Here is a 122,348-nt window from a genome sequence, read left to right as displayed (position 1 = left end):
ACTTCATCCTTCCTCTTCATTCCATGGCCATGCACATGAATTCAGTGCTAGCAACTAAAAATGTAGTTTACGCTAAGCCAGTTGGCAGGGAAAAGTGTAATTACCTAAAACCATAATAAAGCATTGAAGTTTATCAGTGCGCCATGGAAGAAGTTAGGAGAGTTCTATCCTCATGCCCGCCACTGTAGATCTCTGGGGATGCTTCTGAGAAAAGCTGACTATTGACTTGGTATCATTGTGGGAGCTTCTAACTGAAGTTCAAAAGACCATGTTTACTGAAAATTCCTTAAAGGAGAACAGTTTCTGACCTGGCTAAACTAAATTATGAAGACTTTTTTTTTTAAAGATTTTATTTATTTATTCATGAGACACAGAGAGAAAGGCAGACACATAGGCAGAGAGAGAAGCAGGCTCCCTTTGGGGAGCCTGATGCGGCACTCGATCCCAGGATCCTGGGATCATGACCTGAGCCGAAGGCAGATCCTCAACCACTGAGATACCAGGTGCCCAGTTATGAAGACTTTTAGATATCAAAAACCTAAAGCTATTTTTTTTGGCGCATATTTTGTTGAATCCCTGAAAGATAGGAACAGGGAGCTGTGACAGAGAGGGGCAAAAATCCAAATTTCAAAACAAGGGCAGAAGATGAATCCCAAGGCACACCAACTTATATACTTATGTACTGTGCTCCTGAACAGAAAGAAAGAACCCTGGACAGCCATCTCAATGACAGGCCAAGGAAGTACATTTCAAATGGCATTCAGCACAAAGAGAAAAGATGAAATGTTTAGATAGTATTAATAGCTCTAGAAATTCCAACATCCGTCTTATTGAAGTTCCAAAGAAAAGAAAAAAATAAATAAATAAAGAACAGAGTGAACAGTAAGAAAGAAGTAATTCACGGAAGAAAGCTTTCCAGATCTGAAAAACAGATTTGCATCTTCAGGATAGAAGATTTTACTGAGCGTTAAGGGAAAAATTAAATATCACATCATATGAAGTTCAATTTCAAAGGTAAAGAAGAAAAATCTAGAGCTGGATGAGTATTACCCAATTGCAATATAATGTGAGACATGTAGGTAATTTTATTTCTTTTTTTTAAGATTTTATTTATTTATTTATTTATTTGAGAGAGAGAGAGAGAGAAAGAAAAAGCATGAGCCAGGGAAGAGGCAGAGGGAGGAGAAGCAGGATCCCCACCAAGCAAGGAGCCTAACTCAAGGCTCCTTTCGAGGACCCCAGGATCACAGCCTAAGCCAAAGGCAGATGGCCAATCAACTGAGCTACTCAGGCGCCCCTTGCTTGTATTTTAAATTTTTGAGTAGACACATTAAAATTCTCCCACGAACAGGGAGAATTTTAATATTATTTAACCTAGTCTATGTAAAATATCAATTCAACATGTAAACAATTTTTTTAAGTTTTATTTATTAAGCAATCTCTACCCTCAATGTGGGGCTTAAATTCACAACCCCAAGATCAGAGTCAGATGCTCTTCCAACTGAGCCAGCCAATAAACAATTTTTTTAATCAATGAAAAGATGCTTTAAATTGTTTCAAATACTTCTTTAAGATATTTTATTATAAGAAAAAAATCAGGGATCCCTGGGTGGCACAGTGGTTTGGCGCCTGCCTTTGGCCCAGGGCGCGATCCTGGAGACCCGGGATCGAATCCCACGTCGGGCTCCCGGTGCATGGAGCCTGCTTCTCCCTCCGCCTGTGTCTCTGCCTCTCTCTCTCTCTGTGACTATCATAAATAAATAAAAAAAATTAAAAAAAAAATTAAAAAAAAAAATAAGAAAAAAATCAATGAAATATTCTACCTTTTTTTTTAATACAAAATCTTCAAAATCCGTTGAATATCTCAATTAAATGCTAAGTTGTCATAGGAAATACCTGACCTTTATTTAGAGCTCATAAAATATGCAAAGGAAAGGTAAATTCTCTTACCCAAGCTATCTCATATACACATAAGCCTTCTAGAAACTGAATGGGAAAAAAAAAAGAAAAACTGAATGGAGCAAGTATGCCTGGCTGGCTCAGTTGGAGAAGCAGGCGAGTCTTGATCTCGGGGTCCTGAGTTTGAGCCCCATGTTGGGTGTAGAGATTACTTAAATGAATAAGCAAACAAACTTAAAAAAAATTTTAATAAAAACTGAAGGCACCTGGGTGGCTCAATTGGTTAAGCATCTGCCTTCAGCTCAGGTCATGATCTCAGAATCCTTGCTCATAAGGAGCCTGCTTCTCCCTCTTCCGCTGCCCCCCCTGCTCATTATCTGTCTTTCTCTCTGTGTGTCTCAAATAAATAAATAAATAAATAAATAAGTAAAATCTTTTTTAAAAATAAAAACTGAATGGGGGATGCCTGGGCAGCTCAGTGGTTGAGCATCTGCCTTCAGCTCAGGTCATGATCCCAGGGTCCTGGGATTGAGTCCTACATTGGGCTCCCCACAGGGAGCCTGCTTCTCCCTCTGCCTACATCTCTGCCTCTCTCTCTGTGCCTTGCATGAATAAATAAACAAAATCTGTAAAATAACAAAAACTGAATTGAGTATCAGTTTTAAAGTTAAAATTTGCATTAATTAAAAGTTCAGTTCCTCAGTTTTACTGGACACATTCTAGGTACTCAGTGATCACATGTGACCAGTGGCTATCATTTCAGATGATACATTTCTGGAAATTTAGACCTGCAAGTCATTTCCTACCAACAAGGGATGATATTCAAATTATTGAATAATTTAATATTTAATAACCACCACATGCACATCCCCAAATGAATGCTCTGAATATCACTTTTTGTCTACAAGAGGTTAGGAATTTGTGTCTGAGAACCCTTAATGACAACACTGAATTTAAATGAATAGTAAACAGGAAAACTCTGCCAAGGATTTAGGCAGTAATCACCAAGGCTTCTCTAACAAGTGACATCTTCCCTTCAGGTATAAAAGTAAACCATTTCAGAAGACATGAAGATATTAATGGATTTATCACCCAAGAGTCTCCTCTGAACAAGCAGAGGGTGTACTCAAAATTAAATGTTAATCAAGAAGTTGGGAGGATACTGGCATTTCTGCTATGATCAGGAACAAAGGTGAGAGTGGCCAGAATGACCACTATTGCTACTACCCCTTGACACTGTGTACTGCTGGTCTTTAGAAGCAAATAGGTTAAGAGACATTGACTGGAAACAAAGTTTTGAAAAGAAATAAAATTATCTCTCTTTGCAGATAACATAAGAGTATACCTCGAAAACCCCAGAGATTCAATGATAAAATTCATACTATTAAAAAAAAATTCACTAAGGTGCTACAAAAATAGATCTTTAAAAGTTCTCATCATAGGGCACCTGACTGGCTCAGCTGGTAAAGCATGCAACTCTTGATCTCAGGGTTGTGAGTTCCAGCCTCACATCAGGTATAGAGCTTACTTTGAAAGAAAAAAAAAAATAGGGGTTCTCACGGCAAGAAAAAAAAAATTTGTAACTAGGTGTGGTGATGGGTGTTAACTAGACTTAATGTGGTGATCATTTCACAATATATACAAATAGATACAAACATATCAAGTTGTTATGTTGTACACCTAAAACTAATACAATGTCATACATCAATTATATCTCAATAAAAAATGTTAATTCACTAACATATCAGGATGTGCAATTGATACACAGAAATTATTAGCTATCATATAGACAATCTCCAGTTAGAGAATTTAATGGTAGAGAAAATCCTATTTATAACAACAAAGAAAATAAAATACTTAGGAATAAGTTTAACAAGATATATACAAATCTATGTGAGAAAGACTTTAAAACACTCATAAATAATGAGGAAGAGACTGAAAGAAAGAAAAACCGGGAGGTAGAAGGGGATAGTCCTGCCAGGTATTAAAATATACTCTTACTACACCTGCAATTAAATCATGGTGGTACTCAAAACTGATGAGACAAATAGACCAGTAGAATAAAGGACAAAGTACAGAAACAAATCTAATCATATGTGGACATTTAGTAACCGATAAAGCACGCACTTCAAACCACAAGTGCAAAGGTGGACTTTTTGATAAATAGTTCAGACGCAATTTGTTAGCCAGTTAGAAAGAGCTAACATGAAATTTCAAGCCCCTCCCCTTATTCAAGAATAAACTACAAAAGGATTGGCAATCTAAATGTAAAAAGTAAAAACCTATAAGTATTTTTTTAAAAAAAGAAAAGTGTAAATTCTATTGCAACCTGGATATAGGAAGAATTTTCCAATTATGACTTAAAATCCACATACAATAAAAGTTGGTGTTTTTTTTACAGTTCACATGGGACACAAATAGTGGAGAACAAAGAAGCAAAAATGATAAACTTCTGTTTAAGTTTGTAGGAATAAAACGTCATAAATAAGAAAGCACATAATATAAGGGAAGGGAGAAGAGATGTGTGGGAAATATCAGAAAGGGAGACAGAACATAAAGACTCCTAACTCTGGGAAATGAAATGGGGGTGGTGGAAGGGGAGGAGGGCGGGGGGTGGGGGTGAATGGGTGGCGGGCACTGAGGGGGACACTTGACGGAATGAGCACTGGGTGTTATTCTGTATGTTGGTAAATTGAACACCAATAAAAAATTAATTAAAAAAAAAAAGAAAGCACATGAAACACATGTTTTTTTGATTTCCAGCAAATCCAGTGTATCCACGACCAGATCAAGAAATCACATCTTATGTGACCCTTGCTTTATAACCTCCTCCAAGAGATTACCACTATTTTCATATTTATTTTTAAGAGTTTTGTTTTATAATTTTAGAACAGATATGCATTCCAAACAATAAAGCTTGGTGTCATACAATGGTTTTTGGTGAACAGAACGATAAATTCTTTTTTTTTTTTTTAAGATGTTATTTATTCACTCACGAGAGACACAGAGAGAGAGAGAGAGAGACAGACAGACAGAGGCAGAGGGAGAAACAGACTCCATGCATGGAGCACAATGCGGGACTGGATCCTGAGACCCCAGGACCACACCCCAGGCCAAAGGCAGGCACCAAACCACTGAGCCACCCAGGGATCCCTGATAAATTCTTTTCTATCTGGGCCCCTTTGGTCACCATTATATTTGTAAGATTCCCTGATACTGTTGCATGTAGACATAAGTGGTTGATTTATTTTGTTTGTACAGTATCCTCCTGTCAGTATTCCACAGTTCATTAATGCTGTTGGCTGACATTTATGTTTTTCTAGAGTTTAATAACATAAATGATGCTTCTAGGAACAAGCTTTCACATGCACCTTAGTGCAAATAAGCATATGTTTCTCTTGTTTTGTAATTGTAGGTCATAGTATATATGGGCCATCATGCTTACAGCATAATGCCCAAGAATTTCCCTTCATAAATATAATTTACATTACCACTGGCATCCTGTGAGAGTTTCTTTGATGTACAATCTTGCCCATACTTAGTAGAGCCTAACGCAATTTCAGTAATGAAAAAAAATGAACTGACATTAAACTCACAGGTGATCTCATTCTAGAAGATGAAAATAAAGAATGAAAAAAGCAGTATATTTGGGTTTTCTTCTTATTCTGAGGGTTATGCCTTCTTGCTGTAGTACATAGGACAAAGTAGAGGTTATATTTATATATCAAACTTTAAAATTTTTAAGTTGTACATCAATGGTTATAGCAGTATTATTCTCAATAGCGAAGAGGTGGAAACAACCCAAATTTTCATCCGTGAAAAATCTCAAGTGTTCCACAATGAATAAACGGATAAACAAAATGTAGCACATTTCGTTTAAGGGAATTTTGACACATTCTACACAAAGGGAATTTTGACACATTCTACAGCATAGATGAGCTTTGAAAACATGCTCAGTGAAATGAGATAGACACAAAGGACAAATATCTTGTGATTTCATTTACACACCTAGACTCTCAAATCCATAGAGACAGCAGGTGAAATCGAGAGGTCCTGGGGTGGGGGAATAGGAACTAAGTGGGTGTGGTCTCAGTTGCAGGGATGAGAACATTCTAGGGATGGATGGTTATGATGGTTGCACAGCACTGTGAATGAACTTAATACCATAAAACTGTGCCCTTAAAGACAGTTAAAATAATAAATTTTGTTTTGTGGGCATTTTACCACAGTTTTAAAAAGAAACCCACATGTGTCCAAAATTTTTTCTCTAAACATTTCCTTTCTCCTTCCTTTTCTAGCTGAAACTCCTAAATATGTATGTGTTCCCTGAAGCCCTTTCAAATACCAGCTGCTTATTCACTGCCATCCCTCAGGCTACAGGGCCCAAATGTGGGGGGACATCCTCATGGACACTCCCTGACACTTCACAGACCTAATCAGGCAGACTGTAGGCTCCACCACCCGTTATCTTCAGGCATTGTGGCCACTACAGTCCCTGGTACAACCTGCCTTGTTCCTCACAAATTACACCACCTAGTCCACTCCCAGTCCGATACAATGTCCATGGTCATACAAACCAAATGTCACCAACAAAGTTACTTATATATCACTTTCGCATAAGGTCAGGGCATCCTAGAACTTCTAGACGGTAAAAGATTAGTTCAAAGCAAATCAGCCAAATTACCATAGTAACAGGTCTCAGCCGTAATTCTCCAATTTGGTGTTTGCCCTTCCTCTTTCATAATTTCCCATTGCCAAAACTCTTTCGTTCGTCTCCCCAGGTTACATGCATCTCACAATCAGAACCCATAAACTAACCAAGTCTGAGAAACAGCTCTTGGGTTTCTGGTGTTTTCACCCTTTCTCCTCCATTCTCTGATAAACAAGGTCCTCCAATTCTCCATGTTTCCAATTACATTTGAGGAAAAGAGGAGCCTTGTTCAGGATGGAAGAGTCCCATTCTCTCACCTAATTTAGAGTTGGGACACATAGAGGATACACAATCTGTGAATTTAAATGCTTTTCATGGGATCCCTGGGTGGCGCAGTGGTTTGGCTCTTGCCTTTGGCCCAGGGCGCGATCCTGGAGACCCGGGATCGAATCCCACATCAGGCTCCCGGTGCATGGAGCCTGCTTCTCCCTCTGCCTATGTCTCTGCCTCTCTCTCTCTCTCTCTCTGTGACTATCATAAATAAATAAAAATTAAAAAAAAAAGAATAAGTTTAAAAAAAAATAAATAAATAAATGCTTTTCATGTTAGTGCACCCTTGCTGAAACAAAGGGGCAGGACTTGATCACTTCTGGCACCCCTCCACCTTCTTTATGCATGCCAGCCCTACAGTAAGTATTGAAAGGGGAAAATGAAGAAGAAAGAAAGGTCAATGAGAAGACTTCCTCACCCATTCTGGTCCCTGGTCCTGCTAGCTGGTCCCCATCAAACAACAGCTGTGGAAACCAACACTAAAAGGCTATGCCTGACCCTTGATTGGCCATAGAATCTCTCCCTTCCTATTGGCTGACATGACTCTTGATTGACTAGACTCCAGAGGTGATCTGAAGCCACTTAGGGGAGTTCCCTGAACCTCAGGTGAGAATGATCTTCCTTCAGGCATTGCCAAGAGCTGCCGCGAATGGATTTCCCATGATGCTACTAACTGCATCTCCCTGCGTGATATTACCCCTGGGCTTCAGTGGGCAGTCTTCTCCCTCTACCAATGAGGGATAATATGGAAACTAGGGTTGGGAACCACTCAGCTCATGATCTGGATATCTGACTTCTACTATATCATAAACTTACCAAGCTGTCTTGTGCAATTTCTCAAGCTTTTGTAGAGCATTTATATAGGAAGAAATTGATGAGTATTCTCAAATAACTCACTCTGGATAGAAAGGGAGAAGTTAGATTTTACAAATGTCTTTTTTTTTTTTTTTAGATTTATTTATTTATTCATGAGAATACACAGAGAGAAGAAAGAGAGAGAGGCAGAGACCCAGGCAGAGGGAGAAGCAGGCTCCACGCACGGAGCCTGACATGGGACTCGATCCCGGGTTTCCAGGATCACACCCTGGCCCGAAGGCAGTGCTAAACTGCTGCGCCACCAGAGCCGCCCTACAAATGTCTTTTTTATTGTGATAAGAACACTTAATATGACATCTGTAGCCTTAACAAAGTCTTCAGTGTACAATACAGTGCTGTTAACTGTAGACACAATGTTGTGGGGGCACATCTCTAGAACTCATTCATCTTGCAAACCAAGTTTATACCCACTGAACAATAACGCCATGCTTCCCCTCCTCCCCACTGCCCAGCCCTTGGATACCACCATTCTACTCTGCTTCTATGAACTTGACTATTTCAGATACTCTATTCAAGTGGAATCATGCCGTATTTGTCCTTCTGTGGAGGGTTTATGCATAATGTCCTCCAGGTGCATCCACGTTGTAGGACATGCAGGATGGCCTTTTTAAAACCTAAGTAATGGATCCCTGGGTGGCGCAGTGGTTTGGCGCCTGCCTTTGGCCCAGGGCGCGATCCTGGAGACCCTGGATCGAATCCCACGTCGGGCTCCCGGTGCATGGAGCCTGCTTCTCCCTCTGCCTGTGTCTCTGCCTCTCTCTCTCTCTCTGTGACTATCATCAATAAATAAAAAAAGAAAAAAATATTTAAAAAAAATAAATAAAATAAAACCTAAGTAATATTCCAGCACAGGTATCCATGGATGCCTCCTTTACCCTCATCACTAAATCTAGTGTGAATTCTGTTCCATCTTTATTCTAATCACCATCAGTGCTGTCAGCTGTTATAATCGTCCTCCCTGTCTCTGACATTAATTGGATGCTGATCACATAAGAGCCCTTATAGCTAAGGGCATTTCATGCAACATCTGATTTTCTTCAGCCCTCTGAAATAAGTAGTATTCTTTCTCCCCTTCTCAAAGATATCTGAGGACATCAGGGAGGAGGTTAGAGTTCAGACCATTCCTACTTGGTCAGCCCAAATTTCAACCTTTCCACTGTGGTGCCTCTTAGGCAGCATTAATTTCAGTGGGGCTTAAAGAGGTCTGTGTTGGATTAGTGTATGAACACATCTTACTTTTTTTTAAGATTTTATTTTATTTACTCATGACAGATAGAGAGAGAGAGAGGCAGAGACACAGGCAGAGGGAGAAGCAGGCTCCACGCAGGGAGTCTGACGTGGGACTCGATCCTGGGTCTCCAGGATCATACCCCAGGCCGAAAGCGGCGCCAAACCGCTGGGCCATCAGGGCTGCCCCACACCTTACTTTTATCTGCTGAGACTGAGCTAAAAGAATTTTCCCACACACACACAAGATATGATTATTGGTTAACCCAGACACCCTCCACCAAAATTCTGACCTCATGCTGACTTTGTAACCATTCTTAGCTGGGCCATAGCTCACACTAGAGCACTGGGTCATCTTGATTTTCTTTCTTTTTTTTTTTAGGAGGGAGTACGGGGTTTCCCTGGTGCCATAGGATCTGGCATAGAAGGCTAAAAGTGGTTAAGCATTTGACCTGCCACACTCAGTCACCCAGGCTCTATTCCAAGCTATTTGTGTGGCCATAGGCAAGTGTCTTAACTTCACGGTATTTTCCCCCTCTGTAAAAATGGAGATGGTCATGATGATGAAAGTATTGAAGGTGATGGTGGTGATGAAGATGATGATGGTGGTGGTGATGATGACCATCATGGTTAAAAAAAAAAAGGTAAAAAATTAAAAAGGTGAAATTAAGTTTAATGACATATTTTATTTTTTTTTAATTTTTTTTTATTATTTATTTACGATAGTCACAGAGAGGGAGAGAGAGAGAGAGGCAGAGACACAGGCAGAGGGAGAAGCAGGCTCCATGCACCAGGAGCCCGACGTGGGATTCGATCCCGGGTCTCCAGGATCGCGCCCTGAGCCAAAGGCAGGCGCCAAACCGCTGCGCCACCCAGGGATCCCCGACATATTTTATTTAACCCAATATTTCCAAATGTTACTGTCTCTACACATGACCATAGCTAAGTGCTCAGTAGCTACACACGGCTAGCAGTTACTATATTTGAGAGCCACATTACAGAATATTTCCATCACAGACATTTCTATTGAATGCCTCTGTTCTATAGCAAAGGTTGGCAAAGTATGGTCCAGGGGACAAACTCGGTCTGCTGTGAGTTTTATACACAGTTTTATTGGAACACAGTTACACACATTTCTTTCTGTATTCTCTATGGCTACTTTTGAGCTCAATGTCAGAGTTAGGTATTTGTATTAGAGACCAAATGGCCCCAAAAGCCAAAGATATTTTCTTCTTCTTCTCTTTCTTTTTTTTTTTTATTTGTTTTATCTTTAATTTACTCACTGCCAAACGGCACTCGAGATTTGCTATACCAGTTCCTTCTCCCACAACAGTGCAAGAGGATCCACATACCATCCCACACACCCAAACCCTAGGGTTGCCCAGCCTCCTGATCTTCACCAGACATACACATGGGGAGCACGCCACATGAATATGCAGGCAGAGATTGGAGTTGATGCATCTACAAGCCAACAATCACCAAAGAGTGCCAGCAGTCACTGGAAGCTAGAAGAGAGGCATGGACTAGATTATTTCCTGGTTCTCAGAAGGAGCCATCCCTTCATCTTAGAACTATGAGACAATACACTTATGTTGTGTAAGCCATTCGGTTTGTGATACTTTGTTGGGCAGCCCTGGCAAACTAATGCACCAAAGACATTTTGTATCTGGCCTTTTATAGAAAGTGTTGGCCAACCCCTGTTGTGGAGTATCCCAGACTGTACTTTGTTTTGTGTAAATAATTAAATAATACATGACTCCAGTCTGGGCACTGAAAATCAAATCTACTACCTTTCCTGTAGGGGATAGTTGACCTGTGACAAAAGTGTGTACACACTGCCAGCAGAGAGTCAAAACTCCTCCAGTAACAGCTCAATGAGTGAACAGCTAAATTCTCTACCTCTAACTCCCTCAATCCATCCTTTTCGGAAATTTGCATAAGTTCTAAAGCAAAGCAATTGTCTGATTTCAGTTTCACCTCACCTGTTAGCTCCTTTGCTCCTCTGGCCTCCAGAGGTTACACAGGTGGCGTCATTCTGGTGGGAAGGAAGCACACAAACATCTGGGCTTACATTGGAGAGTTTCTCTCGTACCCCCACCCCTCATTCACACCTACCATGCCTCTCTGATCTAGTTTATTTTCATTTCATTCAGGCAAAAGTTGGAATTTCCCACCAAGGTGAAGAATATATTAGTTAGACCATGCCTCATAAGTCTGTGAATGAGAATTCAGAAGTTATGTCCTACCCCATGGAACAAGGTTATATAGTTATATGCCCTTTTGGTAACTAAAGTGATAAAAATGTCTTCTCATATTTAGATAAAGAAAGTTCATAAAGCCCACCCAGAAGTTCCTCCAAAGGCAAGTCAGTGAACAAAATCATTTCCTCTGATACGCTTTTCTATATATTTGCAGAGATTTATTTTTAGAGGTTCATTAAATGAGAAACTCTCTTGGCTAACTTGTAAGCTCAACAAGAAACTTTCTTTGATTTTTTTGCCATAAATATTGCCCCAAATAAAAGATATTTCATTTTTTAATGAATACGATGCATTTTGTGGCAAAGCCTAAAACTAATGCTTTAATAACTTCCCCCTTCAATTTAAATTTAAATGCATCGTAAAATTGTGGTTCGTCAGTTTGTTCCAGAAATTGTTTTCACTATATGTTAATAAGAAAATAAGCAGTGCCTGGGTGGCTCAGTCAGTTAAGCATCTGCCCTCAGCTCAGGTCCTGATCCCAGGGTTCTGGGATGGAGCCCCATGTCGGGCTCCCTGTTCAGTGGGGAACCTGCTTCTCCCTGTCCCTCTGCTACTCCCCCTGCCTGTGTGCTCTCTCTCTCTCTTTCTCTTTTTCTGTGTCAAATAAATAAATAAGATCTTTCAAGAAAAAAAAGAAAATCAAAATATTTTAATTGAAGTACAGTTGACACACAATGTCATGTTGGCTTCAGGTATACAACATAATGATTCACCAAGTCTATACATTAGACTATGCTCACTACAGGTGTAGCTACCATATGTCCCCATAATTGAATCACTATGTTGTACACCTGAAACCAATGTGACATCGTGTGTCAACTATACTTCAATTCAAAAGAGGGAAATTGGGGATACTTGGCTGGCTCAGTTGATAGAGCATGCAACCCTTGATCTCTAGGTTGAGAGTTCAAGCCCATGTAGGGTGTAAAGCCTACTTTAAAAAAATTTTTTTAAAGGGAAAGTCAAACATACTACTCCTAATCACAGAAATCTATTGTTGCTTATGGATCCTAACATAGTACATATATTTTCATGCTATTTTCGACTTCCCCAAATTTTAAAACCCATGTATTTGTAATAGACTGAAATGATATTTCACTGTGACCATTGTTTTCTGTTTGGTATTTTATTTATATGTTTCATATTTTCTTCTATTTGCTTATTTCAGGTTTGGAAATGTTTGCAAAGGAACAATTATTATTTATATAAAGATAAAAATGAGGCATTAAAATAAAGGATAAAGCTCAATAGCAATAAGCACCTACAGAACACTGAGATTCAACTCAGGGTCAAATAACAGGGACTTGGTTCTCCTGGCGTTCAGGCTGCCATTCAAGAATCTGTTGAGTATCTTCCAGTGACACAGCACTATGTTCCGTTTGTGTCATCCCCAAATCTATTTTTCAAAGTTCTCATTTTTCTTCATGTGAAATGTAATCTCTACACCCAAGACATGTATCACAAATAATTTGCATGAAAAAAAAAACAAATAATTTGCATGTACTCTTAATTACTTTTTACCATACCTTACCAAAACTCAGAGGAATTTCCCATGCTTTTACGTATGATTCAAAAAGCAGCTTTTCTTAATACTGTATTATATACTTGAAAGTTGCAAAAAGAAGAGATCTTAAATGTTCTCAACACCAAAAAGAAATGATAATTATGTGATGGGAGAGAAGTGTCAACTAACACTGTGGCAGTAATCATGTTGCAATATATAATGTATCAAATCAGTGCGGTACATCTTACATTACACAATGTTACATGTCCATTATATCTCAATAAAGCTGGGAAGAAATAGAAAGTCATTTTCTACAGTCCATTATGATGTAACATTTTTCCAGAATATTTTTATTTAAATTAAGTCAATTAACATATAGTGTATCATTAGTTTCGGAGATAGACTTTAGTAGATAGAATTTCATCAGTTGCATACAACACCCAATGCTCATGACATCACATACCCTTCTTGTAGTGCCCATCACCCAATTACCCCATCTTCCTATCCACCTCCCCTTCAGCAACCCTGAGTTGGTTTCCTATGATTAAGAGTCTCTTATATTTTGTCTCCCTCTCTGATTTTCTTTTTCCCTCCCATCCCCTATCATCCTCTGTAGTATTTCTTAAATTCCACATATGAGTGAAATCATATAATTGTCTTTATGACTTATTTCACTTAGCATAATACCCTCTACTTCCATCCACATCATTGCAAATGACAATATTTCATTTTAATGGCTGAGCAGTATTCCATTGTATATATATATATATATATATATATATATATATATATACCACATCTTCTTTATCCATTCATCCATCAAAGGACATCATGGCTCCTTCCACAGTTTGGCTATTGTGGACATTGCTGCTATGAACATTGGGGTGCAGGTGCCCCTTCAAATCACTACATTTGTACCTTTGAGGTAAATACTCAGTAGTGCGATTGCTGGGTTGTAGAGTAGCTCTATTTTTAACTTCTTGAGGAAACTCCACACTTTTCCAGAGTGGCTGCGCAAGTTTGCATTCCCACCAGCAGTGTGAGAGGGTTCCCCTTTCTCCACATCCTTGCCAACATTTGTTGTTTCCTGACTTGATAATTTTAGCCATTCTGACTGGTGTGAGGTGGTATCTCATTGTGGTTTGATTTGTATTTCCCTGATGGCAAGTGATGCAGAGCATTTTTTCATGTGTTTTGTTGGCCATTTGTATGTCTTCTTTGGAGAAATGTCTGTTCACTATGATGTAATTTTTGTCTTAGATGACCTCCAGGTAATCAGAGATTTCTGTTTGGAAGATAAAAATCCAAGAAAATAAAAACATGAGAAAGAGACCAGATTGACTTTAAAAGTTAAGCTTAATCATTTAAAGATTAAGTGATTAAAGCAAGTGTAAATGATTAGATTACAGTGTAAGCCATTAGTTTAGATTGTACTTCATTCCAATGCAGAGATGTGCCAGGTACTCTGTGATTTCATGTCAACAATGAAGGCCATGGTGCCAGCTTTCCAGAGAAGTTGTCTCAATAGGGGACCTGAAAAGCACACAGCTCTACAGAGTCCGGTTCCAGGAGGGTTAACAAATTGTCCTGGCAGCACAGGATAGAGGAATTATTGTCTTGGGGACCAAAGGAAAAGTTCTGATAGGGAAAAAAAGGGGACCACCTGGGGGACATTTGTCAATGGACCCCAGTCAGGTTTTATAATTACTTTATTTATCAGAGGTTGTTAGAGGTGCAAGAGCTGTCACTCACAAAGCAAATCTTGTCCAGGCCTTTATATATGGAGAATCAAGGACAAAACAAGTTGGAAAATATTAAACAGATACCAAAACCTCAAATCTCATTGGGAAAATATATGTATTTCAATTTATATTTATATTTCTGAGCTGTCATTATGACTCCTCTTCATGAATTTCAAAATTATTTTAAATGATCTTTTATATACTTGGATTTTTTTCTTGAAATGTGCAGTAAAGTCAGATGACAATAAGGGATTTTTTTTCTAGTCTCTCATTGGCTTTAACACTGAAGGGGGCGTTGATCTCATACAAAGGGACAAAGTATAGCCAAATTCCATTTCGGCCTAAGTACAATGTGATTACTTAGCAAATATGTTATTCCTCAATCAGCTTGGACCTACATTACCGCAAGAGCAGAAATTTTGGTAAAGGTGAAGGTAAGAGAGCCATTATTAGTGTTGAAGTAAGAGGATGATTTCTAAAGGAGAAGCTTCTCCACGTGCAATATGGAGTCCCTGTAGTGGACAGTCCGATTTGCTGCCCAGAATACACACCCTGAGACAGTTTGACTTTCTCGTGAGGGGAAACAAATTCTTTGCACATGCCACGATCCCACTCATGGCTGGTTCCCACTCCCGGGGGTGTCCTGAGGTGAACCCAGCAGAGTCCAGGGCACAGAGTGAGAAACTCAACTCTTGACATGCTTTCTTGGAATCTGGTTGATGCACCCACATGGCACACTCCTCAGATCACCTGAAATGATGAGGTGAGTGTTGTCTGTGCCCCATGCAGTTTCGTCTCCACTGTGGGGAGAACAGAAGTACTCTCATGACCGGACAGACTCCGGGGCCCAAATAGCCCCTTTGCACTTTATCTGGTTTATTATATATCTTTCTGTAGCTGAGAAAACTTTCCCACGAAAATCTTTCCTACTCTGGAACTAGGACTAAGTTAATGGCTCACACTAACATGGATCCTGCTTCACTGTAGTTAACTACCTGGTAAATGTGTTAGGACAAAGGAAAGAAGCAACACAAAATATAGGAGACAGAATCATGTTTGAAATGTTGTATTTTGGTGTTCCCTCCGTATTGCCCAATCCCCCATTTCCCAAACCAACCACTCAACCACAAGCTACAATTATAGGGACTTCTTTTTCCCTATGAGTCTAAGAAAAAAAGATTATGTCAAGTATCTTGTGAGAAAATGAAGAGCAGGGACATCTGGGTGGCTCAGTGGTTGAGCTTCTGCCTTCAGCTCAGGGCGTGATCCTGGAGTCCCAGGATCAAGTCCTGCATCGGGCTCCCTGCAAGGAGCCTGCTTCTCCCTCTGCCTGTATCTCTGCCTCTGTGTGTGTTTGTGTGTGTGTGTGTCAAGAATAAATAAATAAAATCTTTAAAAAAACAGAGAGAAAACGAAGAGCAGACATAGAGGCCTTGCTCCTGTCTACATGGGACACCCTCAGGCTCGGGCCCAGGAGGGACGGCAGTAACAAGGCACCAGTTTAGACCCAGGGAGGTGGGAAAGCACGGATGGTAAACCTTGATGGGGCATTGCGCCCCTGCTTGGGATGAGCGGTGATAGGATCTCCAGCCAATGCCAGCAAGGGATTGCTGTGGAAACAATGAAATTAACGATATTGAACACAATCACTTAGGTGCAACCTAAAGCCCCCCTGCCCCCGCCTTCCCCAGTTTTTCATCCTGCCCCTTAATGTGAGATTACCCATGAGTCCTCTGAACCCATGAGAAACAGGTTATGCACGTTTGAAAAGATGTGTCTCATCGTATCATATCCCATCTAGGTTGTGATGAAAGGAAGATATTAACACTGTAAAACATCTTTAATCTTTGATTCTCTAACATAAAAAAGGACCTTCAGCGGCTGACTCATCAGGGATCAGTTCTGGGTTTGTTTCCTGAACTTGTAAGCAAAGGTCCTCACGTTTGTGGAGAAAACACTTTTGAAGAAGAGACCGTGGTAAATTTAGTAAGGTGATTTTTAGGAGAGACTTCTGAGTAGGCTTCAACAATTTTCTGGATCAAAATGGTTTCACTGTCATGATCAAAGCTACTTGAAGTTAGCCTCAATTTGTGTACAAGGATTACTAATGACACATTTTTAAAAAAATTTTAGCCTTGATTCCAATTCTTATCACCCAGAGAGGGAATATTGGACATCTAATCTAGAATGATTTTAGACAGCAATGTGTTCACATTAGCTTAAAAATAACACTTTCCAGATACAATCACCTCCTTTGTTTGTGGTAGCCTCTCTAATGTGTGAGAAAAATCCAGCATTAAATCCAACTCTGATTGGATTAGAGGTGATGTAGGATTAGGGAGGATGTGGGCGAGGTGGGCGGGCGGGAACATCCCTAATAAAAGCTGCTCCTGGGTGATCTCGCTTCAGAACTGCTATCCCTGCCAGGGAAGACCTGGGGCCAGAGCAGGATTTCGGTGAGTCCAACCTCACAGGATTTCCTTTCTATTTCTCAAAAGTCTACAAAGACCCGCAAATACAGAGAACAAATTGGTGGCTGCCAGAGGGGAGGAGGTAGGGAGTGGGCAAAAGGAGGTGAAGGCGTCCAGTTATGCAGTGAATCATGGGGAGGAAATGCACAGCACAGGGAATATAGTCAGTGACGCTGTATGCGTGTTGTCTGGTAACGGATGGTAGGTCACTTGGGATGAGCACAGCATAACCTGCAGACTTGTGGAATCACTATGTTGCTCATCTGAAACTAAGGTAACATTGTGTGTCAACTACACTCAAATACACAAAAAACTAAGATTTCTACCAAGAGTGCAATCAGAAAGCAAGGTCTCAGCATACAGTAATAAATTCAGGAGGTAACATCTGAGACCAACTGCATGCAGACACACTGTGTGCATCTAGGGGCATGGGGACCTCTGACAAGACCAGCAGGCAGAACTTTGGTTTTCAATAGCAGCCTGGAAGTTTAATGGTCTCCAATACTCTTGAGTCAAAGCAGAACTTGGCCAACACAGAGGTAGCCAGTAAAGCTCCAGCCACAGACCTCCCACCTCCCATCATCTGCGTGGGTTCTGTCCTGTGCAGGTGGGAGTGCTGGGGGCGAGGGAGGGGAGGGGGGGAAGTGTTCCTGGCTCTAACCAGTGTGTCCAGGACAAATAGAAGCTGACCCACTATGTGATCATAAACTCCTTCTCTGGTGGCCTCATAAACAGACTTCAAGGAAACAAATCTAATTAATCTTAGCAAGCAAAAGGTAATCCTCTCACCATGTATTCAGTGTCTAAAAGTTCTCAATGAGATAGCTGACATTCTCTTTTCTTGCTGTGTCTTTGCCACCATCGAGAGTGCACCAAACACTCATGGCACATTTCCGGTGCTTATATATAGCGGGATGTGGCTGGCGGCCCCCAGACAGGACAACCCAGGTACAGCACAAACCTCAGCACCTCACTTACAGCCTGGGGATGGATCCTGTCCTTCATCCCAACCAGCATTTTAAATATCAGAAGCCAAGGGCTATAAGTCCTATCTGTACTGATGCAGTGCCTTCGTTACCCAGTAGTAGTGACAGCAAATCACCACACACATCGAGGTGAAAATGGCCCAAGGCCTCCTATCTGACTCTCAGTGGGTCCCATATGCACATCTTTCCCTAGATGGCCGAACACTTTAAAGAAAGAAGTAGATGTCTTGTGTGCCTGACCTACCTGGAGACGCCCATGTACCTGAAATGTGGTTATGTCTGCTGCCTGCGCTGCATGGATTCACTGCAGAAGGAGCCCAACGGGCATGGTTTACTGTGCCCCTCCTGCTCCGTGGTCTCTCAGAAGGAGGACATGAGGCCCGGTACCCATCTTGGGAGGCTGGTTTCAAAGATCAAGGAGCTCGAGCCCCAGCTGAGAGCCACTCTACAGATGAACCCAAAGATGCGCAAGTTCCAAGGTACAGCCTACCCCTGCCCCCTAAAGAGCCCTGGAAATCACAGCTTGCCTAAGTCTCCATTACACGAGGGGCATGGGCTGAAATGTTTATCTGTGTAAGCCACAGTTGTTCTTACCTAGAAGTATAGGTAAGAACTTAAGAAAGAAAATAAGCTTCCTTCCATCCCAACCTGCGCCAAAATCACACCTCACAGCTCTGAGTTAGGGTAAATTCTCCCAGCTCAGCAGCACATCTCACACACTCTAGCCAGGATGCCAGGTGGGACCTCCCCAGCTCCCTGGAGGGAGCCATGTCTGTGATCCTTCTGGTCCCTGCTCTTCTGTGATGGGTCCTGAGGAGGGGTGGGCCCCTTGGTGGGAAGGGGTGTGAGCAGCATGCTGGAGTGGGTATTGCAGTGAAGGACACGGACTGCTTTGTGTTCTAAGTGTACTTCTAGCTCCATGCAACTCACATTTGGGATGGTGAACCCTGTTCCAGAAACATGACAAGTCTTGACAAGTCCCCTTTGATGGTCAGAAGGTCTGGGCATCTTCCCAAGAGTTGTGTGTCAGGGTGCCAGGTGAAACAGTTGGTCTTTGGTGCAGAGGGTTTATTTCTGAGGCTGTGTTGGCTCCATCCACTCGTCTCCTTAGGAGAGCCTCCTGCTCAGAGTGAGCTGCAGAGATAGGCAGCACACACATACATCCCCCACCCCTCTGCACACTGCTCTGCATCTATGTTGCTACCAGACCCCAGTACATCCCCACTCGTGCCCACGGGGTCCCTTCCCCTGCCTGGACCATCCAGAGTTCACCCAGCTCCTCTCAGGAACCCCAGCCTTACTTCTCTGTGTGTTTGCAACCCCAGGAAGCAAATGTCTGGGATGCATTTGTCTAACATCAGGAAATGAGGAAGGTAACTGGCAAGAAGAAAGAGGTGAAAAACTTCCATATTTAATGTTCTGCACTAAGTAAAATAGCTTCCATCTTTGACATATTCATCTGGTGCCTGTATGTTCATGGAATCTGTGCTAGTTTGCAATATAATTTTGAGAACAAACAACAGTCATAGTCTCTTATATGTTCTGTGCCAAAGGAAGAAGCACCTTTAATCAAATAAAGAACTGAATGTGAAGGGGAGGGGTCCCCTTCCCCTGTGAATGTCCCTGGGAGGGGTCTAAGGGACTAGGTCTGATCATAACCATCCTCTCTACACATTCAACTTCATCAGGGGCCAGGGAAGTCTCCCCAGGGAAATTCTGATCAGGGAAGAGGCATAGGATGAAGAAGTGGAGGTGGACGAGACCTTTGGGCCTTTGCAGCAGACGTGCAGAGTGCCATCCAGTGAGTGTTGTGTGCTTGCTGATTGGCTTGTTTTTCTTCCACAGTGGAGGTGACTCTGGATGTGGACACCGCCAACCACCACCTTATCATTTCTGAGGACCTGAAGACTGTCCGCTGTGGGTATTCCAAACAGAACCGGAGTGCCCGGCCTGAGAGATTCGACTATGCCATCTGTGTCCTGGGCTCCCCTGGCTTCCCCTCTGGCCGCCACTACTGGGAAGTGGACATGGGGACGAGCAAGGAATGGGATGTGGGTGTTTGCAGAGACTCTGCTAAGCGACAAGGGCCAATTCTACTGTCCTCAGAACTTGGCTTCTGGACAGTGGGCTTGAGGAATGGTGATCTCTTCCAAGCCAGCACCATGCCTGTGACTGTTCTCTCAGTAAGCCCTCGCTTACACCGATTAGGCATCTTCCTGGACATGAATTTTGGCACTGTTTCCTTTTATCACATTAGTGATGGATCCCATATTTTCACCTTCACTGGCATTCCTACTGTGGAGCTGCTGCGTCCGTTTTTTGCTCCTGCGAATCCTTTCACGGATGGTCAAGGCTTCCTGAGAATCTGTCCTGTAATGAATCCAGGCATTGTTAGCTCTCCAGTGGATTCTGATACAGAACACTTCTAGAGAATTCCCATGTGCTCAGAGCCGGAGCTGGGACCTTTCTTGCTTGTTACATGGACTGTACAAGGGGCAGCAGACAAACATGGAACAGTCAGAGAATCATGAACACTAATGAGATAAAGGAGAAGTAGATATCAAACATTAAGTATCACCACAGTAAATCTCCTTTGGGACTTCTCATATTTCTGTTCCAATGAATGGGCTCTGGATTTTCAGATCAATCTCCAAATGTTTTTACTTTCTGCAATATTAACTTAGTGTGTGATGGAGGTTATAAACTTAAAAAATTGGGGATCCCTGGGTGGTGCAGCGGTTTGGCGCCTGCCTTTGGCCCAGGGCGCGATCCTGGAGACCCGGGATCGAATCCCACGTCGGGCTCCCTGTGCATGGAGCCTGCTTCTCTCTCTGCTTGTGTCTCTGCCTCTCTCTCTCTCTCTCTCTCTCTCTCTGTGACTATCATAAATAAATAAAAATTTTTAAAAAATAATAATAAATTTAATTTAATTTAAAAATTGCATGTAACCTAATAGATAAATTGATTTTCTAGGTCATATATAAGCAAAACTACCTATGTAAAGTGTGTCTATGTATTCAGCTTCACTCAATAACTGAAATGCACACTTTCAAGTGCACACCATTCTTGAAACATAAGAAGGCAGGCCCATTGGGGGTGGCTTCCACTAAAAGACTATTGCAGCCTTATCCAACAGGGCTCTGAAGAACTTGGCACACAGGGGTGCCATTGTTAAGCAAGAGGTATGCATCTATTTGCCCCTGCCTCTCATCCCTGCAGTGGCCTGCAGGCCAAAGGATAGAAGAAATGTGTCCTCCCAGAGTTTCCAGTGAGCCAGCTGCTGTCTACCCAGAGTGGTTCTTTAGAGGCTGGTGGGTGTGTCACTGAGGGGGGGGGGCGGGGAGGGGGATGGGGAACCTAGGTGCACCATCCAGGCAGAGGGAATCTGCACAGGACCCAGACCTTTCCAATTCAGAGCCATGGTTAGCATTTCTGTTTTATGTTGTCAACTAATATTCCACTGTATAATGGCCAGTTTGGTGCTTCATTAGGTTTAAGCCTAGAGTGATAATGGAAAGGGCGAACATACTCCTAGGTACCAGAAACACTTCTGCCATGTGCTTCATTCCCCTTGGAGAGTAGAGGGTTAATGCTTGCAAGTCCAGGGTAAATAGGTGCTAGTACATCCCCTAGGGGCAGAGGCAGCTCCCAGGGTGCTGGAGGAGGGGGACTGGCCAGGAGCACTAACCATGAAGTTCAGCGGGCATTCAAGAGACTAGAAAGCAAGTCATGACACTCGTCCACAATTGTGCATGCTTGAAAACGTCCATAAAATGTGCATTTTAAGAAGTAATCTTTAAAAGGAGCCCTCTGAAATTACAAATATACAAAATAAAATACATGAGTGATGAAAAAGAACTAGCCCTAAAAGTAAAATGACAACAGAGAAATAACAGGAAGCAAAAGATGACAGAGCCCATGGGGAGTGTGTGGCTGTCCCATGGGCTGGAGTAGGATAGGCCTGCAGAAACCAGCACGAGGAGATGCATGGAGCTAACTTTTCTTAGCCCAATGGTAAATATATTTGGCTCACAGACCAGGTGGTGTCTGTCACACCTACTTGATGCTGCCTTTGTAGGTGTAAGCTGTCACAGACAATATGAAAATGAGTGGCTGTGTTCCAATAAAACTTTATTTACAAAAATCAGCAGGCAGCCAGCTGGCTTGCATGGCTTGTGCACACCGATGGCTCAGAAGGGGTGTGGGCTCCCATGTGCAGGGTGGGGAGGCACAGGGGGGGGGGGGGCAAGCAGGACAGGATTCCGCACGGAAGGCAGACAAGTTATCAAAGGAGGGTGAAGCAGAGGCTGGCAGAGGCTAGCAGAGACAGGCACAAGGAGGGGAGACAACACGCACGGGCAGGACAGGCTAACACAGTGGGCCACACCAGCACACACACCAATATCCCAGGGAGGAGGGGAGCAGGGCAGGGTGCATGTGGGGGTCCTGGGCTGGGAGCACAGTGCAGGGCCTCTGTGTCTGGAGGCACAGGCCCATCACAGACCAGGCCCTCCTCCCACCCCACCCCACCCCCGCCAGCCCCTCTCTGGCCCTCCTCTGCCAACACACCCACGGGACCCCCCTCCTGCCCCTCCCCTACAAGTGCCCACAATGGGGACAGGTCAGAGCAGCTCAGCGGGAGAGCTGGAGCAAACCACTGAGGCAGGAAGAGATGGATGGGAGCCACACTCGTGAGAATTGCCATTTATTCCTGAAGTTGCCAAAATTATCACCAAGGATTCACCAAGGGGTGCGAACGGGGACGAGGAGGCTCAAACACTGATTGAGGGGCCAGTTGGGAGGGAGGGGGATGGGTGGGGGGACCCCCAGCTGTCCCTCCCCTTTCTAATGCCACAGGAAAGGGGTCTTCCTCTGGCCAGCACCCCTCCCCATCCCCCATGTCCAGTTTCTCTCCAGGGAGGTGGGGTGGGGGGACATGGAAGAGGGTGTAGTGTGAGTGGGCCCCAGGAGGGGGAGGATGCTGGGGTGGGGGTGGGGGCAGGGGTCCCCCCCCCCCCCCCCCCCCGCCGCTTCACATGCACTCACAACACTGGTCTCTCAAGGAGCAGAAATGGGGGAAGCCAGGCCAGGCCAAATCCCCCTCCCTCCTGGATTATAGGAGGAAGGGGTTAGTGTTGGGGGCTGGGGGGCCTGGGGGCATCATTGGGGGCAGGCCGGGGCCCCCGCCAAGGGGAGAGATGTATGTTGGTGGTGCTCCAGGGACCGGAGGCACAGGGCTGAGCCGGAGCTGGTTCAGGGTGAGCGTCGCAGGGGGCGCGGGCTGAAAGGGGTTGGTGACGGAGGGGCCAGTGGTCGGAGCTCCTACAGGAGAGAAGAGAAGAGGAGACATGCAGAGCAGGGTCAGGGTTGCCTGGGGAGGAGGTCAGTGGGCAGGACCAGCCTAGAAGGCCCACACTCACCGCTTGGCAGGAAGGGGTTGGAGGCCTTGGCTCCTGGCGGCGTGGGGCCTGGCCGGCTGACCAGCGAGTCCAGGTCAACGAGGGCTGCATTAGGCCCCAGGAATGACTCTGGTGTCTTCCGTGTGGGCGGTGGGGGGGTTGGAGCAACTGTGGGTGGGGGGCTCCCCACAGCCTCAGCCAGAGATCCCCCGACCCCACTCATGTCGAATGCCCCAGGACTGCGGGGGGGCACCTCTCCAGCGAGCAGCTCCAGCTCCCCTAGAAGGAGCCAGAGAGGGGGTCAGGGGAAGACGAGCAGTGGGGACCTGGTACAGGGAGGCCGTGGTCCTGTGAGGCAGAGCCCAGGGAGGGACACGCATCCGAGGACATCAGCTGACAACCTGCAGGGCACAGACTGCTGGGAAAGAGCCAGCGAGGGGCAACATGACCTAAGGGATGCTCCTCTGGTCCCACAGAAGCCCCACTGGTTCCCTGGTCCTCAACAGAAGCTTCATGGTGGGCAAACAAAATCCTAGCAGCCTAGGTGACTTCTGTTAGCTTGACATTTGGCTTAAAAAGAGAGATTTAGGAATCCTTTGTGATGTCAGGAAATGCACAAACTGGTGCGGAGATACAAGAAAAGGCCCAAAGGAATATCAACTGCAGACTGTGCAGTAACCAAGGACCCTGGGGGATGAGTCGGGACTGTGGGGGCCCTGCCTGTCCTTCTCGGTTCACCTCCCATCTGTCCTGCATCCTCCCGCTCCTACAGGTCTGACTCACTCAAAGATGAGCAAAGAAAGGAAGCAAGGGGAATACCACTGCTGCAGGAAGACACATTCAGCGCCTCCCAGGTACAGGCTCCTGTGCCCTCCCAACACCTCACAGGGACTGGTCTTATCTCTGCCTGGAGAAGATGCAGGAGACAGGACGCCCAAAGACAAGATGCCCCATGGACAGGACGCCTGCTGGGCAAGGTGCTATCCTGAGGCAGCAGTGGGCATGCAAGGAAGGGGACACGGTGACCAGAGGCCCCTTGTGGTCAGTGTGTTGCCACACTGCTGTCAACCCAGGTATAGCTGGTCAGGCCATCAGACACACCAAGAGAAACATTCCAGGGAAAGAAATCAATCAGGTCAGTACTTGGGGAAATTTCAGAAAGAAAACTCTTTATATTATTTTTACCATTCTTGCAAATTTTCTCTAAATATAAAGTTATTTGAAACAAACTTAAAACTTTCATTTTGAAGATACAACATCAAGCCTCAATAAAATTGCCCGGGTGCTAGGTCTCATCTGAGCAAGGTGGTCTGCATCCACCTTGCTTAACCCCTCACTCAGAAGCAGTCCACAGGGACTGCAGGACCACCTGAGGAGCCCACAGGCTGGGTGGGGCCAGGGTGGGGACGGTGGGTGGGGTGGGGCTCACCTGTGCTGCTCCCAGAAGTCGGTAGGGCTGTGCGCAGTCGGTCAAAGTCAGAGAACTCATCTGGCTCAGCATCAAACCCCACTGCTATATGGGCGGGATATCAGCTCAGCTCATCAAAGAGACCAGCCTTCCGCTCCCCCTGCCCCCCAGCACCCAGGATGTCGGCTCAGCTCATCGAGGGGTCCGGCCTCCTGCTGCCTCCCAGCACTGAGGAGACCAGACACATCCCACATTCACCTGTATACCTCCCACACCACACACACTCAGACCCTGTCTGCTTGACCCCAGAGCCCACCCAGTACCTACCTGCGGTGCCATTGGTGCTGGGCTTGGCAGGTGACCCTCCCCAGGGGTCCGAGAAGGCCGGGGCTGGAGCCCAGGGATCAGAGGCAGGGGGTCCGCCAGCTGGGGCCCCACCTGGGTGAGGAAGGAGGCATGTGAGAGGCTGGTGGCTGGAGGCACTGTTACCTAGAATCTGTGCCCATCCCCTCCAGCCTCTCCCTTCTAGGTCCATCACCTCCCCAAAGCCCCACCCTGCTCACCAATGTTGTAGGATGCAGCTAGATATCCCAGGGGCTTCGGGCCCAGCCCCAGCCAGCCCTGTCCCCATAATCTAACCATGGTTCACACACTGCTGGGCCTCTGCCCATGTATCCGTTCCTGGCAAAGCCCTCCTCCGCCTTGGTGCCTCTAGGAAGCCCCCTAAGAAGCTCCCCAGCTGGGAAAGCAGCCTTGGGTGTGTGCCTCACCTAGGTGTGCCCAACTCCACACCTCAAGCCCCCACAGCTCCCTGAAGTCCCCACCGGGTATGTGACCCCTTCCCAGCCTGCCTATGCCCAGGCTCCGCAGCCACCCCACCCTGACTCCACCCTAGCAAGCAGCCTCTCCACACCCCAACAGCCCGATACCCTTCTCATTGTCCTTCAAGGTTCCCTCACCCACTCTCCTCTGGGCTGTCTTATCTGACCCCCACAGCTGCCTGTCATCCACTTGACTATCTGTTCCTGTCCCCAGGGTATATCCCAGACTGCACACTGGATGTGGGGGCTGAAGCAGGAGGGCAATCAGCACTCACCATCAGAGCTCCCCCATGGGTCAGGCGTGGGCCCCTCTCCAGCAGCAGGGGCCTGGGTCCCACCCCAAGGGTCAACTGAGGGCCCCGCAGGGGCAGCAGGCCTCCAAGGGTCCCCAGAGGCTGGTGTAGGGGCCGGACCACCCCAGGGATCAGCAGCTGGAGGGACAGGGGCCCCACCCCAAGGGTCTGAGGTGGGGGCACTCATGGGCGCTGGGCCGCCCCAGGGGTCTGAGGCTGGTGGTGGAGCCGGGGCCGTGAAAACATCAGCAAGATCCATGAGGGATGACTGCAAGACAAAGGACAAAGAGCGTATATAGCATGAGCAGTGTAGCCAGGGGACTGGGAAGAGAACCTAGATGACAGACGCTACAGAAGAAGAGAGGGGAGAGTGAGCTGGAGTGTGATGGGGTGCGATGGGGGAAGCCCCACAGCCAAGGAGGGACGGCCAAGGGCCACGAGACAGGAGGAGTCAGCCTCCCCACCTCCCATTCCTGCTATGCCCCAGCTCTGTCTGCCTCCCCTACCACCAGCCCAGCCACCACCAAATACCAAGAGTGCCACCTGGCCCTGCCCCAAACCCTCCATCCACTCCCAGTCCCCAACAAGGACAGAGGCCAAGGTCCAAAGCTACCCCTCACCCACCCTCTGGGAGGTCTGCCTGGGTCTCCCACCCTGAGTCCACCCTGAATAGTCCTGGCCCAAGGCTGAGCACTCATCCCGCATCACCACATACTCCAGATGTCCATGGCTACCCGTATGCACACATACACCCTTGTGCATACAATCTCCCCACATCCGGGGATGAACCCAGCTAACCAGAACACTCAGCATCTCTGGATACAGAAGTGCCACACCTCTTGTCCCCACAGGACAAAAGTGGCAGGGTGCTGGGACCAAAGCCCTGCAACCCTGGTGCCACCTTCCTCCAGGACACTGAATTGTCAGGCATCAGTGAGACCCTCTGGCCAAGGCTGGCCTGAGCGAGCTTTTCTTTCTTTTCTTTTTATTTGATTTGATTTATTTATCCATGAGAAACAGAGAGAGAGAGACAGACAGACAGACATAGGCTGAGGAAGAAGCAGGCTCCATGCAAAAGCCCAATGTGAAACTCGATCCCAGCATCCTGGAATCACGACCTGAGCTAAAGGTAGATGCTCAACCTCTGAGCCACCCAGGTGCCCAAGCTTTTCTATCAAGAGCACCCCCGTGGCTAACCAGTCAGCCAGCCCAACCTCGCTGCCCCCACCCCCCTGCCAATTCAGGAGGGCGTCTGCACTCCTTCACTGTGGAGACGCTCAGGACACCCACAGTGCCTGGTGAGACCATGGAGGAGGCCAACGTGGATGCCCCAGCTACACGGGTGACCTTGGCCCTGACATGTGGAGCAAATCCCGTCCACTCTCAGAGCCAAGAGAAGGGTTGAAGCAGCACAAACTGAAACAGCACCAAACCTCATTTGTCTCCACTGGGGGGCCTAGAGGCCCAAAGGCTGGGGACCAGACAGGTCTCCCTCACCCACCAACCCTCGGGGTCCAGAACAATGTGAGTGTGGATGAACTCTATGCTGTCCCCTTCCTGCGCAACCAGGTGGGGGTTTTCACTCTACTAAGCCACAAGAACTGACCAGCAGAAGCAACATCTCCCGCAGCAAATACAGGCAAAGGTCTCCGACAGAAGCATCTTCCAGTCTCCACACGCGTCCACAAGAAGATGGTTACCTGCTGCCGCTGACACCCTGACACCCTGTCCCAGGCCCCTGCCCATGCTCACCTCCTCCTGGCCACCGGTCTCCCTCCTGCTCTCCTCTATAGCCATCTGCAGCCTCAGGTCATCCCCACGGCGGATCCGCTCTTCCTGTTTGGGTCATGAAAGCAGGCAGCGAAGGAGGCTAAGAATGCAAGCAACTGGGGCCCAAGAACCCTCTCCCCCACAGACAAAAGTGACAAAATTAAAATGGGATGTGGACAATGTGTGAGAAGAAGGGGATGGGGAAGAACGTGTGGTCTGGGAGAACGGGGATGTAGGGATGGTGTGCAGGAGGTGGGCCTGGTTTGGCACTGCTCTGACAGGCCTGGGAAGCGTGTGGCCCAGGGGAAGATGGGCCCTCCCACCAGGTGCCTGACTGCAGTGTCTGCTGCTGGTTGGAGAGGACCAAGCCTTGGACTGTGGCGGAGGGCGAGGAAAGGGCTCCCTTGCCACCCAGAGCAGCTAAAAGGCACCTGCTTCCCGTACTGGGACTGCACCCACCTGAGGACCCATCTGAAGACCCATGTGACACAGGTCCCATAGCTGGAAATGCTGAGGCAAATTTGTGCACACTAAGGACAGGGCTGGAGGGGGCAGCAGGGAGGGGCAAGGAGGCAGGGACCTGAGGAAGGTCTGAGGGGAGCCCTGGGAAGGGTAGGGAGGCTGCTCTGACCTTGTCGTGCTCCTCTCGGCTCAAACTAAGGGCCAGCTGGAGCTGGACGTCGTCCTCGGGGCCGCAGGACGGGGGCTGGGGGAGAAAGAGTATGAAGGGGCCGGGGCGGGACACAAGATGGGGAGAGAGAGGGAGGGGGAAGGAGAAGAGGAAAGACAGACACACACACAGAGCAACAGAGGAGAGCCAGGGATGGAAAGAGCTGCAGACACAGTCACACACAGAGAGACAAGCATGGGACAGGAGCTGTGAGGGACAGGCATCCCTGAAAGAAGGGACAAGAATGCCCAGGACGAGGAGAGAGGAAGACCAGGTCAGGGGGCAAGGGGAGGGAGAGACAGAATGAAGCAGGGAGGGAGGGAGGGACAGTCGGACAAGCAAGAGAGGTGGGGGAGGGGGAGACAGAGAGCACAAGCCCTTAGGAGCTGAGGGGTGAGGGATGGAGATGGGATGGCAGAACCAAAGTCAAAACGCCCTGCCGCGCCCGTCACACCCACCCAGGCCAGTACCTGGTCAGCCTCCTCCTTGCTCATGGCCAGGGCTAGCTGGAGCTGCAGCTCCTCCTCCCCGCTACTCTGTGGCCACGCCTGTTCTGCCTCGGGTGGGGGCCCGGAGCCCACCGCTGCTGAGGAGGCTGCAGTGGCAAAAAGCAACTGACACAGGTGGAAAAAAAGAAGGGGACCCTGTAGCCCCAACATTGGGCTTCCACTGGGGGTGGGGGCAGGCTGGTGAGCCAGGTTTGTCCAGCACCCCCGGAAGATGAGGGATGGGGGTCAAGGAAGGACAGCCCTGCTGGCCCAAAACCACAAGTCCACCAGGTGAGGGAGGAAGCTTGGAAGCCTCAGAGCCCATGACCGGAGTTCCCACACTGTATGCCTGGGGCCTGGTACAGAGCCCATGGAAACACAGGTCCTTCATCCCTGGCCCCACAAAGCTCCCAGCATGTCCAGGGCCTGCATTTTCAGAGCTAGTGGAGAACTGTGTGGCAGGAACCAGCTGGCATTAGGGGAAGGACGGTACCAGCATCCTCAACCCCCAACCCCATCCTGGGTGTGACTGACACAAGAGGTGACTGGCAGGAGGAAAGAAAGGGAAGGAGGGACAGAGAATGCGAAGGAGGTGACCACCTGCAAGGAGGGATGAACGGGGCACAGGGCTTAACAGGTAAAGGACCAGCTAAGCTTGGGGGACATGCCCACCTGGTCCTCCCAGCTGGCCCTCCTCAGAGAGCTGTCACTAATCTCTGACCTTGGGCAGCCCCCTGGCAGGACCAAGGGAGCACCATCTGGCAGCTCCAGGGCCTGCGTGGAGGGCAGGGACATACCTGGGCCCTCAAGTGGCTCTTGGTCAACATTTGGGGGTGAACAGAACACTTCTCAGCTCTCGAGTCCCACAGTGTGGGGAAAGGGACAGGGAAGGACCCTCCTGTGAGGGGACAGCCTAAAGCTGAACTCTAGCCCACCTGGCTTGGAAGGAGGGGGAGCAAGAGGGCTCAGCACCTGGACACAAGGCAAGGAGGCACCCCAGACCCTTGGCCACCAGGGTATTTGAGAAAGCCGGGGTGGAGGAGGCTGGGCTGGACCTCCTGGGGGCAGCAGGCCTCACCAGTGGCGGTCTGTGCCAGCTTCTCTTTGGTCTTGAGCGCATGGGCACGCTCCTCTCGCAGGCGGTCCTCGTCACGCAGCAGGGCTACCAGCTGTTTGGCCTTCTCACGCACGTTCACACCCTGGTCCTTGCCATCACGGTCCACATACTGGAAGTCCTTCAGCGTCTGCACAGCATACATGTTCTCCTTGCACTGCTGAGACACACGCTCCGAGCCGGTCTTGATGAGGTACTCCATCAGGGTCATGGCCTTCGGGGCAGGGGGGCACACCAGTCACTCACGAGGCAGCCAGGATCCCAGTCCCACATAACCAACCCACATAATATCAGCAGGTGGAGAAACAGACGTGGCCCATCAGCACAGTGGGCACTACCTGGGCATAAGAAAGAACGAAGCACAGCTGCGTGCTGCCGCCTGCAGACCCTGAAAACATGCTGAGTGTAAGTAACCAGATGCCAGAGCACACACGGCCCACAATTATGCTCACGTGAGACATCCTCAGGCACATCCATGGAGGAAGGAGGTTCATGGCTGCCAGGGGCTGGGTGACTCTTAATGGGAAGGGGTTTGTGTTCAGGATGACAGGAATACACTAGACCAGGGCGGCGGGGACAGCTGCCCACCCTGGGAACGTGCTCGATGCCACGGCACTGCACACTTTATGAGGGTGACTCATACGGCATGGCATCTACATGTGTCTCAATAAAAAGACATAAGTAGGGAAATAACAGGTGTGGTCACTGCAGCCCCACCTGGGCTTCCCTGAGGGGTGCAGACCCGGCTCTATTTCTCTAATAGGAAAACCCAAAGTAAGACAGCCAAAGAGACATGCCTGTTAAACGACACTCAAGGCACCCAAGACACAGGAATGAAGCTGCTTTCCCTACCGTTCTGTACACCTGGGAAGCGTCACCACCTCCAATTTAAGACTTTCCCACTCTAAGGATGACAGGGAGGCAACTCCCTTACCCGAATTGGGAGTCTGGAGGGAGGTGCCGAGTCTGCAGGGGTGGTTGAGACCCCGGCTCTCTGTAGGGGACATGTGTGTCCTGGGAACAGGAGGAACAAGAGGACAGGGACGCAGGAGCACCTTGTGATTTTGCGTTTTAGGACAGGAGAACAAAGTCTCTTCTCAACAAGTTGAAATCAAATGAGAGGGTGCCTGAGTGGCTCAGTTAAGCATTTCCCTTCAGCTCAGGTCAAATCCTAGAGTCCTGGGATTGAGCCCAGGATCAGGCTCCCTGCTCAGTGGAGAGCCTGATTCTCTCCCTCTGCCTCTGTCTCTCAAGCTTGTGCGCGCGCATACCCGCACTCTTTCTTTCTCACGTGAATAAATAAAATCTTAAACACACGCACAGAGACACACATGAGAAAAAAATCCACAAGGCCGCAGACAAGGGTGCACCTCAGTGTGCGCCCCAGAGCAAGGTGACAGAAAGGGAGGACCTGGCCGATTCAGCTGAGCTGGCTCAGCAGTTGCAGGACCTGCCAGGGAGCCCTGCTGTGGGTCAGCACTAACTCCCCACCACCCACAGGAGCCAGGCCTGGATCTGGCAGGCTTCCTGAAGGTGTGTGAACAGAATGTGTGCCTGTAATCACAAATTAGTCTTTAACCAGCCCTTGGGGTGTTTATGCATTACAGTGGAAAGGAAAGAAGCAATCATGCTGCCAGTCACACCTGGGCTAGAAGGCAGGCAGGCTCCACCAGTCCTGGGCCAGCTGTGCTCGGACTAGAAGGGCAGCACATAGCACACATCACACACCAGTCTCCCACCCAGCAGGTCAGACCAACAGTTAAACTATGTGAGACCAACAGATCCCAGATAAACCTTGCCTCAGTCCAGGATGGGACTCCCACCCAAAAAATTATAAGAACTCGTTTCCAGGGCTCTGGAAACTTTCGAAGTACAGTTAAATAGACAATGAACCCGGAAATAACCCAAACACCCACCAAGAGTCAAATGCACATGTATGAGGCAGTGTGCTCATGTGATGCGAGCAGCACACGCAGCAAGATAATGTAAAGAAACCTCCCAGATGTGGCGGGGACCAACCTAAGCAGACACAAAGAACCATGTGCATGAGCCCATGGAAAGTTCTAGAATGAGCTTGGCAGACAGAAGGCAGGGTAGGATGCTTCTGGGGGAGGAGTGTGCTGAGCAAGCCTGGGGGAGCTAGGGACACCCTCTGTCTCCATCTGGGTGCTGGCTACACAGGTGTGTACACGTGAGAGAGCAGATCAGGCTGTATGCTCAAGATGGGTGCCGCAACAGCAAACGTGAACATTTTCTCAAAAGCAAGCAGCGGGACAACCCAATAGCCTCTGTTAATTTTCAAAACCACTTGCTCACAGAGGTAGAACAACATTGGCATATGGGAGTTAGTCTAAAACAGGGACCGCAACATTCTTCTAAAAGGCCCAGGAAAAAAAAATAAATAAAAGGCCCAGGTGATCAATAGCCCAGCTTTTCAGGCCACACGGCCCCTGTGCTGATCCCTCAGCTCCATGTGACAGAGGACACAGCCACAGACGCACAGGCCTGTCCGCACCGACAGAACTTTACCTACGAACACAGGTGGTAGGCCAGCTTTGGCCCACGGGCCATAGCGTGTTGACCTCGGTTTAAGAAACAAAACTTGGGGCATCCCCGATGGCTCAGCGGTTTAGCACCACCTTTGGCCCAGGGTGTGATCCTGGAGACCTGGGATTGAGTCCCGCATCAGGGTCCCTGCATGGAGCCTGCTTCTCCCTCTGCCTATGTCTCTGCCTCTCTTTCTCTCTCATAAGTAAATAAAATCTTAAAAAAAAAAAATTTGAGACCGCTAAGTCCTTGAAGCAGGAGGTGACACAACTGAGCTAGGAGAATGGGGCTCCTCTCCCACCCCCTGCCCTCCTTGTGCCTCAGTGTCCCCTCCTAAGAGGGACCAAAAAATGTACTTCACGGGGGTTCTGTGCCCACAGCAGCATGTCTCCAGCAGAGCAGAGCCCCACAGGGCTCATCTCCTTGCCACACAGTCCATGAGCCCCACCAAGCTGCTCTCAAGGTTTCAAAAGGCCCTCCCAGTCCTGTCCCCTCCCTTCACCTCCACACGAAGGCTCATCCAGACTCCCCACCCTTTCCCTGATTCTCAGCTACACAAACACCACCCAGTCCTTCACAACAAAGAGCCAAATAATTGATGCAGCACAGACTCTGTGGGAATGAGGACCCACCCCAGGTTTGTTGAGATGGGCATACAAATGAGTCAGAGCATTTTCAGGTCTCAGGAACAGGACAGAGCGTGGCCAGCACAGGCCCCAGCTGGAGTCCATGGGTCTGGGGCTTCATCTGCCTGGTCCGTGGCCATAAAGAGTAGGCCCTCAACCAACATTCAAAGGCTTCGGCAGCAAGAGGACTCCCTGACACTGCTGCAGCTCACACCAGCTCCACCCCCAGCAGCCAGACCCTCACATGGAAGGAGGTCCACAGGGATCCCTGGGTGGCGCAGCGGTTTAGCGCCTGCCTTTGGCCCAGGACGCGATCCTGGAGACCCAGGATCGAATCCCACATCAGGCTCCCGGTGCATGGAGCCTGCTTCTCCCTCTGCCTATGTCTCTGCCTCTGCCTCTCTCTCTCTCTCTCTCTCTCTCTCTCTGTGACTATCATAAATAAATAAAAATTAAAAAAAAAAAAAAAAAAAAAGGAAGGAGGTCCACAGGCCGCTCTGAGCCACACAGCCAGGAGTGGGACCTGGGCACCTGCCCCAGACCATGCCCAATGCCAATTCCCAACCCAAGGGGAGGACACCAGGCCCCAGGATAGAAGACAGGAAACCACCTCACTGAGCATTGCCCAAAGACATGTTCCCTTTGACCACCACCCATGGTCTTGTCTGTTCACTGAAAGAGGACACATGCACGTGTCACTGGGGACCAGTCAACAGACTCTCTATGAGGGGCACTCTACCTACATTTATCAAAATGACACAGGCATGCGCCCCTCAACCCAGAACTTCCACTTCTAGAGAATGACAAACATACAAGGATATCCATGGCAGTCCTGTTCACAGAAGCAATACATCACAGACCACTTAAAAATTCATCATTGGGTACCTAGCGGGTGACGGGAGAGAGAAAAGAAAAAAGGTAGCAAATCTGCTATATTCTGATGTGAAACGATCTGTAATATTTAAACTCATCTTTTTTTTTTTTTTTTTTTAGAACTGGGATACAGCTTATACGTGATCAAATCCACTGGTTTTCATGTGCACTTCTGTGTTCTGATACAGGATGGTACCACGGCCCCCAAATTCCCTGGTGCCTGGGGACGCGCACACACGGGTCATCCTGGAGGACCACACACAAGCTGAGGACACCAGCTGCCCCGACAGGGACCAGGGCTGTGGGTGCACAGGAGGACGAACACCATGCACCTGCTTCGACCTTCTATGTGGATGAATCTTGTGAATGCGCTATGTTTTCAAAGTGAAGTTTAGCTCACAGGACTCAAAATCTTAAACCCTTGTGTTTGTTGCCCTTGTTAAATGAGAAGAGAAACAAAAGGAGAGAGATTTCACGTGAAGACCTAGAACTCCAGCTCCTCCTGCAAACTGGGAAGGCTGGACCTGATGGCACTCCCAGCAGAGCCCTGCACCTGCCCATGAAGACGTGTGCACGTGAAGCCCGCTGCAGCCCGGGCACTGACCTTGTAGACGTGCCGCCAGTTCTTGCCATGGTCATTGAGCCGCTTCCAGATCATGCTCATGATCTCAGAGAAAGCAACGACGTTGTAAGTGAGGTCCGCGATCTCAGACATTAGGGAGCTGGATGGGCCCCAGGGGTCGTTGCTTGTGGCTTCTCGGACCTTGATCTCGGCCTCCGAGTAGTTGTGGACTATGTTTTTCATCTGGCGCCGCAGGGACGAGGTCGACATGGTGGCAGGTGGTGGTGAGCCCCTTGGGGTGTAGTGAGAGGAGGAAGCTCGAAGAAGCAGACAGCGGCAGGGGCTGCTGGGTCACCGCATCTGAGGAGGAAAGACCCTTTGGAAACACAAGTGGGACCTGGGGCTGGCTGGTGCACACCCTCCTGGGGCTCCCCCCTGCCCCTGGGGCCTAGAAGCTTCTAGCTTCTGTTAACCCCTGACTTAGGCAGTCTACCTTTCAGTTCCTCAAACATGCCCAGCTCCTTCCTGCTTGGGGGCGCTGCTCAGCGAGGCAGAATGTACCAAAGAGGATCGCAGGTTGGGGCACCTCAGCTAGGCACATCCCGGCCACCTGCCTTGGGTGGGCCAGGAACTCTGGCATTTCCATTTTCCACTCTAACAAGTGGGGTTTTATCCCGTAACCCAGTGGATAGGAAGTATGCTGTGAACACGAGATGAACACCCTGTTCTTCATTCCCTCACTGCCCAGGTCACTCCCACTCACCCCGAGAGCTCTGTGTAAGATTCCCAAATTTCACACCCAAACACCATGGTCATTGTTGCCCAGGGGCCCCAGAGGCAGACTGTGCCACCCTCGTGACTTTATACTAGTCCAACTCTGTAGCTACAGTCGACCCTTGAACTCCAGGGGGACAGACACCACGTCACCATGGACGTGACTTTTCCAAACAGAGCAGCTGACCCAGAAGAGCTGGAAGGAGGGAGGGCAGGGAAGACCTCCAGGGCAGGAGTGGACAGGACAGACCCTGAGGCAGACACAAGGACACATGGAGAGGAGACCAGAAAGGAACAAAGAGGTGAGAGGCGGGGAATGCCAGGGGTACGAGGCGTCCCAAGGGTGGGAAAGCTGGAGGTTCAGGGAGGAGAGATAAGGATGAGCATGGCTGCTGCCTAGGTCCCTGCAGCATGCCAGGCACTCCTGGACCAAAAGATGACCATTATCTCATCCAATGCCACCAGCTTCATTCTAACTGACAAGAAGACAAGGGCTCATGGAGACTTAACTCAGCCAAGGTCACACCCAGCAGAGCAGCAGACTCAACCTCTGGCTGCTTGGACACACCAAAACTTACACTTTTAAACTAACTGGCGCTGAAACAAAGGCAACGGAAGAAAGATAAGGCTGGGAAGCAGGCAGTGACCGTGACAGCAAGCAGTGACATGACCCTACTCTGTGCCAGGCATTCTGCCCCGTGCTTTACGCACAGTGACTCAACTAATCCTCCCAACTCCATGATTCACAGCATCTCACAGGGTAGGGAACTGAGGCACAGCAAGAGCCGCCTTTCCCTGGCTCCAGAGTGGACTCTGACAACCACAGTCCACATCTATGCCCACGAGCCTCCCACAACCCGCCTACATCCTGGGACAGGCAGCCAGCCCCAGCTCTGAACTCAGGCACTGAGACACACACAAAGACACACACAGTCAGGGGGCCGAGCAGGCCAGCCGGAAACTCTGAGGTGAAGAGCTGAGGGGACCAACACAGAGGACGCAGAGGGACAGGAACAAGACAAGCAAGTGGAGAAAGAGGCATCAAGAAACCTGGACGGAGGAGACACAGCGAGCCAGACACGTGGCAGACGACACAGAGCAAACACAGAGACCCAGAACGAAAGGATAGCAACCTGGCACTGCAAATTTACAGGAGAAAAACATGGTACAGAACACACAAAGCTTGGGCCCAAACTCTGGCTGTGAGCTACCAACAGGAGCCAGTCTGCACGACTCTGACACACAGCAAAGAATTCCTACCTGGCAGGCCTGGTGATTAAATACAATGGGTACATACAGTGCTTAGCTCCCTGTCCCACAGATAGTGGGACCTCAATAACGCTGCCCGCCAGTCATTACCAGAAGCAAAGAGCATTTCCAAAAGTGTGGTAACGGAAGATGCTCCATTCTAACTGCAATTGTAGGAAAGTGCGTTAGAAAAAACGTCAGGGCATCACACAGCTAAGATTTCAGGTACTGCTTAGGATGGGACCCAGTTTTCCAAAATAAACGGATTCAAAGAAAGGTTATCAGATCAGACGGAGGACAAATGCGAGGGCAAATCCTGCGAGAGGCGTTCAAAGGACTCACAGAACACAGGTCGGGATCTGTGAGCAATCATGGAATCCAGAGCTCCGGGCGGCGGACCGCAGGGCCACGTCCGTGCACACCCACAGCCCCGACCTGGCGGGCGAGGGGGCCGGGGTGTCACCCCAGATATACCACAGGCCGGCGAGCACGGATGGGGCCTGCCCGCGGAGCCCGGCTCCCGAGACCCGCGGGAGGGCACAGGGGGGCCCCGGGCTGCAGGGAGGAGCGCGAGGACGCCAATGAATGGGAAACAGGCGACAGGTAAGCCCCGAGGCCCGGGAACTGCAGACACGAAGCCCGGCCGTCACCCCGAGCGCCGCGCGCGGATCCCAGCGGACAGCGACGCCCGCAGCAACCGAGGCCAGGGCGCAGGCCGGCGGACGCCCGAGGCCGGCTGGCCGCACACACACAAAGGCCGCGGGGCTGAGCCGACGGGCCACACGCGACGGACGCCCGAGCGCCCTCAGCGCCCCTGGACCGCGCTCACCTCGGCCCCTCACGCCGGGCTCCGGGGGGTCATGGCGGGCAACCCCCTGCCCCCGCTCGGCCTCGGTGTCGCGGGGCGCGCGCCTGGCCGCGGGCGACGGACGCACAGGCGCACTCAGGTGCACGGACAGAAGCACGGAGTGGGCCGCACGCCGAGGGCCCCGCCGCCCCGGCGCCCGGGAGGGGCGCAGAGAGCCGGGCGGGGGAGGGGAGCCGCTGAGCGGACGGGAAGCAACCGGAGGCGACGGACCGGAAGCGGAAGTGGCGACGCGCTCCTCCCTCTGCGCCGCACCCGGCGTACTCGCCCGCAAGGAGCCTACGCAGCCGCCACTTCCGCGGCCCTGCCCGCCCCCTACTCAGCGTCACTTCCGGCGCGCAGGCACCCCCGCAAAACCCCGGGGCCAACCTCGGAGAGCAGGCCTTATTAAAGGGATGAGGGCTGCCAGCGCGGCCGAAGGAGGCGGGGAAGGGACCGTGTAGTCGCCAGCTCACGCGGCCACGCCGCCCTCTGCACCTTGCGGCGCTTTGGGGAACTGGCGTCGCCAACACCGCCTCCTCACCGCGCGAGCTAGCCTGCCGCCACGCCCCTCTCCGGCTGGAGCAGGCGGCCACGCTGGCAGGGTGTGCCCCGGAGGGCGCGCCAAGGGCGCGAGGGGAGAGGTCAGAGACCGGGGACTCACACACACGGGACACCGAGCAGGCCCATAAAGTAAAATACAACAAAATGTTTAATGAGCAAATTCGTCTTAGCAAATATGAAACTGCCACAGAGAGGAAACGGGGGCCGCAGGTCAGGGAGACTAGAGAGGAGAGTCAACTACGTAAGAAACCAGGGAGGGCACAGGAAGGGGGGGGGGCGCACGGGGTAGGACCGGAGGCCAGGAGGACGGGAGCTGTGGTCCTGGAGGAATAAGGCAGGGCACGGGGGAGTGTGGACAACAGAATTCAAAATAGTTTGGCCATAAAATATAAACACACTTATGTTTCTACAGTGGGGACGGGGGCGGGTAGGAGAGGGAGGAGAGGCTGTTCTGGGGAGGGGCCATGGGGGTCCTACCCGCCCTGCTGTGCACCCCCTCCCCACCTCCCTTCCCTCTGTGTCTGTGGGTGCATGTGTGTGGGCCTGTGCGCACACTTCCCCATTGCCCTCCCCGCCCCGATCGCTGCCATTCCAGTTGCTGCCGGCTGTCGGCTGTCGTTCGGCTGTCACTCCTCTGCCCATCTTCTTCAGAGGGGGAAAAGGGGGGGTGGAGGGGGAGACACCCCCAGCCAGCCCTTCCCCCACCCTCCCCCTCCACCTCTACCAGAAGTCCCGGCGGTGGTAAGAGTCGGGGTCACAGTATTTTGTGACAACCACTCTGTTGGCGAACTTGCGACCCGTCAGGCCCTGCATGGCTTTCTGGCAGTCAAACACAGAGGTGAACTCCACGAAGATCTGCGGGAGTAAGAGGCAGGTGGTAAAAGCAAGGTGGCCCCAGCCCCAGCAACCAGCTAGCCTGCACAGAACCCACAACTCTGCAAGACGGACAGAGGGAGGCAGCGGGCCTTCCTGCAGATCTGAGGCCCTGCAGGTCTCCGAGCATTTACCCAAATGTACTCTCGAATCCCAGGATCAAAGAACAAGAGCACACAGAGCAGAGCTCAGGGGAGGCATCAGAGCATGACTGGAGCCCAGAGCCACACCCACGGCAACCAGCTCCACCCACCCTGCCGGTGCTCCTCCCTCCCCAAAGTGTCCCCAAGGGCCAGGTTCTCCCCAGAGACAGACAAAGGAAAGCTCAGAAATTAGGATTCAAACCCAAGTTGACTCAAAGCAAGAAACAAACAAACAAACAAAAAAAACACTGATCCGGTCAAGTTTCTCATCTTGTTTACACCACTAGTTTAGGGGATGCCTGGGTGGCCCAGTGGTTGAGCATCTGTCTTTGGCTCAGGGTGTGATCCTGGAGTCCAGGGACCAAGTCCTACATCGGATTTCCTGCATGGAGCCTGCTTCTCCCTCTGCCTATGTCTCTGCCTGTCTCTCATGAATGAATAAATAAAATCTTAAAACCAAAAAACCAAAAAACCACCAGTTTAAAAAAAAAAAAAAAGAACGGTTTACAGGGAGTGGGTGAGGGGGAAGATACCAACCTAATTCACAACATGACAATTCTGTAAGATGAATGCCCTGTTGCTTCAACAAAATGACTCACCAAAAAAAAAAAAAAAAAAAAAAAAACCATTACATAGAACTGCTAAGTTTTAAGAAAGTTCTAAATAAGATTGCATGGATCCTTGTTTGGATATTTAAATGGACCAAGTATAAAAAGACATTTGAGACACTCAAATTATAATACAAATTTAAGTAAATCCTACGAATAATTTTCTTATTGTAACAATGGTATCGTACTTTCATTATAATTATTTAGAAGTTTTCTGTTAAAAGTTTAGAGCAGTTCTCAACCAGCACAAATGTGTCCCCAAGCAACATTTTGCAATATCTGGAGAGTTTTAGGCTGTCACAAAGGAGGAGTGTAGTGCTACCATGTAGGAGGAGCCCCATCTACAGGGTGGAGACTGGCAATGGGGCCACACATCGAACAGTGCACAGCACGGAATTCAAAGAGCAAGACTTACCAGGCCCCAAATCCTAGTAGCTCAGATACTAAAGCAATACACTTGATTATTGGAGATAAAATATAGGAGATATGCATTAAATTATTTCAGGAAAAACGAAGTTGGGAAATTAAGAATGACAAGTGAAGCTGGATGATGGGACACGACGATACTACTCTATGTGCCACAAGGGAACTAAAGTGACCTACGATAGTATGTCAGTGTGGTACTTCTACTTTTATGTATGTTTGAAAAGAAAGACAAAGTTTACAAACAAAACATGATGATCTCCGACACCAGGCAGGTCTTCCCATTCATCCTTCCCACTGACTCAGTGGGAAATACTGACTCAGCCCCTCAGGAGCCAGGATCCATCCCAGCGCCCATGAGGCATGAGGGGAGCGGGTGCTTCCATCACACCACATACACCACACCAGTGAGTACTGGGAAGCAGAGCAGGGGAGGGGAGAGAGGAAATGCTGCTCATCCCTTCATCACCACCCCCCAACCCTGTTCCTTGGTCCCTGGCTCTCTTTCCACTGCTCCCTGGGCAATCCTATCCAGCTGACACCAAAATGAGGATCAGTGTGTTGATGACATCTGTTTCTATCAGAAATGTTTCCCTCATGCCTGGAATGCAGCTCCGTCCTCACTGCTTCACACATCTCTAATGAGGGGTCTCAGGACCTCAGACTGACAGCCCACACTCTTCCCCAACACTGACCCCCACCCCCACCCCCAAACCTACTCATCTCCCTTGCTTCTCACCTGCCATCTCCACCCAGCTGCCAAAGCCCAGGAATCTGAGCATCTTGACTCCTCTTCCCCCTCCCCCAAATCAACCACCAGGATCTGGGTGTTTACAGGTAACATGTCTTTCAAATCCATGGACTGACTTCTCTCCATCCTCCTGCTGCTACTTTCCATCAAGTCACCATCTTCCAACCAAGTGACCATAAGTTATTAGTTCCCAAAGTTCCAGGTCATACCACCACCACCTCTGCCCCCCTCTGAACCTCTGCCTGCAGAACCCAGCTCTGCAGGACTGGAGTAAGTACCTCCCTGTAATCCCTGTCCACGCCTACTTGATTATGAGGAACTCTATGTGCGAGGCAACCGACCACATTCCTGAACTTTCAAAGACTTCCTTCTCACTTCAGGAACACCCAACATTCTTCCAGGACCCACACAGGCCTACAAGATCTGCCACACTAGGCCCCAGCTCCCAACCTCAGAACTCATCTCCCACTGCTCTCTGCTTAGACTATGCCAGCCTTGTCACCGTCCCCAAACACACTAAGTTCATAACCCAGGAGATCTATGTTCATTGGGTTCCCTGCTCAGGACCCTACCACCTGGGATAACCTGGTATCACTTGGGCCTGGTTAATATCAACTCTTAACCTTGACTAAGAGGTGTCTGTTCCTGTCTAAGAACAGCATCCACAGCAGAGCAATTCTACTCCCTTTCCAGCTACTAACTATCACACATGTTGTCTTTGACAAGGCTGGCCCCAGGACTTGTCCTGCTTGAAGGCCTGAACCACTAGGTGAGCGGCTAGGGAAAGCTAAGTCACCCACTCTTCCCTGCCTCTCAAGAAGAGTTCAAGGTGCTGACACCTAGCATAGTGCCAGAAGTGACAGGACCCAGTGGGCTGTGGAATCAGACCATGTGGCCTGCATCCTCTGAGCAAGGGCTAAAAGAGCTGCCATGAGAGTTCATGTTGCAAAGGTTAAGCTCAGGGAGTACCTGGCACCCAGAAGACTCAAGTGGGTTTGCTGCTGTTCTGTTTTTAGCACTTTTCTCCCCACTTACAAACAAGACCAAACCACATATGTAAGATCACATGACAAAGCCAAGCTGTGAAGCACAGCTGCAAGACCACACTCCTGGGGGACCCTATACCCATGTGAGTCATAGCACTGGTGTGTACCCATGCACACGCACACATGCACACCTTTCCACAGCCGGGCACCTCGACGCCATCCACAGGCCGGGGGATCTCAATGGACTTGACAAGCCCATACTTGCTGCACTCATCTCGCACATCCTCCACAATCTCCTCATACTCCTCGTCGTCCAGCAGCTCCTCGGGCAGCACCATATTCATGAGGCACAGGACCTCCGTTGGGTGGCCGCCCATCTGTACCTGGGAGCTCATGAGGCCCGGCACTTGCAGGGTCACGGGGGTCTGGTTGATGGTGCTCTGTGGGGAGAAAGGGGGAGGGCAGGGCTGTCACGGCCAGGGCCACACCGAACCCCCAGAGGCCTACCCAGAGAAACACGTCCGCCCCTGAAGGCCCAGGAAAGCCAGGGCTGGAGCGGAAGCTTCTGAGGATCTGTTCCCAGCATCCCCCAGGCCGCCCCGCCCCACCCCTCCCCAGATCCCTCTAGCCAATGGAAGATGACGTGCCGGGGGGCTCACCAGCGTGGCATTCTTGGCTCCCACACTTGCCCTCTGCACGAGCAATTTCTTATCTCCCAGCTGCATCCCATTCAGCCCCGCAATAGCCTGTGTGCGGAGGACAAGGGGGGGGGGGCGCAGCAGAAAGGTGCGGGTCAGGGGCAGGACTTGACGCCTCCCACCAAGCCCCAATACCCCAGAGCTGGGCACTGGTGGTGAGAGGAAAGGCCAAAGAGTGAGCACCTGGCAGGAGCCGGAACCAAGGGGAAGGGACCCAGTCCCCTACACAGGACCCTACCCAAGCTGGACTCCTCCCACCCATCCCCAGGAGGGCGACTTGGAAGTGGACACAGCAGGGCAGGGGCCCGGGCTCACCTGATCCGTAACGTTGATGTCCACGTACTCACAGAAGGCGTAGCCCTTGGAGAGCCCTGTGGCGCTGTCCTTGACCAGGTTGAAGGCCTTGAGAGGCCCAAACGACGTCAGCAGCTCTTTGACCTGCGGCAGGGCCGCAACTCCGTCAGGGCTGGTTGGGGTAAAGAGTGGGAGGGGAGAAGCCAGAAGGAGGCGAGGGATCTACCTGGTCGTCGTTCAGGTAATTGGGTAAGCCCCCGATGAACAGCTTGTGGGCAGAGTCCGGGACCACGGTGGACACAACTCCTGGGGGGAAGGGGAGTACATAGGCTTTGGTTTCCAGCACAGGGTCTTTAACCAAGACCCCGGGGTGTGTGCACAGGGCCTGGCCCATTATATCAGTCAAGGTGGCCCAGCAACACTGACAAAACCACGGTCTCCCAAACCTATCCAGACCCTAAGACTCACACTAGCACCACAGCGAGGGTCCCCACTAAGGGGCCACACCTCAAACCTGCCAACCACAAGTCCTGGCAGCACTCGCCCTTATCGGTAAGACATCAGGATGACACACCTACACCCCCTCCGTCTTTCAGATCACAACTCCAACGCCGTTCCTACCACCCAAACATTTACATCAGGTCTCCCGTTGAGACTCTTGGTCCTTCTCTCTGTGGTCCCGAGCTTTTTGCAACCACAAAAACCCAGCAACTCCCTCTCTGGCCTGCTGCTCTGGGTCTGCGAAGGCAGGGACATGCCCAGTCGACTCAGCTTGCTGACCTCAGAGGCCAGCAGGGACATCACAGTGGGCTCATGTTTGTCGGCTGAATGGTTTAATGACTACTCTGCATCCACCCCAATCTTGCCATATCCACTCAATTTTGGATTCAGACACAAGTGCCTGCCAGGTGGCTCAGCCTGTTGTCCACTGGCTTCAAAAGCATGTCATTTAATTCCCGGGAGCCTCCTGTGAGGTGTGAGCTACCCAGAGCCCCAGATCACTATCAGGGCTCATTGGAAGAGAAACACCACCTATCCAGCCTGACCAGTTCCTGACTTTCCAAAGGCCAGAGCCCACTACCAAAAGCAGCATGGCCCGGCCCACCTCAGCAGTCCACACAAAGCAGCCCCTCCACACTTCTTCCTGACCTAGCTAGGGTCGGACAGGTGAAATGAAAGATGGCAGAAAGCATCAGACACTGAGTCACTGGACCCAAAAAAGAGTGCACTTTCTCCTGACACCACCCCAGCCACTTTAACCAGAGCTAAGCACCATCAGAGTGGGGCTGTGGGGGGGTGGGCAAACCATGAAGAGCCAGTATGTCCAAGGTAGGCTACGCAGAGGCCACAGGCCAGGCACCACAGGTAAATTCATGAAGTCTACTACCCGTGCTCTCCAAAGCCCTATCCAGACAGGATAAACTGAGGCAGAGGAAGTTGGTTCTATCTTGGAGTCAAACACACAGAAAGAGGGGTCCCCCAGCCCATAACACCTGTGCCTCCACAGGCAGCTCTCGGCAAGCTAGGGACTTTACACAGGTACCAAAGCTCTGAACAATGGCTAACTAGGACAAAGCAGAGATTCCATCACCCCGGTAGGGAGTAGTGGCAGAGCCAGATGACCCTCAGCCAGCTGGCCTTGGCTGCTACCTGCTGTGCCATCCACTCCAGGGAAGCATGCAGAGCTTAGGGCACCAGGGTCAGACTCCCTGGGTTCAAATCTGGGGTACAGTACGAAGTGAGGCTCCCCCTGGGGCCTCAGTGTTCTCATCTATGACACAGGAGGATGAGGATGACCCACATGGGGTGTACACCTGAAATAGGGCCTGAGACCAGAGCTATAACGACTGCAGACCCTGAGTGAAAGACGGTTCTGAAGCAGGGGACTATTATCGTACAGGGTCACACAGCCAGAAAATGGGGATACCAATCAATCCCAGTGCCCAAAATCAAGCCCCTGGCAACATCCGCTCCCAATAGGATGGGCAGGGCAGCCCAGGTGTCTCAGTGGTTTAGTGCCACCTTCAACCCAGGGCCTGATCCTGGAGACCTGGGATCGGGTCCCACATCGGGCTCCCTGCATGGAGCCTGCTTCCTCTGCCTGTGTCTCTGCCTCTATGTCTCATTAACAAATAAATCTTAAAAAAAAAAAAAAAAAAAAGGATGGGCAGACTCCTCCTCCCTGACCACACATCCACTCCGTCAGAGGGTCCACCTGGCACACACCTCCTCTCTGAAGGCCACACTAGACCCCCCAAAGGCTGAGCAATCTTTCCCTGTGCCTGGAATACCACTTCCTCCTACCATGCACTCACCACCAGACCAGGCAGAATAGGACTCTGCCGAGGGAGTGGGTACATGGGGGTGAGGCCCCAGTGGCAGGAGCCTGATGAGGGGGCGGGGGAGGGGGGGATTAGGACTCGGCCCTGCACAGGGAAGGGAGCCTGGCATGGCAGTGGGCGGGTGCTCACAGCTGAGCTGAACTCACATTGAATAACTACTGGGCTCCCCTGCCTCCAAAGACAGCTCTGGCCCACCCACCCCCTCAGTCTCCCTCTTGTCTTCAAAGAACCACCAGGATCCTGTCACCAGCACTCAACAGCAAGGCCTGACTTCAGGGGCAGATGAACTCAAGATTTCACAAACCCAAGTGATGCGTGTTTAATCAACACATTTCCATCAAGGTCAGAAAGTTGCCTTCCAGGTTCCTGAATTGTTTCTCTTCCAGCCAAGAACATCTGCTGAATTTTATCACACATGCTTTCCTCTTTAGCCTCCTTGTGTAATAAAATTGGTTTTTTTTTTTTAACCAAAAAATAAAGACTGAAACATGAACTTCACTATGAAAAGGTAACTAGAAAATGCTCAATCTACAAGCACAATCACACTTCCTGCCACTTCCTGCCACCTGCCCAGGCACTAGTACTGCAGACCCTCAGGGTCCCTCTGGGTGAGCAAATCCCAAAGAAAAGAGATGGATGATGACCCACACTTCAGCTGCTTAGTCACGTCAATAGTTACGTCTAGAAAGGGGCCCATGAATCTGGGAAGACGATCCAATACAAGCTATCCCTGGCCCGCGAGGTCTCTGTACCCACATGGTAGAGGGCCTGTGTCAGAAGGTGCTATGGAAGACCGCACAGCACCAACTCCAGAGACCATTATCATGCCTTGCCTTGCTCTCCTCCGGTCTGAAACAGGATCGCAGTACACACAACAGTGGCTGGCAAGCCTCTCACCAAAGGGCTGGGTGGCAAACATTTTCAGTCTGTGGGCCACAGGGTCTCTCATCCAAACTGACCGCTGCTGCACAAAAGTCATACAGACACTAGGCAACGAGTGGACTCGGCTCTGTGCCAGTTAATCTTTATTTAAAAAATGGGCAAGGGGCACCTGGCTGGCTCAGAAGGTGGAACACATGCCTTTTGCTGAAGTACATGAAGTACAGTGAGTACATGAGTACACACCGGACGCAGAGCCCACTTTAGGAAAAGAGGCTTACTGGTAAGCTACATTTGGCCCCTGTCAGTTGCAGACTTTGTACTACACAGCTGTCACAAAAACTAACCTGATCCATGGACCCCACTTGGCAAAGCGCCTGACATAGTAAGCTTCGACAAGTAAGCAGGCTCCTTATATAATTAAAAACATCTTAAGAAGGGAATCTCTGGGTGGCTCAGTGGTTTGGCGCCTGCCTTTGGCCCAGGGCGCAATCCTGGAGTCCCAGGATCGAGTCCCATGTCAGGCTCCCGGCATGGAGCCTGCTTCTCCCTCCTCCTGTGTCTCTGCCTCTTTCTATCACAAATAAAAATAAATAAATAAATCTTTAAAAAAAAAAAAAAATCTTAAGAACACCTGGGTGGGGGCAGCCCTTGGTGGCGCAGCGGTTTAGCGCTGCCTGCAGCCTGGGGTGTGATCCTGGGGACCCTGGATCGAGTCCCTCGTCGGGCTCCCTGCATGGAGCCTGCTTCTCCCTCTGCCTGTGCCTCTGCCCCTCTCACTCTCTGTGTCTCTATGAATAAATAAATAAAATCTTTATAAAAAAAAAAAAAAAAAGAACACCTGGGGGGCTCGGTGATTGAGCATCCACCTTCAGCTCAAGTTGTGATCCCAGGGTCCTGGAAGTGAGTCTCAGGGAGGTTGCTTCTCCCTCTGCCTGTCTCTACCACTCTCCCTCTCTCATGAATAAATGAATATAACCCTTAAAAAAATAAACCTTAAAACACTAAATTTATTTTGCACAGGGGCACCTTGCTGACTCCCATCAGTTAGGTACCCAACTCTTGATTCTGGCTCAGGTGTCATGATCTTGCAGTTGTGGGACCGAGCCCAGTCAGGCTCTGCCCTCAGTGCGGGGTCTGCTCCAGATTTCGCCCCACATCCAACCCCACTTGCACAGATGTGCACGCTTTCTCTAAAATAAACTCTTAAAAAGAGATTCACTTTAGTACAAAGCAACAACCTATAACTTCATCTGGAAATGCTCTCACAGACATGCCCCCACACAGAAATCATCTGACCAAACATTTAGTACATGTCAACATCGAAAAATACACCTCAGTTACCGGAAGCATTAGATCCACCAAACTTACCAAATTCATTACGGTGGAAAACACTGGAAACCAGGCAGGGAACCAGCACCCAGTCCTCAGGTGTCACCCTCTCTGGGACTCCATGTCCCCCACTTTGTCAGTAGTGGACTCGATTTCTAAAAGGTGTCCTTCAGGGGGAAGCCTCAGCCAGCAGAAACCCACCTTCTGCTCCTCCCCCCCACCCCCTGGCCCAGACCATCCATGCCTACCACCTTTACTGGGAGAACACCAGGGACCTAAGATCCAGGGCCCCCAGTTCCACCACAGCGCTGGCTTCTCCAAGCCCACTTTGCTCCCTGCACTCCAACAGGGCCTCCCAGAGGCACAAATCCTCACTTTCACCCATCTCACCACGGGGGACGGCAACCAACCTGTAAGTCGAGTTAAGCCGGCTGTCTTTTTGTATAGCCTGCAAGGTTTTTTAGAGGCTATTGCACAACGTGTGGGTAATATACCAGGGCCACACCCACTCATTCAGCTATCACGAGGCGGCATACAGGTTGCCACATCACAACAGAACAATTGTGACCCAGTCAGTATGGCCCACAAAACCAAAGATATTTACTATCTGACCCTTTTCAGGAAAAGATCACCGATTCCAGTCTGCTATGATCTCCACTGACCCAGAATACTACTAAACATGGCTGTGGGGAATAGCCCAAAGCACAGAAGTCAGGAGAAACAGAGGCCAGACAAGGGAACGTCCAGCAGCTGACCCCACACTGGGAAACTGCTTGTGTTCACGCTATGAGCTCACACGCTTATGCTCACAAAGTCCCAGAGCCAGAGCAGGAATGACAAGCCAGGCAGCAAACCCTTCACCCCCCTCAACACCTCCCACAGCCACTATGCATTCTCCTAAGGTTTGGGGAGATGGATGAGAAGCACTCATGCCGTCTCCCAAGTGGCTCCAGCTGGGCTGGAGAGGGAAGCATGGGACAAGGCCCCCACTCACCAGGGACGTAGACAGAGGGGTTCTCCGACATGCCAGGCAAGGGTTGGTAGTCGTGAGGCCTACGGATCTTCAGCGACTGGCCCTGGAAGATGATGCCATCAAAGGCCATGGCCTGGGTGGTCTCATCCACTGAGCGGAACTGAAAGAGAAGGTGGTGGTACAGTGATGAGGATCAGGGTGCCGGGTGTACCACGGCCTGCAGAAGGGCCCTGGGCAGATCAAGGCTGCTGCAGAGAAAGAACACACACCTTCTGACCCCACAATGCAACCCGCTCACCTCCAAGAAAGCAAAGTTCTTGTCCTGGTTAATCTGCACAGCCAAGACGGGGTTGCCAGGAGCCTGGGTCAGACCCCCAAGGCGCATCTGGGCGTTGAAGAAATCCATCATGGCCTCCTGCAGAGGGAATAGGAGACAGGGGGGGGCGGGGGGAGGGAGGTGGAGAGAGGAGGGGAGGGTGAGAGAGGGAGACACAGAGGGGTTTGGGGGGGAGGGGAGGGAAAGGGAGAGGGAGGGTGGAAGGAGAGAGGGAGGGAGCAGTGGAACAGGGGTGGGGGCAGAGAGATCAGCAGGGACAGAGACAGGAGAAGATTAGAGAAAGCAAGGAGGAGTAGGGGCAGCAGCAAAAGACAGCCAGGGGCCAGGAGTGTGGGGAGGACCACAGGGGCCCCAACCAGAGGAGACACATCATTCAAAAAAAATGCATAGAAATGGCAATGACAGAAAAAGAAGAAAAAGCATAAAATAGAAAACAGGGAGGTGGAAGGTGAGAGAGAGAGAGAGAGCATCCCGTGAGGACAGGAAGAATGCACAGCAGGAGAGCAGGAAAGACAGGGAGAACACCAGAGTCAGAAAGGAAGACAAGTCCAGAGAAGAAAAGGAGTTGGGAGAGGAAGAGGAGCCAAGGGACAAGGAGGGCAGAGGGCGGAGGGAGGGAGGAAGGGTGGGAGGGGGAGAAAAGAGTGATGTGGCGGGATCTGGCCCTGGAGTCCGGGGGCTGCTTTATCAAACGTAGCAAAGTGCAGGTTGAGAAAGTCAGAATGGACCTTACTTGCCTTCGACGACGGTAGCAAACTTTTTGTTGCTACGAGGGATCTCAGCCCCACAATATTTCACTTTAAAGAGAAATGGAAACAACTCTTTGATCTCGGGATTCTCGGGGTGCCACGGGAAGGGGTGGGGGGGAGGGAGGGGAGAGGAGTGGTGGGGAAGGTTGGGGAGGTCAGGGCCATCAAAACAAAAGAGCAGCGACCACGGGAGGGACGTGGGGAGAGGATGGGAACAGGCGGCAGAGAACCAGAGGTGTGTCAGAGACAACTGAGGGGAGCGTGCGTCTGTGCGTGTGTGCCTGTGCGTGTGTGCGTGTGTCAGTGTGCGCGCGCGTGCGAGTCTCCCTCTCTGTCTCTCTCGATACGGACTGGACTCATGGATTTTCGTAGGTTCGTTGTGTGTGCCTTGATCCCTGGGTTGCTGGAGGAGGTTGGGAAAGGGGAGACGGGAGAGGGGAAGAGGAGGGAGGGAGAGGGCCACCCCCAGCCCGGCCCCTGGCTGGCTCAACTCCATCGGTCCGTCGGGGAGGGGGCCGGGGGGCCTTGCAGGAGGCAGAGTCTGACCCGTGCAGGTTGGGGGAGGGGAGGGGGAGAGGGGAGGAATGGGAGGGAACTGGGGAGAGGGCAGGGAAAAGGCAGGGGGTAGGCAGTACCTCAGTGATGCCAAAGGGGATGTTCCCCACGTAGAGGCGCCGGGCCTGTCTGGTCATCTGGCTCCCGACCACGGGCACCGGCGTCGGGGTCACAGCCAGGCCGTCAGGGGTCATGGTGGGAAGGAGGGCGGTGGCTGGAATCTGACCCGCCGCTTGGAGAACGAAGAGCGGGATTAGATGGCAACCTGGCAATCCTCTACACACACATCCCACCCCCAGCACACTGGGAGAGCCTGGGTAGGGGAGGAGGCAGATCCCTGTGGACCAGCCCACACAGGCTCAGCTCCCCGTGGGAACCTCGCAACACCTCTTCTGCAGCGGTCAAAAAGGCAAAACCCAGAAAGCCTGGGACGCAAACCTTATCCCCCCTGCCCCCCAGCTCAGGGTCTGCTCCCTCAACCACCTAGCATGTTCACAGGACCCGTAACCAAGGAGGCGGCAGCTGAAACCTACCTTGCATGGCCTTGTACTGCATGGGGGTGATGTGCTCGAAGCCAGGCGGGGGGACATCCCAATATTTACGGACCTTCTTCTTCTTCTCATGGCGGGGGGAACGACTGGGAAGGGGGAAGGGAGAGCCGGGCAGGACGACCTCAGTCTGACCAAAGGTGGGCCTGTGAGCACCCCAGGCTCCCCTCAGCTACCCACTAGGAGTGCGGTGCTCTCCAGGAGGGAGAGGATCTGGTCAGGGCTGTACCCAGGCCTCGGGAAGGGTGCTGGTTTCAAGGCAAGTGGAACCTCTTCCCCAGTGCTTGGGCCAGGGCTGGACAAGGACAGGGCAGGGTACACGAGGGCAGGGGCAGAGGGAGTGGACATCAGGGTGGAAGGGGCAGGAAGAGCAGCTCACATCAATCCACCGTGCTCCTCTTTAGCGCCTCTGGTCAAAGGTTTGCTGAGGGGTGGGAGGGAAAGGTATGGGGAAGGGTGACTGGGGACCCTCGTTTTCCCCACACGCCACACCTCCCCAAGGGCACAGAGCCCCAGGGCTGGGGGCAGGCCCCCTTGGCCCTGCCATCCCCCCCAAACTCCCAACCCAGGAAAGAGGAACTGTGGAAGGGATGAAAGGCCACACAGATCACTTTCTACTTGGAGAAACTGAAATGTAAGAAGGCAGAACTTCCACCTACCCTGCCCTTCCTCGCCTAAGGGAAAAGAAAACAGAGGGGAGCCTAGGGAGGGAAGAAGCATTAGCAAAGCAGATGGCAGCTGGGTTCACAGAGGCTGCCCCACTTTGAGAACCCCTCTTCCCAGGAGGTAGAGTATAGGCCCCAGAAGACAATCCCAGAAAAACACAGAAAAATAATGGGAAAAAGAAACGGGTCCTAGGAGGCAGGGACTGAGCCAGGCCTCGTGAACACAACACAGAAGAGTCAGCACCCTGAATCCAGACTCACCTCCATGATAAAAAACCCAATGCCCCCACCAACCCGCCAGAAACTGAAGACTCTAGAAACAGGGTTAAAAAAAAAAAAAAAAAAGCCCATATGCAAGATAGACAAGTAACAGACACCTAGACACACACACACAGAGAGAACTCAGAGGCCGAAGCACACCAGGTCTGGGTGCAAGGACACTCCATTCCCAGCCAGGGGTCCCCAAGCCCTGGTACCTTCGTCGCCGCCTGTCCCTGGAGGCACTCCGCTGGTCCCGGTTGCGCCGATCACGGCTCCGGCTCCGGCGCTTGCGATCCCGGCTTCGCGAGCGGCTGTGGCTACGCTTGCGGTGCCGGTTCTCCTTGTCCCGTTCTGGGCCAGGGGAGGAGGAAGAGAATGAGCTGAGGGAGGACATGGCCCAGCCCACCCACTCACTGGTGGCTATGCCCCGAGCCCCAGGGAACCCACCCCCCAAGGGGAAGGGATTCAGTGGAGGAGGGGATATAGCAGGCTTCCTGGGTCCACAAGCCAGTCCAGGAGCCCTGGGGGTCCCAGGGGACAGGAGCTGGTTACCTGAGGGGACAGAGCCTGGAAATGCCCACGGGGTGTAAGATACCTGAGGATGCTCAGGAGGAGCTGGGGAGCCAGAGAAGACAGAGGAGGCTGGCTCCTGGTCCCCCTCGAGGGCTGAGGGGCCTGACCCCAGGGTCGTCCCTGAGAGGGGCAGGGCTAGAGGCTGGGGAATCAAGAGACCCAATGATGTTTTCCTGAATGAAGGAAACTGGAGACCCCTCAGGAAAGACCTCCTCAACCAGCTGGCACCCACAGCCCCACCATCAGGCCCCAGGGGCAGGTGCAAGGCAGGATCTGGTATCCCCAAGAAGTCAAGACACCTGACGGTCCCTTCCCAACCAGAGAAAGAATGCAAGATGCCCTCTTGTAGGGAGGTGCTCCCTTCTGAATGTGGCCTAGAAAGGGAGGTGCTCAGCCCTGCCTCAAGAGGTAGGGGAGGAGCATGCCCTGCCCCCTACCCCTTGCAGGCCAGATTCCCAACCACCCTATCCTGCCCACACTCCCTCAAAGCCAACACAAGAGGGACAGGGTCCAGCCCCCTAGTAGGCTCACTCAACCCCTTCAGTAGCCTTGGGGGTGGCGACTAAAAGAACGGAGCACAAGCCTAGCCCGTATAAACCATAGAAAACTCCGCTCAAAAGACCCTGGGAAGGATGTGCAGGCCAAGCTATGAGCACCACTCAGAGCAGGTTTCCTTATTCCTTAACTCAAAGACACCCCTCACCCTCCTCCACTAGCCCCGTTCTATGGACGGATACAAGTAAAGGCAACAAGGACGGGGTGTTAAAGTGGACTTGAGCCTCATCCGTGCTACTTTATGCTGAAACTTTAAATGTCAACTTTCTACAAATAAATCAACTCTAGAACCCATAAAACTAAAGAAAAACACCTCAGGAGAAAAAAAAAAAAACAGATGAGCAAACAAAAGAATACTTCTAAAACCTACCTATACTGTCAATTCTTACAACTGTTTGGAAAAAACACTACTATTCGTTCAAACAAAAAATATGGAAACGGAGGCACAGAGAGGTCACATAACTTGCTCATGGCCAAAAAGCAAAAAGATGGTGAAGACTGAACGTGAATTCCCTAATGTTAGCAAGTACAGCTAATCATCACCTGGGCAGACTCAACTCAGGACAGGCAGAGCTGCTGTAGTCCACCCAAAACCACTAGTAACAATGTTATCTCTCTGAACAGGAATAAATAAAACCTAAACCAGACACTTGAAACAAAGAAAAGCAGCAAAGAAACACACCGGCATGGCAGGAGGCTGTGGGACTGCGTGCCTCTGGCGGCAAGCTTATAAAATGAGCAGGCTGAGGCTCTGAAACAAAAACAAGCGGGCAGAAGAACCAGCGGAGAGGAAGCAGTGACGCCTGCTGGGAGCCTGCAACCACACAAGGAAACTAATTCTCCGGGGACACACCTGCCCGACGCGGGGGCTGAAGGGCTCTCAGAGGGCTGAAGGCCTCACTCAGGCTGGCCCAGAGATCCACAGGCAGGGCAGCACGAGCACGGAGCTTCCTGCCTCCCCACACACAGAGATCCCGGACAAAGAAAACAGAAAAGGTGCTTCAGTTGTTCAGAAGTCTGGCTGCATTGTGCGCACAGCTCCACCAACCCAGGGGCCGTGCAGGGCTGAGGGCCCCGCCTCCCAGCGCCAGAAGAACCGAGGCACACATCTGCGCTTGCCTAAGAAGCTCAGGCAGGTCCACCTGGCAGCCCTGCCACCAACCACACTCAGGTGGACTTCTGCTCTGCACGGCTATGAAACCGCGCAGAAGCCAACAAACCTTCCTGTGAACGAGGGTCCCACCTAACCCAGGTGTATGGGGACCTGGCAGAAAGGCACTAGGAGAGCACTCTCCCCGCCGTGGTCCACTCCACGTCCTAGGATGACATCACCCTGAGGGTAACTGCACAGTAGCAGATCGCTTCCTCCGCCCTTAGCGTAGACCCCGTCACAAGCTTCTACGCGCTACCCCCACGTAAACTCCGCCCGGCCTTGTCACAGCTAAGGCCTGAGAAACCTGCTTCCCCCTCTACGGAAAGAAAAATATCTTTCGAGCCTCGCGCGGCTCTCACAAGGATGCACTTGGCAAGCGCTCGAGGTCTGACCTCCACCGTCGTTACGACCGCCCTCCCTCGCCCACAGACTCAGGGACAAGGCACCGACCCGCTGTACAGCCGTGAGAGCGGCAGGGCCGCCGGGACGGGAGCCCAGGACGCCCGGCTGCAAATGGCGCAAAGACCCACGCCACCCCGGGCAGGCCCTCCCGCCCGCCGGCGTCCCTCCCACGAGCAGTCGAGGCAGACGGAGCGCGGCAGCACCCACCGCCTGTGCCCGTCGGAAAACCCGCGGCCCCGCGCCCCGACAGCTATGCGGGATGACGTGCCCCCGCCACCTCCAACCCGGGTCGGGACACGCACGCGTGTCCTCTCCCGCAAAAAGTACCGCGACACGCTCACTGCCCCAGGCCGGCGTCCCCCCGACCCACGCCCACGTGGGGAGCTCGCAACGGCCATTTTGGGACAAAAGGGGCGTGGAGACCCGGGCCGCGGGCCCGACCGGAAGCGGAAGTGCCGGGACAGCGGGAAAGAAAGGAAGCACTGCGGAACCTAATACACATAAAACCTACTTTCAGATTTAAAAAAAAATTTTTTTAAATATACGGGAGTGCTTAGTCCGCAAGGGAACACCCAGCCAGCCCGCGGGCCCGCGCCGCCTCCACCGCGGACCACGTGGGGCGCAAAGCGGAGCGCGCCGCGCATGCGTCCGGGACCCGCGCCCGCGGCCCCCTCTCCTCCCCTTCCCTCCCCTCCCCTCCCGCGCGCGGCTGCATGCCGGGCGGTCACGTGAGCTAGGCGCGCGGCGAAGTGGGGGGGGCGCCGCGCGGCCCTGAAAGGAGGGGGAAGAGCGGGGGAAAATGGCGGGGGACACGGAGAGAGGCCAGGAACCGACCCGCCCGCCGCCCTGCGCCCCCGGCGCCCTCACCTTGCTTATTCTCGTTGAGCTGCCGCTCGAACTCGTCGAAGTCCGACATGCTGAGACGGCCGCGTAAGGGCCCTGTGCAGCTCTGGCCTCGCCTTGCCGCCCGCCCGCTCCGGCCCCTTCGGCTACTTCCGCCGCTCGCTTCGGCTACTTCCGGCCGCCGCCGGCGCTCCGCCGCCTCCTACTTAATCAAGCCCGGGCCGCCCGCCCCGCCCCTGCTCCGCCCCTCTCCCCGCCCGCCCACCCGCGACGCGCCCCTCCCCCCAGAGCCGGGCTCCAAATAGCGTCGGCTATTTCCGGGCAGTAGAAGGAATCGGGAGCAGCGGCTTCGGCTGCTTCCGAAAACACCCGAAGCGAAGACTTCACCGGCTTCCCAAGCTATCGTAACTTTTCGTAAACTAGCTCTTCAACGTTCGGGTGTTTCCGTAGGTCCGCGCGTTCCTCTGCGCCTAACCCCCCCCCCGAGGGGTTCGGCTTCTTCCGACAATTCAAACCGTCCCAGTCTTTGGCTGCTTCCGCAGATACTGCCCGCTCCTCTCCGCCGGCTCTATCCAAGCAATCAGCTATTTCCGACAATCCTAACACTCTCGGACTCCTGCGCTTTCTGAAGGTTTCCAGCGCGGGCTCGCGGACCCAGCCGAAGGATTAAACCCGACGCCAAGCTTCGGCTCTTTCCGGATAGTGCACTTACTCCTCCCCTGCCGGTAAACTTCGGCTCCTTCCGCCACCGCTTCGGGAAGGCCTCACTCACGGCAGATAGCTTCGGTTTTTTCCGTCGGCGCTTCGGCTCCTTCCGGCTTCGGGAACGGAAAAAGGGAGGGAGGACAGAGATGAGGTTGGTCAGGAAAAGGGATACAGAGAAAGGGCGAGGTCCCGGCTCTCTGCACTTGGCTCTCCGGGTGGGAAGAGTGGAGGAAAAGAAGGGCGGATTTCGCGGAGGGCCTAAAAAGCTTGCGCGAGACAAAAGCAGCCGGCGGGGTGAAGGGTGCGCGCGGCCGCTGCGGAGGTTGCCAGCGCGGCTTTGTGCGCCTGCGCAGAGGGGCAGAGGAGGGGCGCGAGATGGGCTTCTGCGCTTGCGTAGAGGTTGGTCTGAGGCGCGGTTTCTCACTGTTTGGGAGGCGAGCGGGTTCCAGAGGCCCCAGCACGCGTGCGCGAGACTTTCCCTTACTCCGGGGAAGGTACTGAATTTTAGTCCGTTAAGCACAGCGGCCTTTTTCTGGTTGCTGTAGCAACTGTGTAAGCGCGCTCGCGCCCCTCCTGCAGCGCAGGCGCAGTAGGCCACGTAGAGGGCACTTCCGGAAGACCGGTAATTGGCAGTACCGCCTCCTGGCGGGCGGGCGTGATAGCTTCCATCCAGACCTGTCGTTCCCTACCCCCACCGCCGCGGCGGGTCCCGCGTCCCCCGCCGCCCCCCGCCGTCGCGCCTCTGTTGGAGCTCGCGGTGGTGGGGGGGGGGGGGCCGGCCCCTCCGAGCTCTCCGGGGCACGGCTGCTGCTCCTTCTCCCGCCCCTGCCGTGCCTCTGGGGGTGCTAATTACATCCTGTCTCCCCAAGCTCCGGTTCCCTGCCTAACCGCCCGCCCCATGCAACTCCCCGGAGCTCCCGTCACCATCTCCGCGGCAACGGACACCCCCTCTAAGAAGAGGCCGGGCCGAGTTTATTCCAAATTTTATTGTCTCTCTTTAGTTTAAATCCTCTGAATAATTCTTCGTCCGGAATGCGGGTGGAGAGCTCCTGGCAGAGCGAGCCAGCCTCTCCTCGGGGCTGGGGTGGGGACGGGCTATGTACAGTGCCTGGCCCCGCGGAGAGTCTCGCAGTCACCCCAGGAAGCAGGGGCCCGCCGGGGCAGAGGAGGGGGCCAGTGCTGGGGAAAGACAGAGCCCTGCGCGGCGGCTCCCGTGAGCCCAGCTAAGTAGACGCCCCTCCCCGGGGAATGCAGACGAAGGAGAAGGTGCCAGGGACGGGAGAGGAGAGGAGGGGCCAGGGACCTGGGTGGGAAATACGCCGCCAGCCCCTAGGCTCTCGGGAGGAGCACACCACTCATGCACACGCCCGCCCGGTGCCAGGAGGGGCACGGAGGGACAAGTAGGGTGGGATCACCGCTTGAAGCGGTAGGTTATGGGCAACAGCAGCTTGCTCTTCTTGAGAGCCTGCACCTTCTTGAGGGTCTCGTCGTCCAGGGCCAGGAAGCAGCGGCGCGAGTACTCGAGCAGACGCTCCTTGGAAGGGTCGAACTCGCCTACCTCCGCCAGCTTCTCTGGGGCCACGATAAGCAGCTCCGCGATGGGCGTGGTCAGCGCCACCGTGTTTCGGTCTACGCGGTGGTGCTCAAAGGCCCGGGACATGCTCTTCAGCTTCTGGAAGGTGCCCAGTATCTTCTTGTAGCGGCAGAGGACACCGTCTGCATCCTTCACTGCAGGGCAGAGAGAGTGACGTGAGGAACAGGGATGGGGCAAGGACAGACAGGGAGCCCAACACAGGGAGAGCCAGGGAACACCGCAGAAATCAAGAGGACAGGAAATGCTCAGAGACATAGAGACAGTGGGACAAGTGGAAAATAGGAGAAGGCAGGCCCAGGGAGGAGGATCCGCAGCCCAGCTGAGGCTCAGATCCAAAGTAAGACCCCATGATAGGCTGGGACACACAACCAGGCCAGGGGAACAGGAAGGGCCTCCCCACAGTCACAGCAAGCCCCCAGCCCAGAACCCCTGAGCTCCCACACCCTGCATGCGCCTTGCTCACCCCGCTGCCTCTCCCGGGCCTTGGGCTTCCCAAAGCGCCTCCGGCCAGCACCTCCCTTCTGCTTCTGCCTCTTCCTCTCCACCGTACTGCCTTCTTCAGACACTCCACTGAGCGAGGAGGCCGCTGACTCCGGGTCTGAGGCCTCGCCCCCAGCCCCACCCCTGCCATCCCCCTCAACCCGCCTGGACCCAGGCTTCACCCGGCAGTGATCCTCTGGAGAGAGGTAGAGAGAGAGAGAGAGAGACCCATACACATGAACTTCCAGAACAGGAGGCAGAAGGAGGCAAGAGACTATCTGCAAGGTGGGGACGGTGTCACATCACACATGGTGGTGGGGACTTCAACTGGGCCCGACTGGAGCCCCCAAGACAAACAGAAAATGCAGTATAGATGCTGCAGTTCCCACCAAGATGACTGGACACAGTACACTTGGTTGGATTTGGGGGTAAAGATCACAGGTGGGGCATGGTTTCATGCTCCTCTGACTCCTTAACTTTAGGGCAAGAGGTGGGGGGGAAGGACTGAGAGGACCAAGACAGGACCAGACACCTCCGAGACTCTCTGACCACAGGCTCCCACAGTGGAGTAGGGGTTTTCTGGGGGCTCAGTGGGACCTCACTGAAAAAGTCCAGAGGGCCCTTGGGCCCCACCATCCTAGGTATGTTCCCATCAGCACCCTGGGCCACAGGTGGTTCCAGAGCAAAGGGGTCCCCAGTAACACAGATGCTGAGAAAACAGAGCCCTTGCCCAGGCTGTCAGGTGAATCACAGGGGGATATGGAGTCCTGGGAAGGAGCCAGGCAAGGGCTTAACATCATGCAGAAGGGAGAAGTTAGACTCCCCAAAACAGGGTGTAAAGATTTGGGAAAGGAAAGCCCTGACATGGCCACAGGGTCCTGCCCATCAGCAAAGGCAGGAGTCAGGAAGGAAGCAAGCTGATCTTTGGAGTCTGGGAGATGGCCTGGGGAGCAGGGAAAGGACAAAAGATGCCAAAGGAGAAGAGTAGGTGAGGAAGGGTCACGAATCCCAGAGGAGGGCCAAAGCAGACATGAGGGACCAGCTCCTCAGGCACCTGACCTGCATCCATGCGGGCAGAGGATATAAACTTGTCTAGCTGACACCGCAAGAAGTCCCTCTCCTCCTCCAGGTCCTCAATGCGCTTCTGTAACCAGGAGTTCCTCTCCAGGGCCATGTGCAGCTGGGCCCTGACACCATTCATCAGGGCTACTGTCGGGGATGGGGCCTCCGGAGACTCTAGGGACGGGGGGGAGCCTTGGTCACACCCCAGGCCTCCAGGGCCCTATACCCCAGACGGCTGGGGTCCCTCCACGCTGCCCCCAGCTCACCCTCGAAGTTTCCCCGAGAGGGGCTCAGACTGTAAAAGATCTGTGGGTCTAGGTGGGGCGTCTCATCGAAGGGGATGGAGATCTCGAAGGCCTCATCGTCTTTCTTCACTGGAGAGGAGAGGCCAGGGGTCACCCCAGGGAAGGCACCTGGGACCAGCCCCCAACCACAGCAGCCCCGGTGAGGGAGGGGACAGGGTGGTAGGGGACAGGGAGGGGAGCACCAAGGGTGGGGCAGGGTCCCAGCTTCCTCACGTGTCCTCCTCCGGCTGTTTGGGTCATTCATGGCGTGGCCTCCTGTGGACCCAGGCAGCTGAGCGCCTCAGGGGCACTGGACAGAAAAGAGAGCGCAGATGGAGGCACATCCCAGGGGAAGTGGGGAAGGGGTGGCATAAGGGGGAACGCCGGGGGTGTCACAGTACTGGGTTTCTAGGGAACTAGGGGGCTGGGCACCCAGACCTCGAGCTCCTGAGGGGAGGAGTGGGTTCCCCGCGGGGCCGCCCAAGCGGAGACTTTCTGGCCTGGATGGTGCGGCCCCTCATCACGGGTCACCTCGGAGCCAAAAGAAGCGAGAGGCGCGGCAGGGAGGGGACCGTGCCCCAACTTCCAGCCATGGGGCGGGGATCCATCCCACGCGCTGCGCCTCCCCACGACCCTCCCCCGCACAAGTGTGGGCGAGCAGGGCCCCTCCCCCGTGGTGGAGGGGGCGGGGCGCGTGCGCAGTGCGGGGGAAGGTCACGCGTGGGGATGCGCCCCCGCCCCCGCCCTTTGTCCCCCGGGTGGGAGGGGGAGCGAGGTTGGCCGGGGGTCTCAGCGGGAGATTCACGAGGCCCCGGGTGCAGAGGCGGCCACCACCCCCCGCCCACAGCTGCCCGGGGCCGGAGGGGCCAGAGCCCCGCGCTCACCCACCCGCGCGCGGAATCCGGCCAGGGGACCGACAGCGGCGGCGCCCATGCCCGGCGCCGGGGAGCGTCTGCAAAGTGTTGCGGGGAGTGAAGGGAAGTGCCCACCCGCCGCGAACAGGCGGGACGGCAGAGACTGCCAGTCTCCGGCGGGGCGGCGGGAGCAGACAGGGACGCTGGCGCTTCCCGGTCTGCGGGGCGTCGCGCTTCTCCGGGAGCCTCTGGCCCCAGGTGAGGCCTGCCGTTGGCGGCAGAGGCGCGGGCTGCACTTGCGCGACGGCCCCTTGCCGCACGACCCCGCCCTCCGCGAAGCCCGGCCAGGGTGCGTCGAGAAATTCCCAATTCCTGGAGAGCAGCGGCTCCGGGATCCCCGGGGTGGGTGGCGACGCACCGGGAAAGTTAAGACCCGACACCTTGAGAACTGCCTTGCGGACCCGCGCAACCCGCCCCTTCATCTCCCACAGATGGCTCCTAGGACCGGGGAGGGGGCGGAGTGGAGTGACCGACCCTGAACGCAGGGGCCTGTAGCAGCACCCGCATCGCCCAGGTGGTAGCGGGTCTGAGCTGGCATTGGAGCACTTGGACCTGACCCCGCCCCGGTTTACCCACCTTGTACCGTGGGGAGGTTAGGATCCTGCTAGGTGCGCTGGGAAGATGTACTAAGAGAGTGCAGTTTACTCACCTGTGCAGTCGGGAGGCTAGGATCCTGCTATGTGTGCTGGGAGCATGTACTGAGAAGGTGCAGGCAAAGCGCTCAGCCCAGCGCCTGGCCATGGTCCAGGATCAGGATCCGGGCGCAGGAGGTGTCATTTGAGGGCAGGCAGTGGGAGGCTCTGTACCTCTGGGGAGTGGGGATGGCTAATTTGTTCTTCCACCGAAAAAGAGGTCGGGAGAAGAAATGAGGCCCAGCACAGTGCCTGGCACGAAACACGCGCAAGGAAAATTCGTTAAGATGTTTATTGAGCTTGCGGCTCTGCTCCCTGCCTTTCTGCCTGGTCACCAGTTGCTCCTGGAATTTTTGCCAGCCCTATGACAGTAAGGCTTGAACCTTGCAGAAAGAGAATTGAAATGTTTGCACCGCTTAGAAAGCTGTGGCCACCCTTCTACCTGCTTCACAGTATAGATAAATTGCAGCCTGGGTCAGGACGTCCAGGGGGAGACACCTGCCCTAGATCGGTATTTTGCAAACCACAGGTTCATGGGCAGGGAATTCAGTATAATAGGACAGAATTGGCAGGAAAGGAAAAAAAAAAAAAAGTGAGCTGCATATGGCAGATATTAAGTATTGTTAAAGTTTTGTCTCACATATATTTTTTGTATCTTATACTGGGTTGCCAGATAAAATGTTTCTTACAATAGGTCCTAGCTTTAGAAAAAAAAGGCTTAAAACACTGCCTAGGTGATACACGTGAGGAGCCACACTAAGACTGACCCCAGTGCAGAAGGCTGACCATCCCATCTGCCACCAGGCAAGCCAAGCACTGTGCGGAGGCACTGGTAGGACCCATGCAAAATGCTCAGCCCAACATGTGGCAATGGTCTAGGCTCAAGATCGGGGCCCTGTTAGTGTTATTTGAGGTCAGAAAGTGGGAGACTCTTTCCCTCTCTGGGGAAAATAAATGGCTGACTTGTTCTGCCCAAAAAGAGGTGGGCCAGGCACTTACTGAGTCTGTTAGGCAGCAGGCGGGTCAAGCTGCTGTCACCAAAAACAAATCTCAAGTGCTCAAAATGGGAAAGGTGTTTATTGGGTATCCAATCTGAGGCCCTGGCTGGGGGTTGGGAGGTGGTTCCGGTCCCCTTCCCCCAGCATCAACATGGAGGCCTCAGAAAGCTGCTGCAAATTCTTGATGGCTCCCAACCACCTCTTTCAAGCTGGAGGACTTCCACATGGAGCACTCTCCCCCCACACCTCGGGTCAGGGCTCAGCCTGAGGCTGGAGGGCTCCACTTGGAATGCAAGGTGTAGTTTCCATCTTATCTCCACCACACAGAGGCTACTCATGGGCTCCTCCTTCAGGCTGGGCTTGGCCCTTGCAGGAGGTGTGTCTGTGTTCCTGTCCAGGGCTGCAACCAGCCCTCAGCACTGGCCAGGTGTCTGAGGGTGACAGGAGTCCAGGTTCCCCCAGAACACCATGGCACCTGGGGTACCCTGCAGCCTAGCTCATGGATGCTTCCATCGAGTGTGCTTTTGCAGCGTGTTCTGCTCCATAAATCGGCGTGGGCAATGTGGGCACTGAAATGGGCGCTCCCCTGAGTGCACCCGGCTGTGCTGGGCCAGCTCACCTGCCTCCCGGAAGCGGCGAGGGCAAAGTGGGCAGCCGTGGGGTCGCCCACCACCAGCCCGGTGAATGGAGTGGTGCCGAGCCAGGTGACTGGCCCGCTTGAATGCCTTCCCACAGGTGTCACACTCAAAGGGCTTCACCTCCGAGTGGGTGATGCTGTGTCGCTGCAAGTAGGACATGTACTCGAAGACCCGGGAGCACACGGGGCAGCTGTAACACTTTTTCTGGGCTGAAGCCCCGTCTGCCCCGGGCTCCCTCTGAGACTCCTGGTCCACCAGCACCGTGTAGGGGACACCCTGGGTGTCAATGAGCAGGTAGTGGCTAGGCTTCGGAGAGGAGGAAGTCTGGGGTGGTCCTGTGGATGAGGAAGGTTCAGGTTCTGGAGACCGGCCTGTCCGAGAAGGGGGGGCCTCCATGGCTTCTGTGGAGGGTAGCGCCAGGGGCTGCGGGCTGGGGGCCAACAGCAGCACCAGCATCCGGAGGGGTGGGGAGGCCTGGTGGACGGGAGAGAGGAGTTACATCAGGGTAGGAGCACCCCCAGCGTCATCTACTGTCACCGGGACTCTGACCTTCTGCAGAGTTTCCAGGACCCTCTCCCACCTCTGCTGACCGCCCACCACCCACCGCAAGCCAAGCCCACCAGGACCTTGCTGTCTTGCTGTGCGCCCCCTACACTGGCCACCCGCAGGGCTCTCCCTGCCCTTCCCCAGGGTCTGGGTGTCGCCCCATCCCATGACTCCACCCGAAACCTCGTCTACCCCTTTCCTGTTCGCCCAAGCATGTGCGAGACGCTGCCACGTCAGACCCCTGGTCCTGCCCCGCCGTCCAACAGCCCCCCAAACGCCCCGGCCCCCTCAGCCCAGCTACCTCTGGAGTCCCTCTAATCCATGCCCATCCAGCACCCCCCCAAGTTCTCCCCAGGGTGCCGCGCCCCGTCTGAGCCCACGCCCTCCGGAGCCCCCACAACGGCCTCGCCCCACCCGGCGTACAGGTACCGGCCCCGCCCCTCCAGTGTCCCGCTCCCTCCCGCCTCCCGGCCCCCGTACCCGGTGCAGCAGCCTCTCGGGTCCGGGCGACTCAGGAACGGCCCCAGGCTACCCCCGTGGTCGCAGGTGGTGACGGGACGGGTGCCTCTGGGTGTCCCCCGGGAGCTGGTAGAACCGGTAACGGGAGAGCGGGCCGGGGCGCAGAAAAGAGGGTCCAGGGAAGGAAGGTGGGGGCGGGGCGCTTGAGCCTTCGGGAAACGTATCCGGCCAGAAACACCCGCCGAGAGGAAGGTTCCCGGGCGCAGACGGTCCGGCCCCCCGCCTAGCCCCAGCCCGCTGCCCACCCCCCACCACACACACGCATGTCTGAGCCCTAAAGTGGAGTGCGGAATGTTTATTGAGTAAGGGGAGGAGGGGTGAATGGAAAGTGGTAGATACAGAAACGAGCCAGACCGTGCCGTGCTCTTTGTCAAGTCTTCCGTGCGCACACCCGGTCGCCACTGAGAAGACCGAGGCCCGGAGAGGTTGTGTCACCGGCAAAGGCTCGCACAGCACAGCCGAGCTAGGGAGGGGATCACGCAGCTAGGCGGGTAGGTAAGGAAGGAATGGTGTCTGTCCCCGGGGCGGAGGAAGACACCCAGGCCCCGGGTAAGGCAGTGGCCGCGGGGAGGCGGGGGCGCGTGGGGGTCCGCCGTGTGGCCCGCGGGGCCCCGACGGTCCGGGATTCAGTGCAGGCGCACGTGCTGCGCCAGCTCGGCGGCGTCCTGGAAGCGGCGCGGGCACAGAGGGCAGGTGTGCGGCGGGCCTGCCCGGGCGCGGTGCGTGGCGCGGTGCCGCGACAGGTGGCTGGAGCGCTTGAAGGCTTTGCCGCAGGCGCCGCACGTGAAGGGCTTGAGGTCCGAGTGCGACACGCGGTGGCTCTGCAGCCGCAGAGGGCTGGCGAAGACACGAGCACACTCTGGGCAGCTGTAGCCCTTGCGCGGGCCCGACTCTCCCGGCGCCGCCTCGCGCTGCGGCGGGCCCCGGGGCTCCTCCTCCAGCTGCACCGTGTACGTGTAGGGGACCCCGTTGGCATCGATGAGCAGGTGGCGGCCCAGCCGCGGGGGGCGCGGCCCTGCCGCCGAGGACGGCGTGGAGGGAGGGCCTTCCGTCTTGGGGAAAGGGGGAGCCTTGGGGGGCGGTGGGTCCATGGCCTCTGGGGAGGCGGACCGAGGGTGGGGTGGCCGAGGCGGCAGCAGCAGCATCTGGGGCGTCAGCTGGGAGCAGTAGTGGAGGGGAAACAAATTAAAATCGCCTCTTAGCGAGAAAACTGTCCCCTTTCCCGCTGCTTGTTATGCCCTCTGGACCACTGACCTACCTCTCCTGCCAAAAAGAAACCGACTCTAGGCCAGACGGCTCTGGTTCCATGAAGCTGCTTCCAGGACACCTCCAGCTGAGCCGGGCGCACCCCTGCCTTTCCTCCTGCGGCTCCCCCGAGGCCAGGCCAGAGGTCTCTGTGCGGCCATTCCCCCCGCCCGCCCCCAGCTCCCTCACAGCCTGTTCACTTCCAAGTCTGGTTCCTCTCTTGACGGCCGCAGGGCGTCATCTGCTCCTAGTGGGTCGGGGCCTCCCCGTTTTCCCAGGCACAGCCCGGGTGGAATCCTGTCCCCGTCCGCGGGGGCACACAGCCACCTCCCACCCGGGAAGGCCAGCCTAGCTCCGGGCACCTCGCGGTCCCGCTGACTCTCCTTTCTGGGTTCCCAGCGCGCCGGGTTGGGCCCCGGGCGGCTCCATACTGGCCCTGTCTTAGCTCCCCCAGGTCTCGCCCCGGTCCCCGCCCGACGAACCCATTGTCTGTGTTTCATGCACCCCCAGACCCTGCACCTCGCTGCCCGAGGTCCCCTCGAGTGCGCCCCTCTCTCCGCCGACACCGTTACTTCTCCCGTCCTCGCCCTCGGGGGCCTCGTGCCACCCCTCGCTGCCCTCAGCGTGGCCCCCGGAGCCCCCGCCCCTGCCCTCGGGGCGCATCTGACACCTCTGTGTCCCCATTCCTCCAGCCCACTGCTCCGATCCGCCTCCTCTAACCCCAGCGCCCGGGTCCCCCAGCCAGCCGATGCTCCCCCGCCCCAGGGCTTCCTCCACCCCCAGCCCGGCCCCACCCCCACCCCCGTAGCGCCCGCCCCTCCCCCAGTCCGGCCCGGCCTTGCGCCGTGAGGGAGCCAGGCTCCTCCCTCCGTCCCGGCCCGCGTACCCGATGCGGCGGCCTCTCGGGACCGGAGGAGCGGGCCGAGGTCCCGGGCGGCCCGGGCTTCCCCTCGCGAGTACCGGCGGCAGCGGGGCCGAGACTTCCGGGAGCTCCGGGCCGGCGGCGCCGGGGACGCGGGCGCGGGGGGCGCGGGCGCGGGGCGCGAGGGGCGGCGGTGTCGCTGGAAAAGGGCGCCGTCAGGAAACGCGCGTGCCACCACGAAGGTTCCGCTATCCCCGAGCCCGCTGCTCCCACGATCCCGGTCCACCGAGCCCTGCCCTCTTCCCCGACAGGAGCTGATCGGCGCCGAGACGCCGATTAATAAACAGGCTAGGCGGTCTGCGTGGCCTGGTGCTCAGCGAGGAAAGGGTGCGCCCAGGTCTGTCCAGGGGCAGCTGCACCCCCTGCCCGGACATGCGGGGGGCGGGAACGGGAATGGTCCTATCGGTGGGGCACACGGGGAGACCCAGGCCTTCAGAGGGCCAGGCATCAGCAGTGACAGACGTGGAAGCTGTGGCCTCCCCTCGGACAGATGGGGGAACCGAGGCCCTCGGAGGGCCAGATGTTACTGGATGTGGAGGTGGGAAAGGGTAGCTCGTCCTGGCAGGCTGATAGGGAAATTGAGGCCCGAGAGGGATCGGAGGCCCTGTACAAAGCGCCTCCCGCGGCGCAGGGGGAAATCGAGGCAGCGCCTGGAGCTTGCTTTGGGGCCGCGCCGGGTGGCCGTAGCACCTGGAGGCCCGGCTGCAGGTGCGACCCCAGGTGGCGGCAGGTGCGGGCGGCCGTCCCCGGGCCGGGAACCGTTTGAAAAGCAGGGGTAGCGTGGTGGGGAGCGCGCTGCGTGGAACAGGCAGCAGAGGGGGCGGCGCGAGCGCCGAGCGAGAGAAGGGGCCTCATTGTCGCGCCCAGCCCCAGGACCCGGGGAAAGGGGTGCGGGCGGAGCTTCACACTAATGAGTTCTCAAAGAGAACTGTCTGGGTGACTAGCCAAGTGTGGCGACTGCGGCTGAGGACCTGCATTTTAAATGTTTCTCGGGATGCCTGGGGTGGCTCAGGGCGCGATCCTGGGGACCCGGGATCGAGTCCCACATCGGGCTCCCTGCATGGAGCCTTCTTCTCCCTCTGCCTGTGTCTCTGCCTCTCTCTCTCTCTCTGTGACTATCATAAATAAATACAAATAAAAAATGTTTTAAAAAAAGAAAATGTTTCTCTTCACTTAAAGCTAAATAGCCAAAAAATAAATAAATTAAATAAATAAATAAATAAAGCTAAATAGCCACACGTAGCTAGTGGCTGCCTACGGTTTGGAACCGCTCCTAAACCGCCCTCAGCCGTTTGCAAACTGGAGGCCAGCAGGCCAGAAAGGATTCGCAGTTGTATTTGATTTGGACCATACACGCTATTTTTCCTAGTGTTTTACTGGGCAATATTTAAGAAGCCAGAAAATGACAGTGGTCAATCCCAGGTTATCAAGAGGGGCTGTGGCAGAGTCAGGATTCCAACAAAAGGCTCTTGCCTCTCACCCCTGACCAGAGTGGGCTGGCCATTCCCCCTTTCAAGAATGAGGAAACAGAGGTTCAGGTCACACAGCAAGAAAGACCAGGGCCTCTGCCATCTGTACCAAAAAGAAGAGATTCTATGGAGTCTCCGTGGCCTCTTGTCCATCCAGCAAGTCCCTTCCAGCCTGCACATGCTGGGCCAGGCACTGGGAATCCTTCGCACTCCAAGACAAAGCTGGCCCCGGGGCGTGAGTACCACCCAGCCCGGCAGGTGCACAAATGAAGTGAGGCCTTGCTGCAGCACTTGCAGGATCAAACCTGATCCTGGAGCTCTGAGTGGGCGATGCTGTAGCTCGTGGGTGCCTGCCCATCTTGCAAGCCCAGGGTCACTAGGGACCAGTAAAGCACCGGGGGTCCTGAGGTCCCCGTGCCAACTGGGACCACTGGGGACCAGTGAAGCCCTGGGTAGGTCCTGGGCTCCTCCTGCGGACTGAGACCAGTGAAACCCCCGGCGGGGGTGGGTGGGGAGCGGGGGACGGACCTGAGCTCCCGCCGGCGGGCCTCCTCCCTGCGCATGTGGACCCCAGCCGCCTGCAGGGGTCCGCGGCCGCCAGTGGGGCACAGGGGGAGACGGGGCCACCGCAGGGCGGGGGCCTGGGCGGGAAGGGCCAGGGCAGGCCTACCTCGGGATTCCGAGCCCGCCGGAGGCAGACGGGATAGTTCCCCGCGCAGCGCCCCGCCCCGCCCCGCTACTGTGGCCAACGCGGCTCCGGAATCCACCCGGGTGGGACACGAACACCCCCAAACAACGGTTCCGGCGTCACACGGGGACAGCCAGCGACCGAAATCAGAGGGGCTTGCCATGTCTATTGGTTGCCAGCAAAAACAGAGGGCCGGAATGATTTTGCCCTGCAACAGCGGAGGAAACCCAGGCCTTGACACGTCAAGCATCAGACGGCCAGAAAATAGGGCGGGGGATGCCCCTGAGCGGATGGGAAAGGCAAGGCCAGAGAGAGGCGGTCAATGGCCCTGGATTACATGGCTGGTCAGGGCTGGTACTGTCCAGCTGGAGCAGCTGAGGGAAATGATACCCAGATCTAGAGTACGCCAGAAGTCCTGGTCTGCACCCCCACAGCCAGCCAGGACCTCCTGGGCCAAGGGAGCAGGGGCAGGCGCCCCCTCGTGGGTTGACCAGCTGCTGGAGGCTTGAAGGACTTCCCACAGGGGTCGCACACTTCTGGCCAGAATCCTAAGTGAGAGACACCTGCTGGCCCAGGTTAAGCACGCTTGTATAGCTAGCACCTGGAGAAGCCCAGGTAGGTGTTGGCTCATCTCCCTTTGCATCATCCTGAGCTGCTTACTACAGCCACAGTAGGAAGTGTGGAGGAGCACCCCATGGCAGTCAGTCAGTAAGTGACAGCCTGAGCATGGAGACACAGAGGAAGGAAGAACAAGGCAAGAAGAAAGATGTCTTAGCAGGTTTGGCGAATCATTACTATCTGGTGCTGACAGGGAGGAGAGAACTCATTCCTGGTTTACAGAGGGTTGCCTGAAGCCAAAGAGTGAATGCCCCAGTCATAAATTCCACCCAGTGCACAGTCAACATCCAGGGTCCCTGCCTTTTGGGTGAGGCTTCAGGGAAAAGATCACTAATCATCTTAGGAGGTGAGGATGTCTTTTTCATTACCCTCTCACACTTTCCCTGCCACGCACAGGCCTCCAGCATGCCTCGAGGTTGGAAAGCATTCATTCTGGGAGAGAGCAGCTCAGAAAAGGGTGCTGCTTTGTCCATGAGACATGCCAGAGCCAAGCTCTGCAAATGACATCTTTCAAGCTCCACATCGGAGAGCTGTAGGAAGATTCCCAGCACGCTGTTTGCCATGGGCATCAGTTTTAGGTCCGTATCAGTGATAGACTTAGTTGGCACTAATGCACCAGGATGTGCTGAGCCAGCTACCTGGTAATCCTAAACCACCCCAGGGGCAGAAGGAACACATTCAGGAAGCCCAGCGCTGGACTGGCTGGTGCTGGCAGACTGCTAGATTGCTTGAAGGCCTCCAGATGCAGTGCCAGACATCCAAGTGGGACAGGCCATGAGCCTTGAGACAAAGTATTATTTTTTTCTGTATGTATTTTTAAGATTCCACCCACTTGAGAGAGAAAAAGAAAGAGCACACAAGCAGGAGAAGTAGCAGAGGCAGAAGGAGGAGCAGATTCCCTGCTAAGCAAGGCTCAATCCCAGGACCCCAGGGATCATCACCTAAGCCAAAAGCAGACACTGAACCACTGAGCCACCCAGGCACTCCTGACAGCATTTTGAAGACCTGCAGGCACTTAGGATAGCTGTAAACCAAGTGGGAGTCAGTGCCTTTGACTTACAGGCTGTCATCAGGCTTCTCCACTCCTTCTCCACATATCACATTGTATATGTAGGTGGATGTTATGCCCTCTAGGCACTGAGCAGGTACTGGTCTGGAACCAGGGCAGGAAATGAGCATGAAGGAGGAGGAAGAGTTGGAGGAGGAAACTCAAGGGAAGAGTATTCACTGAGGATAGGAGGAGCCTCCATTGATGAAAATAAAGCCATAGGCATCCTTGAATCGAGAGGAGTAGCTACAGGAGGAAGACCTGCATTAAGTGAAACCAGGGAGAAGCTAAGGGGCTGTGGTGACCAGAGGACCTCCCTGCGTCCCCCAATCTTTGCTAATCCATGACACACACACCCTCTACTCCTTAACACGCACGGTCTGGACAAGGGGCTGGGGGGTAGTGTCTTCCATGCCCCACTATGTGCCAGATGCTGGACTTGCTAACTTGACCGCTTCTGCACGCTCCCAGGACTCCTACAGGCCTCTAGCATCTGTCACCCCGTTCCTACCGGTGTGCACCGCGGTCCCCTTACACGCCCTCCTACACTCCCGCACCACCCAAGTTTTCCCTTACGCTGTCGCCCTCCGTCTCCTCCTTCTAACGCCCAGCGGGCGGGGTCCTCCTCAGCCCTCCCTCCCAGGGCTGCCCGCGCTCCCCAGTCGCGAGATCCCGTCCTTTCGTGCTGGCCCTGCAACACCAAATGTCTCCATTCCCTCCTCCCCCGGGGGTGTCTCCACACACACACCCCTCAGCATCTCCATCCCCCTCCCCACCCAGTGTCTCCCCTCTGACGGCGGGGCTTCGACCTCCTGCGTCCGTCCTCACCGCCCACCTCGGCCGCGCTGCTGTCTGCCCCTCCCCTGCCCCCGATGGCTCCTCCACGCCGACCTCAGTCTCTCCAGCCGCCCCGCCACGATCCGCTCTTGCCAGAGCCCCGGACGCCCACCGGATCATCGCCCCAGACCCTCTGGAGAACCCTCCCTCTCGGCGCGGGGTCCTTATGCTTCCGGACCCCGACTCTTGGCACGACCCTTTCTGTCCGTGGGGGCCCGAGGCTCAGCCGCCCGGTGAGCTGCCCCCAGGAACTCAGGAAGCGCTGGGACTGGGTCTCCTGGGGGCCCTAAAGGTGCCATTGCCTCCGACCGGAAAGGACGGGGAGGGTATTCACGTGAAAGCCTTCCGGGCGGAAACACACGCCTTCGAAGAAAAGGTTCCCAGTAGCCCTTCGTTCCACTGAACTGAATCTCATTCCTTCAACAAATTGTTAAGTGTCGCCTTCGTGGCAACTTCCGGGGATAAAAGAGTGAGCAAACTAGCGCCTTTCTTCCCTTCAGAAGTGACAAATCTTGTTATTGGACACCTGGTGCAGCAAGGAGCTCTACTGAGCCTGGTGGGGGCGACAAAGACCGGAATATTTAACTGTCACCCCACCTAAGCACCTGGGAGAGACAGAGGGACAGCAATCAGGAGACTAGCATCACTAAAGAATCTTGTAGGGGAGACAGGAATTTTGAAGGAGAAGGTCCTTTAGTATCTCAAACTCAGCCTTCCATTTTTCAGAGAAAAACTGACGCCTAGAGAGGTTAAGTGAAATGTTGGTCACACAGCAGGTGGACCCTGAAAGTCACACTCTTACACTCTGTGGCCCCTGAGTGTTACAAGGGGTGAAACGAGAAAGTTCAGGTTGAAAATGAGAGAGCAAAAAAAAAAAAAAAAAAAAAAAAGAAAAAGAAAATGAGAGAGCTGGGACACCCGGGTGGCTCAGTAGTTGAGCGTCTGCCTTTGGCTCAGGTGGTGATCCCAGCAGTCCTGGATCCCAGGAGTCCTTCAGCCCAGGGCCTGATCCTGGAGACACGGAATAGAGTCCCCCATCCGGCTTCCTGCAGGGAGCCTGCTTCTCCCTCTGCCTGTGTCTCTGCTTCTCTCTGTGTCTCGCACTAATAAATAAATAACATTTTTAAAAAATGAGAGAGTTTCCTTGGTGAAAGAGTTGCCTGAGTGTGACACAGACAGGTAGATCTTCCAGCCACAGTGGGTCAGTCTGGGGCTGGCCAATTACAGGCTGGCTATGTAAGGAAAAACCAGATGGCATGACCTAAACTCAATGCTGTCTTGAAGTAATAAGCATTCCATCAGAATTTTGTGGCAAACTTCAGATTTTTAATTAAGCAGCTTAGAAATGATGCAATCAATTTAGTCTTCAAACAGACCCCAAGTCTCTCCAGGGGAGTCTGAGAAGCGTTGTGTGACACCATTCTCATTTGGCTCAGTTTTCCCATTTGTCACATAGAGGCCACCATTCTTTTTTTTTAATATAAGATGTATATTACACAAAGTACACAAGTCTTAAGGTTACAGATCAGTGAATTTTAATGTATATACATAGCAATATAACCAGCACCGCAGAGAGCACCCCAGGATGCTTCCTGTCAGTCATTAGCCTCCAGTAAGGGTGACTTTTTCTGATTTCAACTCCCAAGGACTAGTTTGGCCTGCTCTTAAAAACCTCATATAAATATAGTTATAAGTACTTTTTCGTGTCTGACTTCTTTCACTCACATTATGTCAGCCATGCTGTTGTTTTCAATAATTTGTTTTTCCCTTGCTGTATAGTTTCTGTTGTATGTTTTTATCCTACAATTTCCTTCTTTTTTCTTTTTAACTGTCAATGGACATTTGTTTTGAGTTTTAGTCTATTATTAATAAGGCTACTATGAATAATCTTATACATGTTGTTTGGTGGATATAAGGACTCACTTCTTATGGGTATTAATGGTCTTCTAAGTGGCTGCAACAACTTACATTCCTGACAGCAGGGTATGTGGGTTTCATCTGCTTCACTACTGAGCCACCCGGGTGTCCCAGCTCTCTCATTTTCAACCTGAACTTTCTCGTTTCACCCCTTGTAACACTCAGGGGCCACAGAGTGTAAGAGTGTGACTTTCAGGGTCCACCTGCTGTGTGACCAACATTTCACTTAACCTCTCTAGGCGTCAGTTTTTCTCTGAAAAATGGAAGGCTGAGTTTGAGCCTTCAAACTCAGATGCCTCCCCAACACTTGTTGATGCCTCCCCAACACTTGTTATCTGAAGATCTTTAATCTCAGTTTAGTGGGTGGGAAGTATATATCATGTCATGCCTTCATCATGCCCAGTGATGCTGAGCACATCTGCCTGTATTCATGGGCCACTTTAATAGCTTCTGTTCTGAGACATCTGGCCCATTTTTTTTAATTTTTATTTATTTATGATAGGCACACAGTGAGAGAGAGAGAGAGGGAGGCAAGAGACACAGGCAGAGGGAGAAGCAGGCTCCATGCACCGGGAGCCCGACGTGGGACTCGATCCCGGGTCTCCAGGATCGCGCCCTGGGCCAAAGGCAGGCACCAAACCGCTGCACCACCCAGGGATCCCCACATCTGGCCCATTTTTAAGTGGAGGGATATCTCTCCATGTCCAGGAAGGAGTTTTGGAGGATTGAAGAAACCAAGGTCTGGAGAAGCTGAATGTGCTCACATTACACAACTTTCCTAGTCCATTAGACTGCCATCATAGAATACCAGGTCCAGGGCAGGAGAATTGTACTTCTCACATTTCTGGAAGCTGGGAGGGCTGGGATCAAGATGCCAGCAGATTCTGTCTGCTGAGGGGCCCCCTCCAGATTCAGAGACAGCACCTTCTGTGTCCTCACATGGAAGGAGCAAGGGAGCTCTCTGGGGTCTTTTATAAGACCACTAAACCTGGGATGCCTGGGTGGCTCAATGATTGAGCATCTGCCTTTGGCTCAGGTCGTGATCCAGGAGTCCCGGGATTGAGACCCCCACATCAGGCTCCCTGCAATGGAGCCTGCTTCTACCTCTGCCTGGGTCTCTACCTCTCTCTCTCCCTCTCTCTCTGTATCTCTCATGAATAAATAAATAAAGTCTTTTTTTAAAAAATACAATTTTAAAAATTGATTTATTCTTTAGTAATCTCTACACCCAATGTGAGGTTTGAAGTCACAAGCCTGAGATCAAATGTTACATACTCTTCCAACTGAGCCAGCCAGGCACCCCTCATTTATTAGAAAAAAAAAGATTTTTTTTTTTTTTTTTACTTTTTGGAAGACTGATTAAGAAACTTTATTACAGAAAATGAATGCATCCAATGTCCCCAAATACATTTGTGACAAGAACAGACACACAGGAGACACAGACAATAGTTGCTACATCACAGCCTTGTTCTTTCCAAAAGATAAAACATCATTCAAACATGGGGTGAGGGGGCTGGGAGAGAGCTGGTTAGAGAAAGCAGGTACTGTCTTTTTGATTAAAAAATAATAATAAAGTAACAGGTTGGCATCGCGAGATCACATACTGTGGGCCCAGTAATCAGGCTGAGCCGAAGCCTTAGATGGTTGACACCACGCCACTTGTCACGTCTCAAGAGAAGCTCTGGAGCATCATTCCAGTAAGAGGAACAACTTCGTGCTGGGGTGAAAACATGAGCCAAGTGGCCTTAACTAGAATCTTTTTAGAACTCTACATCCGCGCAAAGATCACTTAAGCAGCTCCTCTACTTGTTTAGCACAAAGGCAGAGGGGCGCAAAGATGCTACAGCCCGGCAGGCGCCACTTATCAAGTCAGCTCTCCTTTGGGACAAGTGAGCTCCTCTTCCATATTTGATGAGGTTAACCAGTTCCCAAATCTTGGTACACCTAAGCCGGGCAGCAGCGGCACCAGCTGAAGCAGGAGGGCACCTCAAACAAGTGCCTCTGGGCAAACCTCAAGACCGAGGGTTTCTAAATTAGTGGTCATCTTCTAGAAGAGCTAGAAAAACACATTTAGGACAAACAGTTCCGATGTGCAAAGGAATGGGAATGGCTATAAATATCGGTGAGAGATTGGGCCAGTGACCATGACCGGGACATACCCATCCAGGACCTGACAGGGTGGGGAGGACATATAGCCTGCAGACAACAGGGTTTCAAATTGTGAATTTTCAGAAAAAGCTTCCTCCTGAGGTCACAAAAACACTCCCAAGTGCTTCACAGCCTCCAACGCACACAGAGTATTCAATACTCTCACCCACAACACAAGGCCCTTCCTTCCTGCCAACAGTAAAGATGGACCAGCCCTCGAAAAGATTTCTAATGTCACCGCTTGCCACTGTGGCCATCGACTCACCCCTTTCCCCAACTGGGACAAAATGTCAACATCATCCACCAACATAAAATAACCACTGAAACACGGACCAAGCTTCTTCCAGTTTAACAACATTTAACAACCACCTACATTTGCAATCAATGAGCTCAAAATTGTGGGCAGGCCATCCTACTTTTCATAGGATTCATCTAATGCTTCTTAGAAACAATCTATCTCGTCAGCCTGCCTGCAGTACAGGTGGCCCAAGGCAGAGCCTGCCACAGGGACCCCAGCCACCTTCCTCGGGGTGTTCAGTTTCTCAAAGGAGTAGGAAAACCAATGGATATTGTTCGCCACCCCTACCACCCTTCCCCTCACTGGCAGAAGCGGCAGCTCAAGACCCCAACTGTCGAACAGAACAAATGATACTCAGCTACACGGACCGGGGTCAGGGGCGATGAGACAGGAAAAAGAAAGCCTGAACATCTGATACACCGTACCCTTAGGAGGATATTTTTGCTATTTAGCAATGAATCTGGCCCCACAGCATGAGGGGAGGGAGCATTGGTGGCAGGAGGCACAAAAAAAAAAGATTTTTTTTCAAAGATTTTATTTATTTATTCATGAGAGACACACACAGAGAGGCAGAGACACAGACAGAGGGAGAAGCAGGCTCTGTGGAATGAGCCCGATGTGGGACGTGATCCCAGATCCCAGGATCACTCCCTGAGCCGAAGGTAGCAGCTCAACCGCTGAGCCACCCAGGCGTCCCCAGAAATATATTTTTAAAAAGATTTTATTTATTTGCTTGAGAGAGAGAGAGAGAGAGAATGAACATGGGGGAAGGGCAGAGAGAGAGGGAGAAGTTGATTCCAGGCTGAGCAGGGAACCCATCTCAGGGCTGGATCCCGGGACTCAGGGATATGACCTGAGCCAAATGCTGCTTTAACTAACTGAGCCACCCAAGGGCCCTTACTAGAAAAAAAATTAAAGCACATAGAACAATATCATATATAATATATAGGAAAATGAGGAAGACATGCATAGGAATGATAAATAGAAAATGCAAACTCTAACATCAGGGGAGGGTAGGAGAAGGGGTGAGGGGTACATAAGTTAGATTGTTATCTGCAATGTTGTATATTTTAAATTTATTAGTGAGTATGGACAGTTGTTTGTTTTTATATAGAAATAGTTTATATTAGGGGCACCTGGATGGCTCAGCTGGTAGGATCTGGTCTATTCTGGGATAGACCTCCCTGCTCAGCGGGGAGCCTCCTTCTCCCTCATGCTCTGCCTGGTGCTCCCCCTGCTTGTGCTCTGTCAACTAAAATCTTTTTAAAAAAGAAACAGTTTATAATTTTAAAATGTAAGTAACAGACTCCTTATGTGTATCAGTTAAGATACAATAACTTATATGGGGGATCCCTGGGTGGCTCCACGGTTTAGTGCCTGCCTTTGGCCCAGGATGGAATCCTGGAGTCCTGGGATTGAGTCCCACATCAGGCTCCCTGCATGGAACCTGCTTCTCCATCTGCCTGTGTCTCTGCCTGCCTCTCTTTCTCTCTCTCTCTCTCTGTCTCTCATGAATAAATAAATAAAATATTTTTAAAAACACAATAAAAAATTAAAAAATTTAAAAAACACAATAGCTTATATGGTAGTAACAGCCTCTGACTCAGTGCCTTAACAAAATAAAACGTTTTTTAATGCTACATAAATGCTACATCTCCAAGGAGGCCCAGGACCAGGCTCTGTTCTCTGTAGACACTCTAGAACTCAGGATGATGGAAACCACTGCAACCATCCAATCCCAAGTACAGATCGGCAGGAGGAAACCTGTTGAAGAGCTCTGTGGCTCTTCCCAGGAGCTGTCATTGATAATCCACTGGCCAAGGAAAGCCAGCACACCAGGTCTAACTTCAAAGGAAAGTGCAATATATATATTATATATATATTTTTATATATCTCATAAATATATATATCTCATATATATTTTTTATTTATTTATTTATTTATGAGAGAGAGCAAGCAGGAGCGGGGTGAGGGGCAAAAGGAGAAGCAGACTCCCCAGTGAGCAGGGAGCCTGATGTGGGGCTCCATCCCAGGACTCCAGGATCAAAACCTGAGCTGAAGGCAGACACTTCACCGACTTAGCCACCAGGTGCCCCAGGAAAGTGCAATCTTATCACTGCAGGGAAGGAGGAGAAACAGCAAATTTAGGAAGGATGGTAATGTTCAAGCATCAGCTACCCTGCCTCCTCCCAAAACACCAAAGTGTGCTCAAAGTCCCATATCTCGTCTTGTTGGGTTTTCACGCCGCCGCTCCAGTTTTATACGTGTAGAGAAAACGTGTACAAGGCCCAGAGCAGTGTGGTGACTTGTCCACGGCCACACAGCGGGGCCCCAGTTCTGTTCTGGGTGCTCCCACAACCCACCGTCGGGGCTTCTCTATCTAGACGTGCGCTCCCCGGTCCGTGGATGCTTGCAAACTCCCAGGGCCGCCAGTCGCTGTTCGCCGAGTGCCTCCTGCGAAAATGCTCACATTCTTTGTAAACTTTCCACCACTCCGTTGAGGGTAGCCACCCGGAGGCGGCGACAAACGCATGTGGTAGGAACACAACAAAAAACAGAACAAAGGTAACACAGGTGGGGTTCTGGCGAGAGTCGATTAATGCCGGAGCCTGCGGACGCTGGTGAGGAAGGGAGGTCTTGCTTGGCGCACAGCCACTTCAGCTAGAGAGGTGGTTAAAGCGCGCTCAGAGCTCCCTCGGTGGGCGGGGCTCGGCCTCCGCAGGGCCACGCCCCCGCCGACCACTGCGCCTGCGCGGCGCCTCTGACGCAGGCCCGAGCCCCGCCTCTTCCCACCGCGACCGCGGGCCTGGGGGCGGGGCCTGGGCACAAGATGGCCGCCGCGCGCCCGGAGGCCCCGAGTCCAAGCTCAGCGGCCCCGGAGCCGCGATCCTCGGAGACGCCGGACCTGGTGCGGGCGGAGAAGGGACCTCAGCCGGGGACTCGAGGCGGGAGGAGGTCTCGGGTCAGGGGGCGGGGCTTGGGCGGAGCCTAGCGGGGCTGGGCGGGGGAGGTATTTAGGTCTCTGGGTCTGGGGGCGGTGCTTCTTGGGTGGGCGAGGGGCGTGGCCTAAGGAGGAGCCTATGAGGGTGGAAGGCGGGGTCTGGAGGGCGGGGCCTGAGGAGGGGGTTGGGTGGAACATCTGGGCGGGAGACGAGTCCAGTGAGAGGTATATGTAAGTAGGGGGCGGGGCATTCCGAGGGCGGGGCTTCAAAAATTCTGGGGCTGTTGGATTTGCTTGGAAGGCTCAGAAGGTGACCCTGAAAGGGAAGGATGGGCAGTTATGGTGGGGGCACCCACGTTGGAGTGGGGTAATGATTTTGCAGAGGTCTGAGTGATAGGACTCAAATGCCTAGGGGAGGATTTTGGGAGGAATGATGATGCCCCAGGTGACTCTAGAACTTCCCCACTCAGAACTGGAGAGTGATAGGACATTCATTCATTCAGCAAACATCTCCTGAGTTCTTACTTGGGCCCCATAGACAAAACAGATAAGGACTGTATTCTGTTGGAGCTCACAGTCTAGAGGACAGAGACAATAACGGATCTTTATTGTGTTTCGCTATAAAGGAAATAAAAAGTGAGCTGATAGACTGGGGGTAAGGAGAGCTAAATTTGGACGAAAGAAGTCAGCTGTGTGCTGGCTTAGATTTACAGTGGGGTCAGAGACAAGCAGGAGCCAGAGCATGATAGATAATATGATGACAGCTTTGGATTTTAAGTGCAGTTGAAGCCATGAGAGTTTTGGGGTTTTTTTAATATTTAAATTTATTTAAATAAATAAAGAGGGAGAAGCAGGCTGCACACAGGGAACCCGATCTGGGACTGGATCCCTGGGCTCCGGGATCACGCCCTGAGACTAAGGCAAATGCTCAACCGCTGAGCCACCCAGGCATCCCTATGGGAGTGTTTTGAGTGGGAAAATGGCAATCTAATTTCCATTTTCAAAAGGTCATTTGAGCTACTTTGGGGAGCCAGCAGACAGGGGGTTCTGTTCAGGAAGCTTTTTCGGTTGTCAAGCCAAAAAATTGGCTTTTAACTGGGGTAGGGGAAAAAAACAGCTGGATGCTTGGGAAAGGTGTGAAGTCTTGATAGGAATGCTACAGGATCCTGTAGGATGGAGAGCAGGATCTGGAAATTGAGGGGCGCAGTGTGCTTCCAGGGAGATGGATGTTTTAATAAGTGGGGGCATGTTGGGAAGGGTCCACAGGCTCCTGGTCTTTGTCTCCCCCTTACCCAGGTCCTGGTCCCAGATGATGGCCGCCCCGCCACCCCCCCAAGTGACCTCATCGAGATCCAGGTAGTGAAGGTGACAGACACCACGCTGGTCCCCGAGCCACCGGAGCCAGGCTCCCTCCACTGTGCCTTGTGCCCGGCTGCGTTCCGGCTGGTGTCTGAGCTGCTATTCCATGAACATGGCCACCTGGCGGAGGCGGAGGGCGGCGGGCAGGGTGGGGATCCCAGCCGGTGTCATGTGTGTGGCCACAGTTGCCCCGGCCCCGCCAGCCTCCGCGCCCACTACAGCCTGCACACGGGGGAGCGGCCCTACCGCTGTGCCCTGTGCCCGCGTGCTTTCAAGGCCCTGGCGCCTCTGCTGCGGCACCAGCGCCGACATGGGGTGGAGCCAGGGGCCTCTCAGAGGTCTCCTGAAGCGGCCGCGGCTAGAGCATCGAGGCCCGGGGTGCCACCGGAGAGGTCAGAGGTGGTGATGGCAGCGGCGGCTGCGGGCGCTGCCGTGGGCAAGCCTTTCGCCTGCAGGTTCTGCGCCAAGCCGTTCCGCCGCTCCTCAGACATGCGCGACCACGAGCGGGTGCACACGGGCGAGCGGCCCTACCACTGCGGCATCTGTGGCAAGGGCTTCACCCAGTCGTCGGTGCTCAGTGGCCACGCGCGCATTCACACTGGGGAGCGCCCCTTCCGCTGCGCCCTGTGCGACCGCACATTCAACAACTCCTCTAACTTCCGCAAGCACCAACGCACCCACTTCCACGGGCCGGGGCCGGGAGACTCTGGCACCCGGCAGGCTTCGGGGGCCGAAGGGCCGGGGAGTGGGCGTGGGCATGGGCCAGAAAAGAGCCTGGAAGAAGGACGGGGGGAGGCGGCCAAGGTGAAGGTGGAGGTCGACCAGTAGGCTGGGAGAGCAAGGCCATGGGAGCATTAATACAGGAAGTAGAAGGTGGATTGCAGGGGAAGGGGTGGATGGGAAGCAGAGGCAGGAGAGGTGAAGAAAGCTAAGGAGGTGGCTAAGAGCAGCTAGTGCGGGAGAACCAGTTTGGGGATACCCACAAATCCATACAGCACCTCCATGAGACTCAGAAAGGCACAGACACTGCCCTATGGATGCCCAGCTAAATGTGAGGAACATGGGCTGCATTTCACTGCCCAATCTGCCTACCCCTTGGGTGTCCATCAGAACCTGGGCACTACAGATGGGGAGCCAGGGTTGAGTGGAAGGGGTAGAACCAGGGTCTGCCCTGGTGTCTCTGGGCCAGCCCTTCATCTACAGAACCCTGGACTATCTTGGGACCTAGGGTGGACCAGGATGGAATCTTTTGCCTACCTCACTGGATTGCACTGAACCTGGGGTGCCTACCCACCCTCAGGCAGAAGACTCCCACCAGGTCCTCCATAAAGAGATTCTGGAATGCCATCACCTTGAAGCCAGAGGGTCCCCAAGTCCTAGCCGAAAGCACTCAAGCCTCAAGGATGTAAGCCTGAGCATAAGAAAGTTGACTCCAAGAGCTGCTCCCTGCTCCCACGGTGGTCCCTCCTTAACCCACTGACTCTGAGGCAACAAAAAAATCTGGACAGCAAACAGCCACCTAATGTCCCCCTTCATAAGGCTTTAGGTTCAGAGCCCATGGCCCCCAGGGCTTTGGCATAGCCTCAGATTTCTCTGACTTCCTCCATTCCCAATGTGAACCAAACAGCTTACTACCTGACCCAAGGCTACCCCCAAGGAAGGGTTGGGAGATGGCAGCACTGGTGGGCTGGCCTGTGTATACAATGGGCATGGGGTGGGATGAACTGAGTCACTGTGGTGAGGGTGAGAGGAGGACTTGGGAGCTGGAGGTGGGGAGCCTCCAGCTCTACTCCTATTAAAGGACTTTCTGAAGGGTTTCTCTGTCAGTCTTGTGTTTGGGGGTTGGGGATAGAGGATCCACACTGGTCTTGCCACAAGCAGTGAATCGCAGCATCTCTCCAAAATCTCTCCTTATCTTTAAATCTCTATTCGGAGATACTTATTTTAGCTGTGGCAGTGTCAGGAAATCTGGCAAAAGGAAGGGATTCCTCTGATCAGTATGCCTTTCAAGGAGGGAGAGCCCTGGATTTGCACACCTTCCTGTTCACTTCCCACAAGATATCCCTTAGGTCAGAACACCAACAGAATTCATTCTGTTTCCCCCAAAGAAAGGGCTGTGTTTCCTATTGACCTCACCAACCAAGCTAGAGACCTGGACAGGTTCCTGAAACCTTCGTCCCTCATGCACACATCTAATCCCTACCCTCATCCCTTTCCTGCTGTTGAGCCAGTTAAGTATCTTGAATCTGAACATTTTTTCATCACTAGTCTTTCAGGCCAAGCCAACAGTGGCCCCACATTTGGAGACTACCCAGTAGTAGTCTCCAGTCTCCATACCACAGCCTAATGGGCCCACTGCTCCTCGTGGCTTTCAGAAAGGATCCCCCTCCCCCCCCAAAAAAAAAGAAAGGATCCCATGCATAAATGCCTCTAGGAGCGGGGTGACAGTGTAAACGAGTGAGGGAGGTGGCTGGAAAGCACCAGCACTGGTGAGGTGACACATGGCAACTGACACTTGGGCCCAGTGTTGGCCTTCTAGGCATGGCAGAACTTGGTGACAGACTGGAAAGTGTGCTCTGTCTGAAGAGGGCAATGGCTACTCAGCTCTGGGAGAGTGAGAGTGGATTGCTAGATCTGGCAAATTTTTCGGAAGTTGCATTAGTTTATTATGCAAAATCTTTTGATTTTCAAATGTTGGCAACTAAGTCAAACTTTATTTTTTTTAAATGCATGGGCTAAACAAAGTGTGTCAGTGGCTTGTGTCCAGCAGCCACCACCTTCCAACCTCTGGCCTCCAAGATCATCCAAGCTTCACTATTCGAATCCAAAGCCCTTCATGATCCAGCCCCCCCATCCCCAACCTCTCCAGCCACACTTATCTTTGAAACATTCTCTGGAATAGCTGGGTTTAATGAGACACCACACCCTCCACCTAGAATTATATGCCCACATTACCTGGCAAGCTTCTGTGGCTTCTATTAACGTTCTGGCATCACTTTCTCCTCCAGCAAGCTTGGCTAGCTCTGATAAAGTGACTCCTTCATGCTCTCAGCCCCCAGTGATAATTCCATGTACTTTTTTATGGTGGTGCTCCTGGGGCACTGGCACATGGTCTGTCTCATGCTGGGTCTTCAGCACTATGGTGTGTTGACCATACACGGCTGCTGCCCTCATGTGGGTCAAACTGGACTTGCCCAGGCAGTGCCCCAGAACCAGCTCTGTCTTCCAGGATCAGTATTGAGGCCCCCCAATCCTGCAGTCCCAGTTCTACAGACTCACTAGGTGTCCCTGGAGCATCTTTCTTCTCCAGGACGTCAGCCTTCTCCTCTGATGGATGGCATAACTAAACGCACGTTGAAGAGCACAGGGCTCGCTGTTTCAACAATGGAAGTGAGAGCTGTGGAAGGGCTTTTGGAGCTCCTTCAAATCATCCTGGAGGGACAGGTGCCATGGGGGAGACTGTAAGAACCACGAGTCTGTACAGTGCTGGAACACAGCAATGGTTCTTTTCTCCCTAACTCAAGGGCAAGAAGCATGTCCAATTTAAGTCTTCCCAGTGTCCTGTGAAGGACCCAGCAGGCGGGGGGCTTTGGTAAATGCTGGCCAAGTGAACAAATACCAAAAACATCTTGAAGGGGAAGGAGTCTACGCACACTGTCAGTTTCCAAGAACAGAAACTTACCTGTCTTGTTCCTCTCCCTTTGCTCAAGGTGCCGACTTAAAGCTTGGATGTGGTAAATCCTCAGCAATTGCCCATTGAATGAGGCAAAGCAGAGAGTATAAGCATGAAGCAGAGGGTGGTGGGGAATCAAAATCCCTGGGAAACAAAAGTTCTCAACTGTTTGTCAGCGCTTAATTCCCCACTCTCTGGGATGCAAGAAAGGACTCCAGCGGCCCTGTTGGTAAGATTTATTATCCTCCGCTCTGTACAAGCCGCGTCTGCCACCCCACCCCCACCCCCACAATCCAAAAGAGCACCCCGTCCCACTGGTGCCCTCCCGACTCCACTCATACTCCACTTTCCAACCAGATCCCAAAGGAATGGGGAGGGGCAGTTCACACCCACATCCTCCACCAAAGCTTATTGGGGGACAGAATATTGCAAGGGAGGGGGAGCGCTGATGAAGGTTACAAACAGGGTTGGACAGAGGACCCGGTTCAGTGGCTGGCAGGACAAGAGAAGAGCCAGAGAGGTCCAGGATGGGAGCGATCCAGTCTTGAGTCTGGACGCCATGGGCCTTCTAGGAGGCTAGTCTGTCTGAAGTTCTGAAGGATGGCTGGGGCAACAGCAAGGAGGGGTAAGAGTCTGATCAGCAACTGGGAGGGGTGAGTGCGGGAGGGCACATCTGATCGAGCGGCAGACCGGAAATCCCTCCTTGTCAGGCATCCTTTCCCGCCAAGGTGCCCGCCCCTGCCCCAGGACCCCCGAGGCCCTCAGCTTTGTGGGCCAGGCGGTGTTTCTTGAGGCCATAGGTGTTGGCAAAGCCCTCGCCACAGGAGGAGCAGCGGAAGGGCCGGCCCCCCTGGTGGGCCGCCAGGTGCTTCCGAAAGTAGCCGGGGTCCTTGAAGGCTTTGAGGCAGGCAGGGCAGCGGAGCTCGGGCCGCGGCGGCTCATGGGCACGCTGGTGGCGCAGCACTGAGCTCAGGTAGAAGAAGCCCTTCCCGCAGTGCTCGCAGCGGTATGCGCGCTCACCCAGGTGCAGCCGCTGGTGCTCCAGCAGGTTGGAGCGATATCTGAAGGTCTTGCCACAGGCGCCGCAACGCTGGGGCCGGGCCACCGCGTGCAGACGCCGATGCTCTGCCAGGCTGGAGGACTGCGCAAAGCGCTTGGCGCACACGCCGCACTTGAAGGCGCGCTCGCCCGTGTGCACCACGCGATGTTGCCTCAGGTACCAGGAGCGCAGGAAGCCCCGGCCACACACACCGCACCGGTAGGGCCGCTGCTCCGTGTGGCAGCGCTGGTGGCGCATGAGCAGAGCTGCCTCCCAGAAGCGCTTGCCACACACTGGGCAGCGGAAGCCTCGCTTCTGCCGGTGGCTGCGGCGGTGCAGGAGCAGGTCGTAAGCACCAGCGAAGCTCTGGCCACAGAGGCCGCAGCCTAGGGTCCGCCGCACCAGGTGCACATACTTGTGAGTCACCAAGCCCAGGAAATGCTTGAAGCTCTGGCCACATGTGGCACAGCTGAAGCGCTCAGGGCCTGAACTGGCACCCCCACCACCTCCAGCCACCGCCGTTCCGCCGGCGTCGTCACCCCCGGACACGCCTGCCAGCGCTGCCACAGCCGCCCCCACCTCTCCTGCCAACCCGTTGTCCAGCACACTGGCTGCATCGGCACTGCCAGAGCCGTCCTGGGGCTGGGGACCGCCAGGTGTGGGTGGGAGCAGGCGCTCAGGGGCAGCCTGGTGGACCAGCTTGTGCCACATGAGATTCTCGATGAAGCCAAAGGTCTTGCCGCAGGCGTCACAGCCGTAAGGCTTCTCTGCCATGTGGGCCTCCTTGTGGCTCATCACGTGGAAGAGATCGGGGAAGTGCTCGCCGCAGTCTGAGCAGGCATAGCTCAGGGCATCCGCAGCTCCAGCAGAAGTGGCCGAGGCGCCCGGCCCACAGGCCCCTGATGCGCCCTGGGTGGCCGGGAGGCCCGCGGCCCCGGCCAGGGCACAAGGCAGCTGAAGCCGGTGCACCTGGCGGTGGCGGGTGAGGCTCTGCGGGTAGCCGAAGACTTTGCCACAGAGCTCGCACTTGTAGGGCCGCTCACGAGTGTGCACCACGTGGTGCTTGCTCAGGTGGAAGGACTCCCGGAAACGCTTCCCACACACCGGACACTGGTGGGGCTTCTCCCCGGTGTGGATGCGCTCGTGGCGCTTCAGAGTCTCACGCCGCCCGAAGCCCCGCCCACAGATGCCGCAGCAGAATGTCTTTCCAGGGACGCTGGCGCTGGACCCCCCGGCCCCACTGGTCCCGGCCCCACCGAGCAGCAGCGGGTGCGCCCCCAGCAGTGGGACGGGCACGGCACCATACACCACGGCCGCCGCAGCCGCTGCCGCCTTCTCGCTGTCTGTGGCGGGGGGGTCGGGAGGCAGGAGGTAAGGGCCCGCAGGGAAGGAGGGCGGGGGCTGCGGGACGGAGGCCGCTGCATCCTTGGGCGCGTCGGGGGCGGCGGGCGGGGCATGCGCTGCCTTGTGCCGGAGCAGGCTCTGCGGCGCGGAGTAGGACTTGCCGCACAGGTCGCAGGGGTACACAGGCCTCGGCCCTGCCGCCCCCGCGCCCGCGTGAGCCGCCTGGTGCTTGAGCAGGTAGGCGGCGTCGCGGAAGGCCTTCCCGCAGACGCCGCAAGGTAGGCGCAGGAGGTCGGCCGAGTGCGTCTTCACGTGCCGCTTGAGGCTCTCCCTGCGGTTGAAGCTCTTGCTGCACACGGAACAGGAGAAGGGCTTCTCGCCGGTGTGGATGATCTGGTGCTGGTGGAGGTGGCTGGGCTTCTTGAAGACCTTCCAGCAGAGCGGGCAGGCAAACGGGCCCTCGCCGCCCCCCGCCGCGGGAGGGGGCACGCCCACCCCGGCGGGGGCACCGGTCCCCTCCGCAACGGGGGCGGCCACGGTGGCAGCTCCAGCAGCAGCAGGCGGGGCGGGGGGACCGGAGGACACGGGCGTGGGGGGGGCAGCGGCGGCAGCGGGGGGCACACCCGCAGGGGGTGCGGGCAGGCCCAGCGGAGGAAGCGGCGCCCCCGGCTGCGGCGGGCCTGCGGCGGCGGGCGGCACATCCTTGTGGCAGCGGCGGTGGCGGATGAGGCTGGAGACATGGTTGTAGGTGCGGCCGCACACACCGCACTCGTACGGCCTCTCCCCCGAGTGCACCAGCATGTGCTGGACCAGGTGCGAGGACTGTTTGAAGGACTTCTGGCAAACGCCGCACGGGAAGCGCCGCTCCATCAGGTACTTCAGCCTGCGGAAGTAGCCCTTGTCGTCCTTGGTCGGGTCACAGGCTGCCCCTGCGGCAGGTCCCGGCGGGGTCTGGGAGGGTGCGGGCAGAGGCCCCGGGGTCCCCGTGGGTGAGGCCAGCCCCGGCGTCACCCCCGGCCCGGAGGCGGGCCCCCCACGTTTCAGATTCCCAAAAAGGTGCTGGTGTCCAGAGAGGTCGACGATGCCCCATTGTGGGGCGGGGAAGGCAGCATCAAAGAGGGGCGGTGGGGGGGGGCCGAAGGCGGGAGGCAGGGGCGGGTCGGGCTTCTTGGCCTGGGAGGAAGAGGAGGATGAGGAGGACGAGGAGGAGGACGACGACGATGAGGACGACGAGGACGGCGCCTCCGCCTTGGGTTTGAAGGTAGACTGGGGCGGGTAGTCGTACTGGGGCGGAGGCGGCTGGGGCGGGGGCTGGGGCGGCGGCCCGGGGGCGCAGGGCAGGGCTGCCACTGCCTTGGCGTGCTCCCCATAGAGCTCCATGGGCTCAAAGCGCTGGTGGTTGAGGAACTCGAGAAAGTCGAAGGGGTAGCTCTGGAAGTGAACCCCGTCCTCGCCCCCTATGCCGCTGCCCCCACCACCCCCGGTGGCACTGCCTGCTGCGTTTGCCTCCATCTCGGGCGGGCCGGGCGACTGGAGACCCTGCAGAGAGAGGAGGGGGCTGAGCACACAGGCCCAGGCGCCGCCCGGAAGCTATGTGCACTAGCAAACGTGTGTGTGTGCCAGAGCCACTACTCCCTGGTGCCCTGTCCCTCCACCCCACTTGGGCCACCTCCTTTCAGTATCCTCTTTGTTCCTCCTCTCCCATTCCTTCCATTTTTCCCATTGTTTCTGGGGTCTTCACGTATCCTCTTCCCCAATGCTGCCTGCAGGCTCTCTGTCCCCACCCCCAATCTAATGCTCCCAGCACCCCTGGCCTCTGGTCACAGTCCCCTTGCAAACTCTTGGCCATCAGCACTGCACCCTACCCTCCTCTCCAAAACACACAAGCCCTGGGGATCCCTGGGTGGCGCAGCGGTTTAGCGCCTGCCTTTGGCCCAGGGCGCGATCCTGGAGACCCGGGATCAAATCCCACGTCGGGCTCCCGGTGCATGGAGCCTGCTTCTCCCTCTGCCTGTGTCTCTGCCTCTCTCCCTCTCTCTCTCTCTGTGTGACTATCAGAAATCAATCAATCAATCAATCAATCACACAAGCCCTGTTCTCAGTCCCCTCAGGGTTTGACTCTGTAAAGTGGTAAGAGGGTAGACTCTAGAGCTTGAATTCCAGATAAACTCTGAGCCCCACCACATTCTAGCTGTGTGACCACAGGCAAGTGCTTGAACCTCTCTCTGTGCCTGGATTTCCTCATCTACAAACAGAAGTGGCAAAGCATATCCCTACTTCACAGGGCTGATGTGAGGATCCAACAAGCAAATCCACGTAAGGCCTTTGGATAGATGCTTCAGGCACTTTGCAGGCACTAGGAAAGTGGAAGGCATGATGCAGATACCACTCTCACTAGCTAGTGGTGGCAGAAAGTCAGGACAAACCAAGAGAACCGGAATGAAATCTGTGTTGGAGGAGGGAGGTTCTTTTACTACAAGGTGGGAAGTACAATGTGTTTGCCTGGAAGAAACAAGTTACAGCAAGAGGACTGGCTGTGAGAGGGAAGGCAGCCCAACACAGCAGAAAATATGTGGGCCCTTGCACCTGGGCTGACCTGGGTTCAAGTCCCATCTCCTTCCCCATCCACACTTTCTCCATTTCTAAGAGAGGGCGGCCACCCCTAGACCACAGGGGCACTCAGGGGAGCTCACCCAGGATGTAAGGAAACATACTCATTGGCAGAGCTTCCAGTCCCCAGAACCATCTGTACCTTCAGTGTCCTCACACACCTGGGAGGAGCCTGACAGCAGTTAGCCAAGGGAGTGCAGGATCTTGTCCTCAGCCCAGGGGGCCTTCCCGGCCTCCTCTGCCGTAAGAGTCATTCTCTGGGCACCTCTCTTACAGCACTTTTCATTCCAGATGGCAGCTGCCCATATCTGCATCCCCTACCCCCACCTGAGCCTCAGTTTCTACAATTAATTTGTGAACCTGAGCCACCCCGGGGGGCTGGGGAAATGCCCCCACCAAAACAGTGCAGAGCCAGCAGGAGAAGGGTCCCTGAAGTGTGGCATGCTCCTTGGTCATCACCCCTGGCCCCTGGGGGCCTGGCTCTGTGCCCAGCCCACGGTAGGGGTCAGTGGTGAATACAAGGCCAGCTTCCATCCACTGGGCTGGCTCTCTCTCCCCGCAGGTGAAAGGTGAGTATTTCCTCCACTCCCCTGGCCAAGAGGCCGTTATTTTTAGCCTCTAGCTCTGGGTGTCTTTGGATGAGACTCAACATCCCATGCCCTTCACACCCCCTCTAGTTAATCTGATCTGCAGAAGGAGAAAGGCATGGTTGGAGTGGTAGTGGAAGCCTGTGGGTGACACCTAAATCTGGGAGGCCAGGCTAGAGTGGGCTGGATGGGCAGAGAGAAGCACATAGTAGAAGATGGGGGGCAGGGCGGGAGATAAATGTCTTAGGGAAGAAGCCACCGCCCGGGCTTCCCACCATCAGAGTATACATTAGTAACAGCCAATGTGGACTGGGCATTTCCTTTAGGCCCAATGTGTTCCAAGCCCATTACACATATTAACTCAATTTCCACAAGTCTATGAGACTATGACATAGGAACTACTGTTATTCCCATTTGACAAAAGAGAAGCACAGAGAAGTCAAGTGACTTGCCCAAGGTCACAGAGCAAGCCTGCAATTCAGCCCATCCCCTCCCCACCACAGGGTGGTTTTATCAGGTTCTCTAAGGTGGACAAAGATGGGGTGGAACTATGGGGGTAAGAGCTTTATTTGGGGGTGTTCTGTAGGTTATGGGGGGTTATGGCAGGGGTTGGGTGGGAGGGGAAGGGGGTCACCATCTTGAACAGATGGAGCAGTGAGGTGGTGAGACTGTTCCCCAGATCTCAAGGCTCTGTCCCATGCCTGTTTTGGGTCTCTGCTCAGATGGTAATGCCCACCCTGTCCTCCCTAACCCCTCGTCTTGCTGCATTTTTCATCACTGTCCCTGTCATGACTTGCTGCATGCATTTCCTTCACGGTGTGTTTACCTATGAGGAGGAGGATTTGTCCTGTCTTGTTTGCCACTAGGCCTGCAGCACCAAGCACAGCACCCAGTGTGGTTGCTTGCTAAGTATTTGCTGATACATGGGAATTAAACACACCCTCTTAAATCACCAGTGGGTCCATGAAGAAATCTCAAGGAACCCCAGATGAATAAAAATGAAAATACAACGTACCAAAACTCAGTGAAGATGCAGCTAAAGTAGGGCTCAGAGGTAAACTGATAGCCTATATTGAGAAATATTTGTTGAGTGAGCAAAGGGATGAAACTGATTTGTCTAGAACTCCCTGAGGGAGCACGGGGAACATAAGCAGAGATGGCGTTGACATGGGGGAGGGGGTCCCCAGAAGAAGGAATTCTGAGGGCAGTGATGTTATAAGGAGTGACCCAAGGGCGAGTGGGAAAATGTGATGGGTTGCTGCCATGAGGGGCAGGGAGTAGAACCGGGGGGCATAACTGATCAGGCTCACACTATTTCCATTGGGAAAGAGGAGGCATTTCCTCTTTCCAAGCCTTAAATGAGTGTCTTTCTAAGGAGAGACATGCATGGGAGGGTATCATGTGGAGAGGGCATGATGGAGGGGGCCCCTCCCAAGGGGCAGGAGTTCCACAGCAACTGCAGTCATAATCATAACAGCCATGTTTATTGTTCAGCCAGTTTGAGCTGTAGCATCCCCGAGGCCCCAGTGGTCCTGTACTGGTATTGTCCCACTTTATATGTGGGGAAACTGAGAGGGGGGTCATTTCTCCAAGGCCACATAGCCAGTAAAGGGGAAAGCAGGATTAGATCCCAAGTCTCTCTGATACCAGGACCTGTGGGCCATTCTGTTGCAACAGAGTTGACTTGTGATGAAAGTCCAGTCTGTTAGTAACAATAACGGTGACAGAGTAACACGTAACGTGAAGTGCTCTTCTAAATCCTTTATGTATGTTGACTCAGTGAGTCTTCCTGATAACTCAAGAAGAGTTATGACCATTATGAAGTCTGTTTTACAGAGGAAGAGACTGAGGGCTAGAGAGGTCACCTCATCTCCTGAGGTCATACCAGTAACAAGCTGTGGCTGAGCCAGGAATTGAAGGCAGGCGGTGGGGCTGCCGAGTGAATGACCCCCGATACTATGCTGTCTTTCGATATCCTCTCTCCAAATGAGGAAGACTCCCACTCCGCCTTATGCTAGAAATATACTTCACCCCACTTTCCTGCCACCTAACCCCAGAACTAGCCACCAGCATTTACTAAACACAAATGAACACTGTATTACGTGCCTTATCTCAATCAAACTTCCTGACAGATTCATAAGATAAGCATAGCTACTACTCGTATTAATAGACAGGAGGACTAAAACTAAACCATGTCCCTCCCTCTGCTCAAACTCTGCAGTGACACCCATCTCACTTAAAGTCAAAGTCAGTTATGATGACCTACATAGTCTCCATGGCCACCTGGCTGCTTCTCCAATGTATCAACATTGCTGCCCCAGGGCTCCTGCACTGGCTAGCTTCTGCCTGGAATGCTCTGATTGTTATCTATACACATCTCCTTCTACCCCCCTCACCTCCTTCATGTCTCTATTCAAATGCTGCCTCCCTGGTGAGGCTCTCCATAACCACCTTAACCTGTCATCCAGACCAACATTCTTGCTCTTCCCAGCCTGCTTAATTTTGCCCCTACCTATCAGCATCACCTAATAAACCACATATTCTGTTTGTCTTGTTGCTGTCCTCTCCTCCTAGAAGGTGGACTGGACATAGGCAATGATTTTCATCTGTTTTGTTCACTGTTCTATCCCAGGACTTAGAATAGTGCTGTCTCTGAAAATATTTGTGAAATAATTGAATGAACGGGTCTAGGAAAAAAGGGAGTGGTCTGCTCAGAGATGTGAACCACTTCACTCTTTAGGGGAGCTGGTAAGAGCAGTCCCTGCCCGGTCACCATTGTCTAGGAGGAACAGGTTTCATGCACAGCTGTAACTTTTTGGTGTGTGGTATCTTGGAGCAACAAGATGACAATGGGAATCTTTTAGAGGAGGCCTTCTTGCCTTCTCCCCTGTAATATACCCTGATCCTGCTGTATTTTGCTTTTTAATTGTTCTATGAACTAGCACAGGCAACCACGAGGGTAAAGGTTTTTGTCTATTTTGTTCTCTACTGCATCCCCAGCGTGTAAAAGGCCCTCACCAAACACTTGCTGAACAAATGAATGAATGAACAAATGAAGAACATTTTGGGCTTGGTAGAACTGACAAAGGCCAGATAATTGATCACAACACCCTTACTACACCCAAGGCCCTGTGAGATCAAACTGTCCCTCCTCTTGTTCTTCTCTTCAGGTCCTCTGCTCCAACTTCACTGACCTCTCCTGGTGCTCCTCCACTCACCATGATCATGACCACCTCAGGACCTTTGCACTTGCTATTCTCTCTGCCTGAAACAGTCCATCCAGATCATTACATGGTTGTTTCACCTGTGAAGTTGCCCATCAGGCACAGGGAGAACCCAGAAAACAAAACTGACCTTATTCACTAGTTTTGAACTCTCCTCAACTAGACTGTAAAACCCACAAAATGAAAGACTGCATCTTCTCCTTCACCTCTGTATGCCCTGCACCTAGAACACTAAATGAATGAATGTATGTATGCATGCATTAATGCCTGGAAAAGAGGTCAGGCAACAGAAAGGCTGGGGGTCTTCTCTGGGGTGTCCAGGGGATGAAATGGAGTTGGGTGAGAAGTGGCAGGGGAGAGCTGTTGCCGCTGGGGAAAGAGGTGCAGCCTAAGGGAGAGCCTCAAGGGGTGGGGGCGAGGGCTGTTCCCCCAGAGGACTGAGGGCAGGGACTGCCCCGATGGGGGAGGGGAGGGAGGCGGGGCACAAGCATTTCATCAGAGCCTGGAGCTACACCGGGCAGCTATTTTACCTGAAGGGGGAGAGGATGTGGGTGAGAGCAGAACTCTAGAGGGAGCTGTTCTGTTGGGGGGGAGGGGGTTTGAAGGGGGCTGAAGGGGTATTCTCAAGTACTGCGGGAGGGTGGTGCAGAAGGACAAAAAGGCATTGCGGGCTGCAGACTGGAAGAGAAAGTATTCTTCCGCGGGGAGGGGGCGGGCGCGGGTGCAGGAGACCTGGAGGCTGCTGTGTGTGCAGAGGAAAGAGGGCAGGTCTGCAGCAGCGTACCAGTGCAACACTCCGAACCGACAGTCCGCGGGCAGCTGCCCCCATGAGGCTGGTGCCGATCGGAGGGCTGTCCCAGAGACAGCAATGACAGGAGATTATGCAGAAGCGAGCCTCCGAAGAAGCATTCAAGGGGGGCCCTGGCAGCCGTGTAAGGGATCGCCACAAACCAGAGCGCTTCGGCAGTCGTCCTGCACGGGGGCGTTGCGGGGGGGGGGCAGATGTCTGGAAAGGTCTCACAGGGGGCATGACCGTGGACCCCTGGAGAGGGCCCGGCGACAGAGGTACTGACAGGGACGTTCTGGGGACCAGAGTGGGCCAAGGAGGGACCCCCCACCCCCGTTTCCCCCAGGCCCCCGGGCCACGCGCCCCGTCACTCACCGGCGCAGGGGTCTCCGCCGGGAGGAGGCCGAGGAGGCGGAGGAGACGCCGCCGCTCCGGGGAGACCCGAGGGCCCGACCGGAAGTGCCGCCCCCTCCCCCTCCCCGGCAGCCCCGCGCCGCCTGCCTGCCCGCCCGCCCGCCCGGAAGCGGAAGTCGTGCCCGTCTCCGAGGCGCCGGCGTGGAGGAGCGGAAAGAGGGGGCGGCCTTGGCGACCGGGAAAAGAAACTGCGCCTGCGCGCTGGCTCGGAAACGCGGACGGGGAAAGCCTAAACCGCTTCCGGTAGCCGAGCTGAGCAACGTGCGCCTGCGCTCTGAGCGCCCGCCTCCTAGGGCACCGCCCACACGATCCGGACATCCGGTTAGACCACGCCCCGCTCATAAGTCTCGCACTTAAGCCCCGCCCCCTCCTGGATTCACGCCCATTTTCCTGGCTTAATTACTAAAGCCCCGCCCATTGCCTCAAAATCCGTCCTCCTCGCCCCAGTACGCTAGGGCTTTCTCCTGTTCATCCCCACCTCCGAGTCCCCAAGAATTCCACCTTTCCCTCCTCAGCCCCGCCCACAGTCCCAGCTCTTTCTTTTAAGCTGGGCTTCTCAGACGTTTTTAGGCTGCACCAAAACCCTTGCGTTAGCCCCGCCCCTCCCTACTAACAGCCCTGTCTCAGGGGTTTCCCTTCCTTACCCCTTCCTAGGTACCCCGATCCTAGACACCCCTTCGGTCTGAACATCATGCCCACCTCTCTGCATCTTTAACAGTTCCCGCCTCTCCTGACATCTTGCTCTCCTCTCAAATAAACCCTTTTCGTTCCTTCTAAATCTATACCTTCTACCTGCCCACCGCTAAACCAACGTCAGCCCCACTTTGTTCGCAGCACTTTCCCTAAGCTTCGCCCCTCCGGCCCCGCCCCGCCCCCTACTTCCTTAGCCCCGCCCCTCCTGGCTACACCTCTCACCTATGCCTCTCCTCTCACCTTCTACCCACGCCTTACCCAAGTTATCGGTTAGGCCCACAACCCTCACCTTAGTTTTTCTTAGTGTCAGGATAAAGAGATGGGGCAAAGTAGTGAGTACACTTCCAAGAATCTGGCTGGAATGGGGCAAGGGGACCTAGAGTCATGTTTGCCCAGAGGTTTCAGTGTTTTAGAGTGGATATTTACATGGAGTACGTGAGGTCCGCTGGAGATGAGGGAGGGGGCAAAGGCTTCCCGCAAGCCAGTTTTCAGCACCAGGCGTGATAACAAGGCACATAAGATGAGGGTTCCTCCAACCTCCATGCACTCCCATCAGGGTGACATAGGGAAAGGAGGACATTTGAAGGAAGGGCCAGCCCTGGTAGCATCACTGAATACACACAGGAAGCCAGTAGGCAGAGATTTATTTCCAAGGCCCCTACCTCCAGGGGCCTGTCAGTCCGGGGGAGGGTGGCAGAAGGCAGCAGGACCCAAGAGTTCAGGTCCTCACCCTCAACCCCCTCCCACAACGAGAGGACCACCAGGTATGAGGGGGACCCAGCTCTCCTGCCCAGGATCAGCACCAGCTGAACTCCCAGCTGTAAACCTGACCTGGGGAGCCATGGCCCAGGATCAAGCCAGCTCTTTCTCCTCCGGCTCCTCCACCTCCTCCTCCTCAGCCCCTGTTGTAGCCGGAATGCCCTCCTCGTCCCACGGTGGTTCAGGCCCTGGGTCCGGGGAACACAGGGGCACCCCCATGGCCTCGGGGTGCTTGCGCTTGGCATGGCGCCGGAGCGTGTTGGCCTCCGTGAAGCGCAGCCGGCAGACAGGGCACTGGTAGGGGCGCTCCCCAGAGTGGACACGGTGGTGGTGGGCCAGCTCGCCCGCCTCACGGAAGCGGCGGGGGCAGAGTGGGCAGCGGAAAGGCCGCAGGCCGGCATGGATGTTGCAGTGCCGCCGGAGGTGGCTGGACCTCTTGAAGGTCTTGCCGCAATCCTTGCACTCATGCGGCTTCAGCTCTGAGTGTGAGATGCTGTGGCGTTCCAGGTCGGAGAGGTAGGGGAAGGCCCGCAGGCACACCGGGCAGAAGTGTGGGGCCTTCTTAGGGCCAGAGCCCTCAGGCAAACCTGCTGCTGACCCCTCAGAGACGGTATAGGGTACACCCTGATCATCGATCAACAGGAGGTCGCTGCCACCGCCGCTGCCCACAGGGGCTGTCACCCCCTGTGCCAGCGGAGGCTCCTGCCCTGACTTGGGGGGGCGGCCCCGCTTGCGAGGGAGGGTGGCCTTGAGCGTCTGATTCGAGGAGGTGGCCCCACCGGGACGCCGGCCTCGGCGGCCCCGGGGAACAGGAGAAGATAAAGCCAGAGGTTTCTCTTCCTCCCCTGGCAAAGGCGAAGGCAACGGGTCTGGGCTGGGGATGTCCATTGAGCAGTGGGGGACTTGGGTCTGGGCACTGGAGCCGGGCTAAGAGGAGAGAGGGGGCAGCCGTCAGTGCAGGGAGGGTCTGGAACATCCCTTGTCCCCCAACACCTCGCCCATCCCTTGGTCTGAGTCTCTTGACCTGGGCATGGCCGACATTCACCTGGACAGTTATAGCCACATTGGTGGGTAAAACAGCAAGGTATTCTGTAACAGTTGGTGAGCAGACACTGAACTGAGCCACACAGGCATCCCCTAAGCCTCCCTAATCCCTCTCCTGGAAGTTTAGGGTCAACTTCAACTGAAATAAAGAAAAATCTTCATGGGAGGATAGGATAGATCCAACTAAGGGTAAGGGCTGGTATTTCGATCCTCAAAACAAGAGCCCATCACGCCTGAGCCATGGAGGCCCAGTAATGTTTTGTCCCGACTGAGGAGTGGGAGTTTAGGACTAGAAGAAAGGGACTGGTCCCAGGAGATGTTTGGCCCCGAGTCGTGGATGAAGAAATAGAACTCTTAAGAGTCTGGGTTCCCAAGTCAGAGGTTCTGAGTTCAATTTCGAGGTCTGTCACTTACTCTCTGTGTGGTCTGGGGCAAAGTGCTTGTTTCTCTGAGCCTCAGTTAAGCCTTTCGCAAAACAGGATGAATAGCTCCACCTATTCACAGACACATGTCATTTGGATAATACACATAAAGTGCTCAGTGCAGAAGTGATATATCAACCTGTGTTATCTGGGTGAGTGGCAGCCTCACATCAACTCTCTGTATAATGGCACATCACCCCCATTTTGCAACTGGGGTAACGGAGGCACAGGAAAGCCAAGTCAGTTGTCCAAGCCCTCCCTGCCAATAAGTAGCAGGACCAAGACCCGAAGCAGATCTCAAGGACCCCAACGGTCTTGGGAGTGAGAAGACATGGATGGATCCAGAAGACAAGGGGACCTGAAGGAGTCCCTTACACTCGTGCTAGTCTCCAGGTCTGCCGCTAACTAACAAGTGACTGCTTCTCTGAGCCAGTTTCCACCTCTGTAAAGTGCACATAGCAGTGTTGTCAGTTGGTGATACGAAGCACTCTACAAACCACCACCACCACCACCACCACCACCACCACCAGGAACCAGCACCTCCGATCCCAGAGCCTGGGACCAGGAGACTAAGATGTCACACAGGAGAAAGGGAGGAAAGCAAAGATGCAGTTAGTAGCGGGGCTGCAGGTGCCACTGCTCCCCTTGGACAGGGCACGCACACGGGAGACGAGAGGGCGGCCAGCACTTCTCCACGATCACAAGATTCGCTTGGGCGAGAAGGTCTGGACTAGAACCCAGGTCCCTGGAATCATGCCCTGGCCCCTGGCCCCTCCGTCGCCCCCGTTCAAGCGCGCGCCCGCCGGTCCGAGCGCGCGGGGCGGGCCCTGCGGGGGCGGCGGCCAATGAGCGGCTCGCGGGCCGCGGACGGCGAGGGCCGCCAGGAAGGGGGTCTGCGCGCGCGCGCCCGGGCCGCCTCCGCGGGGCGCGAGGTCGGCACGCGCGCGCGCGGCGGCGGGCGCGGGCGCAGAGGCAGGTGTGGGGCGCGCTCCAGGAGCGCGCGGCCCCAGGCCTCCCCTCCCTCCGCTCCCCTCTCCCCGCCCGGACCCCCGCCTCTCGGGTACCTCATTTGCATGTCGCCTGGGCTCGCGAGTGTGCGCGCGCGGGGGCGACGGGGCCGGTGCGTGGGAAAGGGCGGGGGCCAGGGGGCCCTGCCCCTCGGCGGCGCGCGCGGGGACAGCCCCGCCCCCTCCCTCCTCCTCCCTCCTCCATCCTCCTCCCTCCGCTATACCCTCTCCGTCGGGCCTGCGCCCGCTGGAAACAAAGAGGACGCGCTGGGTCCTAAGAACCGCTTACATCCTCGCAGGGAAAACGCGCCTGCGCGCCCGTGGCCCTCGCCGGCCCCGAGCGGGAAATAACCCCACCAACACATTCCCCAACCTTGTAGGAAAATCTACCCTCTCACAAAGCACCCAGTAGGGTGACCCAATCAAAGGTACCGCAGGGATGAGAAGCGGGAAAATGGCTGCTAGTTCCCATAATTAACATGGCGCCGGGTAGGCTTCAAAGTGCCCAGGAGCGCAGACAAGATGGAGCCTGCTCTTTACTCTGAGCGCTACCACAGTCGCCGAACTTCGATTTTTCCGTTCTCCTGATGCAACTCCACTAGGAGGAGCGTGGGGCTGCGAAAAGATAATCAAATCTGCTCTCATCCACGTTAACACCCGTCAGGGCAGGCACGGAGAAGAGGCAGCGCAGAGAACTGGCTGCCCTTAGTCTGCATGGCGCAGGAGTCGCCCCAGGCCCCGCCCCCACCCTGCCCTCACCCAAGATGGCGGCGCCCTGGCTTCTACAACCTCCAGGGCTAGGGGAAGGCACGGGAAGCAGAGAAGGGCGGGGGAGAGGGGGAAGCCAAGGGGGCGGGAGAAAGGAGGAGTGTGGGGGAGAAGTGAGCCGAGGCGGAAGTCGAGGGGCCCCCAGGTGGAAGTGACGCTGCCCCCGCTGCCCAAAATGTCGGCGCCCAGAGGGAGGTGTAAGTAATTAAAGAGAAAAGCCGACTGACTTTCCCGGCCCCCTGGGCCCGCCCCAGGGCTCCAGAACCCCCGCGCCGAACGAGCGAGGTGGGCCCGCCCCGCTGCGGGTCCCGCCTGGGCTGCTCGTGCCCCGGGCGCCCGGGGCCGCACCTTTTAGGGGCAGGGGGGAGGGGCACAAAAGGCCGGTACTCGGGGCCTCGGTCCCAGGGCCGACGTTGGGGGGGTGGGCAGCCCTGCAGGCTACTGGGTGGGAAGGAGGCGGGGCTTCGTGGCGGCGGGGGCGGAGCAACCGCAGGGAGGAGCTTCCAGAGTGGGCGTGGCTTGGGATGGAAATGGGCCGGGCTTGAAAGATAGACGGGACCTACCTGGGGCTGAGTGGAGAAACCGAGCTCAGGGCAAAGGCGGGCACAGCTTAGAGCAGAAGGGGAATCGTTCGTCTGGGAGTGCGCACGGGGAGGTGATGGGACTGAGGTGTGTGATTTGGCTAGTGCTGGTGGAATTAACAAGTCTCCGGAACGGGAGTGCGGTGACTTAGAGGGGTGGGGAGGCGCTCCCAGTAGAGAGCTGAGAAAGGGAGGTGGAGGGGAGGGGTCTTGCAGAGTACCGGGCTTCCTCACAGGTCAGAGTTCAGGGAAAAACTGAATGCAGCTTTGGAGGCGGACCTTAGCGGAGAATGCATGGTGGGACTTGGGAAACTCAGAGGAACTTAGCAGACTGTCCTAATCAGAACAGCTTACCTGCTGAGCACTCGTTGCGCCCCTGCCTACGTACGTAAGCTCCCAGTATGCATTGCCAGTTTTGCCTAATGCTCACCTTCACTGCATGAGGTAGGTACTCCTGCTATCTCTATGCTGCAGATGGACCGAGTTTTACTTGGTCTCACTGGAGGTTCCAGGGCCCCCACACCTTTGTCCTCTCATTCGCTAGGAATGTGACTCTGTCTGAAGATGACTTTCACTCATGAAGAAGAGTGGGAGAGCCTTTCAGAGGGGAAGGGTCTTATCTAGGAATACAAGAGACTTTGGAAACTGTGTGGGGACCTTGGGAAGACTAGGTGGTACCTGACTGGGAGTAGACGTGGCTTACCAACAGTGGGCGGGGTTTATATTGGAGTGGGCACGGCTTACCAACATGGATGGAGTTTAGAGAGGAGTGGGGAGTCCATTGGAAAAGAAAGTGAGAGGCTTAAAAACCGTCCAGTAAGGTGGAAACCATCTGGCCGGCATGGGAAAGATCGGCATGGGAAAGATCGGCAGAGGAGTGGGAGGAGGGTTTGTAGGGGAGTGGGAGGGGCTTAAGGGACGGTGAGTGTGGCTTGGAGGGAAGTGGGAAGGGTTCCCAGGGGGAAAAAGGTGGGTGTGTGAGTCCAGGGAGCCTGATGGAGAGGGCTCGTGGGGAGCTGACTACCTCACTTGCCCTCCGTGTCTCCCCCTTGCTCCAGAGATAGCCTCCACTTGCCACTGCCCTCGCACCACGCCACCATGGATGATGCCCCACTGCCAGTGCCCCCGGTCCCTGCCCCGGCCCCGGCCCCAGCACCTCCCGCTGCCGCTCCCCGGGTCCCATTTCACTGCAGTGAGTGTGGGAAGAGCTTCCGCTACCGCTCAGACCTTCGGCGCCACTTCGCCCGGCACACTGCACTCAAACCCCACGCATGTCCACGCTGTGGCAAGGGCTTCAAACACAGCTTCAACCTGGCCAACCACCTGCGTTCGCACACCGGCGAACGGCCCTACCGCTGCTCTGCCTGCCCTAAAGGGTTCCGAGACTCCACCGGCCTGCTGCATCACCAGGTGAGTCCCACAGGCTGGCCACCGTCGGAGTCACAGGGCTCCTCACTGGACAGCAGAGAACACTGTACTTTCTCACTTAGCCTTACAGTTCTCCAGGCAGGAACTACCAATCAAAAGGACCGTCGCTCCAAATCTCCCTCTTCTACTCCCAGACTTTTAAATAAACCACAAAGGCCAATATCAGTAAAGCACAGTCTTGAACCATACATTGGCCACATGACAAGTGCCAGTAGCCACATGTCGCTCATGGCTGCCTCATTGGTCAGTGGCAAATATAGAATGTTTCCATCATTTCAGAAAGTTCTTTTTTTTTTTTTTAAGATTTATTTATTTATTTATTCATGATAAACAGAGAGAGGCAGAGAGACAGGAGGAGGAAGAAGCAGGCTCCATGCCGGGAGCCCGCCGCAGGACTCGATCCCGGGACCCCAGGATCGCGCCCTGGGCCAAAGGCAGGCACTAAACCGCTGAGCCACCCAGGGATCCCCATTTCAGAAAGTTCTTTTGGACAGTTTTTGCTCTAGAAGTTTGGGCATTTATCTTAAAAAGCCACTTCCCAGCCCAGGGAATTATAAATGTTCCTCTCTACCTTTCCCTAACATCCACTCCTGTAGAGGACACCAGTAGGACATTGGAAAGTTTGTCAACGATAATTCTAATTTCTAGGAATTGAGTCATTTTTTAGTGATGATTTTATCCTGTCACAAAAACCCTGTGAGATAGGTAGCACATATCACAGAGTAGAAGAGTAGAGTCCCAGAGATGACGTTTACTTGTCCAGTTTTCACTGAGAGTGGAAGGCAGAGCTGGGGTTTGAACCCAGGTTTGTTAGTGCTCAGAGCCCTAGGACTTGGCCACTCTAACAGGGAGTCCCAATCTCCTGGGTGGGCTTGTTGAAAAGGAATAGAAGTTAATCTGGAAGAATGGGAGGCAGAGTCTTCCAGTCTTAAGGACCAGCATGTGCAAAGGTCCTGAGAATGAAGGGACCAAAAGAATGCCAACACGACCCAATTTATAGAAGACAAGTGAGAGGATTGGAGCTATATGGGGCTTTGTAGCTGTAGCAGGGAGCTTGGGCCGCATCTCTCTGGAAGTGCTGGAATCTGACCTGATGCTATGCTCTTTCTCCTGTCCTCCCAGGTCGTACACACTGGTGAGAAGCCCTACTGCTGCCTGGTCTGCGAGCTCCGCTTCTCCTCGCGTTCCAGCCTGGGCCGCCATCTCAAGCGCCAGCACCGCGGGGTGCTCCCGTCCCCGCTACAAACCGGTCCAGGCCTGCCAGCCTTGAGCGCGCCCTGCTCCGTCTGCTGCAATGTGGGGCCCTGCTCCGTGTGCCGGGGCGCAGGGGCCGGGGGCGGAGAGGGTCCAGAGGGGGCGGGCGCGGGCCCGGGCAGCTGGGGGCTGGCGGAGGCCGCTGCTGCCGCCGCCGCCTCACTGCCCCCGTTTGCGTGTGGTGCCTGTGCGCGGCGCTTTGACCACGGCCGCGAGCTGGCGGCCCACTGGGCCGCGCACACCGACGTGAAGCCCTTCAAGTGCCCGCGCTGCGAGCGCGACTTCAACGCCCCCGCACTGCTGGAGCGGCACAAGCTGACGCACGACCTGCAGGGCCCCAGTGCGCCCCCTGTGCAGGCCTGGGCCTCGGGGGGCAGCGCTGGGCCCGACCTGGTGGGTGAGAGCCGCGGCCCTGCGGAGGCGGGCCCCGCGCAACCAGCCTGGGACGGCGGGCTGCTCCTGGGCAGCACTGGGGGCGGCGTGCCCGAGCTCGGGGGGCTGCTCCCCGAAGGCGGTGGGGAGGCCCCTGCCCCGGCGGCTGCAGCCGAGGCTTCGGAAGACACCCTATACCAGTGCGACTGCGGGACCTTCTTCGCATCAGCTGCGGCGCTAGCCAGCCACCTGGAGGCCCACTCGGGCCCCGCCACGTACGGCTGCGGCCACTGTGGGGCCCTGTATGCAGCCCTAGCGGCCCTGGAGGAGCACCGGCGGGCCAGCCACGGCGAGGGTGGCGGCGCAGAGGCAGCCGCGGTGGCCCCCGAGGGGGATCCTGGTCCCGGGGAGGCCGCATCCGGCTCCGGCCGGGGCAAGAAGATCTTTGGCTGCTCCGAGTGCGAGAAGCTGTTCCGCTCACCGCGCGACTTGGAGCGGCACGTGCTCGTGCATACGGGTGAGAAGCCGTTCCCGTGCCTGGAGTGCGGCAAGTTCTTCCGCCACGAGTGCTACCTCAAGCGCCACCGGCTGCTGCACGGCACCGAGCGGCCCTTCCCCTGCCACATCTGCGGCAAGGGCTTTATCACACTCAGCAACCTCTCGCGGCACCTGAAGCTGCACCGGGGCATGGACTGACCCCGCCAGGCCGTGCCTCCGCCTGACAGCCCCTCCCTAGGGGCTGGATGCAGGGGCCTGCGGTGAGCGACCCCAGCCAGTTAACACGGGGCCACCAGACACCCACGCAGACCCCTGAGCTGGGGGCAGCAAATGAACAGGGAGAGACTCCACAGCTCCAGAGTCCAGGATCTCAGAAGAAACTCCTGAGCTTGACACCCCTGGAGTAAATGCTGGGCACCCCCAAATCAACAGGCCTCCCCAAGCTAGGGGGGGCTAGCAATGAGAAATGGGTCTCTACAAGTACTTCTCATCTTGAGGACCCTACTAATAAGAGATGGGCATCCTTCCCCCAAAGGAAGAGTGCCCCTCTCACCAAGAGCCATCATTCCCAAGGACCTTGATCTGGAGAATGTGGGGGGACCATGTCCCCAAATTTCCCTAGATCTCCCAAATGCTACCCACCAGTCACTGGTGCCCCCCCCAAAGGATATAGCCGGAATCTGCCTTTCCTCCACCCCCATTTCATTCCTTATGCTGAAAGAGGACCAGGGTAGATGCCCCCTGCCCTCAACCCCTGTCCCCAATTAGGTCTCCCTCCCCTACTGCACAATGGATCAACCCTAATGAATTTCCCCATCCCAAACACTAGAATAGGCTGGTTTGAAATCCTTCCTGCCCAGTAGAATGAACTGAATCAGATACACACCCCTGTCCACTGGAATGGGCTGGTCCAGATTGTGGCCTGTACCCCGCTCTCCTTAGGCAAATAGGGCAGACACTCCTCCCTTCCTCTAGAGTATGGGCCAGTCCACATCATTCCCCATCCTGTGAACTCATCTGAGTGGGAGGTGGTGGACATGGGGTTTTCCTCCCACTCTGTTGTAGCACCTGTCTTTTCATCTCTGTTGGTTTGTCTGTCTCTGTGTTCCTCTTAACCCCAAGGGGAAGGGGGGTTTGGCTATGGGGTTCCCCCTGTGAGCCTCAACCTTGCCCCTCATCCCATTCCCTAATGTCTCCAGGATCCCAATAAACCTTGTCCTGTCAGTCATTGCTGTCTCATTTTCTGATCCTTGGCTCCAGAGAGGTGGGAATTTCTGTCCCTGATTTAGGATGAGCTCCCTAAGTAGAGACAGATCTTTCCTCCATCCCTCCCTTCTGACAAATGAGCCTCTTAGATAGTGCAAGACCATTAAAATCAGAAATGGCTTAAGTTTCATCTAAATGGAACTCCATCCCTTAAAACACAAGATCCACCTCCAATGGACTGAACTTGCCCCGTAGAACCAGACATGGCCTTTAGAAACCATCAATCCCATAAGACATGCCCCCCTAAAATCCAAATGGTCTCCTTAAAGAAAAGTCCTACCCCTAAGAAGAGACCTTATATCTTAGACTGCCTCCAGGTGACCAAATGTAGACCAACCTTGATAGGATAGGATTATCCAACACTATCCAACATCAAGGGTAGGATTCACCCATCAGGGAAGGAGTCAGTGACTCCTGTCTTCTGGCACTAGATCACATTCCTGTACTGAGTACCTGAGTACCTGTTCTGTGCTAGACATCCTCTTGGGTGATCCAACAGCAAAGAAAAGAACTTATGCGGTTTATATTTTAGTGTTTGGGCGGTGGGGTGGAGAAGAGTAATCAAAGAAATGAAAGTCTTTTCTAGTGTTTCTGAGCATGCTGAAGGAAGGGAAGAAAGATGTTAAGAAAGTGAGTGACTCTGTGACTATGCTGTCTTGTTCATGTGTCCGGTGGATGTCTCTACAGAGGTGGAATTTGATCTGAAACCAGAAGGATGCCTGGACAGCCACGGGAGAGGGAGGGAGGTATGAACAGAGGTGGAGGGGTCAGGCCCTGCAGAGCATGGTGGGCAAAGACAGGCATTTGGCTGTGCTCTCCAGCACTGGGACACAAGATTTTAACATGGAGGCATGTGACCCCTCTTGCACTTTACAAAGTTCCTTCTGGCTGCTGAGTGGAGAAGGAAGTGGAGACAGCAGGAGGCTACCGCAATGCAGCAGGAGAAATGCATCAGTAGGGGCCTAGACCAGAGTGGTGAAGAGAAACGGATGGATTCAAGATGAATTCCGTAGGTGGAATGTGTGTGTGTGACTGAAAGGGAGGAATGAGGAGGGACTGGTTGGGTGGTAACACTTTGTATCAAGGCCAGAAAGGGGGAAGAACAAGTATGGATAGGGGCTTAGGGGGATCAAGAATCCCATTTTGAGGTCCTTAAACTTAAGATGCCTGGGGGATTGGCATTGATTAATAAGGCTGAATATGTGCATATCCTTTGATAACAGTGATCCCACTGCTAGGCACAAACCCCAAAGAATTTCCTTCACCTGCACTGGGAGACACATTTAAAACATTCCCAGAAGTAACAGGTACAGCCTCAAACTCTGAACAGCTGATATGTCTTTGCTATGGTCTGAATGTCTATGTTCCATCAAAATCTCTATGTTGAAATCCTAAGGCCCAATGTGACAGTATTTGGAGAAGGAGCTTTTGGGAGGTGCTTAAGTCGTGAGGGTGGAGTCCTTATGCATGGGATCAATGCCCAAACTTAAAAGGCCCCAGAGAGATCCCTAGCCCTTTCCACCACGTGAGAACACAGCAAGAATGCACTGGCCATAAACCCAGAAGAGGGCCTCCCCCAGAAGGCAAGCATGCTGGTGCCTTGATCTTGGACTGCCAGCCTCCAGAACTGGGAGCACTAAATTTCTGTTGTCTATAAGCCACCCAGTCTATGGTATTTTGTTACAGCAGCCACAGCAGACTAAGATATCCATCAATAATATAGCAGATAGGGGATCCCTGGATGGCTCGGCAGTTTAGCGCCTGCCTTGGGCCCAGGGCGTGATCCTGGAGACCAGGGATCGAGTCCCGCATCAGGCTCCCTGCATGGAGCCTGCTTCTCCCTCTGCCTGCGTCTCTGCCTCTCTCTCTCTCTGTGTGTCTATCATAAATAAATAAATAAATAAATAAATAAATAAATAAATAAATAAATAAATAAAAAGAACAGTGGGGTTGGATGGGTTAGGCTAGGAACGGGATATGCCAAATCTTCTATGGACTCTGGCATGGCTGCTAACATTCTGTTTCTTAATCTGGTGATCTACTGATAATTATTTGTTGACCGAACATCTGTATCATGCTCTTTTAGTCTATGTGTCTTATATTTCACAACGAGAAAACTTAGAGGGAGGCATATTTGGGGAGAGAGAGAGAAAACAAGAAGACATTTTTGCCTGGAGATCCACAGTTGCCCGTTTGAAGGCTCCAGGTCAGCTCCTGGGGATACCCAACCTTAGAGATAGTTCCTTTCCACTCTCCCAACCAGGAACCAGGAACCAGACTCATCCCCTGGGGCAAAAAAAAAAAAAACTGCGATGGAGAAATGAGACTGGCCCCCTTCCATTCAAGCACTGCCCCAGGGACAAGACCGGCTCACTTAGAGACCTGCTCTGCCTGGAGCCTTGAGGGCCTGGAAAGGAGCCAGGGTTGTCGTGGAGATGGTAGCAGGCTAGGGATTAATGAATTGGGACCTCTGGAGGCTGAGGCTCCACCCACCTCACCTCCAACTCAATCTTTTCTGAGACAATAGAGACAAGGACTCAGCCATTTCCTGTCCATCTCCCAAGGGACTGGCAGCGGGCTGGACCATGTACTCTACTCCTCTCTCTGTGGCCCCATTTTATAGATGTGCTAATTGAGGCTCAGAAGGGGTGGGGTTGGATTTTACTCTGGGAGTGAGTGCCAATTCCTGGGCTGGAGCTGACGACTCCCCTCTCCCCTTGCATCTGCTGGAGGAGATGGCACCTGCACTCTCTGCTGAACTCCGCATGTACCCATCACCTCAGTCTTCTCCCCTCAGGGGCATCCCCCCTCATGAAGCCCCAACTTCACCCCTCCTGGCTCATCCACTTTTCTAGGCGCAGCTGGGCACTGATGGATGAGCAGTTAAGCAAACTGGCAAAGCAGACCCCTGCCCTCGGGTATTTTATTATATTCCTCAGTGGGTAATCCACGAACCACCTGATGCTTGTTTGTGCTAAGAACAAATTGAAAATTAAGGCAGAGTAAGGATGATAGGGGTGACAGGAGGGTTGTTTTTAGCTACGATGGACAGGAGGTGTCTCTGAGGACATATGATAGAAATGAGGGGAGTAAGGGAAAGTGTGGAAATCTAGGGGAAGGGCATTCCAGGCAGGGGGAACAGCACGTTCAAAGGCCCTGAGTCAGCCCGGGTGGCTCAGCGGTTTAGCGCCGCCTTCAGCCCAGGGTGTGATCCTGGAGACCCGGGATTGAGTCCCAGGTCCTGCTCCCTGCATGGAGCCTGCTTCTCCCTCTGCCTGTGTCTCTGCCTCTTTCTCTTTCTGGCTCTCATAAATAAAGAAACAAAATCTTAAAAAAAAAACAAACACAAAAACAAAGGCCCTGAGTCCGCAAATAGGGTGGTGTGGCTGGAGCAGAGTGAAGCGGGAGAGAGGTAGCAATCAGTTGAGGGCGGCTCCAGGGACCAGACCTGCCCAGCCTTACAGGCAGGGGGTGAGGAACTCGGGAGGAAGGGTTGGGAAGCCACGCAGGGTTCACAGGATGTGATTTCTGGGGGCGGGAGACTGGCCGGTGAGAGTGGGGCTGGAAACAGGAGAGCCAATGAGGAGGCAGTTGCAGGGGGACGGGCACCCAGGAGTGCAGTCCTGAGCCAATCAGTGCTAGGTCCCGCCCCCTGCCCGGGAGCCTGCTGCCCCTCCGAGGCCAGCACTACCCAGGCCCCTCTCTCACCTGGGCCCGCGCCCCGCCTCCTCCCTGCTCCCAGCCTGGGTCTCCCCTGCATCCGGCGGGCCTCCACGCGGGTCTCACAGGAATTTCTCTAAAACACTAATCGGATCATGTGACTCCGCAGCTTAAAACCTTTTCAATAGCTTCTCAGTGCACTAGAAATGCGTCCAGCGTTCAGCCTGGACCAAGAGGCCGACATAGTGGCTTGTGCAGCTCCTGGCTTCTCTCCACCACAATCCAAGGCCTGGAGTTTCCCCCAAGACAAGATCTCCATTCCCACCCCACCCCCATATGCTGTTCCCTCTGCTTGAAATTCTATTTCCCACCATTCCATTCCTGAATCTTCCATCTTCCTTCCTTCCTTCCTTCCTTCCTTCCTTCCTTCCTTCCTTTCTTTCTTTCTTTCTTTCTTTCTTTCTTTCTTTCTTTCTTTCTTCTTTCTTTCTTTTTTCTTCTTTCTTTCTTTCTTTCTTTCTTTCTTTCTTTCTTTCTTTCTTTCTTCTTTCTTTCCTTCTTTCTTTCTCTCTCTGGAAAAAAGTTAAGCCTTTAAAATATACATAATGAGGGGATCCCTGGGTGGCGCAGCGGTTTGGCGCCTGCCTTTGGCCCAGGGCGCGATCCTGGAGACCCGGGATCGAATCCCACATCAGGCTCCCGGTGCATGGAGCCTGCTTCTCCCTCTGCCTGTGTCTCTGCCTCTCTCTCTCTGTCTCTGTGACTATCATAAATAAATAAAAATTTAAAAAAATAAAAAATAAAATATATATAATGAAATAACACCCCCCCCCAGGTATAGACTCAGAATTGAAAACAACCATTAAAACAAAAATGTATACATGAACACTCACTATTCACAACAGCCAAAAGATAGCAACCACCCAAATGTCCATGAACAAATGAATGGACAAACGCGGTATACCGATACAGTGGAATATTATTCAACCATCAAAAGGAATGACCTACCAATACATGCCACACATAGATGAATCTCAAAAACATGCTAAGTGAAAGAAGCTAGTCATAAGAGATGACATATTTTATGACTCAAATGATACAAAATGTCCACAGTAGGTGAAGCCATAGAGAAATAAAGCTTGCCAGGGGCTGGGAGGAAAAGGAAATGGGGAGTGACAGCTTAATGAATCTAGATTTCTGTTGGGGAGACAAAAAAGTTCTGAAACAAGTTAGTGGGATGGTTGCATGACATTGAGAATGTACTTAATGCTGCTGACATGAATGCAACATGCTCACACACACATATACTATCAGCTTTGAAACATTAGGAGGTATACCTTACTCACTGTAGGCTCCTCTAGGATCTGACTGCTTCTCTCTGCTAAAAGGTAACTCCTACCCTGAATGTGATGCTTATTGTTTCCATGGGTATTTTTAGATTTTTCACTCATATGTATATATCCTTTAAAAAGTGGTATTATTGGGGCACCTGGGTGGCTCAGTCTGTTAGGTGTCTGCCTTTGGCTCAGATCATGATCCTGGGCTCCTTGTTAAGCAGGGAGTCTGCTTCTCCCTCTGGTCATCTTCCTCTTCCCCATCACTCATGCTCTCTCTCTCAAATAAATAAATAAAATGTTTTTTTTAAGTAGTTTTGACCGGGTGCTTTTTAAAATCATGCTCTTCATCTCTGTCATTTCTCCCATCTCTTTGTGAAAGGCAAAGACTCAGTTTTGCAATGTTTTAGTAACCTCACTTTAAAATGGAAGAACAAAAAAATGAAAATAAAAAAAATAAAATGGAAGAACAATGTGACCCACTCCAGAAAGGAAGGAGAAACAAATGGGTTTGTATTCGTTAAGCACTTACAAGACTAAGTTATTACTTATTTTGGTTATATTTATTTTTATTACCCCCCCCCATTTTATTTCTTGTTCCTTTACTTTTTTTTTTTTTTTTTTTTGAGTATGGAACACATTCACATGGTTTCAAATTCAAGAAGTACAAAGGGATAGAGTGCAGTAAGTTTCAGTTCTGGGAGTCAGACAATGTTGCTAGTTTACTCTCTCTTCTTCCAGGCAGAACCTACTGATAAGCTCAGACAGAACAGGTTACAGGCTGTTTGCCACCTTGCCTTCCCCCCAACCCCCTTTCATGCTATAACTTGGAGCCTTTCCATATTTTTACACAGAAAGTTTCTTCATTGGGACACCTGGGTGGCTCAGTGGTTGTGTGTCTACCTTTGGCTCAGGGCGTGATCCTGGAGTCCCAGGATTGAATCCCGCATCAGGATCCCTGCATAGAGCCTGCTTCTCCCTCTGCCTGTGTCTCTGCCTCTCTCTCTCTCTCTCTCTGTGTGTGTGTGTGTGTGTGTCTCATGAATAAATAAATAAATAAATAAATAAATAAATAAATAAATAAATCTTAAAAAAAAAAAAGGAAAGTTTCTTGATTTTTTTTTCTTTTTTTGGGACACATAGCATTCCACTGGGCAGATCAATCATGACATCACTTGAATCCCCTATGCGTGGGCACTTAGCTCATTTCCAGTCCCTTGCAGTGCTGTGCAATACAGAGCTGATTCACCTGGAACAGATGTCATTGTGCATTTTTCCGAACAGATCTATCTGACAGATAAGTTCCCAAAACTGCTCACTTGTTAAGGCTGTTTCGAATTTCACTCACCCCAACCATGTACAAAAAGGTCCTGTTTCCCACACTCTTCTACTTCACCCTAAACATCGACACGCTGCAGCCATCCCTCTGCAACAAGCCTTTGCTGCTCAGTATCAAGCATTTGAGCTGTGTTGAGGTGCATTTCTCTCTGGTTTTCCTTTGCTCATCCTTCTCATTCCCAACAATTGGCTCTCATCCTGCAGGTTTCAGCTGAAACACTGTTGCCTCCTGGAAGACCTTGAGGATTGATCTCACCTCAATAGGAGATCAGCTCAGCGCCTTCTCTGTTCTCTGTCTTACCACCAAATCCTCTTTTCTGCATTAGAGTACATTTTCCATGAAGGCAATTGGATCTGTGTCTGACTGCCTCCTGAATCTGACGGTGACCTTCCTGCACACAGGGTTCAATGGCCTCTGCCACTGTAGATCCAGCACCAAGGACAGAGCTAGCCCACAGTAGGTGCTCAGTAAATACTGGTAGCTTAGGATCCGGGGAATATGTGTAGCAAAATACATGCGGAAGGACTTACAGTGGGTGGTCAATACATGTTGGTGTCTTAGGAGCGAATGAAAATACGCAGGGCTTGTTATAGAGGGGGCCACTGAGCCTAGGAGAAGGGACAGTCACTTGTTCAGGCTGGAGTGGGATTCTGGTCCACAGGGCCCCTACTTTCCCTAAGGCCTCTGCCACTGCCTCATTCACCTCCCTCCCCTGGCACCCCCTTGCCCAACACAGTGCCTGGCACAGACAGGACCTGATAAATGTGTATTTGTTGAAGGAATGAATGAATATGTGTGTGTGCTGGGGTGGGGAGGGGAGCTGCGTCCAGCCTCCCAGGCCTCCAGCCCCCTCCCCGTGCAGGACCCAGGAATCCAAGCCACCCGCCCTCCCCGCCCCCTGGGTCCCCTTGTCCTCCCGCTTCCGGCCTCTCAGCCTGTCTTTCCTCCTTTGGGCTCGGTCGGCAGGTCGGGTTTCCGGGGGGAAGGCTTAGGCGGTGACACCGAGCCCAGCCTCCTCCACCCCCCACCACGCTGGGGCCCTCCCTCCCTCCCCGCCACCACTGTCCGCGTTAGGCCGGCCGCGGGGAAGGAAGAAAGGAGCGAAGGAGGCGGAGGTAAGGACCGGGTGCGCAGCGATGGGGGCCCAGCGCCAGGCCCTGGGCTCCGAAATCTGCGAGGCCACGACCTGCTGCCCCAATTCTGCTGATCACGCCTCCGGGGAACCGCAGGCTGGGCCCAGTGGGGAGATTGGCCCCCCTTGGGGACCTGGGGCTCCGGACCCCAGCAGCCTTGGTAGAGGTAGGCGTCCAGGGGCTGGGCCCTCAGCTGCCTCCTCCCGGAGGATTCCGGCAGCTGAGCCCCCAGCCCCCTTCTCTCCGTTGTCTTTAGGAGCCCAGCCCCCTCCCCCAATCCTCTCTGCACTGGGACCCAGGAATCCATGCCCCCCACACACACACACACAGGAGTGGATCCCAGTCACCTCCCAAACCTCGGGTCCTGATCCCCAGCTCCCACCTCTGTCAGTCCCGGGAGTCCAGACCCCCAGCCTCACCCCTACCCTAAAGTCTGAGCCCTCCTAGCCACAGCCTCTCCCAGAGCCTGGTCCCGGCACTCACACTGCATCTCCAGGGCCTCCCAATGTTTATTCCACCCCCTCCATTTGGGCACCACAGCGGGTTCCCAGCCCCTCCCAAAATACTCTAGGGGGGCCACTGGAGAGAAAGCAGTTGGCGCAGTTGGCTGACTGTCTGCCTGTCTCTCCTTCTGCCTGCACCTCTGGCTTGTTCCCTGTCTCTACCTTTCCCTACCTCCATTCTGCTGTGGTCCTTCTGACCTCGGTGTTTGCACCATCTCCCCCCAAATCTCTTTGTTTTCTCCCCATCTCTGTCTCTGCTGGGAGTCCCCATCTCTCTCTCCTGCTGTCTCCCATCCTGTTTCTGTGGTTTCTTCTACGCTGTCTGTCCCGGGGTCTCTGTGTCTCCTCTGTCCTTCTGTCTTGCTGGCCCTTTCCGGGGCCTGGCTCAACATCTGGCCATCCCTGAATCTCCCATCTCTCTGGGTCTCTGCATCTCTGCCTGGCCCCACACATCTTCCTTTATCTGACCCACTCCACATCCCCCACCCTCCACCCCAATGTCTCCTTGTCTCCCCTTTCTCCTTACAGGCATGGATCCGCAGCCCCCTCCACCGGCCCAGGGCAGCCCACCTCACCGTGGCCGGGGCCGGGGCCGGGGTCGAGGCCGTGGCAGAGGCCGGGGCCGTGGCAGGGGGGGCGCAGGAGCCCCTCGGGCGCCCCTGCCCTGCCCAACCTGTGGCCGCCTCTTCCGCTTCCCCTACTACCTCTCCCGCCACCGGCTGAGCCATTCGGGCCTCCGACCCCACGCGTGCCCACTGTGCCCCAAGGCCTTCCGCCGGCCTGCCCACCTCTCCCGCCACCTGCGTGGCCATGGGCCCCAGCCCCCCCTGCGCTGCGCCGCCTGCCCCCGCACCTTCCCGGAGCCCGCCCAGCTCAGGCGCCACCTGGCCCAGGAGCACGCCGGCGGCGAGGTGGAGCTGGCCATCGAGAGGGTGGCCAAAGAGGCAGCCGAGTCCAGCTGGGGCGCGCAGGACACTGGTACGGAGCAGCCCACCACCGCAGCGGCGGGGGCCGCAGAGGAGGAGGCCGCGTGGCCCGAGACGTGGCCCGCGGGCGAGCCGGCCTCTCTGGCGGCGCCCACAAGCGCCGAGCCCCGGGAGTCGGAGGAGGAGGAGGCCGAGGCCGGGGCCGCAGAGCTGAGGGCCGAGCTGGCGCTGGCGGCGGGGCGGCAGGAGGAGAAGCAGGTCCTGCTCCAGGCCGACTGGACGCTCCTGTGCCTCCGCTGTCGCGAAGCCTTCGCCACCAAGGGCGAGCTCAAAGCGCACCCGTGTCTGCGCCCCGAGGGTGAACAGGAGGGGGAAGGGGGTCCCCCGCCCCGGCCGAAGCGCCACCAGTGCTCCATCTGCCTCAAGGCCTTTGCCAGGCCCTGGTCGCTGTCCCGCCACCGGCTGGTCCACTCCACTGACCGCCCTTTCGTGTGCCCAGACTGCGGCCTGGCCTTCCGCCTCGCCTCCTACCTCCGCCAGCACCGCCGCGTCCATGGAGCGCTCAGCCTCCTGGCCCCGCTGCCCCCGGCGGGCAAGAAGGACGACAAGGCCGCGGGCGGACGGAACTCAGGGAAGGGGTCCGAGGGGGGCGAAGGGGCCGAGTGCGGCAGTGCTTCAGAGGGGGGAGAAGGTGGGCAGAACGGAGGGGACACCGCCCCGGCCCGGCCCCCAGCCGGGGAGCCTCGCTTCTGGTGCCCTGAGTGCGGCAAAGGGTTCCGCCGCCGGGCGCACCTGCGGCAGCACGGAGTCACCCACTCGGGGGCGCGCCCTTTCCAGTGCGTGCGCTGCCAGAGGGAATTCAAGCGGCTGGCTGACCTGGCCCGCCACGCGCAGGTTCACGCTGGGGGCCCCGCCCCTCATCCGTGCCCGCGCTGCCCGCGCCGCTTCTCCCGCGCCTACAGCCTCCTGCGCCACCAGCGCTGCCACCGGGCGGAGCTGGAGAGGGCCGCAGCCTTGCAGGCGCTGCAGGCCGAGGCCCCGCCATCGCCCCCGCCACCCCCGCCGCCCCCGCCGGCGGGGCAGGAGGAGGAAGGGCTCCCGCTGCCTCTTGCACACATCAAGGAAGAGCCGCCCTCCCCGGGGACCCCACCCCAGTCACCGCCACCGGCCCCCCCGGTCTTCCTCAGCGCCTCCTGTTTCGACAGCCAAGACCATTCAGCCTTTGAGATGGAAGAAGAAGAGATCGACAGCAAGGCCCACCTGCGTGGATTGGGAGGCCTGGCCTCCTGACCTTTATACTCACTCTTGGCCCCTCCATTTGGCTCTCGGTTTGCAATACGGAGGAAGGAAGTTGAAGGAGAGGCGCCTCCTATCTACCCACCCCTCCCCTTCCAGCCCTCAACACTAAGGAGCAGGGGGGGGGGGCCCTGGACCACCCCTCCCACCCCATTGCCCACCCCCAGGACCCCTGATGCTGGCTAGGAACTGCTTGCCCCAAAAGGCCTTTGAAGGACGACTTGGAAAAGGAGGCGGAGAATGTTGGCCAGAGAGATGGAGACTGGGGGGGGGGGGGACCCTCTGCCTGGCTGTCCCCCATTGTACACACTGGACACCATCACCTCTTTGGAACTGCCAGACCCTGGGGGTCCCCAGTGAGCAAAGGTCCATCCCTGTCCTTTTGTCTGTCTGTGAATAAATGTGAGTTCGTGAAACGGGAGAGAGTGAGGTTGTCTGTGTGGGCTGCCAGAGGGGGTCTAGGGTGAGCCGGGATTTGTCCAGTAGGCTCCAAGCTTGCATTCCAAGCAGGAAGGATCCAGATTCCCACATTGGGGAACAGGAAGGAGGTGCTCAGCCAGCAAGAAACTTGTGAGAAGAACTGGGAGTGTGACAACCCTGGTCACCATCTGTCCAGGAATCTTTGGGGAGCCCCATGGCATCCCCGTGCAATCTCTGTATGCATTCTTTCAGCAAACATTTTTCAGGCACAGCACTTGGCCCCGGGGACACTGGAAAGGAGAAAGCCACTGCCTCTCTATGAGGAGCTAAAATTCTAGACCCACCCTGCTCCATACAGTTTGGCCACTAGCCACACATGGCTGCTTCCATTTAGATTTAGAATGAGCAAATCAATTTAAAACAAAATAATTAAAAAGTTCAGTTCCTCAATCACACGGTTTCAAGTATTCAATAGCCCCATGTGGCTGATGGCTACCTTGCTGGACAGCACAGATCTAGAACATTCCATCATTGCAAGAAGTTCTCTTGGACAGAGCTGCTCTAGACAATAAACTTATCTTCAGTGGAGCACCAGGTATTAATAAGGGCTCCTGAGAACACTGTGTGGCTGGGAGGGCAGGCCCTCTGATGACCTTTGAATGAAGAACCAGATGGAGGGAACAGCTAGAACAATGGCCATGAGGTGGGTTGGTGCTGCATGTTTGAAAAACCACAAGGAATGAGGGATGGTGGAAAGTATCATTTTTCTGCAAACCTTCTAATGGTTTTTTCTTCACCCACTTATTTGGGTCTTGAGAAGTGGATGGAGAAGGATGTGTTCAAGACACCTTATTCAGACCCTTTCTCTTTCCTTCTATTGACATCTTGCCCTCCCCCAGCACCTCCAATGGCTCTCTCTTGCCCTTTGCAAATAATGGCATTAACCACTTAGGTATCGTCATGCCTGTGAGGCCAGGAAAAGAGAGGTGAGTTCATCCTAGTTTTCCAGGGCAACAAATGGAGGCTTTGGGAGGAAAGATTCTCTGGTGTGATGGAAACACCAGGCAGGGCCAGGATGGAGGGAGGGAAGCCGGGAACATGGAGGTTGAAGGTCTAGGAAGGGAGATGCTTCTCCAGAGCTCTGCAGAATTCCCCACCCCTGTCAAAGATTCAACACACCTTGGCTGAGCCCTTGACACGATGCCTGGCACATAGTAGACATTCAATTCATGTTAGCCTGTTTGATCATGGGGGCCTCAACCACAGGGGAAGGAGGGTGGGGATAGAGTGATGAGTGAGACCACCTGAGCACCAGCCCTCCTGGAGCTTACAGACCAGCAGTGGACAATAATCAAATATTGGCAGAAATAAATTAGGGCTTCCAAATGAGACCAGTTCTCTAACAAACTAGATCCTGTAACTAAGCATCAGAAGTGAGGGGCTGGGGAGCTGGGGTGTGCTTTCATGATGGCAAAGCTACCTCCCTCCCCAGGAACCTTCAATGGCTCCCTATTACCACATCCAAACACAGGTCACTGTTTAGCGAGCACCAACCATGGACAGACACCTTTTCAGCACAATCGCATTGACAAAACTCATTGAGGGAAGGGATTTTATAACCCAATTTACAGAAAGGGCAAACAGGATTAACATTAAGGCATTTGTCCTACTTTGGAAATCACTATCATGAATTGAGCTCTTTGTATTCAACGAGGTACTTTGTGGCTAGGTCTGCAAACACTGGTTGGCACCTGGGAATCATTGCTGTTGTTGCTTTGTTATATTATTTTCCCAGGCCGATGTAGACCTTATCTCAGGGAGTCCTCAGCACCCCACTGGGTATTAGGAAACATCCTGACCACTTTCTGGGGGCTAGACAGACTCAGAGCGGGAGTCCCTTGTCCAAAACCTCAGCCAGGAAGTGGTGGCATGGACCCCAGTCCAGACCAGCTCCACACCCTGCACACCTTGTAGCCAAGCCCATCTAACCCTTAGGATCTGTTCCCAGGCCCATTGACCCCTCCTTACCTGTGTCTGGGTCTCCAAGGCCCAGGCTCCACTCTCCACAGCTTTGCCCACCACCTGCCCCCTCCCTGCCGGCTTACGGGCCTTGAGGATCTGCTGCACCTAGAGAGAAATGTTCCTAGAACAAAACACAGAACATAGGGTGAGAGAAGGTCCTTGAGGATGGAGCTTGGTTTCCCGTTTTGCAGATGAGAAGACTGAGCCCTAGACAGGTGGGACAGATCCAAGAAATGATAAAACCCCCAAGGGACCGCTATTATTGTGAAGCAACAGTCCTGGTGTTCATGCATCAAACCCTGTAGCTTGTGTATTACCTCAACCACATGTTCATAATCATACAAAACATTTCTTGAGTATCTAGCCTAAGGCTCTTTCTAAAGGGATTTCGTGGAGTAGCTCCTTTACTCTTCACATCAAGGTCAATAGATAGATACTGTTACGGGCTCAATTTGTTTCTCTTAAACAGCTTGAGATCTCATGTGCATACCGTAGAATGCACTCATTTTAAGTGTATAACTAACTCAGTGCCTTTTAGTGACTTTATAGGATTGTACAACTATCACCCAAAGCAAATGTTAGGACATGTCCACCCCAAAATCTCTTGTGCCCACTAATAGTCACTTCCCATCTGTACCCCCTAGCTCCAGGCAACCACTGTCTCCACAGATATGCCTCTGTTGGGCAGTTCCTATAAATGCATCATACAATAAGTTCGCTTCATGTCTGGCTTCTTTCACTGTGCATGCTGTCTTTAAGGTTCATCCGTGTTGTAAGATTTATGAGTACTTCATCCCTTTTTATGGCTGAGTAACATTCTGTTGTATGGATAGACTGCGTTTTGTTTACTCGTGCATCTGTTGGTGAACATTTGGGCTGGGTCCACTCTTCGGCTGTTGTAAACTGCACTGCTATAATTTTTCTTGGTGGACATAGGATTTATTCTCTTGGGCGGGTTCTCAGGAGCAGAATTGTTAAGCTGTGTGAGAAGCTCATGATATACTTTTTTTTAAAGATTTATTTATTTATTTATTTATTTATTTATTTATTTATTTATGATAGGCATAGAGAGAGAGAGAGAGGCAGAGACACAGGAGGAGGGAGAAGCAGGCTCCATGCCGGGAGCCTGACGTGAGACTCCATCCCGGGACTCCAGGATCGCGCCCTGGGCCAAAGGCAGGCGCCAAACCGCTGAGCCACCCAGGGATTCCCCCCCCCCCCACCTTTTTTTAATGTGCTTTTGGCTCCTCTGGTGGTTGCATAGTCACTCCTTTTTTTTTTTTTTTAAGGTTTTTATTTATTTATTCATGAGAGACACACACAGAGAGAGAAGCAGAGACACAAGCAGAGGGAGAAGCAGACTTCATGCAGGGAGTCTGACCCGGGATTCGGTCCCGGGACTCCAGGACCCCACCCTAGGCCAAAGGCAGGTGCCAAACTGCTGAGCCACCCAGGGATCCCCTACATAGTCACTCTTTAAAAACAAAAAAAAAGAAAGAAAGATTTTATTTATTAAAAGAGAGAAAGAGAGTGAGCATTAGCAGGAGGGAAGGACAAAGGGAGACAGAAGCAGACTCCCCGCTGAGCAGGGAGCCCCACATGGGGCTTGAACCCCGGACCCTGGGATCATGACCTGAGCAGAAAGCAGACACTTCACTGGCTGAGCCACCCAGGCACCCCCAAAGCCTGTGCTCCTAACCCTTGTCAGGTTTTTTTTTTTTTTTTTTTAAGATTTTATTTATTTATTCATGAGAGACACAGAGAGAGAGGCAGAGACACAGGCAAAGGGAGAATCAGGCTCAGTGCAGGGAATCTGATGTGGGACTCCATCCTGGAACTCGATCCTGGAACTCCAGGATCACCCCCTGGGCAAAAGGCAGGCCCCAAATCGCTGAGCCACCCAGGGATCCCCCTTGTCAGGTTTATTTTTTTTTTAATTTTTTAAATTTATTTATGATAGTCACACAGAGAGAGAGAGAGAGAGAGGCAGAGACACAGGCAGAGGGAGAAGCAGACTCCATGCAGAGCCCGATGTGGGATTCGATCCCGGGTCTCCATGATCGCGCCCTGGGCCAAAGGCAGGCGCCAAACCGCTGTGCCACCCAGGGATCCCCCTTGTCAGGTTTAATCCGATGGATCGTGAAATGAAAGAGAGGTCAGGCAAAAGTTGGCCAAAACAGGCTTTTTATGGGATGCGCTCCCGGGCGAGGTTCCGTGGCCCGCAGGGGAGGGAGAGCAGGGAGTTGAGGGCCTGGGAAGTCCCGCGCAGGGGAGGGCAAGCGGGCTTCTTAAGAGGGGAGGGGTAAGCGGTTGGGTGTCCATAGGGGATGATAGTTATTAGGGCATATTAGTGGTGAAATCCATATGGAGTAGTAACTGCCCATGCCCTTATATGGGGTCTGGGTAAGGTAGGTTCAGGTTTCCTGCATAGGTCCAGTGTCCCCCGATGATGTGTCCTGGGGTGGTCTGCTGGTGATGGGAAGTTCCGAGGTGGAGCAACAAGGTGGAGGGTCCGCCACCATTTTGTTGGTGCCTCCCGAGCCCCCTTGATCCCAACGGCCCAACAACCCTTATACAAAGATTCATTCTTGCCCTGTTATTCATTCATTCATTCAGCCTGAACTTTTACTGAGCATTTACTGAGCACTTGGCTATGTGCAAAGTACTATGCTAGAACTGGGGAAAAGATCAGAGGACAAAGAGACAAGGTTACATTTTGGCAGAAGACACAGATAGACACATATACTCAGGACACTGATTCCGCAAGTATTTATCGAGCCTCACTATGTGCCAGGCATTGTCATAGGTGCCGATCAACTGCTGATAGGTGAAACAGACACAAATCCCTGCCCGCATGGGGCTTCCGTTCTAGTGGCAGGAGACATATAGGACACCATAGGAAGCAGATAAACTATATAAAACATCTTAGGGGGGGATGCACGCTGTGGAGCAAGATGCAAGATGAGATGCGCGGAGGTTTAAAAGCTGCAGACACTGGAGCCCCATGGATAACTGGGGACGCGTCTCAGGGGAGGGCACAACTGATGCAAAGGTTCCAGGCAGGAATGTGACTGGTGTGTTCAGGAAGCACAGAGGCCACTGGGATTGGGAGAGAGAGAGGAGGGAGTGAGGGGGAGGGGATGGGAAGAATATGGGAGTCCCGATCTGGATCCAGGAGGCACTCACAGGGACTCTGATTTCTACCCATGTGAGATGGGAAGAGAGCCTCAGATGGAATCATGAGGAGGCTGGCACAGTGGCACCTCCCTTTTTCCTTTTAACAGGAAATTTTTTTTTCTTTAAGATTTTATTTATTTGAGAGAGAGTGTGTGAGCATGAGCATGAGGAGGGGCAGAGGGAGAAGGAGAAGCAGACTCCTCACTGAGCAGGGACCCTGATACAGGACTTCATTCCAGGACCCCGAGATCATGACCTGAGCCAAAGGCAGGTGCTTTGTCGACTAAGCCACCCAGGCACCCCTCCCCCCACCAAAAAATTTTAAGTAAACTCTACACCCCCAACATGAGGCTGAACTCAGGACCCTGAGATCAAGAGTCACACACTCCAGCCACTCAGCTAGCCAGGCACACCAACATTTGAAAATTTTAAAACACATAGCAAATGGAAAGAATTAGAGACTAAATGCATATCCTCAGCCCTTAGAGTCTACAGTGAGCATTTTTTGCTCTATTTGTCCATAATGACTTTGTCTATCCATCCTTACATTTATCCATCCACCATTCATCTTTTAAAAATTTAATGAACTTCCCTTTTTTGAGCAGTTTTACATTCACAGAAAAATTGAATGGAAGTTGCAGACAGTTCCCGTACACCTAACTTTAAAATAATTTCATTTCAAAGCAATTTGCAAATATTAGGTCACATCACCCCTAAACACTGCAGCATGCATATCGTAACAAGATACCAAATATTTTTTTTAAGATATCAAGTATCTGTTTAAGCTTCTTGTCTTTGGTAAAATTTAAAAACAGTGAAACGCATATATTCCACATGTTACCATTTGATACATCTTTAGAAATACTACTTCTGAATAGCACAGACCCCTCTCTTGATTTTTTTTAAAGATTTTATTTATTTATTTATGAGAAACACACAGACAGAGGCAGAGACATAGGCAGAGTGAGAAGCAGGCTTTGTGCAGGGAGCCCGATGTGGGACTCTGGGATCACACCCTGAGCCAAAGGCAGATTTAACAGATTCCCTCCGGCTTCTATATGGAAAATTAACTGGTAGGGAGTGGGGCAGAAGTCCTCTTGAGCCCACCTGGTTTGCTTTTTATTTATTTTTTTTTAAGATTCATTTATTCATTCATGAGAGACACACACACACACAGAGGCAGAGACACAGGCAGAGGGAGAAGTAGGCTCCATGCAGGGAGCCCAATGCGGACCCAATCCTGGGACTCCAGGACCACACCCTGGGCCAAAGGCAGGCATTTAGCTGCTGAGCCACCCAGGGATCCCCATGCTTTTTAATTTTTTATTTATTTTTATTTTTTATTTTTCCCCATGCTTTTTAAATAATCTTTTCTTTTTAGAATAGTTTTAGGTTTGCAGAGAAATTGAAGTGGTACAGAGGCTTCTCCTGCATTCAAGTCAGATTCCCCTCGTGTTATCCTACGACCGGAGTCCACCTGTCAAAACCGAGGAAACAAAATCTGATCCTAGAACACTATCAACCAAACACTCCCCCTCACTCAGATTTAGCTCTTTTCCCCTTGATGCTCCTTTTCTGTTCCAGGATCCCACTCTGGATAGCACATGGCCTGTGTCATGCCTCCTCAGCCTCCTCTGGTCTAAGATCATCTCTCAAATTTGCCTTGGTTTTTGATGACCTTGACAGTTTTGAGGAGCCCTGGGGAGAAACCAAAGCCAGTGTAGCACCTTTTTCAGCACATCCCCTTGGGGCCACGGAGGCCCCCCCCACCCTGCATATATCCATGTGACTTATCACCCATGATGCTTCCCTTCATAATCTGGCAGATGATGCTATGGTGCTCGCCAGGTGTCTCCACTGGAGAGTGACCCCTCACCCTCCTCTCTGTGCACAAGTCACTGATGCATCCCACGTGGAAAGTAGGGGGAAGCATCCAGATACAATTTTGAAGATTCTTCTGTCCCTTCTCTTTCTCCTGTTTATGCATTTATTCAGTTGTTTATTTGTATCTATATGGATTCACAGATGTTTATTTTATACTTTGGGTGATAGTCCCATATGATTTTTTTGTTTTTGTTTTTGTTTTTAAAGATTTCATTTATTTATTCATGAGAGACATGGAGAGAGAGGCAGAGAGACACAGGCAGAGGGAGGACTCGATCCCAGGACCCTGGGATCACTCCCTGAGCCAAAAGAAGACACTCAACCACTGAGCCTCCCAGGTGCCCCCAGTCCCATACCATGTTAGTTATTTATGTATTTTATTTATTTTATATAAATGTATATTATAGCCCCATACAATGTTATTTATTTCATTGAAGCCCACATTTTAATGTGAGAGAGTAAGAGAATAAAGCAGTGCTAGCGGAGAAGCAGGGGCTTCAAGCTGGTGCTATGACTTCAGTTAGGTGGTCCTAGAGGGCTTCTGAAAAAGAGTGATTTGAGACTTGATCCAGATGATCTAGAGAACTGAGCCTGTGATCAGGAGCTGGGACACCCTCCCTTTCCAGAGAAGCTCTGAGGCTCCAAGGGGACAGTCACCCACCCACAGACATCCAGCAGCTTGAAGCTACACCTCCCTCTGGGCACTAGGCCCATGGTGGGCGGTTTCCACTGCCTGCTCCTGGCCTCCCCGGGGCGCGGTTTGGAATCCAGCCTCAGAGGCCAAACCCCTGTGCCTCCTGGGCCCTTTATCTCAACCACGCCCAGCACTGTGCCTGGCACAGACTCATGCTGCATAAATATTTACTGCCTCTCACCCAGCTGCTCGAGCCCCAGCCGCCTTCTTTTCCCACTGCCGGCTGGGGCTTTGCCCCAGTTCTGCCCTCCTCCCAAATCAACGTTTTTGTCTCAAGGAGGGAGGGGGCATTCTGGCACCAGATGTGGAGCCAGGGAGAGGGAAGTGACCCACCCAAGTTCACTGGGAGAGGAGGGCCAGAGAAAAGAGAAGGATAGTTCTTCCAGACTGGCCACCTCCAGGGTTGGACTATCAGGATAATTGTAACTACTGGGCAGCTGGATGGCTTAGTCATTTAAGCATCTGCCTTCAGCTCAGGTCATGATCCTGGAGTCCTGAGATTGAGCCCCATGTCGAGCTCCCTGCTCAGTGGGGAGCTAGCTTCTTCTCCCTCTGCCCCACCACCCCATTCATGCTCTGTCTCTCTTTCTCCATCTCAAATAAATAAATACAGTCTTAAAAAAAATAATCAAAGCTACTGTTCACCATCACACTCATTCTCCAGTGCCCACAGGCCACACTCAAGAGCTGCTTTTGTTCAAAGGACAGCTCGGTAGGTTCCCAGCACCCCCTTGGCTTCCTCATCTCAGCCTCAGATGCGCAATTCCTCTGCCTGGAATGACTCTCCCATCTGTCCTTTCAAGCCTCCTCTACGAGGCTCTTCCTCCTTCAGCCCATCTCTATCAATCTCTTGTTGTGGGCAGATCCCAAGATTCCTGCTCCCCTGGTGTACACACATCTCCCAGTGCTGATCCAGGAGCTACTGTGAAAGGCCTTTGCACACGGCACTAGGATCTGAAGTCAGATAACGCGGATGGAGCTAGAGGGCATCATGCTTAGTGAAGTAAGTCAGACAGAGAAGGAGAAATACCATATGATTTCACTCATATGCAGAATGTAAAAAACAAAACAAAAACAGACTCATAAATACAGAGAACAAACTGGTGGTTGCCAGGGGGGAGGGAGTGGAGGATGCGGAAATAGATAAAAGGGATTAATTAGGAGGCACAAACTTCTAGTTATTAGATAAAAAGTCTCAGAGATAACGGGCACCTTGTGTGGCTCACTCCATTAAGTGGCTGACTCTTGACTTCGGCTCAGGTCATAATCTTATGATCCCAGATTTCACACAGTGGGCTCCGCATTCAGCACAGTCTGCTTGAGATTCTCCCTCCCTCCCCTCTGCTCTTCTCCTCACTCACGTGCGCGCATGCACTCTTTTTCTTGCTTTCTCTCTCTCAAATAAACCTTTAAAAAAGAAAGTCATAGAGATGAAAA

General features: G+C 53.5%; 11 protein-coding genes across 26 annotated transcripts; 4 read left to right on the top strand and 7 right to left on the bottom strand.

Annotated features, from left to right (window-relative positions):
• Positions 1-18,140: 18,140 nt before the first annotated feature.
• On the top strand, positions 18,141-20,729 carry RFPL4A (ret finger protein like 4A). The gene is made up of 2 exons (XM_041744976.1): positions 18,141-18,426; positions 19,793-20,729. Exons 1-2 carry the CDS (start codon positions 18,141-18,143, stop codon positions 20,374-20,376), a joined length of 870 nt encoding a protein of 289 aa, XP_041600910.1. The 3' UTR covers positions 20,377-20,729.
• A 1,907-nt stretch (positions 20,730-22,636) lies between these two features.
• EPN1 (epsin 1) lies at positions 22,637-37,632 on the bottom strand. Of its 4 annotated transcripts, none has more exons than XM_041744973.1 (11): positions 37,370-37,632; positions 34,561-34,878; positions 29,875-30,124; positions 28,779-28,903; positions 28,270-28,344; positions 27,621-27,704; positions 25,851-26,136; positions 25,082-25,192; positions 24,776-24,856; positions 23,368-23,625; positions 22,637-23,269 (listed from the first exon to the last, which is right to left on the bottom strand). In XM_041744973.1, the coding sequence occupies exons 2-11, from the start codon at positions 34,786-34,788 to the stop codon at positions 23,061-23,063; spliced, it is 1,707 nt and encodes a 568-aa protein (XP_041600907.1). In that variant the 5' UTR covers positions 34,789-34,878; positions 37,370-37,632; the 3' UTR covers positions 22,637-23,060. The 4 variants fall into 4 exon arrangements, with proteins under 4 accessions (XP_041600907.1, XP_041600906.1, XP_041600905.1 ...); XM_041744972.1 differs by having other exon boundaries at positions 24,776-24,859; positions 34,561-34,894; positions 37,370-37,631; XM_041744971.1 differs by having other exon boundaries at positions 24,776-24,859; positions 37,370-37,631.
• Positions 37,633-38,078: 446 nt separating this feature from the next.
• U2AF2 (U2 small nuclear RNA auxiliary factor 2) lies at positions 38,079-56,292 on the bottom strand. Of its 2 annotated transcripts, none has more exons than XM_041741019.1 (12): positions 54,916-56,292; positions 51,581-51,716; positions 50,819-50,863; positions 50,425-50,528; positions 49,972-50,123; positions 48,549-48,665; positions 48,272-48,410; positions 42,951-43,030; positions 42,746-42,868; positions 42,380-42,478; positions 41,924-42,172; positions 38,079-38,803 (listed from the first exon to the last, which is right to left on the bottom strand). In XM_041741019.1, exons 1-12 carry the CDS (start codon positions 54,962-54,964, stop codon positions 38,669-38,671), a joined length of 1,428 nt encoding a protein of 475 aa, XP_041596953.1. In that variant the 5' UTR covers positions 54,965-56,292; the 3' UTR covers positions 38,079-38,668. The 2 variants fall into 2 exon arrangements, with proteins under 2 accessions (XP_041596953.1, XP_041596963.1); XM_041741029.1 differs by having other exon boundaries at positions 42,392-42,478; positions 54,916-56,284.
• Positions 56,293-56,563: 271 nt separating this feature from the next.
• Positions 56,564-62,273, bottom strand: CCDC106 (coiled-coil domain containing 106). Of its 4 annotated transcripts, none has more exons than XM_041741068.1 (7): positions 62,180-62,273; positions 60,580-60,814; positions 59,251-59,326; positions 58,999-59,106; positions 58,730-58,906; positions 57,654-57,866; positions 56,564-57,324 (listed from the first exon to the last, which is right to left on the bottom strand). In XM_041741068.1, exons 3-7 carry the CDS (start codon positions 59,279-59,281, stop codon positions 57,008-57,010), a joined length of 846 nt encoding a protein of 281 aa, XP_041597002.1. In that variant the 5' UTR covers positions 59,282-59,326; positions 60,580-60,814; positions 62,180-62,273; the 3' UTR covers positions 56,564-57,007. The 4 variants fall into 4 exon arrangements, with proteins under 4 accessions (XP_041597002.1, XP_041596995.1, XP_041596985.1 ...); XM_041741061.1 differs by lacking the exon at positions 62,180-62,273 and adding an exon at positions 61,562-62,016; XM_041741051.1 differs by lacking the exons at positions 60,580-60,814; positions 62,180-62,273 and adding an exon at positions 59,455-60,294.
• ZNF581 (zinc finger protein 581) lies at positions 61,621-63,394 on the bottom strand. Of its 2 annotated transcripts, none has more exons than XM_041741081.1 (2): positions 63,225-63,394; positions 61,621-62,672 (listed from the first exon to the last, which is right to left on the bottom strand). In XM_041741081.1, the coding sequence occupies exon 2, from the start codon at positions 62,652-62,654 to the stop codon at positions 62,058-62,060; it is 597 nt and encodes a 198-aa protein (XP_041597015.1). In that variant the 5' UTR covers positions 62,655-62,672; positions 63,225-63,394; the 3' UTR covers positions 61,621-62,057. The 2 variants fall into 2 exon arrangements, with proteins under 2 accessions (XP_041597015.1, XP_041597023.1); XM_041741089.1 differs by lacking the exon at positions 63,225-63,394 and adding an exon at positions 63,046-63,216.
• Positions 63,395-63,543: 149 nt separating this feature from the next.
• Positions 63,544-65,525, bottom strand: ZNF580 (zinc finger protein 580). Of its 2 annotated transcripts, none has more exons than XM_041741092.1 (2): positions 65,395-65,525; positions 63,544-64,420 (listed from the first exon to the last, which is right to left on the bottom strand). In XM_041741092.1, exon 2 carries the CDS (start codon positions 64,406-64,408, stop codon positions 63,890-63,892), a length of 519 nt encoding a protein of 172 aa, XP_041597026.1. In that variant the 5' UTR covers positions 64,409-64,420; positions 65,395-65,525; the 3' UTR covers positions 63,544-63,889. The 2 variants fall into 2 exon arrangements, with proteins under 2 accessions (XP_041597026.1, XP_041597036.1); XM_041741102.1 differs by lacking the exon at positions 65,395-65,525 and adding an exon at positions 64,522-65,364.
• Positions 65,526-77,229: 11,704 nt separating this feature from the next.
• On the top strand, positions 77,230-80,568 carry ZNF784 (zinc finger protein 784). The gene is made up of 2 exons (XM_041742723.1): positions 77,230-77,361; positions 78,691-80,568. Exons 1-2 carry the CDS (start codon positions 77,284-77,286, stop codon positions 79,579-79,581), a joined length of 969 nt encoding a protein of 322 aa, XP_041598657.1. The 5' UTR covers positions 77,230-77,283; the 3' UTR covers positions 79,582-80,568.
• Positions 80,569-81,171: 603 nt separating this feature from the next.
• Positions 81,172-93,612, bottom strand: ZNF865 (zinc finger protein 865). Of its 2 annotated transcripts, none has more exons than XM_041742717.1 (2): positions 92,015-92,383; positions 81,172-86,348 (listed from the first exon to the last, which is right to left on the bottom strand). In XM_041742717.1, exons 1-2 carry the CDS (start codon positions 92,258-92,260, stop codon positions 83,133-83,135), a joined length of 3,462 nt encoding a protein of 1,153 aa, XP_041598651.1. In that variant the 5' UTR covers positions 92,261-92,383; the 3' UTR covers positions 81,172-83,132. The 2 variants fall into 2 exon arrangements, with proteins under 2 accessions (XP_041598651.1, XP_041598650.1); XM_041742716.1 differs by lacking the exon at positions 92,015-92,383 and adding an exon at positions 92,393-93,612 and having other exon boundaries at positions 81,176-86,348.
• Positions 93,613-93,751: 139 nt separating this feature from the next.
• On the bottom strand, positions 93,752-96,557 carry ZNF524 (zinc finger protein 524). Of its 2 annotated transcripts, XM_041742725.1 has the most exons (3): positions 96,414-96,545; positions 95,342-95,421; positions 93,752-94,810 (listed from the first exon to the last, which is right to left on the bottom strand). In XM_041742725.1, the coding sequence occupies exon 3, from the start codon at positions 94,769-94,771 to the stop codon at positions 93,977-93,979; it is 795 nt and encodes a 264-aa protein (XP_041598659.1). In that variant the 5' UTR covers positions 94,772-94,810; positions 95,342-95,421; positions 96,414-96,545; the 3' UTR covers positions 93,752-93,976. The 2 variants fall into 2 exon arrangements, with proteins under 2 accessions (XP_041598659.1, XP_041598658.1); XM_041742724.1 differs by lacking the exon at positions 95,342-95,421 and having other exon boundaries at positions 96,414-96,557.
• Positions 96,558-97,186: 629 nt separating this feature from the next.
• Positions 97,187-102,485, top strand: FIZ1 (FLT3 interacting zinc finger 1). 5 transcript variants are annotated; one of them, XM_041742719.1, is made up of 4 exons: positions 97,249-97,321; positions 97,942-98,149; positions 98,764-99,115; positions 100,256-102,485. In XM_041742719.1, the coding sequence occupies exons 2-4, from the start codon at positions 98,145-98,147 to the stop codon at positions 101,453-101,455; spliced, it is 1,557 nt and encodes a 518-aa protein (XP_041598653.1). In that variant the 5' UTR covers positions 97,249-97,321; positions 97,942-98,144; the 3' UTR covers positions 101,456-102,485. The 5 variants fall into 5 exon arrangements, with proteins under 5 accessions (XP_041598655.1, XP_041598653.1, XP_041598654.1 ...); XM_041742720.1 differs by lacking the exon at positions 97,249-97,321 and adding an exon at positions 97,330-97,793; XM_041742721.1 differs by lacking the exon at positions 97,942-98,149 and having other exon boundaries at positions 97,187-97,321.
• Positions 102,486-109,859: 7,374 nt separating this feature from the next.
• ZNF579 (zinc finger protein 579) lies at positions 109,860-113,130 on the top strand. The gene is made up of 2 exons (XM_041746579.1): positions 109,860-109,971; positions 111,021-113,130. The coding sequence occupies exon 2, from the start codon at positions 111,023-111,025 to the stop codon at positions 112,706-112,708; it is 1,686 nt and encodes a 561-aa protein (XP_041602513.1). The 5' UTR covers positions 109,860-109,971; positions 111,021-111,022; the 3' UTR covers positions 112,709-113,130.
• The last annotated feature ends 9,218 nt before the right edge of the window (positions 113,131-122,348 follow it).

This window comes from Vulpes lagopus, chromosome 2 (genome assembly GCF_018345385.1).
Source record: "Vulpes lagopus strain Blue_001 chromosome 2, ASM1834538v1, whole genome shotgun sequence".
In the NCBI taxonomy this organism is placed as follows: Eukaryota; Metazoa; Chordata; class Mammalia; order Carnivora; family Canidae; genus Vulpes; species Vulpes lagopus.
Note: the sequence above shows the minus strand (reverse complement) of the source record. Positions and strands in the feature narration are given on the sequence as shown.

Excerpts from the sequence above, each read along its gene's own strand:
- RFPL4A (XM_041744976.1), top strand. The coding sequence starts at position 18,141 with ATGGCCGAACACTTTAAAGAAAGAAGTAGATGTCTTGTGTGCCTGACC. Across the intron at positions 18,427-19,792 it reads AAAGATGCGCAAGTTCCAAG|TGGAGGTGACTCTGGATGTG; the intron begins GTACAGCCTACC and ends TTTCTTCCACAG.
- EPN1 (XM_041744972.1), bottom strand. The coding sequence starts at position 34,788 with ATGTCGACCTCGTCCCTGCGGCGCCAGATGAAAAACATAGTCCACAAC. Across the intron at positions 28,904-29,874 it reads GCTGGCACAGACCGCCACTG|CCTCCTCAGCAGCGGTGGGC; the intron begins GTGAGGCCTGCT and ends TTGCCACTGCAG. Across the intron at positions 26,137-27,620 it reads AGACCGGTGGCCAGGAGGAG|TCATCCCTCATGGATCTTGC; the intron begins GTGAGCATGGGC and ends TTTGTCTTGCAG.
- U2AF2 (XM_041741019.1), bottom strand. The coding sequence starts at position 54,964 with ATGTCGGACTTCGACGAGTTCGAGCGGCAGCTCAACGAGAATAAGCAA. Across the intron at positions 50,124-50,424 it reads GCAGTACAAGGCCATGCAAG|CGGCGGGTCAGATTCCAGCC; the intron begins GTAGGTTTCAGC and ends TCGTTCTCCAAG. Across the intron at positions 42,869-42,950 it reads ATTACCTGAACGACGACCAG|GTCAAAGAGCTGCTGACGTC; the intron begins GTAGATCCCTCG and ends GCCCTGCCGCAG.
- CCDC106 (XM_041741068.1), bottom strand. The coding sequence starts at position 59,281 with ATGAATGACCCAAACAGCCGGAGGAGGACAC. Across the intron at positions 58,907-58,998 it reads CTCTCGGGGAAACTTCGAGG|AGTCTCCGGAGGCCCCATCC; the intron begins GTGAGCTGGGGG and ends CCCCGTCCCTAG. Across the intron at positions 57,325-57,653 it reads GGCCCGGGAGAGGCAGCGGG|TGAAGGATGCAGACGGTGTC; the intron begins GTGAGCAAGGCG and ends TCTGCCCTGCAG.
- ZNF581 (XM_041741081.1), bottom strand. The coding sequence starts at position 62,654 with ATGCTGGTGCTGCTGTTGGCCCCCAGCCCGCAGCCCCTGGCGCTACCC.
- ZNF580 (XM_041741092.1), bottom strand. The coding sequence starts at position 64,408 with ATGCTGCTGCTGCCGCCTCGGCCACCCCACCCTCGGTCCGCCTCCCCA.
- ZNF784 (XM_041742723.1), top strand. The coding sequence starts at position 77,284 with ATGGCCGCCGCGCGCCCGGAGGCCCCGAGTCCAAGCTCAGCGGCCCCG. Across the intron at positions 77,362-78,690 it reads CCTCGGAGACGCCGGACCTG|GTCCTGGTCCCAGATGATGG; the intron begins GTGCGGGCGGAG and ends CCCCTTACCCAG.
- ZNF865 (XM_041742716.1), bottom strand. The coding sequence starts at position 92,773 with ATGAGCGGGGCGTGGTCTAACCGGATGTCCGGATCGTGTGGGCGGTGC. Across the intron at positions 86,349-92,392 it reads CGGCGGAGACCCCTGCGCCG|GGTCTCCAGTCGCCCGGCCC; the intron begins GTGAGTGACGGG and ends CTCTCTCTGCAG.
- ZNF524 (XM_041742724.1), bottom strand. The coding sequence starts at position 94,771 with ATGGACATCCCCAGCCCAGACCCGTTGCCTTCGCCTTTGCCAGGGGAG.
- FIZ1 (XM_041742718.1), top strand. Across the intron at positions 99,116-100,255 it reads CCGGCCTGCTGCATCACCAG|GTCGTACACACTGGTGAGAA; the intron begins GTGAGTCCCACA and ends CTGTCCTCCCAG.
- ZNF579 (XM_041746579.1), top strand. The coding sequence starts at position 111,023 with ATGGATCCGCAGCCCCCTCCACCGGCCCAGGGCAGCCCACCTCACCGT.